The sequence below is a fragment of the Pteropus medius genome, unplaced genomic scaffold (genome assembly GCF_902729225.1).
Source record: "Pteropus medius unplaced genomic scaffold, Ma_sr-lr_union100, whole genome shotgun sequence".
Classification (NCBI taxonomy): Eukaryota; Metazoa; Chordata; class Mammalia; order Chiroptera; family Pteropodidae; genus Pteropus; species Pteropus medius.
The window spans coordinates 59,912,958-60,029,899 of NW_024344378.1; the positions used below are offsets into that span (position 1 = coordinate 59,912,958).

At 40.9% G+C, this 116,942-nt stretch overlaps 2 protein-coding genes and 3 pseudogenes across 12 annotated transcripts; 2 read left to right on the forward strand and 3 right to left on the reverse strand.

Annotated features, from left to right (window-relative positions):
• Positions 1-5,915: 5,915 nt before the first annotated feature.
• On the forward strand, positions 5,916-33,025 carry CUNH10orf53 (chromosome unknown C10orf53 homolog). The gene is made up of 3 exons (XM_039872454.1): positions 5,916-6,012; positions 32,165-32,284; positions 32,961-33,025. Exons 1-3 carry the CDS (start codon positions 5,916-5,918, stop codon positions 33,023-33,025), a joined length of 282 nt encoding a protein of 93 aa, XP_039728388.1.
• Positions 33,026-55,579: 22,554 nt separating this feature from the next.
• OGDHL (oxoglutarate dehydrogenase L) lies at positions 55,580-85,107 on the reverse strand. 11 transcript variants are annotated; one of them, XM_039872367.1, is made up of 26 exons: positions 84,974-85,071; positions 84,459-84,637; positions 82,656-82,729; positions 80,932-81,136; positions 79,142-79,312; positions 75,458-75,560; positions 74,932-75,047; positions 74,630-74,784; positions 73,641-73,787; positions 71,805-71,895; positions 69,207-69,386; positions 68,841-68,969; positions 67,693-67,872; positions 67,264-67,416; positions 66,595-66,697; positions 65,972-66,100; positions 64,776-64,926; positions 63,493-63,620; positions 62,401-62,579; positions 60,747-60,818; positions 60,531-60,656; positions 60,358-60,430; positions 58,852-59,015; positions 58,532-58,686; positions 56,684-58,072; positions 55,580-56,221 (listed from the first exon to the last, which is right to left on the reverse strand). In XM_039872367.1, the coding sequence occupies exons 4-25, from the start codon at positions 81,133-81,135 to the stop codon at positions 57,949-57,951; spliced, it is 3,033 nt and encodes a 1,010-aa protein (XP_039728301.1). In that variant the 5' UTR covers position 81,136; positions 82,656-82,729; positions 84,459-84,637; positions 84,974-85,071; the 3' UTR covers positions 55,580-56,221; positions 56,684-57,948. The 11 variants fall into 11 exon arrangements, with proteins under 11 accessions (XP_039728301.1, XP_039728297.1, XP_039728300.1 ...); XM_039872363.1 differs by having other exon boundaries at positions 80,932-81,249; XM_039872366.1 differs by lacking the exon at positions 84,459-84,637 and having other exon boundaries at positions 84,974-85,086.
• A 1,045-nt stretch (positions 85,108-86,152) lies between these two features.
• LOC120608969 (ATP synthase F(0) complex subunit C2, mitochondrial-like) lies at positions 86,153-86,610 on the reverse strand (annotated as a pseudogene).
• Positions 86,611-95,439: 8,829 nt separating this feature from the next.
• LOC120610083 (uncharacterized) lies at positions 95,440-95,559 on the forward strand (annotated as a pseudogene).
• A 17,527-nt stretch (positions 95,560-113,086) lies between these two features.
• Positions 113,087-113,658, reverse strand: LOC120609740 (60S ribosomal protein L21-like; annotated as a pseudogene).
• Between the last annotated feature and the right edge of the window lie 3,284 nt (positions 113,659-116,942).

The window sequence follows — 116,942 nt, forward strand, 5'->3', positions numbered from 1 at the left end:
GGAGGAGCCTAGGGCAAGGCTCTCCGCTGGCCTCAGGGGCTGAGGGGACGGCTGGCAGAGAGCAGGGCCAGGAAGAGGGAATGGCCATGTCCAGAGCCAGCCTTGATAGAGGGGCAGACAGTCCACAAAGTCAGAGTTGAGATTGTCCTGAGAGGCTGTGATCGTGGAGGAGATCTTATTGGGGTATATTTTCATGGGAAATCTAAAAGGACAAAGGAGTGGGAAAGCAACTGGAAAAATCAAAACTGCAAAAAAATCAAAGCCTGCCTCCGTCCTGAGGAGGTGCAGAGTTCAGGTCTCATCACTTCCAGTTCCACTGTGCTCCTTGAGGGGGTTTCCTAAAAAAGTCTTCCCCACCCTCACCCATCCTGTTATGCTCTGTGACATTTTAAGCATTCCACTCTAACCCAGGGACCCTGCACATGTCCCTTTTTACGGCTACTGTGCATGCTGTCTGCACTTTGACCTGGGGGCAGAGATGGAGGAAGGCATTTTAACCTTTGCTCAGCTCTCTGAAAACAAAAGCAGCTCCAAGCAGCCAGTTAATTCCTTGAGCCCCTGGTTTCTAGATTGCAGATTTCTATTGGATGATCTAGGAGATTCTGGCAGTGCCCTTCAAAGTCATTGGTCTGTAGGTTCTTCCTCCTGCCCTCAGACATCTACCTTCCTATTCCCCTTGGGAAGTTGCAGCCTAAGAGCCCTGACAATGTCTGGGGGAACTGTTGTCTACCTGCTGTAAGTTGACCCAAAGCCACTTGTCTGTTCTCACCCAATGATCACAGTGCACATCTGAGTTCTCTTCTGGTTTCTCTCCATAGATTTTTGGGCAGGCGCAGAGCTCTGGTTTTGGCATCAGGCAGCTCTGCTGACCTTTGGCCAAGAGACTTAGTGCCCAGAGACTGAATTCCCTACAAGATCAAGTGGGGGACAAGAATGTCCCAGTCTTGCAAGGCTGTGAGGAATGTGTATTAAGGGCCTTGCACAAGCAGATGGGCACTGGTGCCCATTGCCAGGATGATGTTACTTACCCCAGTGGGCATTGTTTGGGTGATTTTTATTTCAAACTTTTTACACTGATTTAACAGAATCAAACTCACATCTGCCACCCTCGGAGTATAGGGAAAGAAAAGTGACTCTATATTCAGATATCAACCATATACTGTGAGGGCTTCAAGAAGTGTGGATGGGGGACATTTGGCAGGAGGGACACCTCCTCTCTCTGAGGAAGAGGTTGGAAGCTGGTCTTCCTCCTCCAAGCACAGGTGGGTGCACAGAGTCTTTATGCAAAGGCAGTACTGAGCCATGGCCATGGGCAACTCTGTGGGGACTCTGGTAAAGGAGACTGTTCCAAGTGTCCCCAAAGAGATAGAAAATGAAACCTGGAGGCAGTCATTTTGGGACAGTGATACATAATAAAAATGTATGTGGCCACCTTACAATACTGCTAAGTTGCCAAAATACATAAAGTTATTTGAGTTCTATTTTTATAAAATATTTTTAGATTTATGGCAATATGTACATGTGTATTTATCGCCTTTCCATTCTAAGTTATAGTTTTGCGCTTTAAATAAATATATGTATGACTAAAGAACTGGACATTGAAAACATTATATTCAAATTATTTAAAGACTGTAAGTCTGTATTCAATAAAAAGTAATGCCAATAAAGATGGTGTTGGCCATTGTTTCTCTCCTAGAAATGCTATAAAAATTTTGGTGTAAATTCTGTGAGCTGGGTCAACAATTTGTTTGCCTTTGCCTAAGGTCTGTCAGCAGCAGTGACAGATATCTTTAGATACAAGGACCAAGAGAGAAAGGGGAGGAAGGAACCATGGGGTGGGGATGAGGGGCAGAGAGGCTTCATAGGGAGTTTGTGATCAGATTGGCAGAAAACTGGGCATAGACCTGGGTCTCTCCACTTAGGCCTGCACAAACATGCATGGGCAGAATGGAGTGGGAAGAAAAGCACCAGGTTTGGACGTGGAATGCCTGGCCTATGAACCTAGCTCTATCTTAATTTACCATGGACTTTGAGAACATCGTTTTACCTCTCTAACCCTCAGATTCCTCATTGGTAAAATGGGGATGTTGATATCATTATTACCCACTTTCAGGGATGTGGCAAGATGACATAAGACAGCCATTGTTTGAAAACTTAGGAAGTAACATAAAACTAGCATTCTTATTGCAGGCTCATAAGTATCTGTGTATATAGGTCCCTCAGCCTGTGTGGCCAAAAAATATATTCCAAGCTGAAAGAGCCCCTCCACAACCACAATAATCTAAAGAACTAGGGTTAAGATTCCTCTGAATGGAAGCCCAAACACTTTCTAATCAGAACCTAAAAGGAACCTCAAAGTGTATGATTTGTGTGATTGGAATGCAAAGAAGTCGTCATCCAAAAATGTAATGGCTAAGAATGTTCATGGAAGAATGGTGGGGATAGGAAGGTGCAGGATCTAAGTAATGTGGGCTTGTTCTTATCATATATATCACACTTGGCCCCAAAATAACCAGATGTAAACAATAGAGAGAGAAGAGTATGAATAAGCAACTTCAAAAAATAATGTCACCCACTCCTTGTTGTCTCTGAAGGTCCTGTGGGGTGGATGTTGATATGTTCAGGTAAAAATGAGTGAAGAGTCCCTCCTAGGTTCACAAGAGCAACCAGAAGTTTCCAAATTACTCCTAAGGAGTTCTCCTTGGCAAGGGGTGGAGAGAACCAGTGTATTAGATTCTCTTTGTAAATTCAACTGATCTTCCTGCTGTTGTTTCTCTGAGTTTTCCCTCCAAAGAGGCCTCTCGAGTTTGCAGAATGAATGATATGCCACCCCTAGGAAAGGCTGGCCTCACATATCATAAGAGAAAATTTCTAAAAGCTCCGTTCTCCCTTGTTTCCAAAGAGCCAGCTCTCTCCTTGTTTTTTTTTAGTTTTTCTCCCTACTTCTTCCATCTCCCTGTGAGAATTCACTTCCTATTTCTGTACTTTATCTGTTATTGGGCCTCAGGATTCTGTCCTTGGTCTCTAATTTCTTATATTAAAGGAACAGAAAAATGGCAGGCTGAGCTGACGCAGACAGGCCGCCTCCACCTACAAAACATATAAACAGAAAGAAGAAATTGTTTTAAACATATAGTCCAGTTCGAGAGAAAGAAATCCTTACATTCCAGAAAAAAAGAAGGATGCCCAAAACAAAGTAGTGAGTGGGAGCTTAAGGTGTATCAGACCAGATACAGACTGTAGTGGCTGACAACAGGGTTTACCACTCCTGCAAATTGAGAGGACATAACCTCAGCCCATGCAAGGTGGGAGATGCAGCTAAACTTCCTGCACAAAACTAGAACCTCACAGAGGTTCTGTGAAAAGGATTAAACACTGTAAAAAGGATTAAAATATCTCTTCCCATCAACCCAGGAAGCACTGAGAAATGGTGCCATTCATTCAGGGCTGTAGATGATGGAAAGAAGACATCAATGAGAAATTGACTATGCAATTGTGTCATATGCTATGCACATGTGGAGTCTGAATTCATACAACTTATCTTAGCAGGAATTCCAATCCAGTAATTTTTTAATTGCCTATGTCAGTAAGACCCAAAAGATCTCAGCAGAATCAAAAATAAAACCACTTTCTACAAACCTGGACACACCAAACACCAATTAAAATATTCCATTAAAGATGAGCTCACAGTCAAAAAATACAAACAGCACAAGAAATGGCTCATAGGATAGAAAGCAGCAGATAAAACAAACAGGAGAATTAATATCACAAAGGCTGGAGAGAATAGGTGACACAGAGAGAAACTATAAAATACATATGTTTAACATTAAAAAGAAATAAAAATGCAAGGAAAATGTATATGGGAGTTCAGGAAGAAGAGATTAGAGAAAATAGGGGGAAAGCACTATTCCAAGAGGAAATGACCAAGAATATTCCTAAATTAGAGAAACACATCCTTCTAAAACTCATGGATTAAAGAATAAATAGTAATGAAAAATTTAAATTTAGAGTAGAGTAATAATAAAGATACCTTATATCAAAACCTCTGGAATAGCTTTGAGGGAAATTTATAGCTTAAAATACATCAGAAAAGAAGAAAGACTGAAAACTGATGACCTAAGAGTAATTTAAAAAGTTTTTTTTTAAAAGAGCCAAACAGTAAACTCAAAGAAAGCAGAAGGAACAGTAAACCTAAATAAAGTAATAAAGATTAAAAACAGCTATCAATGAAGAAGAAAACAAAAAAAACAAAAGAGAAGCTTAACAAAGCAAAAGATGGTTCTTTGAAAAAACTAACAAAATAGACAAGTTTCTAGTAAAACTAATTTTAAAAAAGAGAAAGAAAGAATATTATGAAAAAAGTTGACATAACTAAACAAATAGATATAAAAATAAAATATATCAACCACTGTATGCCAACAAATTCGAAATTTTAGAAAAAAATAGAAAAATTCTTTAAAAATATAATTTATTAAAACTGATGAAAGAATATTTCTTCTTTCTGAATATTCTTATAAATCTTAAATAAACAGAAGCAGTAGTTTAAAATCTTCCTATTCAGGGAAAAAAGATAAGGGAGAGGAACATAAAATTTTATAAACATGCTACCAAATGTTCAAAGAAATGGTTATTTTAATAATAAACAAAATAAATAAGGAGATATCCCCTCTTCTACTATACTCCCTTATTTATTCTCTGAAGCTAGTATAACTTTAATATCCAAATCAGCATAGGACATACAATAAAGAAAAACTACATGCATATAGTTTTCACTCATGCATATACATCCAGAAATCCTAAAAAAAAATATATTAGCAAACAAATTCTAACAGTATATGAAAAAGATAATACACCAATGACCAAATCAGATTGATACAACAATGCAAGATAGTTTAATATTAGAAGATATATAAATGTCATTTATTCATCAACAGCTTAAAGAATAAAAATAATAGTATCGTCTTAATAGATTAAAAAGTGGTACAGTACATTTGAAAAGGCATCAAACTAAAATTCTAGTATTGAAAACTAAATAACTGAAATGACAACCTGATCGATGGCTTTAGTAGCAGTCAAGAAACAGTTGCAGAGAAAATTAGTAAACTGGATTACAGGTAAAAATGAATGAATGAATACTCACATACATGCATACATACATACATACAATCTCAAAAAAAAAGCATAGAAGAAAAAACATAGAAGAGACATAAAAAATGCAATGACAAGTTTAACCTGGAGTCCCTGAAAAGTGAGAAAATGGGTCAAAAGCAATATGTGACTAGATAATGGCTCTAATTTTTCCAAAACCAGATAGAGGACTTAAATCTACAATTTCAAGAATTTCAACAAATCCCAGGCAAGATAAGTTAAAAGAAATCTATACATAGGCACCTTACAAGTTTCCAGTCCACGCTAAACTCTCGACTTGCCTGGGATGGTTACTTGGGCCCTCTGAGCCTCAGTTTTGTAAATACAAAATAACACAATACAACCTACTTTATAGGGATGGTAAAATGATTAAATGAGAGAACGTTGAAAATACTTAGTATGTCGCCTGACACACACTTTCTGTAATTGGCTGTAAATGTTGGCTATTGTTATTTATCAGCACCTGCCATACCAGATTGAAATCCCATGTTTACCTAGCTGTTAGGGTCGCGAAAGCAAGTCGTCTTCGACCACCACCAGCAAGCGATGGTGCACATTAGGTGGTGCAGGCATGCAGGAAGGGAAATTCCTCATCCCCACCTACTACACAGGGCGCTGGCAGGAGAGTGGTTTGGGGGATCCTCAAGTTCTACCCTCACCGGCTCTGTCCACGCCCAGCCACAGATGGCCACGCCCACTCCTACCTTACAGAAGAGCAGTTGCCTAGCAGTGTGTGTTGCGCTGTAGCCGGGGCAGACCGCCCAGCCATGCCCAGGAACGCGTTGGTCATCTTGCGCTATGGCCCTTACAGTGCAGCTGGCTTGTCTGTGGAGCACCGTACCTTCCGCCTGGAGGGCCTGCAAGGTGGGCAGCCAGTGCCTTAGGGCCACCCAGCTCCGTGCGCCAAGGTATACCCTACCCTCTAAGCATCCGTGCAGGCTGTACGGTCTGCCTAGATGTTTTTCCTTCCTCAGACCCAAGTGCCACCTACTCTGGAAAACCTTCTTTGAGGCCTCATCACCCCAGGATGATTTAGCATCTTCCTCTGGCTTCCACTGCTTCACTATAAGAGTGGAAACAAACATGTGCTTTAAGTCCACTGGATGCCGGACAGTTTACACGAATTACCTGGATAGAAAGGATTACATACCCTGCTTTACACATTGGGAAAGTGAAAATGAGGAATAGTAAGAGATTTTTCCAAGGTCATGTGACTGGAAAATACATTTATCCCTTGATCATTCATTCATGCAATAAACCTTTACTGAGCATTTAATGTGTCAGACACTTTTCCAGGTATCAGGTATATACAGATGAACAAAGATGTATATATTTGAAGTGATCTCATTGTTGACTGCTAATTGAAAGTAGTTCTAAGCTCTTGACAGAGGAATGTAATCATAGTGAACCCTGCCACTGGCCAAAGGGGAGGAGAGAGGGGAAAGATCTGAAAAACTTTATTTTCTGGAATTCCATTTGAGTTGAGCTTTAAAGAGTAGGGAGAAACTAACGAGAGAGAGAGAGAGAGAGAGAGAGAGAGAGAGAGAGAGAGAGAGAGAGAGAGAGAGAGAGAGAGAGAGAAGAAAGAGAAAGAAAGAACATTCTAAATGGAGGGACTAATATCTGCAAAAGCTGGATGCATGAGCAAATTACGTATTTGTTGAACTGATGGGAAGATGAGGTTGGAGAGGTAGACAGGGACCTGATCCTGCAGGGCTGAATAAAAGTTTTAGGCAGGGAAATGAAACCATGGCTGCTGTGAGAAGAGCAGATTAATGGGGGCCAAGAATGAAAGCATGGAAACAAACCTGAGGAGAGATGATAGTAGCTTGGACCAGGACAGCCATATAAGGGTGGTGGATTAAAGTAAAAGTAATGGTACTCCCTAAAGGGATGGAGATGGGAGGCAAGGGTCAAGAAGCTGTCTTGTGGTTCCAGTCTGTTCTGGCTTGAGCCAAGTGCTGATGGACGGAAATGCCCTACACTAAAATTGAGAACATTAAAGATGTTCAACTGGAGGAACATGGACATCATTAAACTTCATGTGCTCTCAACTATGTAGGTGGAAGTAGTAAGTCGGCTCAGCAGTTCTGGAGTTCAGAGAAAAAGATCTGAGCTGGAGATATTGACTTGGGGAGAACCTATAGAATGAGAAGAGAGCCCAGGACTGAGTCTTCATAAACTCCATTATGTGACCCAAAACCAGAATCTTCCAGGGAAGATGCTGTGGAAGTCCAGGGGACACAAAATCAGCAATAAGGGAAGGCCCCCTGGAGGACGTGGCATTTGAGTTCTGTTTTAGATAATGGGAAGAATTTCAATCAGAAGAAAAAATTGCTTTCTCTGAGAGAAAAATTGATTGAGAAATTTCTGTTGTAAGTAGCTTGTGTTATTTGGTGATGCTTAAAATGTTTTGTAGTGTTGGCTAAAGACACTACCTAAATAACTGACTTTTTGCTTCTTCCCCCTCTGATGAACTCCACCCACCAACCCATCACCCCATAACCCACCTTTAGTTTATATTCACTAAATGATAAGACAAAGCAGCTATAGCATTTCTTTAAAAATAAGGTGGATCTCAGATTGCTGGAAAAGAATCTGCATTAAAGAGTTCTTTGAGCCTTTTTACTGCCTGTCTCTAAGCTTTTGACTTTTGCAGACTTTTTTTTTTCTTACTTCACCCCAGCCCTAGGGACTACAAGCTCCTCCTTCCCAACCAACTCATATTTTCTTAGTTTATCTATTTTTTTTTCATTTTTCTTTTTGTAGTATTTTTTACTGTGGTAAAATAGATATAACATAAAATGTCCCAGTTTAACTAATTTTAAGTGTACAATTCAGTGCCATTAATGACATTCAAAATGTTACATAACCATCAACACTACCTATTTCCAAAGTTTTGCAATACCCCAAGCAGAAACTCTACATTCACTAAGCAATCATTCTCTCCCCACAGCTCCTGCTAACCTCTAACTTATTTTCTGTCTCTATGAATTTGCTCATTCTAGATCCTTTATGTAAGTAAAACCATACAATATTTGTCCTTTTCTATCTGGTTTATTTCATTTAACAACATTTTGAAGTTTCATCCATGTTATAATATGTATTCATATTTCCTTCCTTTTAATGGTCAAATAATATTATATTGTTTGTATATATGACATTTTTGTTTATCCATTCATCTGTCGATGAACACTTCACTGTTTCCACCTTTTGGTTATTGTGAATCCAGCTGCTATGAACATGGATACACAAGTATCTGAGTCCCTGTTTTCAATTTTAGGGAGTGCTATACACCTAGGAATAAAATTGCTGGGTCATACGGCAAGTCTATGTTTAACTTTTGAGAAACTGCCAAACTGTTTTCCACAGAAGCTGCACCATTTTACATCTTACCAGTAACATATGAGGATTCCAATTTCCCTACATTGTAGCCAACACTTGTTATTTTTTAAAAATTATAGCCATTCTAGCATGTATGAAATGCAATTCCATTGTGGTTTTTATTGGCACTTCTCTAGTAACTAATGATGTTAAGCATCTTTGCATGTGTTTATTGGCCATGTGTGTATCTTCTTTGAAGAAAAGGCTATTCAAGTTCTTCACTCATTATTTAATTGGATTTTTCCTTTTGTTGTTGATTTAGGAGAGTTCTTCATATTTTCTAGGTACAAGACCCTTATCAGTATATGATTTGCAACATTTTCTCCCGTTCCGTAAATTGTCTTTTCACTTTCTTTTGTGTGTGTGTATCTTTTTTTCTGACTTTATTGAAATATAATAGATAATTAGTTGCTTGTATTTATATTGTACAATTCAATGAGTTTTTTTCAATTATAGTTGGCATGTAATTATATATTAGTTTCAGTTGTACAGAATAGTGATTAGAGATCTACATAACTCAGAAAGTGATCACCCCACTAAATCTACTACCCCTATCCACACTTACATGTTATTACATTATTAACTATTTTCCTTATGCTACACTTTATATCTCCATGTCTATTTTGTAACTATCCATTTGTACTTCTTAATCCCTTTGCCCTCTTTCGCCATTCCTCCAACTCCTCTCCCATCTAGTAGCTCTCAATATATTCTCTGTATCTGTGAGTTTATTTCCATTTTTGTTGTTGTTGAATTTGTTCCTTAGATTCCACGTGTACGTGAAATCATGTGATACTTGTCTTTCTCTATCCAACCCATTTCAATCATTGCAATATCCTCTAGGTCCATCAAGGCAAGATTTTTTTCCATCCCCTTCCTTTTAGTCTGTGTGTGTCTTTTTATCTGAAGTGAGTCTCTCGTAGGCAGCGTATGTAGGGGGCTTGTTTTCTTATCCTTTCAGCCACTCTGTCTTTTGATTAGAGCACTTAATTCTTTTTCATCTGAGGTACTTGTTGATAGGAATGTAGTTATTACCAATTTTTATTCCTGTTTTTGATACATGTTTTTTCTTCTTACTTTTCTTGTAATACTGGCTTGGTGGTGATAAATTTCTTTAGCTTATTTTTATCTGGGTAGCTCTTTATCTGTCCTTCTACTCTAAATGATAGGCTTGCTGGATAAAGTATTTTTGGTTGTAGATCCTTGGTTTTCATCACATCAAATATTTTGTGCCAAGCCCTTCTGTCTTGCGTGGTTTCTTTTGAGAAATCAGCTGCCAGTCTTATGTGTGCTCTTTTGTAGGTAACTAACTGCTTTTCTCTTGCTGCTTTTAAGATTTTCTCTTTGTATTTAACCTTTGGCATTTGAATTATGATGTGTCTTGGTGTGGGCCTCTTTGGGTTCTTCTTTCTTGGGACTCTCTGAGCTTCCTGAGTTGTATGTCTATTTTCTTGACCAGGTAAAAGAAGTTCCCATCATTATTTCTTAAAACAGCTCTTCAATGTCTTGTTTTCCTTCAGGTAGGTACCTCTATGACACGGATATTTTTACATTTAGCAGTGTCTCATAGGCTCCTTTAATTATTATTATAGTCTTGGCTTTCTTTTCTTGCCATTTGACTGTCTTTGACTTCCCCATCCTCCATATCAGTGGTTTGATCCTCTTCTTTATCCACTCTGTTTATTCCATCTAATATACTCTTCATCTCAGATAATGTGTTCTTCATTTCTGACTGGTTCCCTTTTATAATTTTCATTTCCATTTTTATGCTTTTTATCTCTTTGTTAAAGTTGTCACTGAATTCATCTACACTTCCCCTAAGTTCATGGAGCATCTTTATAACCAGCGTTTTGAACTCTGCATCTGTTAGATTACTTGACTCCATTATTTCTGGATCTCTGTTCTGTTCTCTCATATGGTTTCTGCATCTTTGTCTTCCCATTTGGCTGCTTTCTGTGTCTGCTTCTATGTACTAAGCAAAGCTCCTAAGTCTCCCGATCTTATTAGTGCCTCTTTGTGTATTAGGTATCCAGTGGCACAGTCCTGAGAGAAGTTCAGCTGCAGGCCAAGTTTAGCCCCAGCCTGTGCCTCTCCAGGGCCACCTGTCAAGATTCAGCAAGCAATCTACAGATGCTGGGCTTATAGTTGCCTCAAGAAACCACACTAGAAACCAAGGCCAGCTGCCACCAGGATGAGTCTTGGCACTGCTCAGGAAGGAGCACCAGACTCACAGAGGACACAACAGGATGTGGCTTAGGTGGAGCTGCAATTTGCAGGAGGCGGAGTTTCAAGGACTTCTCTGGGCTGAGCGACCTCTGTTGTCCAGTTTAATGATGTCTGAGCTATGGGGGCACTGTGTCCACACACTAAGGGAGGGATGACTCAGAGGAACAGTGGATACCAGCAGCACTTCTGCCTGAGAGAAAGCCTTGCTTCCAGCCCTTGTTCAGACAACTCAGTGTCCCCCTGTAAGTCTTTGGTGCTCCCCAGCTGCCGACCAGGTGCTAGTGCTCAGAGAGAGCAGGTCCATCACTGCAGAATCCCGCTCGCAGATATGGCCTCTTTAAGAGGCGTCTGTAGCTGCCTGCAGACACTGCGACAGCTCTGTCCCAATCAGCCATTTGGGAACAGACAACCTCACATCTTTGCCCCCTCCTTCCTTCTACAATTGCAGGTTGATTAATTATTTCTCTCCCTAGTTGTAGTGCTTCTGTTCATCTGGATCCCAAGTGACTTTCCTTGCTGTTTGCTCTGTGTCTCTGTCACAACTTTGATTTGGTCATAAGAGGGATGAACAAAAGGTCTATCATCTACGCCATTTTTTCCTGTCCGACCATCTTTTCACTTTCTTAATAGTGTCCTTTGCTGCACAAAAGTTTTTAATTTTCTGATGCTCAGTTTTTCTGTTTTTCCTTTTGTTGCTTGTGCCAAATCTAAGTTATGCAGAGTTGCCCATATTTTTTTCTAAAAGTTTTATAATTTCTAAATTTAGATATTTGACCCATTTTCGAGTTAATTTTTATATATAGTGTATGACAAGGGTCCAACTTCATTTAAAAGATATTCATATGAGAACTTCTAGTCCAGATGGCAGAGTAGGTAAATGTGCTCGCCTCCTCCCATGACCACATCAAAATTACAACTATATTATAAAACAATCACCCCGAAGAACCACCTGAAGACTAGCTGAAAAGAATTCTTATAACTAAGGATATAAAAAAGAAGCCACGGTAAGACTGGTGGCAGGGGGCAGAGACACAAAACAGGCAGGTCCCACACCCATACTACAGCAATTAAGAATTCAGTGTGTGCGGGGAGGAATATCTCAGCTGTGGAGGTCCCTCCTGAGGAACAAAGAGTCCCAGCTCCACACCAGGCTCCTCAGCCCTGAGCATCACTTCCGGGAAGAGAAGTCTTCATAACATCTGGCTGTGAAAACCACTGGGAGATGAGATGGAGAGCTGTTGGAATTTTGAGGGGCCCACGCATGGACTCCCTCACTCAAAAACTCACTTGCTCTGGGCTCCAACTGAGGGAAACAGCTCAAAAGTGGCAGGCACTTATGGAAAGGTAGTAAATTGACTAGCTTCAGGGTAAAGGCTGGAGGGATAGGTCAGGGCAGCTCTCTCCTGGGGGAAGTGATGACAGGTGATGTTGTTTCTTTGTTGAACACCCCACCCACTCACCTGGCCATAGTAGAGGCACCAAATCTGAGCTCTCCGCTCATCTGGATAACACTATTTGCCATGCCCTGCTGATTCCCTGAGACCGTGCCCCACCCAGCTCACCTGATGGCTTAAGCTGCTTCTAGCAGTTTTTCTACAAAAGCAGTGTGCTTGAGCTGACACTGCAGATTTTCCTAAAATCTCTTAAAGGTCCACACACCCCAAACAAGCAGCAGACATCTACACTTCTTGCTAAGTGGCCCAAATCCCTAGCACAAGCAGTGAAGTTCTCAACTTGTATTATAACTTACATCAGGTAGCCTTAAGGCTGGCATAAGCTGCTGTGAGTGGTAGCTTGAAAAACAGTCTCAATTAAGTGGCCACAAATCTGGCCCAAGTGGTGCATGGCCTCAGTTCACAGTGTGATGCCCATCGAAGGATGCCAAGCCTAGCTCTAGTGGCAGCTGGCCTCAGTTCCCAGCATAGCTTTTCCCAAACACCACTAAGTCCAGAACAAGTGTCAACCAACTACAGATCACTTTGTAGCTCTTACCAGGTAGCTCCAAGCTAGGCACAAATGGCAGCTCACCTTGGCCTGCACCAGAGCTCTTCCCAGGAGGCCCCAGAACCAACACACCTGGTGGCCAGCTTCAGACCACACCAAAGTACCACCCATACTGCTCCATAAAACAGCACACCTGAAGGGTGGACTTGGCTGATACCAGAGCCCCACTACAGTGATTCCTGCACTGTGGGGTCAGCTCTACACAACAGCTTGTCCCCTGTAGTAATAGCCAGCCCTCACAGCCAATCACCCTTAAGGTCAATTCCACTCACTAATTTGCAAATAGCAACCAAGACTCAACTACAACAGGAGGGTACATACAACACACAAGGGACACCCCTGGAACACCCTGTTCAGGTGGCCAGGGAGACTGTGCAACTGGGCCTCATAGGACACCTACTAGATAAGGCCCCTCTTCCAAGACTGGGAGACATAGCAGATCTACCTAATACATAGAAAGACACACAGGGAAGCAGACAAAACGAGGAAACGAAAAAACATGTCCCTGGTGAAAGAACAAGACAAAACTCTAAAAAAGAACTAAACGAAAAGAAGGCAATCTACCAGGTACAGTGTTCAAAAAACACTGGTTATAAGAATACTCAATGAACTTAGGGGAAGAATAGATAAACTCAGTGAGAACTTACACAGAGATAAAAACCATAAAAAAGAACCAGTCAAAAATGAAGAATACAATAACTGGAATGAAGAATACATCAGAGAATCAATATCAAATTAGATAAAGCAGTGGATCAAATCAGCAATCTAGAAGACAAAGTAGTGAAAAACACCCAACTGGAACATTAAAAAAAAATGTTTTTAATGATAACAGTTTAAGAAACTTCTGGACAACATCAAGTGTACCAAGATTTACATCACAGGGGTACCAGAAGGAGAAGAGAAAGGGCAAGGGATTGAAAACCTATTTGAAGAAATAATAATGGAAAACTTCCCTAACCTGGGGAAAGAAATGGACATACAAGCCCAGGAAGTACAGAGAGTCCCAAACAAGATGAATCCAAAGAGGCCCACACCAAGACACATCATAATTAGAATGCCAAAGGTTAAAAGACAAAGAATTGTTAAAGTAACAAGAGAAAAGCGATTAGTTATGTACAAGGGGGCTCCCATAAGACTATCAGATGATTTTTTAATAGAAATTTTGCGGACCAGAAGGGAATGACACAAAATATGCAAAGTAATGAAAGGCAAAGACCTACAATGAAGATTGCTCTACTCAGCAAGTGTATCATTTAGAATCAAAGGAGAGATAAAGTTTTTTCAGATAAGCAAAAGTGAGTTTAACACCACTAAACCAGTATTACAAGAAATGTTAAACAGACTTATTTAAGAAGAAAAGAAAAAATCAAAAATATGAATAAAAATATAGGAAAGAAAAATTTTTCAGTGACAAAGGCAAACAGTAAAAGCAGTGAATCGACCAACTATAAAGCTAGTACCAATGTTAAAAGACAAAAATAGGAAGATAATGTGCAATTATGACAATAAATTAGGGAATACAAATGAACAAAATAAGTAAGAAATTATGACAAAAATATAAATGTGGAAAGGGTAAGCAAAAATTGTGATAATTTATAATGCATTTGAACTTAAACAACCATCAACTTAAAATAGACTACTATAGACATAGTTTGGTATATATGAAGCACATGGCATCCACAAAACAAAAATCTATAAGAAACATATAAGAAATAAAGAAACATATAAGAAATAAACATATAAGAAACAACACTATAGAAAGTCATCAACACACAAGAAAAAAGCAAGGGAATAAGAAAGAAACAGAGAGAACTACAAAAAAATCAGGAAACAATTAATAAAATAGCAATAACTACATAGCTATCAATAACTACTTTAAATGTAGATGAACTAAATGCTCCAGTCAAAAGACATAGGGCTCAATGTATATATATTTAAAAAGGACCCATACATATGCTGCCTGCAAGAGATCCACTTTAGATAAAAAGACACATACAGACTGAAAGTAATAGAAAGGGATAGAAAAAGATATTTCATGCAAATAAAAATGAAAGAAAGTTGGGGTAGCAATATTTATATCACACAAAATAGACTTTAAACCAAAGGCTGTGTCAAGAGACAATGAAGGGCATTTCATAATGATAAAAGGATCGATCCAATAAGAGGATATAACTCTTGTAAAAATCTATGCATCCAGCATAAGAGCAGCTAAATATATAAAGCAAATATTGGCAAACAAAAAGGGAGAGATTGGCAGTAAGACAATAATAGTAGGTGACTTTAACATTCAATTTACATCAATGTATAGATCATCTGGACAGATAATCAATAAGAAAACAGTGGCCTTAAATGATACATTAGACCAGAAAGGCTTAATTGATATTTTTAGAGCATTTCACTCAAAAGCAGCAGAATATAAATGTTTTTCAAGCACATACAGAACATTTTCCAAGATAGAACACATGTTAGGTTACAAAACAAGTCTCAATAAACTTAAGAAAATTGAAATTGTATCAAGCCTCTTCTCTCTGATCCCAGTGGTATGAAACTAGAAATCAATTACAAGAAGAAAACTGAAAAACACACGAACATGTGGCAGCTTTATAACATGCTACTAAACAATGAACGAGTTAACAATAAGATCAAGGAAGAAATCAAAAGATACCTAAAGAGAAATGAAAATGAAAACACAACGACCTCAAATCTATGGGACACAGTCAAAGCAGTTGTAGGAGGGAAACTCACAGCAATAAAAGTTTACTCCAAGAAACAAGAAAAAAATCTTAAACAATTTAATCTTGCACCTAAAAGAACTAGGAAAGAATAACAAACTAAGCCCAAAGTGAGTAGAAGGAAGGAAATAATAAAGATTAGTGTAAATAAACAAAGTAGATTCTGAAAAAAAAGAAAAGAAAAAAGTCAATAAAACTAAGAACTGGTTCTTTGAATGGATAAACAAAATTGATACACCTTTAGCCAGACTCATCAAGAAAAAAAAGAGAGAAGACACAACCCAAATAAGTAAAATCAGAAATGAAAGAAGAGAAGTGACAACTAACACCATAGAAATACAAAGGATTATAAGGAAATACTATGTGTTATTATATGACAACCTGGAAAAATTGGATAAATTTCTGGAAACATGCAATCTTCCAAGACAGAGTTAGAAAGAAACAGAAAATCTGAAAAGACTGAAAACTACTAATGAAATCAAACCAATAATCAAAAACTCTGCACAAACAAAAGTCCTGGACAAGACGACTTCACAGGTAAGTTTTAACACACATTCAAAGAATTAACACCTATCCTCAATTCCAAAAGATTGAAAAGGCAGGAAGGCTCCCAAGTTCAATTTACAAGGCCAGCATTACCTTGATTCTAAAACCAAAGATATTACAAAAAAAGAAAAGAAAATTATAGACTGAATCTCTGATGAACATAGATGCAAAAATTCTTAATAAAATATTAACAAAGCAAATTCAGCAATACATTTAAAAGATCATATACCATGATCAAGTGGGATTTATTACTGGGATGCAAGGTTGGTTTAATATCAGCAACTCAATTAACATGATACACCACATAAATGAAATGAAGGATAAAAATCATATGATCAATCAATAGATGCAGAAAAAAACATTTAACAAAATGCAACATCCTTTTATTATAAAAACTATCAGCAAAGTAGAGATAGAGGGAACATATCTCAATATAATAAAGGCCATATATGACAAACCCACAGCCAACATCATACTCAACAATGAAATGCTGAAAGCTTTTCCTTTAAGACCAAGAACGAGACAAAGATTTCACTTTTGCCACTTCTATTTAACATAGTATTGGAAGTCCTAACCACAGCAATCAGAAAAGAAAAATAAATAAAAGACATTTATATTGGAAAGGAAAAAGTAAAACTGTCATTATTTGCAGATGACATGATACTATATAGAGAGAACCCAAAAGATTCCACCAAAAAAACTATTAAGATTGATAAACAAATTCAGTAAAGTAGCAGGATACAAAATTAATATTCAAAAATTGATTACATTTTTATACACCAATAAACTATCAGAAAGTAATTAAGAAACAATCCCATTTATGATTGCATCAAAAAATAAAATACCTAGGAATAAATTTTACCAAGGAAGTAAAAGACCTGTACTTGAAAAATTATGAGACATTGAAGAAAAAAATTGAAAAAATATATAAATAAATGGAAGCACATACCATGCTCGTGAATAAGAACTAACATTGTTAAACTGTCCATATTACCCAAAGAAATCTATATATTCAATGCAATCCCTATCAAAATACCAATGGTATTTTTCACAGAACTAGAACAAGTATCTTAAAATTTACATAGACCTACGAAAGACCTTGAATAGCTAAAGCAATCTTGAGATAGAAGAACAAAGTTGGAAGTATCATACTACCTGTTATGAAACTCTACTACAAGCCTATCATACTCAAAACAGCACAGTACTGGCTTTAAAAACAGACACATAGATCAACTGAACAGAATTGAAAGCCCAGAAATAAACCCAAATATATATGGACAACTAATCTATGACAACAGGGAAGAGAATATACAGTGGGGCAAAACTGGTCTCTTCAATAAATAGTGTTGGGAAAACTGGACAAATACATGTAAAAGAAAGAAACTAGACCACTTTCTTACACCATATACAAAAATTAACCCAAAATAGATTAAAGACTTAAATGTAAGTCCTGAAACCATAAAATGAAAACTTAGGCAGTTAACACTCTGACATTGCTCTTAATAATATATAAATATATAAATACAAATATAAATATATAAATATAAATATAAATATAAATGATATGTTTCCTCAGGCAAGGGAAACAAAAAAAAAATAAACAAATGGAACTACATCGAACTAAAAAGCTTTTACATAGAAAAGGAATCCATTAACCAAAAGAAAAGACAACCTATTATGTGGGAGAAGATATTCTCCAATGATACAACCAATAAGGTATTAATATCAAAAATATATAAGGAACTCATACAACTTAACACCAAAAAAACAAACAATCCAACTTAAAAATGGGAAGAAAATCTGAATAGACATACAGATGGCCAATAAATATGAGAAGATGCTCAACATCACTAATCGTCAGGGAAATACAAATTGAAAACAGAATATCACCCCATACCTGTCAGAATGGCTATCATCAATAAATTAACAAAGAACAAGTGTTAATGAGGCTGTGGAGAAAAGGGAACCCTCGTGCCCCATTAGTAGAATTACAAATTGGTGCAGCTACTATGGAAAACAGTATGGTGGCTCCTCAAAAAATTAACAATAGAACTGCCTCACGACCCAGCAATTCCATTTGTGGAATTTAATCCAAAGAAATTCAAACACTAATTCAAAAAGATATACATACATTCCTATGTTCATTGAAATATTATTTACAATAGCCAAGATGAGGAAGCAACTAAGCGCCCATCACTACATGATTGGATAAAGAAATTGTGGTATTCAATGGAATATTTGATGAAATATTACTCAACCATGAAGAAGAATGAAATCTTGCCATTTGCAACAACATGGATGGACCTAGAGGGTGACATAAGTCAGAGAAAGACAAATACCACATAAATTCATTTATATGTGGAATCTAACTAACTAACTAGCTAACTAACTAACTAGCTAACTAACTAACTAACTAACTAAATAAATAAATAAATAAATAAATGAACAAAACAGAAACAGACTCATAGATACAGAGAACAAACTGATGATTCCCAGATGGGAGGAATGTTGGGGGGCTGGCTGAAAAAGGTGAAGAGATTAAGATTAAGAAATACAAGTTGATAGTTACAAAATAGTCATGAGGATGTGAAGCATAAGGAATATAGTCAATAATATCATAATAACTACATATAGTCCCAGGTGGGTACTAGATAATTTGGGAGGATTGTCTCGTAAATTATATATAAATGTCTAACCACTATGCTGTACACCTGAAACTAATATAAAATAATATTGAATGTCAACTCTAATTGAAAATAATAATAATAAAAAATAAATGAACAAACAAAACAAAAACAAATTCATAGATTCAGAGAACAAATTGATGGTTGCCAGATGGGAGGACATTTGGGGTAAAAGTTGAAGGAATTAAGAAGTACCAATTGGAGGTTATAAAAATAGTCAAGGAATATAAAGTACAGCATAGAGAATATAGTCAATTATGTTTTAATAACTATTTATGGTGTCAGGTCAGTACTGGACTTATCGGGGTGATCACTTCATAAGTTATATAAATGTCTAATCACTATGTTGTACACATGAAACTAATATAATGTAGTATGTAAATTGCAATTGAAAATTTAAAAAAATTTAAAATATTTATGTGGATATCTCGTTTTTCCAGTACCATTTGTTAAAGCAACTGTTCTTCGTCCATTGAATAGTCCTGGCATTCATGTCCAAAACCAATTGACTGTAGATGTGGTGTTTTATTTCTGGACTCTCAATCCTATTCCATTGGCTTATATATTTATCCTTATGACAGTACCACACTCTTTTGATTATGTAGCTTTAGTAAGTTTTGAAATAAGGAAGTGTGAGAACTCCAACTTCTTTCTTTCTCAAGATTGTTTTGGGCTATTCTGGTCTCTTGAAATTCCCTTTGATGTTTTGGAGTTTTTCCATTTTTGAAAAAAAATCACCATTAGGATTTTAAGAGAGATTGTATTAAATATGTATAATGTATAATGTATAATTGACTCTTGAACAATGCAGGGGTTAGGTGTGCTGAGTTGCCATGTAGCAAAAACTTAGTTATCCTTCAGTATCTGTGACAAAATGGTTCCAGAACACCTCCACCCTGCCACCTCCCCTGCCACATGGATCAAGATTTGCATCTCTTTGGTTAAATATTTTCCAAAGTGTCTCATTTTTTTTAGATGCTATTGTAATTAGAATTGTTTTCTTAATTACCTGGTCATTGCTGGTATAAAGAAATACAACTGACTTGTATATTGATTCTGAATCTTTAAACTTTGTTGATTTCGTTTATTAGCTTATGTGGACTCCAGGATTTTCTAGATATAAGATCATGCCATCTGCAAATAGAGGTAGTTTTACTTCTTATTTTCCAATTTATATGCCTTTTATTTCTTTTTCTTGCCTAATTTCTCTAGCTAGAAGTTCTAATACTATGTTGAATAGAAGTAGCAAAAGCAGGCATCCTTGTCTTGTTTCTGATTTTTAAGAGAAAAGCTTTCAGCCTTTCTCTATTGAGTATGATATTAGCTGTAGATATTTCCTATATGGCCTTTATTGTGGTTAAGTTGTCTTCTATTCCCAGTTCTTAAGTGTTTTGAATCATGAAAAGTTGGATTTTGTCAGAGATTGGATCAACTGAGATCATTATGTATTTTTGTTTCCTTCATTCTATTAATGAGATATATTACATTTATTGATTTTTACACTTGGTCATAGTGTATAAATTTTTTACTATTAGTTTAATTTGTTATTTTATTGCTTAGTTTTATTTATTATTTTACTGCTGAGGCTTTTGAATTAGGTTTCTTAAAAGATATTGGTCAGTAGTTCTCTTTTCTTATAGTGTCTTTGTCTGGCTTGGATATCAGGATAATGCTGGCCTCATAGAATGAGTTAGAAAATGTTCCCTTCTCTTAAATTTTTGGAAGAGTTTGAAAAAGACTAGCATTAATAAATGTTTGGTAGAATTCACAATGAAGCCATCTGGTCTTGGGCTTTTCTTCATTGGGAAGTTTTTGAGTACTAATTCAATTTTCTTACTAGTTATAGGTCTGTTTAGATTTTCTGTTTCTTAAGTCTGTTTTGGTAGTTTTATGTTTCTAGGAATTTGTTCATTTCATGTAGATTATCCACTTTGTTTGTGTATAGTTGTTAATAGTATTCTCTTACAACCCTTTTTATTTTTGTATTATAATCCTTTTCTATAAAGTCAGTTGTAATGTCCCTTTTTTATTTATTATTTTAGTTATTTGAGGCTTCTCTCATTTTTTATTAGTCAATCTAGCTGCAGATTTGTCTATCAAAGAACCAACTTTTGGTTTTGTTGATTTTTTTATTGTTTTTCTGTTTTACATTTTGTGTATCTCCAGTATAATCCTTATTATTTTGTTCCTTCTGCTAGCTTTGGGTTTGGTTTGCTCTTTTTCTACTTCCTTAATCTGTATAGTCAGATCATTGTTTTGAGATCTTCTCTTTTAGTGCAGGCATTTACAGCTATAAATTTCCCTCTGAGCACTGCTTTCACTACATCCTGTAAGTTTTAATATGTTGTGTTTTTCTTTTTATTCCTCTCAAGATATTTTCTAATTTCTCTTGTAATTTCTTCACTGATTCATTGGTTGTTTAGGAGTATGTTGTTTAATTCCCATATATTTGTGATTTTTCTAAATTTTCTTCTGTTATTGATTTCTAGCTTCATTCTGTTGTCAGCAGAAATGATACTTTGTAAGACTTTATTATTTTAAATTTTATTTAGACTTGTTGATTTGTGGTCTAAAATATGGTCTGTTCTGGAGAATGTTCCATGTGCACATGAGAAGAATATATACTCTGCCTTTGGTGGAGTGCTCTATTTATGTTAGGTCTACTTGGTTTATAATGCTGTTCAAGTCCTTTGTTTCCTTATTGATATTCTGTCTAGGTGTTATTGAAAGTAATGTATCAAAGTTTCCAGCTATTGTAAAACTATTTTCTCCTTTAATTCTGTCAATCTTTGCTTTATACATTTTGGGACTGTCGTTAGGTGTATATATGTTTATAAATATTAGTCTCCTTGACAGATTGAAATGTTTATTAATATATAATGCCCTTATATAATGTCCTTGTTTGGCTCTTTTAAACTTTTTTACTTAAAATTTAGTTTGTCTGATAATAATATAGATAACCTAAATCTCTTTTGGTTGTTATTTGCATGGAATATCTTTTCCATCCTTTCACTTTTAACCACCTGTGCCTTTGTATCTCGAGTGAGTCTCTGGTAGACAGTATATAAATGGATTGTGCTTCTTTAACCATTTTGCCCAACTCTGCCTTTTAATTAAAGAGTTTAATTTATTTACATTTAAAGTAATTACTGATAAGGAAAGACTTACTTCTTCCATTTATTTTTTGTCTATATGTCATATCTTATTTTTGCTTCTCAATTCCTCCATTACCGTCCTTTTTAAAAATTTAGTCGATTTTTTGTACTGTACCATTTTTATTTTCTTTTTTCCTTTTTAGTATATTTTTAAATTATTTTCTTTGTGGTTACCTTGGGAATTGCAATAAACATTCTAAACTTATAACAACCTAGTTTAAATAATACCAACTTGGTTTTCACTAGCATACAAACAATCTGCTTCTATACATCTCCATCCTCACTTTATATCATTATTGCCATCTTCATACATTGTGTACCCATTAACATAGATTTATAAGTATTGTATCATTCATTTGCCTTTTCAATCATATAGGGAAAAAAAGAGTTACAAACCAAAAGTGCAGTAGCAATTACTTTTATATTTACTCTTATCTCTACCTTTATCAGTGTTCTTTATTTCTTTGTATGGATTCATGTTGCTCTCTAGTATCCTTTCAGTTTAGCCTGAAGGACTTCTTTTAGCATTTCTTGTAGGGTCTATTAGCAACAAGTTCTATAAGCTTTTATTTATTTGAAAATGTCTTAATTTTCCCTTCATTGTTGAAGAGTAATTTTGACATACCTAGTATTCTTGGTTGACAGTTGTGATGCTTAATTTTTTTGTGTCGATTTTGTGGCTAGGCTATGGCCCCCAGTTATTCGATCAAACGCTAGTCTAGATGTTTTTGTGAAGGTATTTTTTAGATATGATTAACATTTACAACCATGAGACTACATATAAAGAAGAATACCCTCAATAATGTGGTAAGCCTCTACCAATCAGTTGAAAAACTTAAGAAAAAAGACTGAGGTTACCCAAAAAAGAAATTCTCCATAAAACTGCAACATAGAACCACTGCCTCTGTTTCCTGATCTGTGGAATTCAGAATCAAGTCTGCAACATCAACTCTTACCTGAATTGCCACTCCTTCAGACTTCAGATTTATCAGCCCTCATATTATATAAGCCAATTCTTTAAAATAAATATCCACCCCCTACCCCGGCCCACTCCCTCCTCTCTCTCCTTCTGTCTCAGTCTATATATATGACCTATTGGTTCTATTTCTCTGGAGAACTCTGACCAATACACGTTTTTCTTTTGGTATTTTAAATATGTCATTCCACTGCCTTCTGGCCTTCCTGGTTTCTGATGAGAAATCATTTAGTTGCTAATTTTATACATGACAAGTCACTTTTCTTTTGTTCCTTTTAAGATTCTTTCTTTGTCTTTTGACAATTGACTGAAATGCATCTCCATGTGGATCCTTTGAATTAATCCCTCTTGGAGTTAGTTGAGTTTCTTGAATATGTATTTTCATCTTTCATTAAATTTGGAAAGTTTCAACCATAATTCCTTCAAATATTCTGTCTTCCCCTTTTTCTTTTCTCCTTCTGAGATTTCCATTGTGTGTATGTTTGTACATGTAATGGTGTCCCACATGTTCCTTAGGCTCTGTTCACTTTTCTTTAATATTTGTTCTTTCTGTTTCTCAGACTCAATCATTTCAACTATCCTGCATTCAAGTTTACTAATTCTTTCTTTTGCTTGCTCAAATATATAGCTGAATAGCTCTAGTGAATTTTTTTTTCAGTTATCATAGTTCCCTCTTATCTGTAGTTCTACTTTCCACGGTCAATCACAGTCCAAAAAACATTAAGTGGAAAATTCCAGAAATAAAAAAAAATCAATATGCAATTCATAAATTTTAAGTTAAGCACCATTATGAGTAGCATGACAAAATTTTACATTATCCTGTTCCATCCCACCCAGATGTGAATCATACCTTTGTCCAGTGTATCCACACTGTATAAATTACCCAGTCATTAGTCACTTAGTAGCCACCTTAGTTATCAAATCAACTGTCATGCCACTGCAGTGCTTGTATTCAAGTAACCCTTATTTTACTTAATAACGACTCGAAAGCACAAGAGTAGTGATGCTAGCAATCCAGATATGCCAAAGAGAAGCCATAAAGTGCTTCCTTTAAGTAAAAAGGTGAAAGTACTTGACTTAATAAAAAAAAAATCATATTCTAAGATTGCTAAGATCTGTGGTAGAAACAAATCTTCTATCTGTGAAATTATGAAAAAGAAAAAAATTTACTAGGTTTGCTGTCACACCTCAAACTGCAAAAGTTACAGTAACAGTGCATGATAAGTGCTTAATCAAGACGGAAAAGGCATTAAATTTGTGGGTAGAAGACATGAACAGAAAACATGTTCCAATTGACAACAACTGTTGCACCAGAAAGCATTGAGCCTATATGAAGACTTCAGCAAGGGATCCCCTGAAATGAGTGACCATATTCACATAACTTTTATTATAGTATATTATTATAATTATTTTATTTTATTATTAAGTATTTTTGTTAATCTCGCTGCACCTAATTTACAAATTAAATTTTATGTATGTATAGGAAAAAACATAGTATATATAGGGTTTGGTACTCTCTATTGTTTCAGGCATCCACTGGGTAACTTGGAACGTATCCCCTATGGATAAGGAAAGACTACTGCATTGTATTTTTCAACTGCAGAATTTCCATTTAGTTCTTTTTTAGAATTTCTCTTTATTGATATTCTTGTTTTGTTCATACATCATTTCCCTTGTTTCCTTTAGTGTTTGTCTATGGTTTCCTTTTGCTTTTTTAGCCTAAGATAGCATTAAGATAGTTAATTTAAAGTAAGTCTAATGTCTGGATTTCCTCAGAGACAGTTTTTGTCAATTTATTTTTTTCACTGGAATGTCTGAGACTTTCCTGTTTCTTTATATGCTTTTTAATTTTTTTGTTGAAAACAGATTTTCAAATATTATAAAGTAGTAATTCTGAAAATCAGATTCTCCCCTTTCCCCAGGGTTTGTGTTCTGAATTGCTGAAGTCTTAGCTTTTGTTCAGCCAGTGTTTCAACAGAGATTTACATGAATGCCATCAGCTTTAAAACAAAACAAAATAAAACAAAAAGCCTCAAAGGTTCTTTATTTATTTGCTCTACGTTGAGGCACTCCTTTAACACTTATCCAGGCTATTTACAATACCTCAGCTTTTACTTCCTGTTTTCATAGATCAACCAGTGATGAAAGCTTAGGATCTTCCCAAGTCTTTTCTGAGCTTGCATCCTGTTCTGGGCACTCACTTGGCTTTCTAAATCCCCCAGTCTACACAAGTGCTTTTAAATGCTCTAATTCTCAAAGAAGCTCTCTCCCTAGCTATTTCTCTCAGGCTTTATGAGATTTATTGTACGTCTCAACAGTTTTTTGCCCAGACAGCTACAAATTTTCATTTGCCTTACAATGTTTCCGAGCACTGCCCACAGCTTTTTTACCCCGTGAGAGTTCTGAGTTAGGTGAAACAAACAGGAGTGTCAATCATTTAGGTAGCAGCCATACAGGTTAGAACAGACAACCACAAGATTTTACAAATAAAGTCTGCTATGCTCTCCCTCTTCAAACAAAGACCAGGGTCCCACACTGCAAACAAGGGCTGCTATCTTCAAGACTGCCATCAAACCAGGGAGGATGTAACAAAGATGCCATGACGCTTTCTTATCAGTTTAAAGTTGCCTTTTACTTGATTCAGCATTCACTTGTTTGCCACCTTTCACTATTTTCCAAAGTTCGGAGAATGTTGTTTCTGACATTTTCTGGTTGTTTTTTTTGACATTTCTATGGGTGATTGGCAATATAGAGCTGCCTATTCCACCATTTTGCTGATATCTGCAGACACTTTTTAATTGTTTCTTTGCTGCCACAATCAGCCTGACTGCAGAGAGTTCAAATCGATCACTTACATACCAAGAATTCTATTAAAACAGAATGCATAAATGAACATTTTGTTATAATGTACAATTTACAAGTTTTAGAGTGGAAAGACTTCCCATCTCATTTTACACAAATCCCGTCAGCTCTGCTGGTCACCTCCCCCTGGTCACTTGTCTCCTGCTTACATTCTTGGCTTTGTTGACAGAGACAAAGCTCTGAACTTCAGTTAGTTTTGAATTGGTCTCCACCCTTTAATGTGTGACCAAAGTCAAGATCAAGTTATTTTACCTTTCTGAGTCTTCATTTACTTAAAGGTAAAATGGGAGAAAATCCCTACCTCAAAAAAGTGAAATTCCAAAAAGAGAATGCAGATAGAGTCATGAACACCATACCTGCATATAGTAAATGTTCAATGAATATTGGTTCTTATTATTCTAAGGGTGGGGGTAACAGGGAAGGGGAGGAGGAAGTAGCTCGGGAAATGTTGGCAAGCGGCAAGCAGCTGGATCTGCCTGGAGGAAGGTGTGCAACGAGAGAGTCAGGCCTTGGCAAATGGGAGCCAGGAAAGTTTCTTGAGCTAAATAATGAAGAGATCAAGGATGTGCCATAAGAGGCTAATTCTGAAGGAAGAGATCTGGGGAGGAAAAGTGGGAGAAAATGAATTATTAAGAAATATTAATAGATTAGAAATTACAGTCTGTATTTCAGGAGAAAGATAAAGGCAGATTTGAGTCAGAAGTTGTTATGATTTTAAATGATATCTATATGCTGATGACTCCCAAATTTATACCTCCATTCAAGACCTCTCATTGTCATTGAAATGTTTAGTAGGCATCTCAGACTAATAAGTCCAAAATTTCCAAACTCTCCATGGTTTCAGGCATCCACTGGCTGTCTTGAGATGTATCTCCCTTGGATAATGGAAGACTGCTGTGCAGGAGAACAGCCCGTCTTGCATTCTTTCCATCTCAGTTCACAGCAGCTCCATTCTTTCCGTTACTCAGGTCAAAAACCTTGAAGGCATCTTTATCTCCTCTTTCCTTCACACTCCTTATTTAGTCTAGCAGAACATCCTATTAGCTCTATCTTCAAAGCATCCAGACAGAATCTAACCACTTCTTACCCTTCTTACAGACTACCCTCCACTTCTGTATCCAAGCCACCAATCATCTCCTGCCTGGATCACAGCCCTGGCCTCCCCGAGACCACTCTTATCCCTTGAAGTCTGTTCTCATCATCAAAGCCAGGTGATGCCATTAAATCTGAATCAGAGCATGGCCCATGCCTCTGAGAATATTCTGGTGATTCCCAGATCACTAAAGATAGAAACCAAAGGCTTCAAGTAGCCTACCCGGCTCCTGATGACTCTCCTGACCTCATGTCCTCCCAACATTACTAACCTGCCCACCTTGCTCACTCTTCTGCACCCTCACAGGCCTCATCATTGACCCTTGAACACTCTTAGTACACTTTCATCTCAGGGCTTGGCAGTTGCTCCACCTGGAATGCTCTTCTCCCAGATTCCTACACTGCCCTCACTATTCACTCTCTTTGAGCCTTCAGGTCTTTCTCAAAAGTAACCTTGAGATAGCCTTCCTTGAGCATCCCCATCAAAATTGTCAACACTTCCCTGTGTCTCCTTCTTCCATATCTCCCTTCCCACGTCTTAGTTCTTCTTGGTGCTCATAAGTGTCTAACATGACATATATTTCACCTGTCTAGCTTGTTATCCTTCTCTTCTATTGGAATGTATGCTTCAAGGGAAAGATTTCCCATCTCCGGGTTCTCTCCTACCTCTGCACCCCTCCGAGGGACCACTGCCAATTTCTGGAGGCACAGGAGGCAAGTGACATGAGAATTTTAAGAAGAAAATGGCTAGTGGGCACCAAAATGTTAAGCAGAAGTGATCTCTAGAAAAAGATGAATTCATGGTTGATGAAAGACTTAGAAAAAGAGTGTTCTCAAAGACTTGCTATGAGAGGGTAAATTAGCACAGTAACTTTGGAGGGCAACTTGGCAGTGCCTTAAAATTTAACCATATACTGGGGAATCAGGTATGCCATTTCTCAATTTTACACACACACACACACACACACAAACTTGCACATGTACACATAAGAATGCTCATCAATGTTTCTTGCAACATTTCTTAGCAACAGTGAAAAATGAGAAAAAAGAAACAGAAAAAGAAGTGGCTGAATAAATTGCAGTACACGCATCACATGAAATGCAATGTAGCAGACCTATGTATATTGACAGGGCTGGAGCACCACAACATAGTGTTAAGGGAATACAGTGTGCTCCTGAATTCCATGTACACTCTGATGAGAGTGTACATGGAATTCATGGAATTTTTGCCATTGAAAAAGGCAAAAAGGGGAAAAGAATTTTGGGTGATTTAAATATTTTTGTCCTTTATTTTTTGATAATTTTTAAGCTTTTAAAAAATCATAGGTCTGTTACCCCAATAAACTTAATTTAAAAAAAAAGAAAAATAATAAAATAAAATTATAATATAAATTTTAAAAATCATGGGTCTGCATTACGTTTATAACCTGCTAAAAATTTTAGAGCTTAAAATATTTATTTTTACTAGCAGAAGTATTTTTAAAAAGCAAGAAAGGAGATGGGTCAGAGTATCCATCTGCTGAGAGAAGTCAGGGAGAACTGGGAGAACCATTGAATGTGCTGATGGTTCTTCACCTCTGAGAGCACAAGTTCAGGACAAGGTGGGCTGAGGGTTCAACTGTAGGAGGTAGAGGAGTGGGTAGAGATGAGAAAGCAAAGAGCACAGGCAGCTCTTCCCACAGTCGGGGAGGAGAGGAGTATTTTGAAAAGATCAAGGGGAGAATTTTCATGATTGAAGGAGACTTGAGTATTGCAAAGTATCAGCAGGTGGTTGATTTTTAAAGTTAGCTTTGTATATTTCTGAATGATAATTCATATTATACTGGCAGCCAACATTTAATGAAGGCCAGCAACAAATGTAAAGGTGTTAACAGAAGCAGAGTAGAGAGTATCAGTTCTGCCCTCCCTGTCCCATGCTTCCCTACCACTTTGGACTTGACACTAACATCACAACAAACACAGAGTGGTGCATTTGCAGATCTTCATCTGAATTCTATGTGTTTCTTTAAAAATCACAGTTCTGTATCATTTCTTGAAGCCCTGCTGGCTTTGAAAATATACTTGATCTTTCCTGAACTCACTATGCCTTAAACAATCTGAACATTATAATAGCTCAGTAAATTATAATACAATATAATGGCTCAGCAAAAATGTCTCTACTATGACCTCAGTACAGATGAAATTTAACTAATTCTTAAAAAAAAATTCTAAGTAATTTCCCTGGCTGTGGTTGCTTCTTACCTGTTGTATTTAAGTCTGCCAAATGACCCACTAAAGAGAACTAGAAGGAATTGAAACTGACTCATAAAAATAGAGTTTGCCCTTATTTATTTAAGATGCTCTGAGTGCTGTCCTACCATCCCTAGCTGTGCATTAGCTGCACACATTAATGGTCACTGGCATTGCACCTGTGCCAAAGAGAGCAGGGGGATATGACTTGTCTGTCTGTTTGCCTTGACTCCTTAACCAGCAGTGTTTAAATCATTCACAGATGGTGTACGATTTCACTAGCACTAAGAAGTGGGAGGCTTTTCTGTGTCCCTTCAGTTTACCCAGATCCCCCTTGAAGAATGAGGTGCCACTTCAAAGAGGCAGGCATTCTGTGGGTGGCCTTATAGCTTCTGGTTGATTTATGCTGGAGTTTAGCCACTGCCTCTGCAGACTTTGTTGCATGGCATATATTTATCTGACCTTTCTTTGAATAGACAACCCCATGGTAGCTCATAGGAAAAAATGCATCCTCCATGTAGAGAGGTGGCATTTGGATGAGCTGCAGGAATTCTGGTGCTTCTTCGAGTTTGATCCCTTAAGCTTGCACTGGCCACCCTACTTTTTGGCTCAACACATCTTGGACTGATGAGAAGGGGCCGGTGTCTTAAGGGTGATATATGATCTAGACTCTGAGGTGCCTTATCACTTTAATGGAGAATCAGACTTAGGTCACTCAGGGTCCAAAAGAGCCAGTGGAGGTGCCCAGTGTCATTATGAGCTTGTTTATTCAATGAGATTTATTAACGAGGGGCACTTAGTGGGTAAGAGGGTGTTGTGGTCAGTGAGGGAGATAAAGGCACTGAGAGCCCATGTTTTGTGATTATATAGAGGGTAAAGTGAGGAGTAATCTGTTCTCTTAAGAGGATTTCTTCCTGTTGGGCTTCACTCGCTCAGGTATGAGGTGGGCCCCATTATTTGGCATACCTTACCACGAAAGAGTGGTAAGATATATCTTAACATTGCTCTCTTAAAACAAATCCCAAACTCACGTGCTACACGAGGCTCGGTCAGATGGGACCCTGAGGGAAAGAGCCATGGCAGCTGCAGGGTACACACCTTTCCGGGGTCTCCCTCCTGCAAAGCCCCTCCTCACTTAGACTGAAGTCATGGTGACCAGCCCCAAACAGAGCCTTTGCCCTCCTTTCTAGAACCCCCAAGCCTTAGATAGTTGGTGTTGGGTATTAGTAAGATAGAGGTAGCCCCCAGAGATGGGATGTCAAGTGGGAGTGGAGCAGCTGTTTTGTTCCAAGGAAAATCTTCAGACAATGAAAATCCACAGTTATGGAGGCTGAATTGCCTCCCACCTACCCACTTGGAGCTTTTCCCTCTCCAGCTACACCTCTCCTCTCCTGAGGGGCTGCTGCTGGGGGAGTGCATGATCCCCATAAATCTCTGCCAGTAGAGATTTATGCTTCCTAGATGATCCACTGGCCATTCGAAATTGGGTGGACTGCTTCATTTAAATAAGTCATTGGTCCAAGCTGCGTGCCTTCCTCCAAAGAAGTTTAAGAACAAGACATTTAAGGAGGATCCAATAACATAAATATACCAAAGAAAAAGATGCAGGTGTTCTGTAGAGATTGGTGTTAGCTGACACAAGGTCAATTAGGGCACCACTGGGTGCCCAAGGAGCGCTATCTTGCTAATGGAGATCCTCGCTGAGTTACTTTCTGAAGTTCCTTTCCAGAAGTGAAATTAAAATTACACAATTAAAATGTTCACAGTTGGGGCTGGATGTTCTTGAACTGATTGAAAGGTGAAGAAGTGGACATGCCAACATTTTGAAAAAGCAATTGTCTCTGCAATTATATGCAATTAACTGACAATAACTGTTTTCCATATAAGACTGATTGAAATGCTGACTTTAAAAAACATGCCCCTCACCTGATTTCTCTTTGCATCCTAACCAAAATTCTCACCAATGCATATAGACTTCCAAAGGTGGTGATTTAGCATACCAACTCTAACACCAATGGGAAAGGCGAACACATCAAGAAAGTTAGGGAGAAGCATGTTGGAGAAAATAGAGCTCGAGGCTGTTCAATACACATTAATCCTCCTAAGCCCTTGCATTTCTCCAACAGAGAATAAATCTAACAATTTTTCCATAGCTGATCTCTAGGGAAGGAGCCATTGAGTGTGATAACCAAAATGCAGATTCCAAAGGTAAGAATAAAAGTTTAGTCTATTCATTTTTTTAAAATATCTTTTTCTAATTATGATAGAAAATCTGAAAAATGATAAAAAAAAAAAGAGAGAAAAGTTTTTCATAATCTCACCACAGAGAGATAACCACTGGGTATTTTCTTCTTTTGCTCCATTACATATTTGTATTTTAATTAATATTGAATATATATTTTATATATATTTTATGTAGGCTAATTTTTGCTTATATTATACTTTTCTTGCTATTAAAAAAAATCCTAAACATTTTTTGAAATATCCTAATAAAATCTCATCATATGGACTTCCCACTATCTACCTGATTACCCTCTTATTATTGGGCATGTAAGTTATTCACAGTATCTTGTTATTATAAAACTGCATTATGAAATATCTTGTTGCAAAAATCTGCCTGTATTTTTTATTTTTTCTTTAGGAAACTTTCTTGTAAGTGCAATTTCCTGGGCCTGAGATTAGAATCATTTTTTAATTCTAATTTTTTGAGGATTTAAAGGTTTGGGGCATATACCACCAAAATGTACTCCAGGAAGATGACCAATTTATATTTTCATCAGCAGGGTAAGAAGTTACCAAATTCCACAAATTCCTTCCAACACTGAGTATTGTCTCTATAAGAAAAGCTAAAAAACTCTTCCTAGAGAAAGCTCATATTTTCACAGATCATGTGGGTCTTGGGCAAATCTCAACCAATCCTTAAATGTGCAAATTTTTGGCTGTGCTTCTCAGAAAAGGTAAGAGTACACCGGGGCTAGCACCAAATAGGTGCCCACCAGGACAGCTGGATTATAGGCATGAGCAACTGTAGAGCAGACCAGCTGCTGTCATGCATGAGGACATTTGCATATTAGGTTAATCTGGAGTCTGTATCCTATCACCAATTTCCCTCTTTGTTTTTTCCAGCTGTGCTGGCTGAAGATGGACACAAGGTCATTCTAGAGAAGATAGAAGACTGGAATGTGGTAGAACTCAAGGTGAATGAAGAAGTTGTCTTCCACTGCAACATCAAAGACTTGGAGTTTGGTAAATCCTTCCAGCCAGCATTTTGCCTTCTCTGAAGTGTCCTCAGTTTCTAGTTGAAGTAGTCAGTGTGTCATACCCAGATTCAAATTGGGTTTCTTTCTGAGTCTTAAATTCTTACACAAAGGCCTGTGTTCCATGGCACGTGAATAAGTGCATCCTAAACCACACACAGTAAATTGCTTGATGCTCTGGGCTTCTTCCCATAACATCGAGAACAAAAGAAGAACAGAAAGAAAATGAAGTTTTAGCTCTAGATTTTAAATGACATGATGAGAATTTAGTGATAATAGGTTGTTTTATTTTTGTTTTTGCATTTTTAATAATGCGTGTTTTATTATTAGTTGCCTTCAGAACTATTTTTGTTCCATTTGATTATTTTATCTAGGCTTGCTAAGATAGAAATGATATGTCAGCAGTGCAATGCCTTATCAGTAATGTTTTAAGAATTTCTTTGCCCTGGAGAGTTTCTGGCCTGGCAGGCTGGCATCAGGCATACCTCACCCTGCTCAGAAGTAAAAGCTTTTGCAATCCCCTAATACTCTATTAAAGGATAGTTAACCATTAACATGCCTGTATACTTTGAAAATACTCTCCTAGTGGAAGCTATATATATGTCTTATATAACATTAAATTGTATATAAAGCTGGCCACAAGAAAATTCTATCTATTTCCCTAGGAGGTGATGGTAAATTAGACCCTCTGTGCCAAGAGGCCAGATTAGCCGTGCTAAATGCCTACTGATCTCCTCGTTGGAACAAGCATCTTGTCAACAGAACAGCAACTGCCTTGGTCATTCTGTGATGCAAACAAAAGCAGCCATTTGGGCCATGGACTCTGGGCTCTACCAGTCCGAACAAGAAAATACCAGCCTGTCCTTCAACCAGCACAGCATAGCTTTTCTTACCTGGCTGCAAAGAAAAGGGGCCCACAAAAACAAAAAAAAACAATCATTTGCAGCATTTCAACCCATAGGGAGAGCCCTCTAATATCAGGTACATGTTGAGCTAAAGGAAATAATAAAATGCAATCTAATAACAAAGCTCCATCTCTTACTAATAACGCATAGTTGCCAGAAGCATCTGAGATTCCATGCTGTAGTTAGCTAAGAGCTAGGAACAGATAAAATTAAAGATGGGCAGGAGCAGATGGGCAGAAGGGAGAATAGTGGTCTTTGAAAATCTGAACCAAAAGTTAGTGTCAGTATTTGGAAACCTGGCTAATCCTACAAGTTTATTTCTTGTTCCTAGTGAAATAATATTTAAAATGCTAATAGACAATTACCAAAAATCAAACTTTCAGTTATTCTCCTTTAAAACAAGAAAATTATCTCTGTCTTCTTTCACATTTAGCTAATCCAGCAGGCTGCTCTGAAGAGAGCCTGAAAGAGGCCAGGGCAGAGAGGGTAAAGTGGCTTCTCTAGCCCTCTGGAGGAAAAGACAGCCCTACAGAGTTAAAGAAGAGTTTTAGTTATAGTCAGTGTAAAAATCACCTAAGTCAAAATGATGGCTTTTTTTTTTTTAACTTTCAGATCTATGCACCAAACTGTAGCATATAATCTTAGCTGTAAAGAAAAGGGGAGAAATTCAGATACTGATCTAATAATGTTAAATCTGAAGTCACAGTAAGAAGGCATCACACCTTTGAGAGAAGAAAGATGGATTCTTGCATAGCATACCCTGGGCCTACATGGAAAGAAGGGCTTTCAGAGCCTCCAAAGGTAGCTGCTGGCTCTGAGCTTGCACCCCTCAGGTAGATGGCTACCCTGCTCCCTGTGGCTTTGCTGCACCTGCTAAGCTATCTTTTCATTGCTCCAGGCAGCTTCAAACTTTAAAGGTGCCTAGGTCTTGATATTGCTTGTACAAGTTCTTTCTCATATGTGAATGAAATAAAAGATATAATTTTCATTTTCAGCCCAAACTTCACTTATCAGATTTTGTTCAGAGATTATGAATCACTTAGGACTCTTCAGAAATACTTAATCATCTTTACTGAGAGCCTGAAGTTAAAAAAAATTCTTCCTCCTGGTGTCAGGTGCCAGTTTTCACACATCTTTAGCAACCCTAGATTTATTCCCCTTTCCTCAAAGACCAATAAGTTATTACAGATGTAGTATTCTGTCTTTGTTTTCATATAAACATTTTAGTACAAGAGAAATACATTTTCATTACAGCAAAATGGAAAAATATAGGTAAAGATAAAATAAATGACAACATTTTGGTATATTTCAATTGGGGTTTCTTCTATTTATGTCTAAATATTGGCAGATTCTGGGCCCTATTCCCATGCTCTGATTTAATGAGTCTAGGATGGGCCCCAGGAATCTGCATTTTAACATGTGCAGCTGATTCCAATCACGTAGGCCATCTCACTCTGAGAAAAGTGGTGTTACGGCAAGACCATATCCCTATAGGGAGAGGTGGAGATTATCCCATAAAGGTGATGCAATTACCCTCCCTCGGTCAGCCTGGGCATGGCTAAGAAGGCTGTGACTGCTGAGATGAGATATGTCTTCCCACTGAGCCCCAGTGTTCTTGAGCCTGGATTCCAAGGAGCGTAGGAGGGCTTGGAAATCCCCCTGGGACATGAGATAAACTGGTCTCCAGAGCATGGAGTTAGGTTGGAAGTTAAACTGGGAAGTGTCTGTGGCTGGTACCTCATGAGGGTGAACAGTTATCCTAGTGCTTCCAGCAAGCTCTTGACATCTGAATTATGATAAGGACTTAAGGGAGGTATCTACTCTTCTCAGTCTGTGCCTACTCTTGGGCTAGAGGGAAGGATGAGGGAGAAGGGAATATACCCACAAAGTGAGCATAGCAGCAGCAGAAACTTTAGAAAGCAGTGGCCCTGGAAGCTGCTGGATTTGACTCCAGGCAATACAGCCATAAACCTCCCAGAGGCCCAGAGTTGTGTGGGAGACCATAGAGGTGCACCTCCCCTAACACTCTTGTCCAGAGGAGGGGACAAGTGGAAGAGTGTGAACTTGTCCTTAACCATGAGGGAAGACACTTCTGAATAAAATTTCTTTTGTTGCTAATCTTTCATTTGTACCCATGATCCCAGAAGAGTCAGGCAGCATTTGGGTTATACATAGAAAAATTATTTGCCTTTCTATAAATATCTCTTTATTAAAAACCCACACTTATATTAGTAGGTCTTCTACTTTGGACAAAAATCAATCATCCTTACTTGGCAGAATAGTCTGGCCGCAGCCAAGTGGGTTGATAGAGCAGTGAGGGAGGGCACACCTTCCAAGGATGGATCAGTTCTGGACTTTGTTCACTCTGTACACACCTTCTGTGGTAACTGAGATGATATATTGTCCTTCCCTAGGGGAGTGAGCCTGCGGCTGATGTGAGCATATGTTGAATGGGAAAAACCAAGTTGAAAACCACAGCTATAAATTTTTTATAAAATGCTTCTCTTTTCATTAACTTTTATTTTAAACTTAGAAATATATTCCTAAACTACTATAACTACTGAGCTAAATGTTGTTCCTCCAATTTATTATGTTTTCTTCATTCCTTTTAAGTCCTACCACTGACCTAGACCATATTCTGCATACATACAACCTGGTTACTCCAAATTTCTCACAGTTCCTCAACACAAACCACCCTTTTCTTTTTTCTGCCTTCTCATGATGCTTTCTTCTCCTGAAATATCTGTGCTGTGTGCTCTGGCTGCCAAAATTTTGCTTAGCCGTGAGGGCCCCACTCACCTGTCAAGCCCTCCTTGCAGACTTCCCTGCCCCCACCCCACTCCTGCCTATAGCATTAGGTAGAATCAAATACAACTTCATGGGAGCTTCCTACCACGTGGGGTTCCATACTAGGAGTGCGGCCTTGCTGTTCTCTCCCACTCCTCCGCATGATGAGCTCATCAATTAAGTCACTCTCTTTTCTCTGCCTGTATGTTCTGCCTGAGTGGGATCACATTCAGCAGTGCATCAAAGGAAAACCCAAATAACAGTAATTGAAACCAATTAGAAGTGCAAAGTCGTAATGATTAATTTTATGCATCAACTTGATAGGGACACAGGATGCCCAGATATTTGCTTAAACATTATTCTGGGTGTGTCTATGAGGATGTTTCTGGATGAGATTAAGATGTGCATAGATTAGTCTCAGACTAAGGAAAGTAGATTGCTTTTCCCAATGTGGTCCAGGGCCTAAAAAGAACAAAAGTCAGAGTAAGGGAGAATTCACTGTCATTTAAATATTCATTAAGGATCCAGCATCACTGGGAAAATGAGTTAAATGAGCTAAATATCACAATTCACAATGGAAAAGTGTATATGAAACTGCTTATTGATTACTGTATTTCTGAAGCAACCAGTGGAGCAGCGCTAAAGCCAAGCAGCCCAATGGCATTTGAATAGTATGTGCCTTTTTGGAAACTGTTCGCAGAGAGAAATCTATTTTCCCTTGTTTTGAAAAATGCTTCCAAAACATCTGATAGTATCTCAGTGGTTTTCTGTAGAAATGAAAAAGGAAATAGTAGCCTTTTAACTGTCTTAAATACAACTTTCTTAATCTGTTACAAACATTAGCACTTTATAAGAAAGGTCCCGGTACTAGTGCTGCAAAGTCATTTATAAGTGTTTCTAAATGTGTTTCTGTACCAGCACCCACATATTGGCTCACTCTGTGGTTCTTTCCACAATCCTCTTCTCCACACACACTCTGAAGTCACATCCACAGCTTCAGCTGTAACTTCCCAACATCTTCTCCAGCCCTGATTTCTTTGCTAAGTTCTAGATTCTCAATCCCAATGTTCTAGTCAGGAAATTTTTATCTTCAGGTGGCTTAAGCGAACTGCAACTGGCTTAAGAAAATAAGAAATATATTGGTTCATCTAACTGAAAATTCCACTTACAGCTTCAAGCTTGGCTGGATACAAGTGCCCAGTCAATGACAGCAGAACTATCTCCATCTCTTGAAATTGAGTTCTTCTGTGTTAGCTTCATTCTCATGCAAGCTCACCAAATGTAGTGACAAAATGGCCACCAGTAGTTCTAGGCCCTGGTAGAAGGAAAGTTTTACCTTCCCAATAGTTCCAGCAAAAGTCCCAGGGCCTGATCTTCAATGGCCCAGATTGAGTCAAGTGTCCTTTTCTGAATCAATCACTGTGATCTTATTGGTCAGGCCTGGATGACATGCTTACTTCTGGAATTGAGAGGAAGAAACCCAATCCCATTAGAACCAAAAGGACAGAGTATAGAAAAGAGGTTAATTTCCCCAAAGGAAAAATAGACTGTGTGTTTCCAGAATAAGGGAGAATAGATGCTGAGTTGCCAAAAACAACAGTTGTGCTGTATCTCCTGAACATCTCCAGCTGGATGTCCCACAGACTACCTGTGGGAAACCCCGCATCTGCTCCCCATGTTAAAGTTGGGATCAATGATCTACTTATTCAGTTTGGAAACTTGGAGACAGCCTATCATTCCTTCACCATCTTTTCTTGTTTTTCCCTCTAAAATATTGCTAATCTAACCTTTCCTAGTGAGGGATTTCAACATCTCTTGCCTAGATTATTTCATTGGATTCCTATCTTGTTACTCTGTTTCCATTAATTCCTCCTGCAAACCACTCTCTACATATTGCTACTAAAATAATCTTTCTAAAGTATAAATGGAGCCCTGTTTCTTCTTCCTTGTGCATTTGTTATTTATCGGCTGTCTTCATCGTGTTATTCTTGGGGCCCTCCCCACATAATGGGTCTTGATGGAAGCTGAGTCAAGGTATCCACACTTGGTCAGTTGGATGCACCTGCCCCAGAGGTTGACTCTTGAGCTTTTGGTCCAAAAATAACCAAAGGATGGAGAACGTGTTCTCTGGCTCCAGGTATGGCAGCTACATCCAGTATCTGTGGGCAGCCAGGGCAATCACACCAGCCCTGGCATCTGGTATCCAGTGAAGCTAGTAGTACATCTGCTATTTCAGCAGCCATGACCATGGGATCCTACCAGGCCTGGTTTTGTGGTGTAACTTAGGCTCTTCCTCTGGCTTCAGAGCCATTGTCCCCATCTTTTATCTAGCCTGCTTCCCCAAACTTCCTGTCAGTTCTTTGAGTTCTCTGGTTTCCCTTCAAACGATTTCTTTTTAGCCAATCTCAGCCAATCAGCTCTGTTGCTCACAGCTGTGGACCCTGACTGAGACACACTTACATGCTTCAGGGTGAAGTCTAATCTCTTCAGTCAAGTATTTGAGACCTTTTATGATCTGGGCCTCACTCACCTCTCTACTTGCTTACTGTCTACTCTATAGCCTTAAGTGATCAAAGTGGCCCTTCACATTTACAGGCCTGTGCTCTCTTGTCATGCCCTACTTCACCTGGTAAAGTGCTGTCCAATTCAGTTGGCTCTTCTTGACATAATCTTTACTCATCCCCTTTTTCCCAACAGAACAGTTGACCTGCTGGAGAAAATTGTCTCCCTAGGTGCTTAGTGGCTGGAAACTCTCTGGGACTCTAGAGCAGAGAAGACTTGGTTCTCTCCTCTGGCCATTGTGGTAGACAGCGGCTGTTCACTTCCGTTGCCTCCTTTCTATCTTCTTCTAGGAACAGCGCTGTTGTCTTAGGGACCCCTCGCCCTGCTCTGAGTCTAGGAGGTCCAACTGGAGGCCATGCTCTGCCCTGCAGCAGCTGAAACTCACGTCTGGCTAATCAGAATACAACACTCCCCAGACACAGTGATTGGCTTTTCTAAGGCAGTGTGAGTTAGGTTTCCTATCACTTGGAACCAAAATGTTTTTCACTATAGCAGCCACCAAACAACAGTGGTACTCATCAAGATTAAATCTGCCACTGAGAGCAGCTGTGGGGTGTGGGCCACCTCTCACACCAGAGCTGAGATAGCTCCCTGCAGCTTCCTGCATACCTGCTCCAGTCTGGGACTTGAACCACCCACCCACCCCTGCAGGAGCTGACTGTTGTCACTCACTCTCCAATAAACACACTCATCTAGAGGCAGCCCTGCATAAAGTAGAATTTATAGAAGCTTCCCTAGGGAAAGAGGAGGGGGCTTTTATCACATACTCCACAACAAAGGCTTTGAAAGTCCTCACATTTGTCTCTTCTTCCCAACTCTCTTTGTCTCATCTGGCCTAGCACAGCTGTGCTTCCTCCTCCTCATTCCCCCAGGGGCCTACTCCTCCCCACCCCTTTTGCAGAACCAAACACTTTCATATTTTCTCAAGCAGCAAACTCCTCACCCTTGTCTCAATTCCAGGCAAAAATGGACCACAGGCTGCAAGGCTTCACTGTATTACCTGTTTTGAGCAAGGAAGCTATGCCGCACACTTCATGTATCTTAATAAGTTCTCAACAACCTGTGAGCTAACAAACCTCAGTAGCCGAATTCTTAAAAACTGTGTTTCAGAGAGTGAAGCAATTTGCCCCTGGCCACAAGGCTGGCTGGGAGTTGAGTCAGGACTCAAACTCAGTCAGGCTTCATGACCCAGATTAAGGGAAGAACCAGTGAGGACAAGTCATGTGCTGATGGATAAGGGAGAGAGGCGGCGGAGGTGGATGAGAATGCTTGGATTCACTTCATTAGATGTAGAGAAGTTGTCAGAACATGTTAGGGCTTTTGGCAAAAGGAAAGAAATATATATTATAGAGTTTTTCCTGAGAAAAATGATAGTAACAGTGATATGTTTAAGAAAATCACCCCGTTTCCCAATTTGTTGTTCAGCTGTCACTGCAATTGTTAATGTTTTCCAGACAACTTGACTTGCTTAGAACATGAGTTATGCCTGTCCTCGTGTACAAAGTCACAGCATGGGTGGTACCTGTGTTGTTCAGAGCACGCATTTCAACAGGCTATAAGATCCCAGCAAATATGCCCCCAAGTCCCTTTCCTGAACAAGACAAACTTGGGCATACATAGGCCTGAGAAAATGTTTTGAAGGTTGCTCAAATAGAAGCGAGTATGTCGTTTTATAGACTGGGGTCATAGGAAAAAAAAAAAAAAAAAAAAAAAAAAAGACAGTGGTTTTCTTGGTCAGCATCACAATATGAACAGTTCAGGGTGGAGATTCAGAGCTGGGGTGTAAATGCTAGCCTCTGTCCACAATCTGTGAACAGAGGCTGAAAAATTACTCAATCTCCCAATTCTCAGTTTTCCCATCTGTAAAATAGAGATGGTAATAACACCTTCCTCATGCCATTATTATGAGAATAAAAATGAAGAAATATAATGAACAGAGCCCAGATCCTGGCACACTGTTAAGCCGTCAATAACTGTTTGTGATTATTATGCTTTACTGTTATCCTGAGTGTCTCATTGTTACTTAAAGGACATATATTACATTTCCAGTAAGGAAAAATATGAAGTTTGATTTTTATGATCCCCTGCAATAAAGCAACAACATCTATTTCATTTGGCCTTTCTTTGGGTCTGGTGGTTCTAAGAAGGAAACGACCATGGAGTATTTTCATTTTGTACTTTAACTGGAAGGAGAGGTGAAAAACGACATGGGGAAGCAGATAATTTGTAACATGGTTCAACTCTGGCCTCTAAGGTTTGATAGTCCCCTCTTATTTATGAAAGTTTCCTTGGGTATTCAAAGGAAAAATAGTTCACATCACTTCTCACTCCCCACATATGGAGAAAACCCAATGAGCCCAGATCAGATCCATATTGACCAACCTAGCCAGACACTGAATGATCACCATGGCTGGAGCGCTGTGTCAGGTGCTCTCTCTGAACTACCTCACTAATTCTCAGCCAACATAAAAGAGAAGCACTTGAGTCCAGAGGCAGTGTGGCTCAGTGGCTCAGGATAAGGGCCCTAGACTCCAACCAAGTAGATGTGAATCCCAGCTATGTGAATTTAGGAAAGTGTGAGGCTCAACCCTCTGAGCTTCAACATCTTAATTGGTAGCATGAAAGTAACATGTGTTTCATGGGCTATGGTGAGGATTTAGAGGTGTTATTAGATAGAAGAGGCCAAGAATAGTGACTGGCACATAGTATGCACTTGAAAGTACTTGAAAAATGTTGTTGTTATTGTTCTTTACTTAGCATCAGAGTGTGTAGAATGGGCATCTATAGTTTTTTCTGCCCAACATGCATGTTCTCATCGTCTGGAAACAACACTCCAATTTTCTTTTGGGGTTCTCTTCCATTTATCGCACAGTCTCGGATAGGCTATCAATCAAATTACTCCAAGAAAGATATGAATGGTCCAAGAAATGCCAATAAGATATTCCTTCCTGGAATTTGACTCTTAAAGATTGTGACAATATGACTGAACATGATTAGAAATCTAGGAATTAATCTTAGGAACAGCTGTCCATTCGTTTCTGCTGCCTAGATCCCCAGATCTATTCTGATCATGTCCCTGCACCCCATGAGCTGCCTCCCAGGTTTCCTATATACAAATTCTAGAAGTCATTTCTATAGCTTGCAATGAAAGGACTCTGAGACATTCTTCAAGAAATCGTCCTACTTTAGCACAGCCCTCTGCTCCAAATACATAACAATGATAGATAAAATTTCAAAAGAGGAGCATTCTAACATATTTATTGAGTAGGCTCAAAAAAAAAAGAGATAAATATGTTTGGAGCCAGAAATGGAAGAGTAATGCAACATCGTAGATGGCACAATGCTGAGCACTGGAGTCCAAAGCAGGCAATGTTCCTGGGAGCTTGGTTTTTGTACAGGTAAGAGGACTAAAAATATTCCATGTGAGGTGGACGACTGGCTCCAATATCTCTGCTTAAAGTCATGTGTTGAGATCGGATTCCCTGGTGGTGAAATAAGAAAATGCAGTGCTTGTCTCCTCCCATGACCACATCAAAATTACAACTATAGAACAACTACCCTTGAGAACCACCTGCAGAGTAGCTGAACAGAATTCTTATAACTAAGGATATAAGGAAGAAACCACGATGAGACTGGTAAGAGGGGCAGAGATGTGGAATGGGTTGGTCCCACACCTATGTGTGGTGGTTAAGAATTGATAGGATATCTTGGCTGCAGCAGTCCCTTCTGAGGAGTAAGAGGTCTCAACCCCACATGGGGCTCTCCAGCCCAGACCACCAGGGCCAGGAAGAAGATCCCCCAAAACATCTAACTGTTAAAATCAGTGGAAATTGTGGCCGAGTGAGATTGAGGGCTGCTGGAGCCCCAGGGGGTCCTCCTAAAGGGTCCATGAATGGACTTACTCACTGAAAGACTTACTCACTCTTACCTCCAGCACTGGGGCAGCAACTCGAAAGATGCCAGGGACATACAGGGAGAAACTAAATTGTCTGGCTTCAGGTGCAAGGGCTGGAAGGGCAGCTTTCTCCCAGATAGAAGTGCTGGCAGAAGCTGTGTTCCTTCATTGAGCCCTTCCCCCTCCTGGCATGCAGACACAAGAGGCCATCATATCTGAGTCTCCATCAAACTGGCTAACATTGTTTGCTCTGCCTTTATGATTCCCTGAGACACTGCCCCCACCTAATCTGCGGGTCCATTCAAGCTGTTTCCAGTAGCATTTCCATAGAAATTAGCTGTCTTGGCTCATGCTGTAGACTTTCCTAAAATCTCTCAAAAGTTCACAAACCCCTAACAAGCAGCATCTGGCCTTGGGCATGCCCTGTACTTCTTGCTAAGCAACTCCAAGCCCAGCTCTAGTAGCAGCCAGCCTTGGTTCACAGCTTAACCTCTCCCAGACACCTCCAAATCCAGCACAAGTGGCAACCATCTGCAGATCACTTTATAGCAAAGTGATCCCGAGCAGGGCACAGGCAGCAGCTGAACTTGGCCTGCAACACAACTCCTCCAAAGAGGCCCCAGAACCAACACATCCGGTGGCCAGCTTCAGACAACATGACGCACCATTTCCACAAATGACACACCCAAAGGGCAAACTAGGAAGGCACTAGAGCCCCGCTAAAGCAAATTCTGCTCTATAGAGTCAGCCCCTGAACAATAGTTCCTCCACTGTAGTCACAGCCAGTCGTCACAACCAACCAGCCTGGGGTGTCAATCCCTCCTATTTATGTGCAAACAGCAACCAAGCCTCAACTACAACAGGAGGGTACACACAAACCACACAAGGGACATACGTGGAACATCTGGCTCAAGTGACCAGGGAGACTGTGCCACTGGGCCCCACAGGACACCTATTATATAAGGCCACTCTACTAAGACTGCCTAATTCATAGAAACGAATACAGGGAGGCAGCCAAAAAGGGGAGACAAAGAAACGTCCCCCAAAAAAAGAGATTCAGGAAAGAACTAAACAAAATGGAGACAAGCAATCTAGCAGATGCAGAGTTCAAAACACTGATTACAAGGATATTTAATAATCTCAGCGAGAACTTCCACAAAGAGATAGGAAACATAAAAATTGAGATATAAAACATATAAAAGAACCAGTCAGAAATGAAGAATACAATAACAGAAATAAAGAACACATTAGAGAGAATCAATAGCAAATTAGATGGAAGACAAGGTAGTGGAAAACACTCTATTGGAACAGCAGAAAGAAAAAAGAATTAAAAAGTGAGGTTAGTTTAAGGAGCCTCTGGAATAACATCGAGTTACCAATATTCGCATCACAGGAATACCAGAAGGAGAGGAGAGAGAGCAAGGAATTGAAACCTATTTAAGAAATAACGATGGAAAATTTCCCTAACTTGGAAAAGAAAAGAGACATACGAGCCCAGGAAGTGGACCCAAAGAGGCCCACACCTAGACATATCATAATTAAAATGCCAAAGAAAGGATCTTAAAAGCAGCAAGAGAAAAACAGTTAGTTACAAGGGCACTGACAGCTGATTTTTCAGCAGAAACTTTATAGGTCAGTAGGAATTGGCACAAAATATTCAATGATGAAAAGCAAGGACCTACAACCAAGATTACTCTTTCCAGCAAAGCTATCATTTAGAATCAAAGGATATATAAAGAGCCTCTCAGACAAGAAAAAGCTAAAGGAGTTCATTACCACCAAGCCCATTACAAGAAATGTCAAAGAGACTTCTTTAGGAAGAAGGAAAAAAAAAAGATAAAAAATATGAATAATAAAATGGCAATAACTACATGTCTATCAACAATTACTTTAAATGAAAATGGATTAAATGCTCTAATCAAAAGACTTAGGGTAGCTGAATGGATGAGAAAATAAGACTCTTACATATACTGCCTATAGGAGACTTACTTCAGATTGAAAGACACAAAGACTGAAAGTAAAGGGATATAAAAGATATTTTGTGAAAATAGAAATGGAAAAAACAGCTGAGGTAGCAATACTTATACCAGACAAAATATATTTGAAAACAAAGACTATAAAAAGAGACAAAGAAAGACCCAGTAATCGCAATTCTGGGTACTTATCTGAAGAAACCCAAAACACTACTTCTAAGAGACATGTGTATCCAATGTTCACTGCAGCATTATTTACAATAGCCAAGATACAGAGGCAACCTGTGTGTCCATCAATAGATGAATGGATAAAGAAGAGGTGGTATGTATATACAATGGACTATTAGCCACAAAAGAAAGAAAGAAAGAAAGAAAGAAAGAGAGAGAGAGAGAGAGAGAGAGAGAGAGAGAGAGAGAGAGAGAAAGAGAGAGAGGAGGAGAGAGAGAGAGAGAGAGAGAGAGAGAGAGAGAGAAAGAGAGAGAGAGAAAGAAAGAAAGAAAGAAAGGAAAGAAAGAAAGAAAGAAAGAAAGAAAGAAAGAAAGAAAGAAAGAAAGAAAGAAAGAAACATTTGCCATCTGCAACAACATGGATGGACCTAAAGGGTATTGTGTTAGTGGAGTAAGTCAGACAGAAAAAGACAAATGTCATAGGATTTCACTTAATATGTGAAATCTAAAGGACAACATAAATTAACAAACAAAACAGAAACAAACTCATAGAAATAGAGAACATTTTGATGGTTGCCAGATGGGAGGGGGCTTGGGAGGCCGAATGGAAAAGGGGAAAGGATTAAGAAGTACAAATTGGTACTTACAAAATAGCCACAGGAAAGTAAAGTATAGCATAAGAAATATAGTTGATAATATTGAAGTAATTATTTATGGTGTCAGGTGAGTGATAATTTTGCAAGTTAGATAAATGTCTAATCACTATGTTGTACATCTGAAACTATATTAGTTTCAGAAATGGTAATTGAAAAATAAAAAATCATTTAAAAAAAATTTGATAACATTATTCTATTAATAGTCTTTAAAAAATAATTTAGAAATCTTAGAAAAGTATAATCATTGAAATTTTTAAAAACTCACTAGAGCCACTTTGGAAGATAGTTTGGCAGTTTCTTACAAAATTTAATATAATTTTGCCATATGATCCAGCAACCATGCTCCTTGGTATTTACCCAAAGGAGTTGAAACTTATGTTCACACACACACAAAAAACCTGCACATGGACGTTTATTGCAACTTTATTCATAACTGCCAAAACTTAGAAGCAACTAAGATGTCCTTCAGTGGGTGAATGGGTAAATAAACTGTCGTACATTCAGACAATGGAATATTATTCAGCACTAAAAAGAAATGAGCTATCAGGTCATGAAAAGACATGGAGGAACTGCAAATGCATATTACTAGGTGAAATAAATTGAAAATTTGAAAAGGCAACATACAGTGTGACTCCAACTATATGACGTTCTGGAAAAAGCAAAACTATAGAGAGTTAAAAGATCAGTGATTGCTTGGGGTTGGAGCAGGGGGTGGTGGAGAGGGATGAATAGGCAAAGCACAGAGGATTTTTAGGGCAGTGAAATGTTCTGTATGATACCATAGTGATAGGTCATGTCACTATACATTTCTCCAAACTCATAAAATGTACAACACCAATAGTAAACTCGAATGTAAACTATGGACTTTGGGTGGTTATGGTGTGTCAGTGTAGATTCATCAATTGTAACAAATGTTCCACTCTGGTGGGGGATGTTGATAATGAAGGAGACCATGCACATGTGGGGGCAGGGAGTGTGTGGGAAATCTCTGTACCTTCCCCTCAATTACCGTAAACCTAAAACTGCTCTTAAAAAGTTTTAATTAAAAAAAACTCACTAGACAGGATAAACTCTACATAGAAATTAGCTCAGTCTATTAATGAATTGGAAGATAGGAATTCACCCCTAAGAAACATACAGAGAAAAAGAAATTTAAAAATATATTTGAAAAAAAAAAACCATAGTTATGAGACTTGAAGTCTACTCGGAGATATTCTAATGACTATCTAATAGGAGTTACATAATCAGGGGATGGAGAAAATAGCAGAAAATACATATCTGAAGAGATAACGCATGAGATATTTCCAGAATTAAAGAAAGGGTTCTCAGTGTGCACTATGAGTACCAACCAGTCAGCATAAAGAAATATAAACCTACACCTAGATAAATTGTAACAAAACTGCAGAACATCAAGGGTAAAAAGTTTCCAGAGAGAAAACACAAATTTCTATTAGAACAGCAATTAGACTAATGACAGATTTTCCATCAGCAACAGTGAGTGCCAAAAACAATGGAGTATTATCTTCCAAAGGGCTGAGGGTAAATAACTCAAATTAGGATAAAAGGGTTTTTATACATACAAAGACTAAAGATTTACCACCTATAGAATTTCACTGAAGTAATTACTAAAAGTTTGTTTTAAGTGTACAGGGATTTGTTTTATTCAGGTGCGGTAAAACACAAAGACATGGAAATGAAAGTCATAAAGGAAGTTTTTATACTCACGGATCCCTAAAAACGAGGGGTCCTGGCACACCACATGGGGAAAGGGGGCCACACTGGGAAGCACCAAAGTCAGTCAGGAGGCAAAGAGAGTGGAGAAAACGGGCAAGAGCCTTTATTGTGATTTCTGCAGGAAACCACAAGGGAGAGTAAGCAGGTTTAGAATCAACTAGTTTGAATAATTTTGATGGGCTCTGGAGCAAAGGAGCTGTCCCTAGTTGTCTGACACCTGTCTCTTGGGTGATTAAGGCAGGGGAATAGTGCTTCAGAGTGGAAGAGTCCAATGAAGGAAGTAGTATGGGTGTGGGTTCCTAACTGGTTGGTTTGCATACGAAAGTTATGCTTAAGGGGGTGTCACTTAGCATCTCTATGAATTGGCTAGCCCTTGAAGACGCAGTCCCTCCAGGGCAAGCAAGAAACCAGGTGTCAAAACATCAGAAAATACAAAAAGTAAAAGCACAAGTAATGCAAGGTGTATTTTAGCCCAAATTAAAATGAACCCAGAGGGAAGTGCCGGATACAAAATATAATGCTGAACACAAGGATGAATAAAACATAATTAAATTTAATTAAAAAATGAAAATATAGTTATATTAAAATAATGTAATTTCTGTGTTTAACAATATTGTTTTTAGATAAGAAAACCAAAATGAAAGTTATTCAATGGGTAGCTAATTTTTTCGAAGTTCCTTTTTGATGAAGATGTTAGAAATACTAAATAACTCAAGTATTTTTTAAATAAAAGCATACCCTATAGAATGCATACTAAAATGAATAAAAATATACATGTCTTCCAAACCAGAGGAAGAGAAATTGGATTTTTAACATTTTTAATGTTTATTCTACAAAAGATAGGATAAATAAAATGGAAAGATAAATTAAAATTTGGAAAAGTATATTTGTAACACATATAACTGTCAAAATTAGATTCCATAATTATAAACTCCTAAAACTTAATAGAAAAAGAAAAACAATTTTCAACTTTGTTAGATTTTATTATCTTAAAAATCATAAAGCATGTATGACAAAACATTAGGATTTGGTCAAGATAAGTGGTTGATGGGTATAGTGATGTCTGTTCTTATATTCTCTTTATTTTTCTGTGTATTTTAAATGTTTTTTTAAGAATTAGAACCATAAGTGTTATAGCAGGATTAAATACATCCCCATTTGATCCCCAAGTTTTTACCTTCACACAGAAAGCAAATGCTCACTGTGCCCTCCCCAAAGCACTCTCAGCTGAGACCAGAAGTCTGGGATGGTGGAGGAAGGGAGGTTCTTGGACATGGCTCTGCCAAGTCGAGATCTTTGCCTCCCTGCTGGAGGGACTCCCTTTCTTTCTGCTGTTCTGAAGAAGGTGAAGATTCCACACAGATGGCAGATGCAGTCCTCCAGCTGGTCTTGCTCCAGAGAATCCAATCTCTTTTTGTGTGGTTTTTCCCACCAAGTCTCCCATGTGGAGTCTGGCAACAAGGAACCACTGGCTGCTCCACAGGGCTCACAAAGGGTGAAAGGACACTGCTGTCATTTCTGCTGCAGCAGCCCCATTTCCACTGACTCCTCAGGACTGCTCACTCCCCTGCATTTCAGGACCTTTGAAATAGGGATTTCAATACAAGAAAATCCAGTGTAGCAGTTAGAAAGTAAACTGGAGTAACATTCAAGCCATGGGATATTTCGGATGCCACATTCTTCACATTTTCCAGAGAATTAAGTTTGAAGATGCAAATTTTATATAAGTTGCTCCTTAAGTGATAACAGGAATCCCATGTAGTCAGAAACTCCAATTTAAAGCCAAAAAGCATGCCAATACAATCCATTTTTAACCCATAGTTGTCTAGCTTTCACTGATTACAAAGAACTTATCTCTTGGAGCAATCTCAAGGGCATTCTGCTAAACAACAACAAAAAAGCCAATCCCAAAAGGTGCCAAACTGTATGATTCCATTTATATAACATTCTGAAAATGAAAAAATTATAAAGATGGAAAAGAGATTAATGGTTGTTGGGGGTTGCCAGGAGATTAATAGGGCGCGGGGGCAGGGAGTGAAATTTGTTACTATAAATGAATAGCACAGGGGAGATCTTTGTGATGGAATAGCTCTGGATTTTGAATGCAGTGGTAGTTACGCAAGTCTACACCTGTGATAAAATAGCATAAAACTATACACACACCCATTACACCAACTGGATCTCCTGGGTTTTATATTGTACTATAGTTATGTACAACGTAACCACTGGGGAAACTGGGTGAAGGGTACACAGAAATTCTCTACTATCTTGCAACTTCTTGTGAATCTATAGTTATTTTAAAATTTAAATTAAAAAAAAGAACTTACTTGGATATAGTTAAATCTATAGACTGAGGGCCAGTAAGCTAAGAATCACAGGCCAAATCTTGCCTACCAACTGTTTCTGTGTGAAAAAAAATCTATGTGTACATGTGTAGGAATATGTCCAGGGTAAAAATTAAGAAATAGAGACATTTAAATTTTTAATAGACATTGCCAAATTGTTCTAGGGAACAGTTTCTGGTAATGGGAAGGAGCTTATATCAAATTTTAAAATGCTGGACAAAATGTAAAAAGAACACTGGGGATCAACTAAAAGCTGGCAAAAATTGATGTGATATGACACTTATAAGAAGAGAATCAAAGTGAGAGACACATTCAATCAGCTTTTCCTCTGAGGGTGCCCCCTTAGAGGACAACGGAGAATAGAGCCCAAGTAGTATCTTATAGAGATGAGGAGTCAGAAATCAGATTTTAGGGCTGCTAGCTAGTAAAGAGCAGAGCTTTCTACAACTGCCTGGTATTGGGGAATTGGGAGTTTGGAGTTCAAATTCTGCAACTTAGAGAAGCACGGAAAACTCAGAATTTCCACTGATATCTCAGAAGGATCACAACTTACTAAGGACTAAGTAAAGACTATACACAGAGAGTATTTCTCAGCTTTTTTATCATTATCTCTCCTTTCTGGCCCTGCTGAGGAGAAAATTAAATTTAAACTCTCCCAATGAGAAAAATTAAATACGAAAGAATAATATTTTGTCAGGTAGGGCTGAGCTTTGGAGGACCACAAACCATTGTGATATCTAAGATATTTTTCACTCGCAATGAGTACCAATTTTCACTCCTTTGGGGGAGATATTGCTCCTGTTGAGAATGCATGTCCTGGGGATAAGTGAAAACCTAAAAAAACCTCAGCTAACTAAGCCTAAAGCCAAGCATTCAGTGGATAAAATTGAACCACCAAAAATCTAACTGCTTGGTAGATCAAACCTCAACCTTTCTTTATAGGAAAATAATAGAAATCAGTCTCTACAATATATCACCCATAATGTCCAGTATACAATAACTTTTAAAAATTGCTAGACATCTGAAGAAGCAGGAAAAAAGGGATCTATGACCAAGAAGAAAAATAACTAAAAGAAGCACACTCACAAACAAGCCATTTTGGAATTAGCAGATGTAGACTTTAAAAGAACTATTATAAATATGTTAACAAACTTATAGGAAAAGATAAAAATAATGAGTGAAATGTTGTGAAATTTCAAGAGTATGAAAACTCATTAAAAAAATGACAATTCTAGAACTGAAAAATACAATATCTGAAGTAAAAATTCATTGGATGAGATCGTCACCATGTTTGGACACTGCAGAAAAATGGATCGGTGAATCTGAAAGTCAATCAAAAATAATTCATAAAGATCTATGCATCCCTATGTTCATGGCAGCACTATTTAGAATAGTCAAGATATGGAAGCAACCTAAATGCTCATCGATAGACAACTGGATAAAAAAGTTATGGTTCATATATACAATGGAATATTACTCAGCCATAAAAAAATAAATCCTACCATTTGCAATGACATGGATAGACCTAGAGGTTATTATGCTAAGTGAACTAAGTCATAGAAAGATAAATACCACATGACGTCACTTATATGAGAACTCCAAGGAACGAAAAGAACAAACTAATTGAAAACAGACTCACAAATATAGAGGACAATCTGGTGATGGCCAGAGGGGAGCGGGGTTTAGAGGGCTGGGAGAATGGCGGGGAGGGTTAAAGAAATACAAATTAGTGATTGATAGATGTTCACGGGGATGGGGAGCACAGCATAGGGAATGCAGTCAGCAGTAATGTGATGGTTAGGTGTAGAGCCAGAGGAGAGAAAGTAATCAGGGGTATCATTTAATAAACTATATAAATGTCTGACCAATGTACTGTATACTTGAAACTAATAATAAAATTTTTAAATTTTTTAAAAATGATCCAAACAGAAATAATAAGATGAAAATTGAAGTCTCAGTGTTTTAAGAAATGATATCAATTCATCTAGCAAGAGAGTTGGATAGACCTTGAGGGCTTTATGCTAAGTGAAAAGTCAGAGAAAGGCAAGTACTATATGTTCTCACTTATATGTGGAATCTAAAAATCTGAACTCATAGAAACAGAAAACAGAATGGTGCCAGGGACTACTGGGCGAGAGAAATGGGGAGATATTGGTAAAAGAGTATGAGCTTTCAGTTGTAAGATGAGTAAGTTTCAGGATCTAATATTCAGCATGGTGACTATAATTACCAGTAGGGTATTATATACTTGAAAGTTGTTGAGAGGAGATCTTAAATGTTATCACCATACACATACAAAGGTAATTATTTGAGGGGATGGAGATAGTAACCAACCTAATTCTGGTAATCATTTTATAATATATACATGTGTCAAATTATCACATTGTACACCTTAAACTTAAAATATATTAAATGTCGATGATATCTCAATAAACCTGGAAAAAAAATTAAAGCTAGAAATAAAAGGAGAGGAGAGAATAGGGTAGGAAAAAATATTAGAAAAAATGTTGGGTAAAACTTCTGCAAATCTGATTTAAAACATCAACCCACAAGCCTCAAAAAATCTCAGAAACTCCAAGTAAGATAAATGCAAAGAAAACCATACCTAACTTTAAATACAACTTTCAGAAGTTGTATTTAAACTTGTGAAAACCAAAAAAGAGAAAATATTGAAGGCAGCCACAGAAAACAACTATTGACTTCTCATCAGAAACAATGGTAGCGAAAAGAAACAGCTTTCAAATCCTAAAGGAAAGAAATGTTAACAAAGAATTCTATATCCAGTGAAAATTTCTTTCAGAAATTAAGATGAAATGAACACATTTTTAGACAAAGAACGCTGAAAACTTGTCACCTGTAGTATAAGAAATGTTAAAGGAGTACTTTATGCAGAAGGAATGTGTTAACAGATGGAAATTTGTATTCAAAGAAATAATGTCAGAAATGGTAAAGAGGTGGGTAAATACAACACACATATTTTGTCCTTTTAAAACTATATAAAATAATTGAATGTTTAAAACAAAAAAATAATGACAACTATTAAAATGTTTGACCAAATCAGCTCAAAGAAGAGAAGAGGAAATGGAAGTATACTGTTGTAAGATAATTAAACTATGTCTGATGTGTTACAATACTATTGGATGGCAGACTATGATAAGTTAAAGATGTGTATGGTAAACCCTAAAGGTACTACTTACCAAAATAAAAACAAAAAAGTATAACTAGTAAGTCAATAGTGAAGATAAAATGAAATATTAAAAAATAATTCAAAATAAGGTAGAATAAGAGGAAAAGGGGAAGAAATATTAGAAAGAAAATGAATAGTAAGATGACAGGTTTAAGCCTAACCCCATCAATAACCACATTAAATATGAATGGCTTACCAGTGCTGCCCAATAGTATTTTCTATGTTGATAAAAATGTTCTGAATCATGCCATCCAATTGATACCCACTACTCATATGTGCCTGCTGAGTACTTGAAATGTGGCTAATATAACTGAGGAAATTAATTTTCAATTTATTTACTTTTAATCATTTTAAACTTGCTACTCTATTGACAATGAAGATCTAAACACTAATTTATAGGCAGAGAAAATCAGATTAGATAAAATATAAAAGTCCAACTATACGCTGTCTACAAGAAAAACCATTTTAAATATATAATGATACAGATAGGTTAAAATAAAAGACTAGAAAATATATACCATTCAAACACAAAACAAAGAGAGCTGAAGTAGCTATATTAATATCACTCAAAGTAGAATTCAGAAGGAATAATAACAAGAATAAAGAAAGATACTATGATGACAAAGGGATAATTGATCAAAAATAACAAATTTAAATGTGCATGCACTTAAGAACAAAGTTTTAAAACATATAAAGGAAAAGATGATAGAATTGAAAGGAAAAATAAACTAAACCATAATTATATTTGGACATGTTGACACACATTTGTTAATTGATAGAATAGACCCCCAAAATCAGTAAGGATCTTAAACACTTATCAACCAACCTGTCCCCACTGGTATTTCTGAAAAAGTCCACAAAACAACAGAAAAATAAACATTATTTTCAAGTTCACATGGAACATAACTGAGATAAATTATATTCTGGAGTGTAAAACAAGTCTCAGTAAATTTGAAATAGACTGAAATAATAGAGCTATATTCCCTGACCGAAAAAGAACTAAACTAAATATCACTAGCAGAAAGATATGAAAAAAATACCCAAATGTTTGGAAATTAAACCACATGTTCCTAAATAACCCACAGGTCAAATAAGAAATCACAGGAGAAATTAGAAAATATTTTGCACTAAATTAAAATGAAAATACAATCTTAAAATTTGTGGGATGCAATTAAAGCATTCCTTAAATGGAAGTATATGCCATTAAGTATTTATATTAGAAAACAATAAAGGTCTAAATAGCAGTGATCTACCTGAAGGAACATAACATCTACCTGAAGGAACTTAAAAAGAGCAAATGAACCTCAAAATAAGAATAAAGATGAGAGCAGAAGTCAATGACATAGAAAATGGAAAAAAAATCAACAAAACCAAAGTATGTTCTTTGAAAAGATTTTTTTTAATTGAACTTTAGTCAGAAAAATAGGAGACACAAATTGCCAAAATCAAGAATAAGAGACATCACTACAGAGGCTACAGACATTGAAAGAATAAAGGTGTACAATATTACAAATGTAATACCACTGCACTGTGTATAATTGTATTAACCAGTGGTACTCCAATAAACTTAATTTTTAAAAAGTTTTTTAAAAAAGCACATGGATGAAAATTCCTTAAAATATATAGTTATATGAAATATGTATTAGGTTTTTATTAGCCTGGCACAGACACACACACACACACACACACACACACACACAAAGAATACAGATGATACTGTGAATAATTTTATTGTAGTGAAATACATATAACATAAAATTTACTATATTAACCATCTTTAAGTGTACAGTGCAGTGGTATTACATTTGTAATGTAGTACATTACTACCATCCATCTACAGAACTCTGCTCATCTTAAAAAACTGAAACTCTATACCCATTAAACAACTCTCCATTTCCCCCTTCCCCCAGTCTCAGGCAACCAACATTCTACTTCTGTCTCTTTGATTTTGACAACCCTAAGTACCTCATATAAGTGGAATCATACAGTATTTATATTTTTGTGATTGGCTTATTTTACTTAGCATAATGCCCTCAAGGTTTATCCATGTTATAGTATATGTCAGAATTTCCTTCCTTTTCGAGGTTGAATATTCCATTGCATTTATATACCACATTTTTCTTATTTGTCCATTGATGGACATTGGGTTGCTGTCATATTTTAGCTATTATAAATAATGCTCCTATGAAAATAGGTGTACAAATATCTCTTTGAGACCCAGACTTCAATTATTTTGAGTATGTATGCAGAAGTGGAATTGCTGGTTGGTTCTATTTTTAATTTTTTGAGGAACTGCCATACTGTTTTCCACAGTGGCTATACTATTTTACATTACCATCAGGAGTACACAAGGGTTCCAATTTCTCCACATCTCTACCAACATTTGTTATTTTCTTTTTTTTATAGTAGCCATCCTAATGAAAAAAAAAATTCTATTAATTAAGCCACCCAGTCCATAGTACTTTGCTATGGTAGCCCTAATAAATTAATAGAGTCTTTCAAATAATTTATTCATTTCACTAAGTTGAATTTTGTGGCATAAAACTGTATAGGGAAATGCAAATCAAAGTTACTAGAATATCATATATTCAATGCACAGGTCTCATATATCTTTTCATATTGTTGATGCTATGTAATTGACTATATATACAAAAGGTGCCAAGTTAATTCAATGAATAAGGGGTAGTCTTTTTAACAAAAAGAACAGGATCAATTTGGTATCATATAGAAAATGCTAAATTTTGACCCTTACTTCATACCACATGCAAAATAACTCAAAATGTATGTTTACATACGTAATCTTAAGAGTTAGAACTATAAATTGTCTAGAAGAAAATATAGGAGAAAATCTTTGTGCAGTTAAGTTAAGCAACAATTTTTTACTTAGGATACAAAAAAATTCAAACTATTAAAAATGATAAATTGGACTTCACGAGAATAAAAATCTTTCTCTTAGAAAAAATTAAAATATAAGCCACAGACTGACAATATTTATAAAACATATACATGACAAAATATTTATAACCAGATTATTTAATGAACTCTTATAACTCAGTAACAGGGAGTGAACAATTCATTTTTAATTAAACTTTTTTATTTAATTATATATTTACATGCAGTTGTAAGAAATATATCTCATGTTGCAGTTGTCCAATTTCTCCCAATAATAACATCTTGCAAAACTATAGTACAATGTCACAACCAGGATATTGACACTGATACAATCAAAAGACAGAACATTTCCATCATAAAATTCCCTCATGTTTTCTCTTCCTGGGATTCCTGTTACAATGCATGTCAGAACTGTGGGATCTATATGTACTCCATGTCTCTTTAAAGAATTTTTAAAAATACATCTTTTCTCTTTGTTCTATTTTCTTAGAATTCCTAGGCCTTAAGTCCAAATCTGTTATTTCACACTTCGGCTGTGTCCATTCTTCTATTCAACTCATTTTTGAGGTTTTATTTTGGTAATATTTAGTATTTTCTCAAACTCTGATTAATTTTTTAGTCTGTTATTATTTCATAGCAGCAATATCCTTCTTGCCCTCTTAAAGTTATTACAGTTCATTTAAAGTCCTTGTTCCATGAGCTCCATTTTACTTCCAGTTAGTTCTTATGTGTGTAGAGTTTGCAGCCATCTTTTCATGTGATTGGTCTTCCTCAGTTTGGTGATCTCGGCAATTGGCCCCTACCAGCCCATCTGCAGCCTTCCTACATGAAAGTGAGGAAGGGGCAGTATGTGCTATGGGCAACCATTCAATTACAGAGCATGAGGGCTCCCTATCCAGCCCAAGTGCCTGCTTCCCTGCCTACTGCCCCAGCCCATCTGCAGGGTGAGCCCAGACAGCTAGCACTTCACAGGGCCAGGAATGCATGAAATGCGAAGAGCTTATTTTCCAAAAGAAGGAGTATGGTCTCAGGGATAGAGGCCAAGTCCAGTTGGAGAGTGACTCTGGGCAAATAATATCACGTGAACCTTGATTTCCTCATCTATAAAATGGCCATATTTCCAGCATGCAAAGCTACAGTGAAGGTTAAATTGTATTTAGTAACATATGCAAAACATCCAGCAGAGGGCCCAGGGCACAACAGACACACTATAAAGGCAGCTGTAATTATTTCTATTTTATCTCACTTAGAACAAACACCCCTGTGGTGTGATTCAAAGCTTACCCTAACAAGCTTTATTTGAGGCTGATGGAACTTAACACTGTTTTCCAACTTCAGGCTGATTTTTCCTTTAGGTTGCCTTATCCCAATCCTGTGGCCAGATTTCTGGGTCTGCTCCAAGGAAGGCTCATCTCTCCTCTGTTCTCCTGTAATACTCTTCTTCCTTCAAACACCACCTCCTCCAGGGCACCTTCCTGGACTTCCACAATCCTCTGCACTTACCTCCAACATAACTCATAACTTGATGAATAAAAGTGTTTACATGTCTTCCCAGTTGGACTCCTGAAATGGAAGAGCCAGCACACAGATGCACATTCTTTCACCCTGTGCTCCCATGTCTAGCACAGAAGTGCTCTGAGAAAGGGATAAATGAATAAATGATTGGCAAAAAGCAAAAAATCCTTCCTGTGCCGCAGCTTCCCCAGCATCTTTGCAAGGAAGCAAAACCAACCAAAGGCTGAAGAGTGGAGATACCAACAGATTTGCAAACATTGCCTGGTGATCAAAGGAAAATCTGTCCAATAAAGGCAAATATTTTATCATCTACATATTTAGTTTTTTCTTCTCCCCCTTCCATAGCCTCTCTAAACCATCTGCTTCTTCTCCCAATTTTACAATAGGAAATGAAAACAGAAAAATCTCTCTTAAACATTTTTTTTTTATTTCTGTTATTTGGTTTTCTAGTTTGGTGCACATGAGCTATGGCTGTAATTCACACAGAAGCTGACATATCTCATTATGAAACGCCCCATAAAACAGAGCACATATGAATCACCTGACATGGTTTTGCTTCACCTGGTTGTTATTGCTGAAATCTCTATTTCTAAGAGCACAAAAGAGAACATTCCTTGAATCTACAGATGTACAAGGACAGGGTGAGGGGCAGCCTGATCTGCTAGAATAAGAGAGAACAACAACCAGGGATCCTGGGTGGCTGTCTGTAGAGACATGAATGACACAGATTGAGAAGCCACACACAAATTCCAGAAAGACCAGGACAGCTGGGGAAACACTCCAGAACTAAATCTCATCTATCACCCGCTCTGGCTTTCTTGGTCCTAGCAGATTCTGAAATAAACACAATGGCCCAGGTGGCATAATACCAAAGCCAGCAGTGGCTACTCTATAGCCTCAATCACTGAAGGAGTATGTTTTATCCTGGAGCCCCCAGTAGACCTCTCCTGTGCAGGACCACTGCCCCTCCCCTAACCAGACCCCTATATTTCCAGCTAACTCCACAGCCAGACCCAGGCAGGCACTGCCCAGCTCTAAAATGTCTTGCCCTCAAAAGCCTGGAGATTGAAGGCAGTATCCAGAAACTTCTTCAGAGACACCAGGTGAGTGTTCCTGTTTCCTGTGGCTGGTGCAGCCGCTGGGTCACGGCCAACATACCTGGAGTAGGAGAGACAAGATAAGGGGAGAGCTGGACCTGGCTTAGCCACTACCCCAGGACTTCATCTGATCTAATCTTTATCATTGTCCTGCTGTAGCGATGAAGAGCCTGAGACTCCAGGAGGCTAAATAACTAATTGACCTAAGATCAAAATTAGGAGATTTAAGACATGCAAGAGGTTCTTTAGTTCTGTTGTGGCTACAGAATAAGAACAAAAGTTTGCTCTCATAGAGTGGTATTGACTGGGGTCCCTGATGGGGAAGCTGACCTGTCACTAATGGTCACAGAGCCAGTAGGGACTGTGGTTTCCAATGTGGCCCAGAGAAGGGTAGTGACCAGTTCCAGGTCACACAACAATGGGGCAGGCAAAGGCAGAATGGAGTCTCAGGTCTCCAGAGCTCTCAGACCCTGCAAAGGCAAAGGGCAGGTGACAGGCACCCCCACACCCAGCCTTGTACCATATGGGCCGTGCCCGACTCAGGATGGTCATGAAACGCGGGCTGATGTAGTCATAGTAGCCCATGTTCTTGTGCTCCTCCTGGCACCACACCAGCTCTGCACTTGGGTACTTCTCTGCCTCTTGCTTGATCAGGTCAAAGGGGAATGGAGAGATCTGGGGCAAACAGGGAGAAAGGGGAGTGTAGCCAGGGGAAGGGGAACAACGCAGCTCCTCTTAGAAGAGGGGAACAACGGGCCCCAGACCTGGCCCTGCCTGGCACACTGCCCAGGGTCAAGGGGCTGGCAATCTGACCTTGTCCATCATTCTGACTAGGTGTACCTGCTCCAGGCGTGTGATGGCCACTTGCTCCTCCAGGCCCTGGCTGCTCCGCTCCTTCACCAGGTCATAGTACACTTTTCCTGTGCAGAAGATGAGCCGCCTCACCTGCTCAGGAGCTTGTGCCGCGGCCCCATCCTCAGGAATCACTCGCTGGAAGCTGGTTCCTGGGAAACCGACAGGGTATGGTAGAGGTATCAGCTCCCAGAGGGGCCAGAGAATCTTGGGAACCAGGCCTGCATCCCTGGCAACCCCAGGCTCTCCCTGGCCCTTGAGACTTGCCCCTGAGCCAAACAATATAGAAAGGGGCAGATGAAACCTGAGATATCATAGGGAGAGAGTTAGAGTCAGGAGCTAGAGCCAAGGGCAGAGCTCTGGGAGGATCAACATTCAAGGTAATGTGGAGGTACGATAAGAAGAGCCCCTGGAAGAGCCCCTGGCAGGGATAGGAAAGGTGACATCACAGCCCCATCTGATGGCATCACTGTCTGTCCCAGTCCTGCTCCCCATACAGTTGTGCCCACCTCCTTTGTGCACTCTAGCCACCCAATCAAGCTAGAAGGGGAGCAGCTGTCTCAGAAGACCACAGAACAGTCCTCCCTCCCTCAGTCCCACAGTCAAGCCCCCATCTTCAAGTTCTACCCATTTTTCCTTCCTGAGCTCTCATCAGATGCCGGGTACCAGGCCAAGCATGCTGTAAAACCTCTGAGGAAGCTACTATAGTGTTCCCACATCCCAGGTGAAGACAGTGAGGCAGAGACGGTAACAGCCTGCCAGTCCTCAACAGAGAAAAGCCAGCACCAGGCATCCAGCCCAGGCTGTCCAGCCCCAACACCAGAGCTCTGAACTGCCGACTTTGCCACCTGCCCACACCGGAGGGACACCCAAACACACACAAGTGAAAGACAAATGCCTGCCCAAGCTGAGGAGGTCCTTCCTGAACAGATTTGCTGCTCCCTCTAGGACCCAGGACCATTCTCTAAGACAGCTTTGCTTTGCCTCAGGGCCCCACGCCTGTCACTCCCTGATCCTCCACTGGCTAATGTCTCAATTCCAACACCTGGCCCTTCAGGTACTTTATCTGATTGACCCCTGAGTCCCAGGTAAATGAGACTGAGAGCTCCTGGAGTGGACACCGTGTCCCCAGGGACAGTAATGTCTATTTGGCTCATGAGTTAAAAAACAAACGTATGACTGAAGAAATGATCATCAGTATCCTGCGAACTAGGCAGAACTCTAACAGGCCTGCCGCCTCTACACTCCCCTGGCAAAGCCAGGCCGGCCCTGCTGGGGCCAGTACACTCCTCTGGCTCTAGTGATCGACCCATGACCCAACCTGGATCAGGCCAGCTGGCTGCAATGCCAGCCTCCCAATCCAGACCAGGTGGGAGTTGCTGCATGACCTTTAGAGCCACAAGGAGAGGCATAGATGGAAGAGTCCCAGGAGAGGCCAGGCCACAAGTGACCAGGCCCCACATCAGCCACCCCCCAGCATGCCCAGGCACATACCACACAGCATGTGGTCAAAGTTGGACTTGGCCTCTGGGTGCCTCAGTAGAGATTTAGGTGTGAAGATGATCAGCTGAAAGAGAAACGTGCCCAGCTGCCAGCTGCCCCTACCAGGCCAGGGCTCTCTACATTTGGCCCCAGCACTATAGTGGTGACCAGGGAGGGCGGCTCACCGGCTTGCGGAAGGGCAGCAGGATCTGCCGGCGCAGTACATGGAAGTAGCTGGCTGGAGTGGAGCAGTTGACCACGATCCAGTTGCAATCGTAGAGCTGGCTTACCTCGAAGTCCTTGGTGAATGTCTGAGGGGACAGTGTGTGGCTGAGAGATGACCCGCCTGTGGTACCCAGGCGGTGGCCTTACCTAGCACAGCAGATGCGGGCAGCACTCACAGGGTAGGCATCCGAGTCATCATTGCTCATCTGCAGGAACCTCTCAGGCCTCGCTGAGGAGTGCTCCGGACCCTGAAAGCAAATGCCAGATGGCCCAGGCTGGCCTAAGTGGGGAAGAGGGGTGGGATGTCACACAGGACAGACACCTGGCATTGCAGGGTCCCAGGTCTCAGGAAAGAGTAGGGACAGATTCTCAGAGAAGTTGCCCTCCCTCTGAAGCCTGGAAAGAAGCAGGAACGTGGGAAAAGACTAGGGAGGGCATCCTCTGAGGGGGTCCAGCCAGAGCCAGCACATTTGAACACGTGGGGTGGGAGTAAAAGGCAACCAGGAAAAGCTGAGAGGCTCTTCCTCCTTGTGCTCTGACCTACAGCAGCTGCTATTCACTGAGCGCCTGCTGTGCCTGCTGTGCACAGTTCTACAGACCCCACACACAATATTCACTGGTCTTGAAAGCAGCCCCGTGATGTAGATATGCCCTTCCTCACTTTACAGATGAAGAAAAGATTAAGAAACAACCTCAAGGTCACTCAGCCAGAAGGGGCAGATGTAAACCCTGGAATGACTCTTCCTCCTGTACTCGCCCACATGGGCTGCTATGTTCCATGAGAGCAGAAAATCCCACACTGACCTCCAAACTGGCTCCCCATGCAGCAGGGGTGACCTACTCCACAGCCACCACCTGCCCCTCCCAAGGACCCAGCATCACAGGCACCAGCCGGACCAGCCCAGACCTCCTCACTCAGCCTGGCTCGAGCTCCATCAGTGAGAAGATTTTATAGCTGGTGACTCTGGGCAGGTCATACCCCTTCTCTACTCAGGTGTGAAATGAGAACAGGACCAATGCCCAGTCCTATTACAAGGATTTCACAGCATGTAAAGTGTTTTACACAGCATGTAAAGTGCTCAGCACAGAAAGTCCTGGCTCTGCAGTAATGACAGTGCTGGTCAGCCCCTGACTAGATGACTATTCATAGCTGAGTGGCCCTCAGGGACATCCACGGCAGCCCGATGACCCAGGGTGGGGAAAGCCTTGCCCCAGGTCACACAGACAAGCCCACCCTGCTCAGTGCTAGCCCTGCAGCCAGCACAGCCCTGCCCAACCCCCATTTGGTCAGGCTGCATGAGCACTTGGGTGGCATCTCAGGATGCTCTGCTCCTCCTCTTCCCTCTCCTACTGGCCTGCATAACTCCCCTCCCCCAACATGTGGCTGCACAGGTTGGTCATCCAGGAGGGGACCAGAGGACAGGCAGTACTACACAGATTAAGTTTAAGTCCAAGATACTAGCTATGTGACTTTGGACAAGCTAGTCTACCTCTTTGTGCCTCAATTTCCTCATCCGGAAAATGGGAACAGGACTTACTTCATTAAGTTATTGTAAGGATTAGAGGAGCTAATACACAGAGAGAGTTTTAAACAGAGCCTGGCGCATAGCAAGCTCTGAGATATGTCAGCTATTTCTGTTGCTAGTAACAGTAGTGTCATCACCTTCAGCAGTGGCAACACAGACCTATGCAGGCCCCACCCTAAGCAGACCCATGTGTTCCAGGGGCCCAGAAGGTACATATGTTCCAACCCTGCACACAGCCAAGGGTCCACCCACCCTTTCCCAGGACTGACAAAGCCCCAGGCCCTGGTCACCAGGCAGCCCTCACCATGCCTTCCATGCCATGAGGCAGCAGCAGCACAATGCCATTGTGTCGAACCCACTTGGCCTGACCGGTGCTGATGAACTGGTCAATGATGCACTGGGCCGTGTTGTGGAAGTCACCAAACTGAGCCTCCCAGAGGACCAGGGCGTCGGGGCTGGCCATGGCATAGCCCAGCTCAAAGCCTACACAAAAGACATCAAGACAGAGCCTGCCACACACTGTCACCAAGTACCAGTGGCTCCAGTCAAACCCAGCCTTTCCTCATACATACTCCCTGCTCCACCCATGTCTCCCAGCAGGCCAGAAGAAGCCTGAGGACTCCTCGGGGTCCAAAGGCCAGGATCTCCCTTCCTGGGAACTAACAACATGCCTAAAGAGGCCACCTCAGGCCTGACCACATGTATGGCCAGCTTTGGCTTTATCCAGACCAGGAGCCAAGTCCAAAGATACCCTGGGGAGGCAGCAGAGGCTGCCTTCCCCAAAATATGTGCAGGGCTGCTGAGTGGAAGGGTAAGGAACAGTTCTCTTGGGGTTGCTGCTTCTGGGAGGAGGCAGTAAGGGAAGACGCAGGCCAGCAAAAGATCAAGGGAGTACAGCAAAAGAGGGAGAGAGTACAAGGGGACACAGTCTGGGCAGCTCTGAACCTGGAGAGAGTATGTCAAGACAGGGATGCTGGGTGCAGAGTAGTGGAGGCAAGACAAGGGTCAGGAAAGTGAAGCAGGCCAAACCAGGCTTAGGACCAGTTGGTGGCTGTGTCCACAGTGGATTCTATTAGAGTTTTCTGGGCCCGCTGAAACTGGTGCCCAGGGACAGGGTTCTGGTATCCCAAGAGCCCCTCCCAGGCAAGTTACCTGAGGGGCCAGATGAGACAAGACCCCATCTCACACATATGCTCAGGTTGGGGAAGCCCAACTACCACCCCTCAAGACTCAGGTATGCCCCGGGGCCTCTGAGCCTCTTAGCCCCTGGCTCCTTCCCAGCTCCAAGCCCAGTCTATGGTCAAAACAATAAAGACAGGACACCTTAGGATACAAGCCACTCTCCTGTCCCCAGGTGTCTCAGGCCCTGCCTGACCTGCGGCAGAGTCTGACCTACCCAGAACTCCATATTCCGAAAGGGAGCTGTTGCACACAGTGTACGGGGCCTGGTCAGGCCAAAGATGGTTCATGGGGACGCATGTCCTCCGGTCAATCTCTTGGTCGTGGAGAACATGGTGCCGATGACTGGAGAGAGACAGACCAGGAAGGGATGGAGGGCAGGTGGACTGATACTTATTCACCCAGAGCAGGAGGCAGGCAAACCCTCATCACTGTGCCAGGAATTCTGACAGAGTCCCACAGGATGGAGACACCAAGAAGGTCCTGAAAAGCCAGAGCGATCGATCTCTTCCCTCCTTTAGGCAGCCTCCCTCCCAGCAGTACCCACACACCACACACTGAGGGTCTTGGAGCACAGACATGAGAGTCTCAGCCTCTTACCTGTTAAAAAGGAATCGACTAGACCTGCCTTGCTGACCCCCAAGTGCTAGGTAGAATCTGAGACCCTGAGAGCCCACACCCCTGGGGCACTGTCACCCTGCCCATCCTGCTAGCTCCTTCAGGACCTCACTTGCTCTGCCCAAGTTCACAGGAGGCAGGAACTGCAGAATGAGGGGGACCACCTGGTTACACCCCATGCCCAAAGAGGACTGACATGCAGCTCAGTGTGCAATGGAACACCCCCCTGTGTCCCCAGTCGGAGCAAAGCCAGCAGTGATGAGCAACTGGGACTTGAGAAAGATGGCTTGTCAAATCCTGGATGCCACAGCACCATGACTCGCTAACATGGCAGTGATCAAGTCAGGATCCAAAACATTTGGGGTCCCAACCAGAGGAAACATGATGGAGATAACTGACAAGTATAAAGCTCTTCCTTCACTTGGACTCAAAAACTCAACTGCAAACAAGAAAGATGTGAGAGGGGTGGCTTGACAGCACGCAGACACACACACACACACACACACACACACACACACACAATCATGAGGACTACAAATGACCACAAGGCTTGATATCAATCAACAGCTTGGGCCAAGCAGTCAGTTCTAGATGTGTCAGTTCCTGTGGGGGTGAGAGGGGTGGCCCAGCGGCTCTCTGATGGCTTGGCCCAAGGGTGGGGGCTAGGGATGCTTATGGGGTTACCTGTGATTACCTCAGCCAGACAAGGGCCCTTCATGGACTATTTAGACAAGGGCTAAGAAGAAGAAAAAGGGCCAGCTCCATTCTAGAGCTCCTGAGCTGACTCTAGGAGATCCCAAACACAGCTAAGGCCTCAGCTCCCCCATGGGCTTTATGGGAGAAAGGCTAATGTCCACAGGGCCTGGAGTCCCTGACTCTCACCTGAACGTGCCCCTCTCCACGTCCTGCCCACTGAGCCGCACATGGATGCCCTCTTTGAGCAGGGAGCCAAAGGCCATGTACTCTGCCAGTGCCCAGTCTACAGTCCGCTTCTTGGTCATGTCTGCACGGCTCCGAAGGATTCGAGAGAGGCCTGTAAGAGGAAAGAGCCAGCTTGAGGGACCCAGGGGCTTGGCCACTACTCCTACCCCAAGACAGCCGTAGCCCCAGAGACTAGAACCAGGTATGTATGTACTCAGTACATACCCTTCCCACAGAGCAGGACCCAGGCCAGACATCCCTCCTCCAGCACTGCCATTCTGGCCAATACAATGGGCTGGCCTGAGCCCACCATCCCCACCAGCCTCCTTCCCTGTGAGAAGGAGCAGGTACCACTGGGTAAGCACCTGCCATGCGCACACACTGCATGTACTGAGTTGGGTACATTCCTTACAACCCCATGGAGCAGACTGTTCCCACTCTCCAGATGAGGAGACTGATACTCAGAAGAGAGAAGTCATTTAATCACATTCACACATCTATAAAAGTGCTTGGATTTAAACTCAGGCACCCAAGTCACGGTGGGCTCTTGTTGGCCCTACATCTCCACAGACCCCCTGTGACACGCACATAAAGTAGGTGCCCCAGAACACCTGGGTTTCCATGCACACTATGGAGGAATCCCCTGGGAATCTCCACAGGCTGGTAAGAAGGAGCACAAGTGCCCCACTCCCACCGTGGGGGCTCTCGAGGCTGCCCAAACAGAGACCACAGCCAAGATTTGCAGCCAGCAACCATCCACTAGCCCAGACTCATCCAGGGGAAGCAGTCACCTATGTCATCTATCCAGGATGCTGGCAAGCCCAGCACTCCTGCCTCCCCACATTCTAGGCCCAATCACTTCCTCCATGGGAAGCCCTTACTTCCCTGCTCTCCTTCTGCCTAATTCAGGGATACCATGTAAGCCTGGGCTTCAGAACACAGTTGGGAGTGTGGCATACACATCTGCCCATCCTGAGAGGAGCTATTATCACAGTGACCTCACAGGGCACAAATGAAGCTCTGAGAGCTCAAGTGACACACCAATGACCAAGTGGAAATGTAGGCCAGGCCTCCCTGACCTCTGATGCCATCTCTCTTGGGGCACAATGTTGGATCTGAGAAAGTGGTCTATGCTGAAACCTGTGCAGCAACCTCACCTGTGTGGATCTTGAAGTCCTCCAGGGGCACAGAGCTGGCCACATCGCCAATGTGGGTCAGCACATCCTCAGGAATGCCTGTGGCTGGGCACGTCATACTCTTGGGCTCTCCGTCCACATTGAAAAAGCCTGAGAAGGCAGAGACTGTGTGTACTTTTGGTTGGCAGTGGGGCCTCAGATCCCTCATCAGTCTGCCTCCCCAGGACTCAGGGTCCCCTCTTCCTTGACCCTACTTGGCACTCAAAGCCTGAGCTCATCCTTGGGATCTGCGACAGCTGACAGCCACAGCTCCAGCTCCTACACTTACCCAATATCCTTGCCTGGCTCCTCACGAGAGCTACTTCCAGGGCCCAGGGCCAGAGCATCTAGCTCTACCCCAGGGAGACCCTCTGAGCACCTCACCTCCCAGGCTCTCTCCACTTTGGCGTTCATTCACCATGGCTCAACCCTCCCAGAAATCAACTGCTCACAGATGCTCTGAGGTTAATGCCGTCTTCCCTCTATCCCAGACTATCTCAACCTACAGAAATCAGCCCCACACAGCCTTGGGGGTCTCAGAGACAGTCTGGAACCTCTGGGCAGGGCCCAGGTGAATCACTTTCAGCCACTTGCCACTCACTCACCAGGCCAGGGGGAGTCCAGCCAGTGCTTTATATGCAGGATCTTTTTATCCTTGGACTTGCCATATGCTTCCTCACAGATCCGGTCATATTTGGCAATTTCTTCCTAAAATCAGGGTGAAGGCATGGTAGAGGCAGCAATGCCCTGGGCAACCAGAGGCGAGGTCGACCTGGACTCATAAGTCCTGGTCCCCCTCACCATGTTCTAGCACTTGCTGTCTACTGGCCTTCAGGGACCTTGCAGCCAGAGACCAAAGTCTCAGGGTTCAGGGGGATCCTGGACAGAATTCAGAGGGGATCTCACTTTGCAAAAGACTTGAGGAAGGCTTAGGAAAGACTCACAGTCCTTGGTTTCAGAACCCCATCAAGGCGGGAGGACCAATGCATCCACAGATAATTGTGAGGACAAAGGTAGCTGAGGGCCACCTCCTATAGGAAGCCTTTCTGGACTCCTGCCTGAGCCTGGGCTTACCCATCACAGCATTTGCTGCATCTCACAAGACTGTAATTGACTTTGGTCTTCTGTCCCCCTTGATAGCTGTGGGCTATTGGGAATAAGGACCATAGAGACTACTTTAAATCCTAGCATTGGGCTGGCAACATCAGCAACAGCCCCAGGGTCTTGGCTCTACAGAGATTTATCCCAGGCATTCATTAGGCCTGCCCACCCACCTCAAACTCCTGCAGGGTGACCGTGCCCTCAGAGATGAGCTTGTCTGCATACTTCTTTAGTACAGGCATCTGTCTGTGGATCTGCTTATACATGAGTGGCTGCGTGAACATGGGCTCATCCATCTCATTGTGGCCACGCCGGCGGTAACAGACCTGCAGGGGCCATGGGGGCAGGGGACTCAGTGCAGGTGTAGTCACTGCGCAATTGGGGCACATCTGGCAGGGCACATCCTTTGAGGCCCCTGAAAGACCCCCACTACCACCTCTCACTGAATGTACCACCCCCAAGCCTTTGTACAGATTGCTCTTGGTAGCACTAAACCTTCTGTCCCAACCCCGACTGTTGAAGACACTGCAGACCTGACGTGCTCAGCACAGCAGGGACAGGCCACACTTACCCCTGCCCTGGCCTCAGCACCCCAGACCCACCAAGTCCACAACAACGTCTTTATTGAAGGTGTTCCTCCACTCAGCCGCAACACTGCACACATATATCACAGCCTCTGGGTCATCTGCGTTTACATGGAAGATGGGAGCGTTGACCACGCGGGCCACATCAGTGGGGTATGGTGAGGAGCGGGCCATTCGGGGGTCCGTAGTGAAACCAATCTGCAGAAGTAGAAAGAACTGGCAGTGCCTCTCTATTTACTCAGAGCTAGACCTATGGGTCAAGGAATGGGGTTTGGGGGCGTCTTTGCCTCGAGGTCCATCAAGTATGCCCAGGTGGCATGTGGGACATGAAGGGAAAATGGATGAGTGTCCTGAAAATCAGACATAGCAGCAAATCTCACAGGGGTGGAGCAGCGCCAGGGGATTGTGCCTGCTCTTTCTCCTACAATCACTTTACAGTGGTTGTGAGGAGCGCAGGTCTGGGTGAGCCCCAGTCCCACCAGTTACTCACTGTGAAATCTTGGGCAAGGCACTTAAATCCCCAAACAAAGCCTTAGTTTCCTCATCTATCAAAGGACTCATTAAATTCCTAGCTTACAGGGTTATTCTGTGAAGATTAAATGACTTAATGCATACAAAGCAGTTAACTCAGGATTTCATAGGCTCAGAAGAAGGGCTGTTATTGACCACAGCTGCCTGAAAAGCAAAGGCCTGTGAGAGTTGTATTCTAAGACTGATTCACATGAAACTAAAGGCAGCATCTAGTTACATGTTCAGCCTCTGTACTAGTGACACCTGTACTCTGTCCTTACAACTTTCTCCGTGATGATAGGTGATAGATCATTGATAATAGATAGACAGATGATAAATAGATAGATGATAGATAGATAGATAGATGATAGATAGATAGATGATAGATCGATCGATCGATCGATAGATGATAGATAGATAGATAGATAGATAGATAGATAGATAGATAGATAGATAGATAGGTGTTTATATCTCCCAATATCACAGGCCAGGAGACTGAGGCTGGGAAGAGCAGGCATCTGGCCTGAGATCATGCACTGGGACATGGCAGAGCAGTGGGATTAGAATCAGAACCATCTCATTCTTCCCCTCAAAGTGCTGCCTGGATTTAAGGATGTGCAATGCTGACAAAGCTTGGCATGCAGCCAGGCCCTCACCTGGTTGTTGACGACGACATGCACAGTGCCATTGGTGGTATAAGATGGCAGGTCACTCAGGTGGAAGGTCTCATAGACCACACCCTGGCCAGCAAAGGCGGCATCCCCATGGACTAGGATGGACATGACCTGCAGGGCAGGGTATGAGCCAGGAGGAGCCCCCATGCCCCAGCCTATGCAGCCCAGCCCTGCTCCTTGCACTGTGGGCCCACCTCTCAGAGCCCAGGTCCTCAGGGCTCAGGTCCTCAGATCCTCCCCTTCTGAGCTCACCCCTCAGGGCCCAGGCCCTCACAATTCACTGCTTAGATCCAGTCCCTCAAAACTCGGCCCCTCAGGGCCCACCCCTCAGGGCCCACGTGAGTTCACCTTCTTGCCCTGGGCATCTCCGCGGTAGAACTGCTCAGCCTTGGTCTTCCCCTGCACCACAGGGTCCACAGCTTCCAGGTGGGAGGGGCTGGCCACAAGTGACAGAGCAATGTTTCTGTTCGTGACCCGGTTGATCCTCTCATGGTACATGCCGAGGTGATATTTGACGTCTCCAGAGCCCTGGAGATTGATGTGGGCTGCGATAAACTTGCCCCTCCCATCTCAGACAGGAAGACAGATTGGCAGACAGATGCAAGCCCATAGTGGGGCTGGGGCAGACCCTGGATTCTGCCACCTGGGAAGGCTTGTGCTGCCCCTGACCTATGCCCTCTTCCAGCCACCCCTCACCCCTGCACACTGCCGCTCCTTGTCCTCCAGGCTGGCCTGAGAAAGGTTCAGAGTCCAGACCAGCTACTCCCTCATCAGAGCCCTTCTGCATTTCAATCACCCTCCTCTTGGCATGAATGATCAGAGTGGGAGTGGAGTAAGACACCAATAGGAAGGGGCTAGCCAGCCAGCAGCAGTGAAAGCAGAGAAATGAGGATGGCTCATAAGTGGTGTGGAGACCCCGGCCAGGCCTCGGGGCAAGCACTGGAGCTGGGCCCCTCCTACCTCCTTACACCAAAGTAACTAAAAATGTACATGTAGCAGATGAAGCCATAATATCAGAGGAAAACATGACATTTTATGATCTTGGAGTAGGGAAGGCCTTTCTAAACAATGTATAAACCTCAGAAGCCATAAAAGACAAGACAGCTAAAATCTAATAAATTTTTCACAGAGGAAACAAATTCATGCACAGTGTTAGGGGAAAAAATCAAGCTGAGAAAAATATTTGGACATACGCAGGCAAAGGGCTAACTCCCTCAATATATAAAGCACTTTTATAAATCAGTAAGATACAGCCCAAAACTCCATAGAAAAGTGTGCCAAAGCCATTAAGAGAAATGTACAGAAAAGAAAATATATATGGCTTAAAAACATGGAGATATTCAAATTCATAACAATATGTTAAAATGCAATAATTTTTGCACCAATCACTTCGCAAAGATGAAAAGATTTGATGGAATAAGAGAGGACAAGGGCCCTCACACACACCACAGGTGGGCTTGCTGATGTCTGCAAGCTCTTTGTAGGGTAATTCAGTCCTACTCCCTTAGCTCCAGCCACAGAACCTCTCAGACATCAGCTAACAATGCAATCACACACTTGTGCAAAAATATTCATTCCAGCAACCAACCTTAATGCCCATCAATAGATGGTATAAACCAATAGGGTGCTTGAAGCTCGGAGAGCTCTGAGTGCTACTGTGAAACAGTGACAACTTATTGAGAGGTAAAAACAACTAGGTGTGCAAGCTGCTCCTCTGGCCTTTTACAAATAAGGCTGTACTGGACAAATATGTGTATTTGTAGCTGCATGGAACATTTCCAGAAGTATAAAACTTAACAAAACAAACACTGGCCATAGTGGAACCTCTGGGAACAGAAAAAGGGGCTCACCAAGGAAACTTACTCTCATTATATAAGCTTTAAAAAAAAAATGCTATAATTTCTTTCTTTCTTAGTGAAAAAAAAACCCAAAAAACTAGTAAATACTTTTTTAAGTATCCTTTGACCAGCCTTTACAGTTTACACACATCATCTCTGATTTCTCATAACCATCCTGGGGCAAGTGCTACTATCCTCATTGAACAGAAGAGCAAACTGAGGCTCAGAGAGATGAACATGACTGAGCAAAATGGACCACAGAACAATTCTGGGCTGGAAGCCAGCAGATGCAGATTCCAGTTTTGCTCTGGCTTAATGTGCTGGTGACCTTAGAGCAGTCATTTAATATAATTCATTTTAACAAACCAAGCACCTGTGCTGAGTGCTAGGGCTTTGGGAATGAGGTCCCTGTCTTCACCCTGCTACCAGCCTGAAGGGCAAAACAGATAAACAAACATATACACATACATGTGCACACATGTGCACAGACTGTAGAAGACCAGAGTAGAGATGATCTGAGAGCAAAGGGAGCCCAGAGAAAGGGGTGACAGGCTCACTGCCTAGAGGACCAGGAGAGACACCAAACAGGGGAGGCCCAGCATTGCAAAGGCACAGGGTATGAGGCATACATGACGTACATGCATGCTAGGAATGGGGTGTGAGCAGAAAAAAATGTTTCCTCTGCTCATCAAGGGGCACAGGAAACTGTCCTGACCTCCTAAGGCTGTCCTGGTCAAACAAATGACTGACGCCCTTCTGGGCTGGTGAACAAAACTTTGGGCACAGAGGCAAAGCCCATGCCAAAGTAAATGCCTCCAAGACTTCCCTGCACCTTTCTGGGCTCAGTTTCCTGAAACCGAGTTAACTGAAAACAGGGAGGCTGGCCTAGATTAACAGGGAGGGCTCTTCCAGCTATCAGAGACCACAGAAGTTGCTCCAAAATGCCTTAGTGGCCTCATGCAAATATCCCCAGCTTCTCTCCCACTCTTCTGCAAGTCTGCCCATCTCAATGCCTATCCAAGCCTGGAAACTTTTGGTCCAGTTCCTCCCCAGTCCACTTCCCAAATACCCAGCTCTCCAGGGGCTCTGACCTGGGCTTGGTACCCACCTCATCTGCAGCCTCCAGCTTGGGGTCAAACTGGCAGAAGATCTGCTCCAGGTCTTTGCGGATGACATTAGCCAGCACATTCAGCCTGCCCCTGGAGCCAGAGGAGAGTGGGCTCTCATCTGGCACAGAGGCCACCTGCCATGACAGGGCCCAGCATCACCATGCTCCCTGCCTACCCAGGACTTATCAAAATCAGCATGGAGTCTGAGGGAACTAACCCTCTCCCTCAGTGGAGCCCAAGAGAGGCCCCGCTCCCTCATCCTGTCTCGGTCTATAAGACATGTTAGCAATTCTGGCTGGTCAGTTCTCCCCGGACAGATACCCCTACACATCTCAGACTCAGGTGGCTTTCATGAGCAGGGAGCCATCAGCCTCATGGCAGAGTGATCTCTCTCCCCACCAGCTGATGGGGGCACAGCCTATGACTCAGAACTCACCCCTCAAAGCCCACCAACAGATGTCAGCCCCAGGCACACACATACCCTGACCTGACCTCCAGTCCCACATGGCCCTGTGATGGAAAGGTGGCCCTTTTCCAGGTGGGCCTCTCTCCTGTTTGTGGGTCCATGGAAGCCAAATAAACAATCTTCAACTTCTTTGGGCAAACAGCCTCAAAGTCCCTTCCTCGACTATGGAGTCCTGGCCCAGAATATCCCTCAGCTCCCAGAGGCCTCCTAAGGTCCAGAGCCTGCCCAGCACTACCATACAGTCCCAGAGCTGCCCCTGACCACCGAATGCCATCCTGTCTCACAAGTCCATGCCATCTCAGACCATGGAGCCAGCTAGGGCTCTGACCAGACACTGGGCATTTCCAAGCCCCTCACAGCATTAAGCCTATAACGGGCAAACTTCCAGCTCCTGGTAGTACAGCCCACAGGATGGGGACCCTCTTGCATTGCATGAACTCCTGGACACTACTCATGCTGATGCAGTCTGAGGGGCTGGTTTCACCATGAGCAACTAAAAATAGTCACAGAAAACGCTAGGGCTTTGTCAACCCCAGACTGCTCAGCACATCCTCTTATAAGAGGACCTTATTCGGCAGGACCCCTGGCTACCTTCATTTGTCCTCAGGCTGTATTCTTCATTAGACCACAGGCTCTAGCTCAGAGGTAACTGCCCAGTTGCCAAGCCAGTCTTCTAAGTCTTTATCAAGGTCATAGGGAAATGTGTAGTCAGCTTGCAGCCAGAGGAAGAGACCCTTGGCTCACCTTCAGAGATCTCCCACTAGGGCGTTGGTCTCAATATTTTTGAGAATCTAATGCCTGATGATCTGAAGTAGAGCTGAGGTGGTGATGCTAGGGCTGGGGAGTGGCTGCAAATACATATAAAGCCTCACTCACTCACGGCCACCCACCTCTTGCTGTGTGGTCTGTGTTCCTAACAGGCCACGGACTCATTCCAGTCCATGGCCCAGGTTTTGGGGACCCCTGCTCTAGAGGATGACAACCAGGGGTCACCTGCCCAGGCCCTGCCTGCATTTCCCTAGGATGTACCCCTTCACATCTCCTTGTCCACAGGAACCTCAAGAAGCATGATACAACTCTTTTCCCAAATCTTGACCCTCCTGGGGACAGCAGCAACATAGTAAGAGAGAAATTGAGTCTGAGAGAAACTGGTTAGTCCCTGGCTCTATGTGGCTTTGGCCAAGTGCTTAGCTCTTTCTGTGATGAGCAAGCCAGGGCCCAGGGACTCTGAGAAATTTCTAGGCCACTCTCTTTCAACCCTCAAGTCCCACCAGCATCCCTGCTCTGATTTTTATTCTCTTCTTTCCCCCTCAGTATGCTAGGCCTGGAGGAGAATGGACAAGGCTGTGGAGGGGAGAAAGGGGCCTACCTGTGTGGCATTCCCAGGATGACATTCTCAATCCCCATCTCACTGGATTTGTCAATGATGGTCTTAAGGGCAGGTATCATGACCTCACAGCCTTCCAGGCCAAATCGCTTCTCTGAGGACCACTTCCTGGCTAGGAAGTCTTCAAACCTGCTTGGGGAAAGAAGGAAAAAGATGGAGAATGGAAAGGATGGAGAGGCTTGGGAAGTTCATGAGGGCTCAGAGCAGGTTGCCCAGAACAGAGGATATTGTAAATTCACCTCCCTCCGCATGTCCAGGACCTTCCACAGATGCCATAATGTCCCCACCAGGTAGCAGCTCAGGTCCAGGGGAAGTTGGGGTCCTCCCAGCTTAACCAAAACCTCTGCCTACATCTAAACCCAGCTATCATCTTCTCTCCACCTTCTAGTCAAACTGCTTCTATGAGCCATCTCCCCTGCTCCCAGCCTACTGCCCTCTTGCACATGCACTGCACATAATTCTCTCACCATACTCCAAAGACCTCCTCACAGCTCAACTCAAATTCCAGCTCACACCTCACTGTTCAGGGATCTACTCTAAACCTAGTGGCTGTGCCAGGTGATCGTCCAGGTCCTTGCAGCCCTGGGTAGACTCAGTTTTAGAGAAGCCAGTAGGCAGAGCCAGGTGTGTCCACCAGGGGGGCCCTGCTATACTCAATACACACGAGTATCTTTCTGCCCAAACATTCCCATAGTCACTTTTTCCACTTCTGCCCTTGCTCATTGTGGCCCTGCTGTCATGTCCTGGAGCACCATCCCTGCCCACCTGAACAGCTCTTTCTGAGCACACAGCCCCAGTGCTCCTCATAAGGGCCTCCACAGGCCAAGCGGTGAGGCCCATCCAGCCCTGCCTTCCCTTGCCAGGCATCCTCCTAGTTTCTTAGCCAGGACCAGGGACATCTTATACAGCCCTGGAGCAGGCCGCCCCCCGCCAGCCACTCGAGCTGTCCAGGGTGGTGCTGAGGGCCTGACCTCATGGAGCGCACCAGCCGGGCCAACAGGGTCCGCTTCTCCTCACTGGAGAACCGCATCACACCAGGGGTCTCAAACTTCTGCCGGATCCACTGGCACTGCTCCACATCATTGATGAACATAAACTCCAGGCCAATGTGCTGGCAGTAGGTGCTCTAGGGGGACAGATGGGTACTCTTCGAGAAGCCAGGAAGAGCTACGACTGCCCTGGCATCTGTAACAAAAAAGTCAGTGCCCTCCCTCCCTCTAGGAGGCTCCAGAGAGCTCCATCAGGTATGCCCTACACATATGACCGTGCTCACCTCCAGGCGCCGAATGATCTCCCGCAGAGAAAGGGTGTGTTCAGAGCCCCCAATGAAGGTGGTCATGGGCAACCGGAACTCCTTATCTAGGTCAGCCTCCCGCAAGTCATAGAAGGCTGGGAGACACATACAGCAGAACCCAGGCGGCAGAGAGGAGGGAGGGATGAGGCTGTAAGGGATGAGGTGGGGCCCGGCAGTATGCCCAGACCTCCCACCAGTCCCCCCAGCACCCTCCCACCAGGTCCAGCCTAAGCTCAGGGACCCTCTGTCTTCAGGGAACAGATGGTGGGAGTCAGAGCCCAGCTTGCTGCCACAAGGGCGGGCCTGGACAAGTCTCTCAAGCTTGCTGAGCATAGTGGTCCAGCTAGGGAAGATGGCAAGACAGTGCAGTAGAAAAAAAAGCCTCCTGGGCTGCTTGCTGGGCCCGAGTACCCAGAGGCACTGCTGTCTCAGAGCCCCTCACTAGGCACAGGCAGCAGCTGGCTCTGGAGTCACCAGAACAACAGGAAAGGGTACCGACTCTCACCCAATTTATCGATGGTTGTGATTAAGTCTGAGGGTACAAAGGAGTCCAAGTCTGCATCCAAAATGCCCAGGGGGTCCAGCTGGGCCACATGGTGACCCCGGATCTGGGAGAAGGGCAAAAGGTCAGGGCAGGGCTAGGATGCAGCTGGACAGATCCTCACCAAGAGTGAGGTTCCGGGCCCCAGCTCCTCACTTCCCACTTCAGAATTTCACGTTCCCACATGTCTCCAGCACCCGGCCACTGCACGGGTACTTATAAGGTCCCACCATGGCCACTGAGGTGGCAGGAGCTCAACTCTGTTTAAAAGTACAACATGCAGCTTTCAAAAACAGGAAAGGATACATACACAAAAATAGTTACTACAGTACTACTAGAAATCGCAAAATTCTGGAAACTTCCCAAATGTCTATCAATAGGAGACTGGCATATGAATATGGGAAATCCAAGCAGGGAAGTACTAGGGAGCTGCTAAAAGAAATGAAGAAAATCCCTATCAGCTACTATGAGGTAGTCTCAACAAACAAATTATAGAGAAATGTGTGTGGTAAACTACCATTCATTGTCTATGAAAGGGGAGCTACAAGTAAATATATGCATTTGCATATATTTCTAAATATACAAATAAATATATGCATTATAAGAATAAATAGTACAATAAGAAAAACAAAATATGGAAAATTATTTATGGGGAAAGGACAAATTAGGGTAGAGTGGCAAAGCTAGAAGCTAGACTTTTAAGAATATCTTGCTTTGAAGATTTGACTTTGGAATCCTGTAAATATTTCATATTATTATAAAATAAAATTAAGTTTTAAAATTGGAAGTAAAACAAAACAAATGAATTAACACATCCATTCAGGGGCATAACTCATAGAGAGGAATTATTCCAACTGACTAACAGAAAATTTTCTAAAGCAAACAGAACTGCAGGAGAAAAGTTCACAAATTCATTTCTATAACAAATCAGTAGTGGTAGTGTTAGAATTGTATTCTGAGACTGTTGTATGTGGGTTATAGGCAAAATCAAATAAGTCATTGTATTGCTGTCCTGGAGAACCCCTATTCTTAGCATCTTTAAAAGGAGGTGGTGACATAAGATTGATGAGGTCAAGGATAAACCCTAAGTATCACATTTGACACATATAGAAGCATCAGTATAGACTCATAAAGTATGTCTGTCAGCTTTAAAAAAATACATACTTCCAGGCTCTAACTACTGAAAGGGCCCAGAAATAATGACCAAACCAATAGCAGTGAACACTGTCAGCACTCCCTGGAGAACTGGCTGGTCCCAGGGCTGAGAAGAAATGTACAAAGATGAGCTCAGAGCATCGTGTCATACCAGATAGTAAGGGAGTGCTCAAACACAACTGGGGCTGGGAATAAGGACACATTATGAGTAATGATAAGGATAATATCTGTAACAGATTGAAACTCATCAAATATGTTTAAATTCATGCATTCACACCATACTTAAAAAAGAAAAACCTTCACTGGCCATCTTTGGATGCTGGGGAATCGCCTCACAATTCTGAAAATTCATCAAGAAAAGAAAAAATCAAACAATGATCCTGTCTTTCCTGTACAATTTGTACCTCAGGATAAATGGAGCTGACAAAGAGAAGTTTCTCCTGAGAATTATTTCAGGTAATAGACAAAGAAGGATAGAATTAGAATATCACCATTTTTTATCACCCCTAATGAATTAATGTATCCAAGAAGTAATAATCATCAATAGCCGCTAACTCATGAAGTGTCATCACCACCGGGAAGCTGATTTTGAAACAAACAAACAAAAAAAACCAAATCTATATTGAATAAAGCTTCTAGATCTAACTACAGAAACTACGTGGGACAAAGGGACAGATGAAGTGACATAATGGGGATACAATCAGCAAAAGCCAGACTCAGGAAAATTCTACAGGACAAACAATCTGGTTTCTTCCACACAAAAATGACAAGGAACACAAAAAGAAATAGAGAGGAACCTGCAGAGTACAAGAGATTTAAGAGTCACATCAACCTATCACAACCTGTGGCTTTATTTGGATCCAGATCCAAATAATCAGTAAAAAGAAATCGTAAGACAACTAGGCAAACACAAATGTCAACTGGATGTTTGATGACATTAAAAGTTATTGTTATTATTTTAAGGTGTGATAATGCCATCGTGGTATATTTTTTAAAGACCCCTTATCTCTAGCAATACATGCTGAAATGTTTGATGAATGAAATGATGTCTGGGATTTGCTTCAAAATAATTAGTGGCCAGTGGGTAGAGCCAAAGGTGGGCAATAGATGAGTCAAGACCAGTCCTGTATTGATGGGTGTAGGGGTTCACTACACAAATTTTCTACCCTTCATGTTTGAAAATGTTCATAATAATATTTGAGTTTTCTTCAGTGCTGTGTACAGATGAGTCAAACCAGAACCCTGCCTCCTACTAGCCTGTGAGGGGCTGCAGCCGCCCCGGGGGTGCCGACCATCAGCCACAACCTTCCGCGAATTTTTACCATGCAGATACAGAGTAACATGCCTGAATCCAGAGACTATTCTGCTGGAAGGCCTCTCTAGAGTTTAGTCTTCCCTAGTTAAATAACAAATAGAAGCTGAAGAGCTGAGAACTATGCTTAGGAGATAAGTCCCTTAGGCAGCACTCTGAACTGTTAACTTGTATATAACATAGAGTTTTATATTCTTTGTCTTTGTTTTCAAAATGGTTAAGATCATCTTCTGCTTCTTTCAGCCACCCAAGAAAACACAATTATAACTACTGCTGTTTGTTCCCAGGTGGCCCAGAATCCATGAGTCCTGCTCGCATTCCCTCTTCCATCTCAGCACAGTTGGCGCACAAGGAGTGCAGCTGCCATCCCACAGAATGCCTCACTCAGAGGCAAGGCACCATTTCCATTTGCTAAGGCCTCCCCACCCCTCAGCTCCTGCAGTGGCTTGCTGCTACCTCCCATGGAGTCTCTGCCAGGGGATCCAGGATGCCCTTGCCCTTCCTTCTGTGTGTCTGTAAAACAACTTTCTCTTATGAAATACCTTCTGCCACTGATTCCCAGGGAGATCCCAAATGACTACACTTGTTTTGGAGTGAACACCCAGAGCAACCCTCCAATTAGTCCTGTTCAGTCAAGACCAATAATATGGAACATAACCAAGGCTCTTTGGCAGAGCAAGGGCCCAGCCTGGGGACCCGCTGGGAAGAACTTAAGTCTTCAGAACAGAGCAGCTGGTAAAAAGAGAGCTGTTTACTGAAATATTCATTCATTCTATAAACACTAATTAAGCACCTGCTGTATATCAGTCCCTGTCCTCTTGGAATGCTTAGTCAAGAGAAGAAAACAAACATGCTACTCAACTTTCATTCAACATTTGCTGATATTGATTATTTACTAAGTCCTCCTCTAGGTACCTGGGGCACAGTGGTGTGTGAGACAGATAATATTCCATGAGGAAGACCACACATAAAAAAGCCCGGGGGTGGTAAGTGACACAGTAATGTGACAAAGAGTAGCAGGAGGAGTGAGAGCCACCTGACAGAGGGCTTGGAGAAGGGCTCTCTAAGGAGATGATGCTGGAGCTGAGCGAGTTCCCTGAGAGAGTTCCCTTTCCATCAGCACCTGGATACACTCCAGGAGTCAGTCCAACCTCACAGCCTGTGCCCTCCAAGCTGCTCACCTGGTAGGCCCGGATCAGGGACTGCACAGCCAGGTGGTCCTCCACCAACTTGCTGGTCTTGGTCCGGCTTGAGACTGCTGGCCTGCTCTCGGGGACAAGGAAGGAGAGCAGTGGCTGAGCCGGGACACAAGAGCCTTCCTCACTGGCTTTCCGGAAGAAGCTGTCCCAGGACTGAGCAGGGCAGAAGCAAGAAAACAGCCACGTCAAGGCCTGGGAGGAGTGGGGGCTGGCTTTGGCTGGGGCCCCAAGGGGTGTCAGATGTTCCTTCAACACCACAGTTCTCAGAGCCTAACCACGACCATGCCAAGAAGACCCCTCAAAACAGGTCCAGGACCCCACCCAGAGCCAAGATCTCTCCAGGACCCAGCTTGGTAGTGGGTAGGGAAAGACTTTTAACTTGTGACTCAGAGGCTTCGGGTGTGAAAGGCAGGGCTTCTATCCCTGGGAGAAGTATGCCCTCACACACAGTGGGTTGGAGGAGACCTTTGTGGAGGGCAATTTGGTGGGCGGGCCATCAACATTTTCAATGCATGTATCTTTTGAACTAGGAATTCCATTGCTCGTAATTTATTCTACAAATATACTTGTACAGGTGTGCCCCCATGTATGTACAAGAATGTGTCCCTGCAGGACTGTTTATGAAAACAACAATATAAAAACGATCTAAGTAGAAACCAATAGGAAACTGGTTAAATAAATAATACATTTAGATTCTGGAAGATTACGTAGTTTTTACAAAAAATATAGCACATTTATTATTGTGGATGTGGATATATTGTAAACTGAATAAAGCAGAAGAGGATGTATGGTTTGCTACTATTTGTGTAGAAGCAAAAAGCACACATGCATATGCACAAGCTGTTCCATGTTCTAGCAGAACACATAACAGGGCTTTCTTCTATATACTCTCATATAGTACTGGTGGGAGAATAAGGTGGTACAAACCCTGTAGAAAGTTGCTTGGCAAAAACCATCAATATTATATACACAAATACTCTTCAACACGACAATTCAACTTTGAAGAATTTATCCTACAGATAGCTGCACACGTGCAAGATGAGGAATATACAAGATTGAGCACTGCAGCACTGATCATGACAGCCAGAGAATGGAAATGTTCCACAGCCATACAATGAATATTATGTAACTGGAGAAAAAGAACAATGAGGCTCTGGACATCCTGACAGGGAAAGATCTTGGAGATAGATGTGTACTAAGTGAAAAAGTCTGGAGCAAAACAATGAACCTTAAGTGTTACTTTTGTATAAAGGGGAAATCTAGAGTTGTGTTTATAGTAAATTTACCTAAAGAAATTCTCTGAAAGAATACAGAAGAAGCTGTGAATAAATTGGAGGATAAACAAGTGGGAACTGAGCAAACAAGTGGATTACTGTCTAACTTTATACTTTTTGTTTTTGGATATGTGAGTGTGGGTGAAGAATAGGGAGAGCAGCTTCACTTTTCACTTTCGCCCTGTCATCTAAGTCATTAGCAGGTATTTATCAGTTCAATACATACATAAACACTTATGTGCCTTACTACATAACAGAGGGCCATCTAGAAACAGCACAGCTTGACAAAGCGGGGAGGGGCAGGTCTCAGACCAGGTGTGGCTGAGCAGGGCATTGGCAGGGCTTCTCAGGCCAGCCCACCACCTGCTGGCTGGTTCAGCAACAGGAAAGCAACAGGCGTTCTTCATCCAACATGAGGATTACTTCTCCCACTTCCCCCTCCTCGGCCCAGCCCCAGGAGCTTCCCTCCCACACAGTGGGCAGGGTGGGGATACTGACCTTGTGGACACTCTGGGGGTTTTCCAGCCAGGCAAAGTACATCTCCTCCATGTAACTGGAGCTGCCTCCACCTTTGCTGCTTGGGAAGGTGGCTGGTGGCCCAGATGACCTGCTGTGCCAGCTGAACATCTGGACATTATGTGGGGTCAGAATCCTCGTGGCCTGTGCCCCCAACCGGGATGGCAGCAGCCTCAGCTGACTCATTCTGGACACAGGCAATGCGGGAGAGGCATAAACCACAGGACCAGGGCAGAAGGAGGCTCTGGTAGCCAATCCTTCACTCATCTGGCATTTGTTGGTCCTACTAGGCAGTTGGCCCTAGGCAAGGCAGTGATAATTCAAAGGAGAAGGGGACAGTCTGCTAGCCCTCCTAAGTTCACTGCCTAGTGGTAGATCCTAGCTCAATAAACTCTACCTGAACAGCTTTCAGAGTTCTTGAACCCCAGTTCTACAGTGCACCACCCACTCCAGCCAGAGCTCCCTTCCTGCCATCTCCCAAAACCTGGTACAGAGACAATGGCCCTGCCTCAGGGAGCACCCAGTCCAGGTCCTGGAGCCCACTCAGAGGGTCATAGGGTATGTGCATGCAGAATCCCTAATAAGTAGGCCACACAGCTGGCTACCCTGGAACTTGGGCCAGGGAGTCCTCCAGGGGCTGGCTATACCATGCCTAGTCAGGAAAAAGCCAGAAGATAGGGGTATGGCTGAGTTGCACTATCTCAGGAGGCCCGTGGCACAGCTGGGTCTCTGGTCATTGTGACCAAAAGTGACCAGTGACTTCCTCCAACTGCAGTCTGACCCAGAAAGCCACGAGTCCAAACAGCCCCACTTCATAGCAGGGAGGACTGAGGCTCAGAGAAGGGAAGGACACTAGGGACCAGTGAAGGGTAGATCAGAAGGCAGGCACCATGCCCAACTCTTGGTTGGAGCCACTCTCTGGCTCCTGTACCCTGCCCAGAGCTTACATTCAGCACCAATGTCACTCAGGAAAGCTAACAGCTCAGGGAGTACATACAGGCTGGAAGTCCACCCAGGCTGGACAGGAATGAGAATCTGGAGTTTATCTCACTCCACAAGGTCAGTCACCTGCTCTTTCTCAGGGAGAATTTCTGAGTAACAGCAGAGAGCTTCTTCCACTCTCCAGAGGACATGAGTTCTAAGAGTTCCCTCCTGAAGAGCCCCCAGGGCTCCCTATCAAGGCAGGCTGAGGATCGACAGGGCCCACTGAGGTTCCTGCTGCCCCCGGACCCTGCCACCACATCCTACACAGGATATATATAGTAGAACCTCTGTTCCCCCACCTCCACTACCATAGTTGTGATCAGCGCCCCATCCTCTGCCCCAGCTCAGCAATACCTGGACACAGAACAGCTTCCCATGAATACCTGCTAATGCTCTTCTGCCCAGAGAATCCCAGCCTGTGAGTGGAGTGCAGCACCAGAGACGATACAGGCAGGATGGGGCCTGCTTCCCCTTGTACAACTCAGTCCCAGAAAATGTGCCTTCTGGAACATAACTGGCTCCCAGGTTCTGTCTGGGCCAGGCCCTGAGCCAATGCACCTGTGGCCTGGTGTGCTCAACCAATGGGACCCCTCCCCCACCCAATCAGTTCAACCAAGCCACCAAACCATCTGGCTGGGCCTTCTACAAGGTATCAGGTCCCCAAGGCAGGACAGGGCAGAGCCCTCCCAGCCTGCCTACTCCCTCAGTCCCTCTAAACTCACATGAGGTGAAAGGAAGTGGGGAATGATCTCCTTAAGCAAGGGAAAGTGGGCTCCTCAGGCAACCAGCAGCAAGTCTGAACAGAGAAAAGTTAAAAAGCAAAACTACATTCCAGTGCAGAAAGGAAGGAGGTGGGTTCAGCTGGAACTTCAGCCCCAAGTGCCCCAAGCCTCTTTTCCACGTGCTCAGAACCTGAAGTTTTAGACTACATGCCCAGCCCTGCCAGCCAGTGATGATGCCAGGACTACTAGGGGCTGGCTCTCCCTAGAGCAGCATCTCTCCAAGTGCGGGGTCAGGACTCGAGGCATGGGCTCTGGTGTCAGAATGCCAGGGTCCCAACCCTTGCTCTGCCTCTGACTGGCCCTGAGGCCTGTGCAAATACAGGGCTTCTACAGATAACCACTGGGCCCAGGACCTACTGTCCTGGGCTATCAGAAGAATCTAAACAACCCACGAAGCTCTGCTATCCCCATTCTAAGGCAAGAAAAAACAGATACCAAGACCATCCATCACGGGAATAAAAATAAGAGCACGCACAGCACTGATTCTAGGGCAGGCATTGTGCTCATTTAACCCTTTCAACAATCTCTTGATGTAGGTACTTGGATTAGCCCCACTTTATAAACAGGGAAACTGAGGCACAGAGAGTTTAAGCTGGTGAGTGACAGGGTTCTGTGTGGATTCAGAGCCTGTACTCTCTTCACTCTGGAGTCAAGATATAAACCAAGATTTCATTTAAACAATGCACTTTCTAACTACTGTTATCAGAGTTGTTCTCTCTGCCTGCGCTGACCTCCATCCCCATGGGAAGGGGCCAGACACAAAGTCTGGCTGTGTCCAGCCTGGCTCGGTGCAGGAACACTGTTTTACAAACACTGAACTGTCTGGCATAGCCACTGGGCACTGCTGTGGCCTTCACCCAGCCTGGCAGGAAGTCAGTCAGCCAGCCATCCCTGTCCCCATCTCAGCAGGGCTTGAGGATCCAGGAACCCTGGAGGACTGGGGACAAAGCCGATCTCAGTATCTGGAGCCAGAGTCCCAGCTAGCTCTGCCAGGTCCTACCTACACAGGTAAAGGCAGCAATGAAGAGTCAGAGTCAGGCACCTTGCACACCCCCTACCTAGCCCAGGGCACTCCCAGGCAAGTTGCTCTGGGCAGCTCTTGGGAGGGTCTCCTCTCTAGGGACAAGGTCAGTACCATCTCCAGCCCCACCTCAGAACCATAACATCCCTGGACACTAATCTTCCCACACACAATGCCCTGTCTGGGCTGCCCTGGTGAGGACTGCTCTGCAAAACGCCCATTGTAAAAACCAGCTAACAGAGATCCCAAGAAAGGAAAGGCCCTCTCCAAAACCTAGAAGCTGGGCAGTTTCTGAGTGCCCACATTCTGAGAATTGGGTGAGCTTTTCTCAGGAATAAACCCCAATTCCAGTTTGCAGAACCCAAGAGAAAGCCCCGGGGGCAAACTCCAAGGTGGAAAGCAGGGTAGGGAGGGGGTGTGCTTATTTATCTGGCAGAAATGAGGGGCCTGAGCTAAAGCACAGAGGTGGGCAAAGTACAAAGATAAATGGGGCCTGTTCCAATAGCCCAAGGAATGTGTGGGGAGGGAGTGCAAGGGCGGTCTGTGATGGAGGGGTGTCAGAGTGGGGCCCTTGGAGTCCAGTTAATGGCCACTGCATCCTGCTTAAATCTCTGGTTTACCACCATCTTACCCCCTCCCGCATCTCCCTGGGGGTGGGAGAAGCACTTCCCAGGCTGGCTGTAACCGCAGGCCAGTCTTGCTTCTCTCAATGCGTCAGTTACCCTATTTGTGAGTGGAGACAGTGGTTAAAACCGTCTATAAGGGCTCTGCCTCCACGAGGTCCTGAGACACTGAAGCTGTCTGCGTGTTCCCACCAGGCACATAACGCTGATCCTTCTTCCCCAGTGCGGCTATCCGCAGCACCGGCCTTGTGACGGGGCGACAAGTAGACCTCCCTAGACTACAAAAGATAGCGTGGACAGTCTGTAGTCTTCGGGCTGGAGAACCCTGGTTGTTGCCAGAAACCCCACCGTTAGCGCGTCGCTTCTTTACGCAAAACACGGCCCTCGCAGGGTCGGACCTGCGCGAAGAGTTGGGGGCCCTAAGGGAGTGTCACAGCTAAGGGCGGGAGAGCCAAGGTCACGTTCACTCCACCCCCCTGCCTCCCCATCTAGGCCCCGCTCCGGATTGTGGGCGGCGGCGCCCCAGGACCTGGGAATCGGGAGCAGAGGGGCCGCCACCAAGACGGTGAGAAAAGAGGCGCAAGGACCCGGAGGGGATGGGCTGCCGCGCTCACCCGGCGGGCGGGGTTCCGCGCGGCGCGGTGGTCCGCAGGCTGCAGGTCAAGGGTTGAGCGCCGGGGTGTCCAGTGCGCTGTGCCAATTACCTAGGTCACGTGACACGATGGCGCTGGCCGCCGGTGAGCACGCGCCGTGACGTGTCTATGGACGCCCCGCCCCGCCCCTACCCCCCGCTGGCGCTGTCCGCGGTGCTGACCGTCCAGGTCCGAGGCTCCGCAAACCAAGGGCAGACTACAGGGCATGACGATTCTGTACGGCTGGGAGACTTGGCAAGCTGTTGAGCTCGGAACCCCAGTGTCCTCGTCCGGACACTGAGGAGAGCGTACCAGAAAAAAACAACAGTTTGTGTGTATGAGAGGATAGTTTCCATTTTATCATCCGTAAAACGGGATGCTGTTAAAAGTCCCACTGTCTTAGGGCTGTCTTTGAAGAAAAGATGAGATAATGCATATAAAGTGCTTATCATAAAGCCTGATACACATTTTACCCATCCATTGTCCCAGTGATGGAAATCTAGGCTGTCTTCATTTTTTTGTTGCCACAAACAATGCTGCAATAAACATCTTCCTACACATTCCCCTATGAACATGTGTGGAAATTTCTCTAGAATATATAACCAGGAACTGAATTGCTGGGTCCTGAGTACTTAACTTGACTCAGCAATGTCGCATTTCCGCTCAATTCTATACTCCCATAAATAGTGCAAGAGGATTTTCAAGTCCTTATATCCCAGTCAACAGTTGGCAGTGTCCAACTTTCTAACATTTGCCAAAGTAACGGATGCAATGTCATATTATTGTTTTAATCTGCATTTCTCTGATTATCAGCTATTCTCATATCATGTTCTTTGTTAGTTTGGGAGGGTTTCTGTTGTATTCCCCTTGGGTTTTGGTTCTTATTTATATACAGGAGTTTCTTATGTAGGAACATATTCATTTGTGGTTTAAATCACCATCAACTCTCCCATGGATTACTGCAACAGCCAACTAACTGGCCTTGCTTCCACAATTGCACCCCTGAATTTTATTTTATTTTATTTTATTTTATGTATTTCTTATTAATACAGTATTTATTTGTCTTCCCTCTGTCAAATGCTGAGCCAATCACTTTCCCCAGGCTGCCTGGGAATGTATAAGAAAAGAGACATACGGGGCAGATGAGACGCTGGAGAAGAGCTATGGGAGGTGGAGATGGCTCCTTCGCATGGCAAAGAGGATGAGAAAGGCCACCATCAGGCAAAAAGTCCCATGGCCTCTGAGACAGCAGAGCCCAGAATGGCATAGGGGAAGAGCTATTGCTTCAGAGAAGGATTCCTGGCATAACCAATGATAAGCCTCCCAAACACAGTCCCAATTCCAGCCCCAGAGCCAACCACCCCTACTGTGGCAGCCCCACCCCCAATGAACTTCGCTACTGTGTCAATGTCCCTTAAAATGGCTCTGTTTTGGAAGCTGTGGCTAGAAATAAGTGAGGTCAGGGGACATGGGGTTTCCAAGCTGCTGAGGCTCTCATCTGTCAGTGTCTCAGGTTGTTTCAGCACCACTGTAGACAGTAATCAGCTCAGCAGCTGAGAGGTACTCCTGACCAAGGAGGGGTTAGAGACAAACTTGATGCAGGCATACATTTTCAAGGGATTAGGGGCTATGACAAGACAGCTGCTCCCGGGGTTAAAAAAGATAGAGCACACCCCTGAATTTTAATCTCAACACAGCAGGCAAAGTTTTCCTTGTAAAACACCAATTCGGATCATGTTGCCTCTCTGCTCAAAACTCTCGAATGACTTCCCATTCCACTCCAAGTAAAAGTCAAAATCTTTACATTTGCTTCTAAGGCTCTTTATCTCATTTCAACTACTTCAGGCAACCATGCTTAATGAAGACAATTAGTAAACCAAAATAAATATGTAATGTAATATGCTTCATGTTAATTAAAAGCACATGCTGACAAAACTACAATATACATTTCACAAGAAAACATTCAAATAGATATCAAACACATTAATATGGTTGCCTATGCGAGTATTGCGGGACGTAGAGGTAATTAATCGATTACCCATACCGATACTGATAAGGTGCCATGAATGGAGGAATATAATTAATTCTGCCCTCTATACCAAAGTCCCCTCCCCCAGAGTTGTTTATTTGAAGATATTTTAAAGTTCATATGGCTAAGAATTATTCTTGTTTAATTTACAATTATATCTCCAGCACTTAGCATAGTGTCCAACTCATAGTATGCTTTCAGTAAATATCTGTTGAATTAATAAATGAATGAGTAAATGGACACTTAACTTGAATCCAAAAAGATAAGTAAGAGTTTGTCTGATGCAGAAGGGTGGGGTTCATTGGGAGTTCTTTGATTAAAAGCACAAAAAAATTACCTGGATGGCTTAAGCCAAAAAGGAGAGGATAAGAAGATTGTCTATAGCACAACTCACAGAGTCAGAGGAAAACTGAAGAATTACTCTCAGGAAGCAGGGCTGAACCAGAAATGGACTGTCTATTCAAGGCTCTTCTGATGTTCAAAATCCAAATTCCAGAAAAAGAGAAGCTAAACAATCTGGTCTGGCCTGAAGCAGGTGAGAAGGGCATGGAGCCACCCATTTGAAACGTACTTAGACTGAGAAGCAAGGCAGATGGTTTAGGGGATGCTGATACCACAAGAAATAGAAATGAACACTGGGGAGGAAAAATCAACACATATGCACCAAAGACCTCCAACAGGAAAGCATCATAGGCAAAGGCAGACTTGTATGAAGAGCTAGGGGAATGGAAACAGCCTGGATGTGTACAGGGGGCTGGTAGCCTAGGGCAGGTGGGACCCAGTTTTGTATACCATGTTAAGGGGTTTGGACTCTATCCAGTAGGCTATGGGACACCAGCAACATTTTAAACTGTCAAGAACATGTTCAAATTTGCTTTTTGGAAAGCTTTCTCTGGCAACTAGAGGGAGGACAGAGTGGTAACAGTTGAGAGCAAAGATGTATCCAGATGAGAGGCAAAAATACACTGGCAGTAGAGATAAAGGAGGACATACACTTAGGAATCAGCTTTGTAGGGTTTTGTGGTTGACTAGGCAGAGTGGTGGGGCAATGATAACTCACAGATTTCTGGTTTCAGTGACTTTGGGGGATACTGACTGGAACCTCTTAGTGAACTGAGAAATAGGAAGAGATGTAAGTTAAGAAAAATGACAGAAAAATTTACTAGTTGGAGCCCCGAATGATCCACCTAACAAAGATGAAGTGTGTGACATGGAGCAGCAGGCAGGAAAAAAGCCCTAGCAAACCAAAAGGTCCCAGAGACTCCTGTTTGCCCATAGTAGTCTTCGGTCATGAGAGGAAACACGGGGCCGTGGACACAGAGAAAGCCACATTGGTTGAAGAAAAGCTGAGTCACCGAAGGGACTGGGCAGGGCAGCCAAGGACAGAAGCCACAGGCGTGGGAGCCTGCAGGGCTGCCAGACCTTCCAGCCTAATTGATGCTCTGCTAATTACACTGATTAAAGCAAACTTTTAGGGCAATCAAGCCTCTCATGAGGTTAGCTGCCATTCTTAGAAGACTGAAGAGTTTGATGAATGACTGTGAAGATCTGCAAAAGATCTTCAGAAGCAGACACCTTCCTTTCCTTATGTATGTATGTCAGAACATGCAAGTTTGTGTTTATTCTGGTTGTACAGAATTCAAGTTATTCGGGACACAGAGCAAAAGGTGAAAAGTCCCCCCTTCAAAATGCCCCAACTTCACCTTAGTCCCCCTCCAGTTAGTGGGGGACTTCTGGCCAGGGTGGTGAACATCTTCACAAAACCGTGTATTTACCTATGTTTATTTTACAAATACACAGTTATAAAAATATATAATGGATCCACTAGAATATAGTTCTGCAATTTGCTTCTTTTATCCCCTTGTCTTGAAGATCTTTATTTTAATCTCAGTATATGTAGGAACACTCACTTTTTAATGGGTATATTGTATTCATTTTACATGTATAGTATTTGTATTTAACTTCTCTCCCATGGAATGGACATTTACATTCTTTTTGACATTTACGGGAGAAAAAAAAGTCCTCCTATGTATAGATCTTTTAGCACATGTGCAATTATTTTAGTAACATTGATTCCTAGAAGTTTAACACTGGGTTAAAGAATATAAATGTTTTAAAATTTTAATAGATTTCGTCTTTGGTAAGACCATTCCAATTTATGCTTCCCTGTTAGCATTTAAGAGTTCTCACTTCATTACATTCTTGTCAAGAGTTGTTATTATCAATCTTTTTAATTTTTGCTAATCTGATAAATGAAAAAAAAATCTCATTTTGTTCCAGTTTGTGTAAAATTGATAAATGAAGTTGAGAATCTTCTTACATATTGATTATTTTGTATTTCTTTTCTGTGAATTTCCTGTTCATGTTCTTTGCCCATTTTTCTATTGGGTTGTTTACATTTTTCTTATTGATTATATAAACTCTATATATTATGGATAAAAATAATCTGTATATTATAAATGTTGCAAATATTTATTTCTCCCAGTCTGTCACTTGTCTTTTAACTTTGTTTATAGATGCTTTATCCATATGGTAATTTATGCTCTTCATGAGCTAAATTGTGTCCCACCAAGTTCATGTGTTGATGTCCTAACACCCAATCCATCAGAATGTGATCGTATTTGGAGATAAAGTCTTTAAAAAGATAATTAAGTTAAAATAAGCTCTTTTGGGTAGACTTAATCTAAAATGACTGGAGTACTTATAAGAAGAGAAAATTTGGACACAGATATCCACACACACAGAGGGCAGACAATATGAAAACAGAGAAAGAAGACAAACTAAGGAGAGAGGCCTCAAAAGAAACCAACCCTGATGACACTTTGATCTTGTCTTCTGGCCTCCAGAACTGTGAGGAAATAAATGTCTGTTGTTTAAGCCTTCCAGTCTGTAGTGTTTTGTTATGGCAGCCTGAGCAAATGACCCAGTGCTCTTGTTGGAGGCTTCATTCCTTGATTTGAGAACCACTCAAGACTCTAGGGTTTTCTCTCAATTCCAGCTTCTCCTGGGCTCAGGCTGCTATCCTCAGGCAGTGTAAAGCTGGTCCATTTTACCCTCTCAGACAGCTCCTCAAAAAGTCTGTTTATGGTTTATGTGTGCATTTCTTTTATTCTTTTCCTCTTCTATCTCATTATATTATTATTTTGAAGAAAGAGAGATCAAAGAAAGAGATCATCTTTCCAGAGATAAATACTGTTAGTTTTTGGAAAGATTTTTATCTTCACTTTTTAAAATGAATCTTTTACACTTACGGTTGAGATAATACATTATTTACTATACAGGATAATTTCTTATGTTATTAAATATGTATAAACCTGATTTTAATGACTGCAAGTGTATTTAATATACCTTTTATTGGTGCTTTCTCCAATACAACATTATTTACTTCCAACATGAGCCGTTCTTTCTCTGTGGCCTCTGACTAGACCTGATGCTGTTTGCTTGGCTACCATCAAGATTGCCACTCCCACCAAAGTGCCAGGTTGTGTGATAAGCACCTTGTGTGTCTTCTCATTTAATCTTCACAACATTTAAGAGATGAGAAAACTGTCACTTGCAGAGGTCACTTATAAACAACTAGTAGGTGGAGGCAGGGTTATGCTCTATGAAAGAATAAAGAAATATCAGGGTAGAACTCTGAGACTTCCAGCTCTAGTCCCAACACTCATTTAATGAAATAGGAAGCTGAGCACCCACCAATGTCCTGTTTTTGGCATAGGAACACAGAACAAAGCCAGATGCAGAAGACTAGCATCCTGCCTCCTCATCCTGAATCTTTCCATGTCCCAGTCTGCTTCTCACCTGCTTCATGTCCTCCTCTAGAGAGGGTACGACTCAGAAGACCTGAATCCTGAGGACTTCTGCAGACAAATCTCTGCCCCAGAAGAGTCCAAATTTCCATCTTCTCCAAACTGTAGTTCTGGCATTTGGTGGGTGGTGATTTATAGCTGAAAGCTTCATTAATTCAGTTTCCAATAGATCAGAATCAGTCTATGACTGTTCAATCTCAAAATACATTCAAATTACCCTGAACAATCTATGCACATGGTGATTTAAAGCAAACATTAAAATCAGTGATATGGAAAGGGGATATTTTAAAAATTAAATTCTTATTTTGAGATGATTATTAAAAAAAAGAGAGAGATGATTGCATTTTCACTTGCAAATTGTTAGAAATAATACGGAGAGCTTCTGTGTACCTTATACCCAGTTTCCTCAGTGGTAACATCTTGATACAATTTTGACGCATTGATATAGTCAAGATACATAACGTTTTCATCATAACTAGAGTCCCTCATGTTGTCCTTTTGTAGCTACATTTGGTGTTATCACTTTTTTAAAAATTTCAGTCATTTTTATAGTAGTGATATCTTATTAAAGTTTTAATTAGTATTTCCCACTAGATAGCTAATGAGCATCTTTTTATGTGCTTATTTGCCATCTGTATATCTTCTTCAATGAAATGTTTTCATATCTTTTAGCCCCTTTTCAATTTGAATTGCTTTTTTTTTATGGGAGTTTTGAGATTTCTTTATTTATTCTAGATACTAGTGCTTGGTCAAATATATTGGTTGTAAATATTTCCTCCCAGTCTGTAGCTTGTCTTTGCATCCTCTTAACAGGTTCTTGCACTAAACAAAAGTTTTAATTCTAATGAAGTCCAACTTATCAATTTTCATTTTATGGCTCAGGCTTTTGGTTTCCAGTCTAAGAACTTTTTGGCTAAACATAGATCTTGAAGATTTTCTCCTCTATTTTTTAAAAGTTTTCTAGTTTTGACATTTTATATTTAAACCCGTCATCCATTTTGAGTTCATTTTTATACAAGGTGTGAGACTTAGGTTGGTTTCAGGGTTCACTCTTTCTTCTTTCTTTCTCTCTTTTCTTCCAACTATGCCCAATTTGCCAGCACCATTTGTTGAAAAAGCTCTCCTTCCTCCATTGAACCGGTTCTACATTTTTGTTACAACTTAGTTGGGCATATCTGTGTGGATCTATCTCTGGGTTGAGCTTTATTGAGATATAATTCACACACCATACAACTAATTCACTCATTAGAATGTATCATTCAATAGTTTTTAATATATTCCTAGAGTTGTGCAACTATCACCACAATCAACTTTAGAACATTTCATGACTCAAAAAAATAAACCAAAAGAGGTAACTTTTACCATCTTAACAAGTTGTTCCAAGACGTATGGCATATTAAAAATTGCCTCTGGGTGCCCCAAAGTGAAGAACGACCTCTTCTGATAAGCCTGTGATTTATCAGAAATCTGATCATAGTCCTGGAGTGGTCAGTTTCTTCAGAAGGTCCCAGAAGCACTTTGACAAGCTCCGCACAGTCACAGTTGCTTCCCATTGGCCTCACCTGCCCCTGGCATTACACCTGGTCCCCAATCTCCAGAGACAGGTGAGATTTCCATTCAGAAGATGGAACCCATGCTTCCAAGCATCTTCACCTCCAGCTGGACCTTTATACTCTGCCCCAGGCCAGGTGCGGGTGGGAAGAAGCCTGCGGTGACTACTCTTTGGAGCAGCAGGATCTAGATGAAAGTTCAGCCCCCAACCCTCTGCAGCTTCCTCCCCTGAAGCAAATGAATACGCCCACCTCCCACAGCAAGCCACCAAGAGAAATCACAGTCCGGCTAGTGGAATGAAGGTAATGACAACCCAAGTGTTGCTCTCCCTCCATGCTCAGGTACCTGCGGGTGCCCTCACAGGTGGCTGCACCTCAGGCCCCTCAGTCACTGAAGGACTTCTGCTCCTCTTGGCCCTCTTCAGCAAGGGAAGCTTCTCTCTGAGGAGGCCTGTGACAGTCCCCTTCAGGGAAGTGCAGAGAGGGCAGAGAGCTCATCAGCACCACAAGCAGCAGCAGCGTTTTCCTTTCCTGCTCCTCTGAGTGCGGACTCTACCCGACAGACATCCCGCGGGTGAACCCTGTCGTCCCGAATGAGCGCACAGATACCGCCGTCTGCGAGCTGGCCTCGGGTGGGCCAGCCCACATCAATCGGTGAAATCGGGATCTTGTGGGGTGGGGTGAGGATGGGCCTTCGGGCTGGGCCCTGAACCATGAGTAAGCGTTTCACAGGCAGTGAACCAGGCGAGCGCAGGCAGAAGCAGCAAGAGGGAAAGCACTTAAACTGACTGTTTAAGGGATGCGGCGTCGTTTCCTGGGGTTTTGGAGGAGGTACAGAGGGGAGAAGAGGCTGCAAAGGCAGGTTGGGGCCAGACGCCCTCCCCCGGGGAGTGTAGAAGGATCAGCTGCACGCGGGCGGAGCCGCGGGGATCTGCGCTCCCTAGGGCCGGCCTCACCCCTCCCTTCTCCCCTCCCCGGTGGAGAACCCCAGCAGTGAACTAGATCCTCCCCAGCCCTCTGTTGGGTTCGAACCCAAGGTCTGGGCTAGAAAAGACCCCTCACGTATTTCCGCGTTCACTCTTCCTCTTCCCGGCTCCACTTCCACCCAGCACGCCTCGCGGAGAAGGCAGCTCTAGTAGGGCTCCAAGCCCAGGCCCGGCAATTACTGCGGGCGCGCAGCTGGGCAATTCACTCGGTACCTGCCAGAGCCGGCTCCAAGCTGCAGGGAGGGAGCCGCGCTGTTTGCAGGGGAGAGCGAGGCGGAAAGGTACCCATCGTTTGTGGAAATGGGCGCCTGGGAGGCAGACCCGTGTCTCCACCCCTGATTGACTCCTTCAGAGAGTATCAGGGGAAGATCCAATCCAGGCCCCTGATGTGGGGACACAAGGCCTGCTCTGTGAGAAAGCTACGTCTCTCGTAAGAGGGGCCTGAGTTTCCCATAAAATGGAGACACACAGCCTGATATCCCACACACCACTGAGCACTTTGGCATGGGGTCTCCTCCCAGGCAGGGCCAGGCAGCCTGACCCCCAAGCTTGCCCTCTTGGGCACTGGGGATGAGGACAGATGTATCAGGGAGGACTTCCTGGACAAGAAGAAAAGGGTGTGGGAGTAAAGGGGAGTGTTAGGGGCAGAAGCCAGGAGGGTGAGCAAGGGAAGAGGTTTCTCTGTGGCCAGGCATGGAGCGCTCCAGGGCAGGGCTTGGAGTTAGCATGGATACATCAGCCTGGCCCATGAAGGACCTCAGACATTCCACCTCACATTTGAGTCCTCAAAGCTCTGTGGAGCCTCTTCGGAATTTAAGTCGGGGACTTGTTCCCAGTTTATTTTAGACAAATCATTCTGGGGGTAGTGGAAGACTGGTAGGAAACAAGGCAGAGTCAGAGAGGAAGCTCCCCATTTGAGGAAAAAGCTGATTAGGCCTGCGTAAACTGCAATTGTACCAGGAGGGCCTTGGAGGAGGGACCCTAGGTAGAATGTTACAGAGGTGGGATCAGCTGGGATGGGAGCAGTTTGCCGTGGTTCATGAGGGAAGAAGAGTCAAGGGTCCATTCCAGGCTCCTGGAGGAATGCCCAAGACACCTCATGCTTATCAAGGAGGTGGTTACCACCTCTTAGGAAGCCCTGCCTCGGGCAGAGCTTAACGATCTTTGAGGCCAAGAAAATTGTTTCCTCATTATCCTTGGAGAACTAATATGAGCTCAGTAGGGGGAGAGAAACCTAAGCAGTCCCTGCTTACATGGTTTCATTGCTTGCCAGGTTCAGCTTAGTTCCTGACCCTTAAATTTCAGTGAATCTGCAAATTTTGAATGCAAACATCGCTTGGTTTACTTGCCTTTTACATTATTACAAATGTTAAGAAACCTGGCTTCCTGACTTTTATTAATCCTTTTCTGCAGAATATTTAGGCAATTATATGTACAGTGACTTAGAAACTACAGCAGTATAATTAACTTCCAGTGGGAGCAAAAAAGGAAGTATGGGCTGAGGTTAGCTAATAAGATTGGAATAGTCTCCTGTATTATATGGCAGCCTTTGAGAATACTCAATGTCATTTTTGTTGGGTTCAGATTAATTTCGTAAGAAAGAACTGAGCTATTAAAAGATCATCAGATAGAGATGTTGTCTAATTATTTAAAATCCACCAAAAAAAAAAAAAGTTTGCAATATATTCTCAGTGGTTGATCCAGAAGAGGGAAGAAGATATTTGTCATTATTCTCACTGCGAATCATAATTAGGAATTAGGAAGAGAGTCTCTGCTGACCTCTAATGAAACCTTAGGAAGCAAGCCATGTGTTTTGAGCTCAGAGAACTGGAATATGGGTGCTTACATCTTCCAGAAACAGTTCCATCACCATCTTTGTCCTTGCTCTTCTGGCTGGGGTTCATAAACTAAGAAGCAGAATCAGGCCCCTTGTTAGCAAGCCCCACCTCAGACCTACTGAATCAGAATCTGTACTTAAACAGCATCCCCAAGTGATATGCACATTAAATCTGAGAAGAACTATAACATTAAGAATCCTTCAGTCTTTTACCTTCAGAAAAATTATAATTATATGTTCAAGGATCTTTGCCACCCTGAACAAGCCCGATCCCGTCTGATCTCGGAAGCTAAGCAGGGTCAGGCCTGATTAGTACTTGAATGGGAGACCACCTGGGAAGACCAGGTGCTGTAGGCGCAAAAAATTAAAAAAATAAAATAAGGGATTGTAAGCTGACAAGTTCCTTGCAATTAGTGAGGTCAACCAAGGGTTGCCTCACCAAAAAAAAAAAAGAATTCCAATCTTTGAGAATCTATTTCCTTTTTCTCTTTCCAACTTTCCAAGAGGCAATTATTTTTTCCCCAAGTATTGCTGGGGAGTGTTTCCTACTATGACTTTTATGGAGGATCCCAGGAATATGAAATTTGAGGGCCTTGCCTGTGTGTGAGTCACAGACATGTCTTCTTAGGAAGGTTTGCATCATATCTTTAGTATATATATTTTTAAAGTTTTTATTATTTTTGAGCATTTATGACTGGCTCTATTTCTTCTCTTTTGGTTCACATCATGGACCAGACCCCAACTCAAAGAAAGGAGCCCGGCTGCAGGTAGAGACATACAATCCCCTTGTTGAGGGCATGGGAAGAAACAAATCTCTGGAAAGGCTGATGAACTGTGCTCTTAATTCCATCGTAGTTAAAGATACACTGAATTCATCATCTCCAAACTATTGAAAACCCACTTATTTAACACAATTAATCAGTGCCTTATTACTTTATCGTAAGAGAAAAACTATGTAAAGGAGGTGACTGGAGACTTAAATTTAAAGCTCAGATTTGTCACAGAGTCATCCTGGTCAAGTCGCATTCTCTAGAGTGTAAATTGTGGGTGAGACAGCCCAATGTGAAGTATTTGGCATGCCTTGGGAGTGAAATAAAGGTGTGCAACAGTCTTATAAAGATACTATTTTTGGTCATTAAGATCTGATCACTTCTGCGATGAATAGCTGGCAGATTATAGTGGCTTTTACTTTGATAAATTATGGTTTACTTTGCTATTTTTGAGAATATTATAGCTTAGCTGCTTCTGAACACTAACACCAGTTTACAAAATACATGAGTAATCAAGAGACCAGAAGATGGAAAATAGGGCTTAATAAACTATTTCCTGGGTCAGAGCCTAATAGTATCCTTCTCCAAAAGGCCTTGCTAAGCCTACAGCCAGGCCTTAGTCAGTGACTATCAAAGAGGTCCGCATGCAAAATGTGAATGCCACATGAGTGCACTAAGGCTCTCCTATTCCTGACAAGTAGTTTCTCATGCTACTGAGCTCTATTGAGTGCCAGATACTGTGCTGGGGACAGTGAACATGCCATGATCCCAGCCCTCAAGAGACTCACAGTCTGTGTGATAGAGACAGAGAAAGAGATAAACAAGAAATTACAACCCAGCATGACCAGTCATGTCTGATAGAAAGTGCGGGGCCAAGGACCTGAAAAGAGAGAAGTTAAAGCTGAAGTTAAAGCTGGCATAATACGAATCAAGAGGAAGAAGAACAATAGAAATCTTGAGTAAATACTGATATACCTAGAACCTAAAAAAGGAAAAAAGAAAAATTAGCTTACGGAGGTTTAAAGGGGCCTCAAAGTCCCCCAGAAGAAGGAAGTATATTGCAGGGGACTGGCCTTTACTATAAGGTTCAGGAACAAGGGCTTCCAGATGCAAGAGAAGAGTCACTGGTTTCTGGTCCTGGCTTGGATGTTCTCTTCCTATGGTTTCTTTGGCTTTAGCTTCCCTATCTGAAAATAGCTTTAAACCAGATGATCTCTGCAAGCTTTCCAAGTGGGACATCCTATGGTTGTTTAATATTTTAAAGTGGTGTAGAAGTGTATCATCTCAAATGCTCACTGTAACTCATCTGCCTATATATGTTGCATCTTTTTATGATATAATTTAGTTTTGTTTGTGTACCCATTTTACATATCAGACGACAAAGGTGTGCATAAAAAAAAAAAAAAAAAGACAAGCCAGAGAAAAAGGGAAAAAAGAGTGGCTTGGAGATGTACCCTGGGGTGAAAAAATGAGACCTTTTTAACTCTTGAGTACTCATCATGCAAAGAGAATCCAAGACTGCCTTGGGACAAAATGGATGAGGGCCACTCATCCTTCACAAATTTTATCCTTCTTCCACCATCTTCGAAGTATAACATCTAAAACTAGGATACACATTAGTTAACTAGAATCTAATGAGAATGAAATCCAAGTATGATTTCCATTGGATCTTAGCCATAATCACTAAGCAATGACAAAAAATATGAAGTATGCAGAGTGAGAACTGAGCACGTAAATGAGCACTGAAATCTTGAAGTCACACAGCAGAAGAAGCTGCAAACTCTTTACCTTAATACAGCCTGCTAGACCAGGCGGTTTGGAACTTTTCTCTAAGTCTCTCTTTGCTGGGTTAAAAAGCAACCAACAACTTTTAATTGCCTTAAAAGTAAAGTGAACACCAAAAATGAAAGTCCTGACATAAAGAAAATGAAAAAAAAAAAAGGCAGTAGCTTCAAATATCTATGAAGTGATTGTAATGGTGGAGGAGGGGAAGCTGATGTTAGCAAATGTCCCCATTCAACAAATATTCAGAGTAGTGCTGTTGGTTCTTCCTTTAGTGATCAGCACTCAAAGGTGAAAGAGCCAGTTATGCTGCTACAGCAGAAAGAGACACACACAGACAAGAAAAACCACTGTGCTCAGAACTCTATATTCTACCCATTCAATGTGTTGCCATAGATTAGCAGCAGCAGAGTCATCTGGGATTTTGTTAGAAATGCTCCAGAATCAGAATATTCATTTTAACAGGAACCTCATAGTTTTAGCAGCACTGATGAATATAGTGAGAGACTGTGGGTAGCATGGGTTTGGGAGGAGGAGAGATGACTCTGCCTGAGAAGGTCAGGGAAAGCTTCCCCGAGGAAGTCACATTTGGGCTGTTATCTTCAAAGATGAGTAGGAATTGGGTAGGACATTCCAAGTAGAGGAAGGGACAGGATAAAAAGGCAGGAGGCTGTGAGAGGTGAACCTGAACTAGAAACATGGGCTGGAACCGGAATTTGAAGATACTTATCCACCCTATTAAGGAATTTATATTTTTGTTTCCTAAGAGTGGAAATCAAGTAAGGAGGAAAAATATTCTCCAGGCCCCCCTGCTATTGTTTAATCAGTAGTAGTTCATTGCAGATTATGTGTATTTGATGACCTTGTTCACAGTGGAAATATGTTTCCAAGGGGGAAAAAATCAGGACAGACCAGTGCCCTTTAGGTGGCTCACAGAGGGTACGAATGCCCACGAATTTGAAAGGAAACAGAAAATTTCCATTTAAGCATATTTTTTTCTGAAGGCAATAAAGGCAAGGAAATTATTGATTCCTCTAAATGGTATTAAACCAAACACAGTGCCAAGAGACTATAAATTAATTTTTCTTAGAGGCAAAGTAACAAATGTTTAATCTTTTAAACAACCTCGTGAAAACCCAAAGCAGATAGAGAATGCTTGCCTTACTTTAGCTGAAACTTAGTTCTAACTCAGTACCCAAAAGTCTGGTGTTCTGATAAGAACAGTCAATCAATGTGCCAGATCAACTGAATGTTGAATCTTTGCCCAGGATCCTGGCTCTGGGTGTCATTGCCATCCCCAAGCATCCCCAGGCCTTCCTTCATCGTCCAACTGGCTGGATCCTCTCAGTGATGAGCTAGAAAAGATCATAGGGCTTTTTTTCCTACTCTGCTATTATAATGATTATTGATTTATTAAGTGGTCCTATGTATGTAGAATAAGATAGTGCTTCAAACCTAGCATGGATAATTCAGACAGCTCCTACTTTTATAGATAAACTTGTTCTGGCATCTGAAGGTGTCTTATTGTAGCAAAAGTCTTAGGGCCATTGGGGTTGTTAACTGAAGAGTAAAGTGTGTGAGAAATAAAAAGCAGGGCATTAGCAGGTAGGACTAAATCATGCTGCAATGAGTAGAAGAGGCAAAAACAAAAACAAAGTGGAGACTTCTAGTATTAGCACCCACTATATACTGGCACTATGATGAGTGCTTTATGGTGTTCACCTATAATTTGTTCTGTAGCCCTATAAGACAGCTGTCATCAACCCCAAATTCAAATGAGGAACTGAGGTCTCAGTGAAGGTGGTTGTTAGGGTCCCTACAGGATGTGCAGAGCTGTGATTCAAACCTAGGTCAGACTTATTGTTGACCACCACCTACTAACCTTCCACCTCTGGAGTGCACTACACTGTCACTCAGAAATCTCTAAGAGTCTGCAAATTTGCTGAAATTTTGTCAAGCCTTCAGAAAATTCACCAATACAAAACAGACAAAATCCACATAGATAAAACAGATTATTGAGCAGTGATCATTTAATGATATAACATTTGTAAACTGTATATAGTCATATATAATAATGATAGTTTACTTTAAAAAGCTTCACTTTATGAAAGACTTCAGCATAAGTTTTATACATACAGCTTCTAAATGCACTTAAGATGATCCGTTTACAAATATATCATGTGTAGTTTTCCAGAACACAGTTTTCATGTCTCTATTTTGTAGATGAACGGATATTTCACATAAATGCAAATCTGTAAGTCCATTTGGTGTTTTGAAGCACTAGTAACAGTAAATCAATAAACATTTATCTATCCCTTACTCCATTAAAGATGCTATGCAAAATCCTAGAAGAGAAAAAACTAGGCACACAGAGAGGTACCTGTCCAACAGGGGGATAAATCAAACAAGTAGAGAATTAAGTAAAAGAGTTGTTTTTAGTGTTAGTGACAATAGGGAAAAAATTAAACACAGGGAGAGATAAAGATTTTACCAGACTAACTAATATTCAGAAAATATTCAGAAAGGAGAAATGGGATCAGGGACAGGAGGGTTAGGGAAAGCTTTGCTGAGCCAAGACTTGTTGCTAGGTTTAGAAGGGAGATAAATGTTGAAAGGCAAAAAGAGAATGTATTTATCAGGCCTAAACAAAAGTATAGAGGAAGATGTATTTAGGGAAAAGAATGTGGTCTAATTTGAATTTGAAGAAACATTTGCAAATGGGCTTAAGATTGTTAAATCGGAAAAGGCAAGCTGGAGCCAAACTATGAAGAGAGCCTGAAAAGACCAATGCAGCAATTTGGGCTCTCTTTAGGTGTGGCACCCACCAAAGGTTTTTAAGCTGCTAAAACTCTTCCTTCTTTCCCAACAATTGGTGCTGAGGCAACTGGATATCAACATACAAAAAAAAAAAAAAAAAATGAAGCTGGACCCCCTACCTCATATCATATGTAAAAATTAACTCAGAATCAATCACAGACCTAAATGTGATAAGACTATAAAACTCTTAGGAAAAAAATAAAAGTAAATGTTTGTGATGTTGGGTTAAACAATTATTTCTTAAGTACAATACCAAAAGCACAAATGATTTTTAAAAAAATCAATTAACTGAATTTAACCAAAAATTTTTAATTTGTACTTCAAACAACACCATCAAGAAATAAAAAAGACACCCTACAGACTAGGAGAAAATATTTATAGTTATGCCTTGTTTTATAGTGTTTCTCTTCAGTACACATCGCAGACATTGCATTTTTTACAAATCGAAGGACTGTGGCGACCCTGTGTTGAGCAAGTCGATAGGTGTCATTTTTTCCTCAGGTGATGGTTAGCATTTTTATCAATAAGGTATTTTTTAATTAAGGTGTTTATATTTTTTAGATAATGCCATTGCATACAATAGACTATATGATAGTGTAAACATAATTTTTTATGTACTGGGAAAGCAAAAAATTCATATGATTTACTTTAGTGTGATATTCACTTTATTGGGGTGGTCTGGAATTGAACCTACAATGTCTCCAAGGTATGCTTGTATACCTTGTCATATATCCAATGAGGACCTTATATCTAGGAGATTTTTTTTAAACTCTTACAACTCAATAATAATAATAATAATAATAATAATAATAAAACAATTTTAAAATAGTTAAAAGATTAGAAGAGACATTTCTACAAAGAAAATATATGAATGTCCAATAAACACATTAAAAAATGTTAAACATCATTAGTCATTAGAAAACTGCAAATCAAAACCACAAATGAGATACCACTTTACACACACTAGAATGGCTATAATAGAAAAGAAAGTCAATAACAGCTGTTGGTGAGGATGTGGAGAAACTGAAATCCTCATATACTGCTTGTGAGATTCTAAAATGGTACAGCCACTTTGAAAATTGGTTCCTCATAATGTTAAACATAGAGTTACCATATGACCTTAAAATTTATTTCTTAGAAAAATTATCTAAGAGAAAAAAATATATGTTCATACAAAGACTTGAATGTGAATGTTCATAGCAGCATTATTTACAAGAGTCAAAATAGTGAAAACAAAACAAATGTCCATCAACTAGTAAATAGATAAACAAAACGTGATATATCCATACAATGGAATATTATTCAGGCATGAAAGGGAAATAAGTACTAGGCATATTACACCATGGATGAATCTCAAAAACATTATGTACAGTAAAAAAAGCCAGACAAAAATAGCATGTATTGTATTATTTGATTTATATGAAATGTCTAGAAAAGACACATATTTAGAACTGGAAGTAAGAGTATGTGGTCACGAAGTTTCTTTTGGGGTAATGGGAATATTCTAAAATTAGATTGTAATGATGGTTACACAACTCAGCAAATACACCAAAAATCATTGACCTGTACACTTAGAAGAGGTGAATTATGGTATGTAAATTATACTTTAGTAAAACTGTTTTATTAAAAAAAAAACCTCTTCTTTCATTTCTCCTTTTCTCCCTTCCTTCTTTCTTTACTATCTTTCTTTTCTTCCCTTCCTTTCCATTACTTTTCTTTTTCCCTTACTCTTTTGTGCAACTCTTAAATATAGATGAGCATTTAAAACATAAATGTTCAGCAAGCATCCATACTACCACTACTCAGGTCAATAAATTGAATATTTCTAGCTCCCCAGAGGGCTCTCCTACACATACATTTCCTCTACTTAACCACAATCTGCTCCTTCACCTGTAAATACCAGCTACAAGCTTTTATAATAAACACTTTCTAACTTTTATTTATAATTTTAACAATAAGTATGCATTTTTAAATACTTGATATTAGTTTTGTTTTTTAAAAAAAATAGATATATATTCATATGTTATGTGTACTTTTGTGTCCAGTTTCTTTCATTTAACATAATGTTTGTAAGAATAGAGTCCAGAAATAAAGTCACAAACCGTCATTGACTTTTGATGAAGTTGTCAAAGTAATTCAATGTAGAAAAAAATCTTTTCAACAAGTGATTGAAATCAATGAACATCTATATACAAAAAGAAGCTTAACTCTTATATAAAAATTAACCTGAAATCAATTGTAGACCTTAGTGTAAAACCTAAAATTCCAAACTTTTAGAAGAAAATAGGAGGAAAAATCTTTGTGAATTTTGATAAAGCAAAATTTTTCTCAATAGGTTACAAATAACACAAACCATTAAAAATTATTTGGTTAGCAGACTTCCAGTCAAGATGGTGGAGTAGGTGTGCTGTGCTTGCCTCCTCTCGTGACCACATCAAAATTACAACTAAATTATAGAACAACAATCCCTGAGAACCACCTAAAGACTAGCTGACTATAACTCCTATAACTAAAGATATAAAAAAGAAGCCATGTCAAAAAAGGTAGGATGGGCGGAGACAAGAAACATGCTGGTCCCATATATGACAGGTTAAGAATCAGGATGGATATGTTGGCTGCAGTGGTCCACTCTAAGAGGCAAGGGATCCCAGCCCTACTGAGCACCAGTGCCGGGAAGAGGAGTCCCCACAACACCTGGCTGTTAAAATTAGTAGTGATTATAACTGGGTGAGATGGGAGGCTACCGAAGTCCCAGGTCTTCCTCTTAAAGGTCCCAAGCACAGATGGATTCACTCATCTTGAAAGGGTCAGGGACATACAAGGAGGAACTGAATTGTCTGGCTTCAGGCAAGGGATAGAGGGGCAGCTATCTCCTTGACAGAAGTGCTGGCAGGTGCCAATTTTCCTTTGCTGAGCCCTCTGCCCACCCAACCTGAAGGTTCAGGCTGGCACCAAATGTTAGTCTCCATCAAATTTGCTCCACCCTGGCAATTCCCTGAGAACCCACCCCACCCAACCCACAAACCATCCCAAAACTCTTTTAGTGGCTGTTCCTCACAAGGTACCAGTCTCAGCCTATGCTACAGACTTTCTTAAAATCTCTCAGAGGTCCACAAATCTCAAATAAGCAGTAGTTGGAATTGGCATGCTTATACCTCTGGCTAAGCAGCTCCTGGCACTAGTGGCAATCAGCCTCAGTTCACAGCATAGCCTCTCCCAGGTGCCTTCAAGTCCACCACAAACTCCAGGCAGCCACAAACTCACAGATCATTTTGTAGCTCCTACCAGGGGTCTCTGGGCTTGGCACAGGCAGTGGCTGATCTGGCCTGTACCCTCCTAAGAGGCCTCAGAACCAATATACCCAGTGGCCAGCTTCAGACCACACCAGAGTACCACCTAAATAGCTCCGCAAATGACACACCCAAAGGGTAGACTCAGCAAGCACCAGAGCCTCACTAAAGTGAATCCCAGTCAGTAGAGTCAGCCCCCCACATGACAGTTCATCAGTGATAGTCATGCCAGTCCTCATAGCCAGTCAGCCTGAGGATCAACCCCACCCACGGATATGCCAACAACAATCATGGTTCAACTATAACAGGGGGAGACACACAACCCACACAAAAGATACTCCTGGAGTACTCAGATCAGGTGACCAGGGAGTCTGCGCCAATGGACCCCACAGGACACCTACTGCATAAGGCCACCCTGCCAAAACTGGGGGATGTAACAGATCTATCTCATTTATAGAAAAATACATAAAGAGGCAGCCACAATGAGCAAACAAAGAAACATGTCCCAAGTGAAAAAACAGGACAAAACTCTAGAAAAAGGACTAAACAAAACAGAGGCAAGCAATCCACCCACTGCAGAGTTCAAAACACTGGTTATAAGAATGTTCAAAAAAATCATCCGAGTTGTATGGAATAACAAAAGACCTCGAACTGCCTAAGCCATGCTGAGAAAAAAGAATGAGGCTGGAGGTATCACTCTGCCCAAGTTCAAATTATATTACAAAGCAAGAGTAATCAAAACGGCATGGCGTTGGCAGCAAAACAGACCCACAAACCAGTGGAATGGAATCAAGAGTCCAGAAGTAAACCCATATTTATATGGGCAAATAATTTTCAACAACGACAAAAAAACAAAAACATGCAGTGGAAAAAATAAAGCCTCTTCAATAAATGGCACTGGGAAAATTGGAAAGACACCTGCAAAAGAATGAAACTAGACTTTTTTCTATCACCGCACACCAAAATTAACTCAAAATGGATTAAGGACCTGAATATAAGACCTGAAACAATAAAACGCATAGAAGAAAACTTAGGACTAACTCAAGGACCTTGGGCTTAAAGAGGATTTTATAAATTTGACCTCAAAGGCAAACGAAGTAAGAGCAGAAATAAGTGAATGGGACTACATCAAACTAAAAAGCTTCTGCTCAGCAAAAGAAATCATCAACAAGGTAAAGAGACAACCATCTGAATGGGAAAATATATTTGCAAGCAACACCTCCACTAAGGGCATAATATCTAAAATATACAAAGAACTCATATGACTCAATAACAACAAAAACACAAACAATCCAATCAAAAAATAGGCAGAGGACCTGAACAGCCACTTCTCTCCAGAGAACATACAGATGGCCAACAAATATATGAAAATATGCTTAACATTGCTAGCTACTAGGGAAATGCAAATCAAAACTACAATGAGATACCATCTCACACCTTTAGAACAGCTATAATCAACAGAACAGGTAATAACAAATGTTGGAGAGAATGCGGAGCAAAAGGAACCATCCTACATTGCTGGTGGGTCTGCAAATTGGTACGGCCACTATGGAAAGCAGCATGGAAGTTCCTCAAAAAACTAAGAATTGATCTACCATATGATCCAGCAATCCCTCTACTGGGTATTTGCCCCAAAGACTTGAAAACCCATATCCGAAAAGATATTTACACACCTATGTCCATAGCAACACTATTCATAGTGAGCAGGACATGGAAGCAACCGAAGTGTCCTACGATAGATGACTGGCTAAAGAAGCTCTGGTACATATATACAATGGAATATTACTCAGCCATAAGAAGAGATAAAATACTGCCATTTGTGACAACCTGGATGGACTTCGAGATAATCATGCTAAGCAAAATAAACCAGATTGAAAAAGTTGAAAATCACATGATATCACATATGTGGGATATAAACCTAAAAGCAACAAATGAACAGGACAAACAAACAGAGACTCAAGGACATGGACAATAGACTAGTGGTTATCAGAGGGTAGGAGATGGGGGAGGAGGGAAGGGGTAGACAGGGTAAAGGGGGTCAAATATATGGGGGTTAGGGGAGGGTGAAGTGAGTTAAGGGGATCAAATATATGGTGGCTGAAAGAAACTGGACTCTGGGTGGTAATCACACAATAGAATATATAGATGTCAAATTATACTGTACACCTGAAAATTATATAATTGTATTAACCAATGTTACCCCAATAAACTTAAAATAAAAATTAAATTATTCGTACTAGGTAAATTTTTTTTAAAAGGAATGTTCAATGAATTTAGGAGAATAGATGAAATCGGTGAGAATTTACACAAAGAGATAGGAACCATAAAAAAGAACCAGTCAAGAATGAAGACTACAATAACTGAAATGAAGAATACATTAGATGGAATAAACAGTAGATTAGATGAAGCGGAGAACAGAATCAGTGATTTTGAAGACAAAGTAGAAGAAAATGGCTAATTGGAATAGCAAAAAGAAAAAAGAATTTTAAAAAATGAGAATAGTTTAAGGAACCTCTGAGACAACATCGAGTGTAAAAACATTCGAATCATAAGGGTTCTGGAAGGAAAAGAGAGAGAGCAGGGATTGAAAACCTGCTTGAAGAAGTAATGATGGGAAACTTCCCTAACCTGGAGAAATAAATAGACATAAAAGTCTAGGAACCACAGAGAATCCCAAACAAGATGAACCCAAAGAGGCCCACAGCAAGACACATCATAATTAGAATGCCAAAGGTTAAAGACAAAGAGAGAATTGTTAAAGTAGCAAAAGAAAAGCACTTAGTTACATACAAGGGAGCTCCCATAAGACTGTCAGTTGATTTCTCAACAGAAACCTTTCAGGCCAGAAGGGACTGGCATGAAATATTTAAAGTGATGAAAAGCAAGGATCCTTAACCAAGATTACTCTACCCAGAAAAGCTATCACTTAGAGCAACAGTCCCCAACTTTTTTGGCATCAGGAACCAGTGTTCCTATGAGAAGCTAATGCCTGATGATCTGAGGGTAGAGCTGAGGTGGTGATGCTAGTGCTGGGGAGCAGTTGCAAATACAGATGAAGCTTCGCTTGCTTGCCCCACCAGCTACATCCTGCTGTGCAGCCTGGTTCCTAACAGGCCATGGATTGTTACTGGTTCGTGGCCCAAGAGTTAGTGATGCCTGATTTAGGTGGACAGATAAGGAGCTTCCCAGGCAAGAAAAAGCTGAAAGAGTTAATCATAACCAAATCAGAATTACAAGAAATATTAAAGGGACTTCTTTAAGAAGAAGAAAGGGAAGAAAGATTAAAAATATATAAATAATAAAATGGTAATAACTTTCAATATTTACTTTATATGTGAATGAATTAAATGCTTCAATCAAAAGACATAGATTGGCTGAATGGAAAAGAAAACAAGACCCTTACATGTGATGCCTACAAGAGACCCGCTTGATGAAGTTGTCAGGGTAAATGGAAATGAAAAAAAAATAGCTGGGTTAGCAATATTTACATCAGATATAATAGACTTTAAAACATAAGCTATACTAAGAGATAAAGAAGAACATTTCATATACAATAACCAAGATATGGAAGCAACCGAAGTATCCTATGATCGACAATTGGATAAAGAAGATATGGTACATATATGCAGTGGAATATTACTCAGCCATAAAAAAGAATAAATCTTACCATTGCAACAGTACAGATAGATCTAGAGGTTGTTATGCTAACTGAAATAAGTCAAACAAGGAAAAACAAATACCATATTATTTACTTACATGTGAAATCTAATAAATAAATAAATAAATAAATAAATAAATACATAGATAAATAAATAATTAATTAATCATGGACCTATAAAGTAAAGCATAGGGAATATTGTCAGTAATATTGTCATACATATGTATGGTGCCAGGTGGGTACTAGACATATGGGGGGATCATTTTGTAAGTTATATAAATGTCTAACCACTGTACTGTATACCTGAGAGTAATATAATATTGGATGCCAACTGTAATTGAAAAATAAAAAATTTTTGGATTTATTGGACTTCATTATACTTTGAAACTATTCTTGAAAGACACTATTAAGAAAATTAAAAAAATAAGCCACAGAATGGAAGAAATTATTTGTAAAATACTTACCTGATAAAGAACTTGTAACCAGAATCATAAAGAGGTCTCAAAATTCAATAATAATACCAACTAGTATGGCTAAAATTAAGAAATCTGACAGCACCATGTATTGGTGAGTCTGAGAGCATATATTTCTGGTGGGAGGGGAAAATAGTCCAAACACTTTGGAAAACAGTTTGGAAATTTCTTATAAAGCTGAACACATACTTACCATAGACCCCAGTGATCTCATTCCCAAGGATTTACCCAAGAGAATTGAAAAGATATATCCACACAACATCCAAATGTTCATAGGAACTTTATTCATAATCATGAAAAACTGGAAAATACCCAATGATCAGCAACTGGTGAAAGAATAAACAATATGGTATCTCCATACAAAGCATTACTACTTATCAGTAAAAAGGAGAGAGCTACTGATACACATGCTACAACATGGATGATTCTTGAAAGAAGAATCATATAAAAAAGTGAAAAAAGTCATATAAAAAAGTTATATACTGAAAGATTTCATCATATTCTGGAAAAGGCAAAACTGTAAGAACAGAAATCATATCAATGTTTGCCAGAGGCTGGAGTGGAATTATAGGATTGACTTCAAGGGATAAGGGAGAACATTTGGGATCATTAAAATATTCTATATCTTGACTATGGTAGAAGTTATATGATTGTTTACATTTGTCCAAACATCCAACTGTATACCTTTTTAGGGTGAATTTAAATCTCAATAAATTTTACTTAAAAAAAAAACACATTTATTCATGTGGTTTTATGTAGCTATCATTCCTAAATTGTTGCCTTAGGTTATGTCACTGTATGAATATACCACAATTTATTTACTTATTTTATTACTGACGGGATTGAAGCATTTGTCATTTTGGGCTATTACAAATAATCCTGCTATGAACATTCTTTTTACATATCTCATAGTGCATGTGCATGCAATTCTGTTGAATAAATACTTAGGAGTAAAAATGCTGAGTCATAAGGTATGCATATCTTCGACTTTAATAGATAATGCCAAACTTATTTTATGAAGTGATTGTAACAATTTTACTCTCACCAGCAGTAAATGAGAGTATCCCTTGTTTCACATCTTTGCCAACAGTCGGTATTGTTAATCTTTTTTCTTTTTTAATAGCCAGTATAATGAATGTGTAATGGTATTCATTGTGGTTTCAATTTCCCTGATAACTAATGATATTTAGCACTTTTCCTTAAGTTTATTAGCCACTTTTATTTTCCCTTTTGTGTATTCCTATTAAGAATATCTTGTTCATTTTTTTTTTCTGATGTTCGTCAGTTTTTTTTTTTCCAATTTGTAGTAGTCCGTTATGTTGTCTCTTTGTTGACTATGTGTGCTGCAAACATCTACACAGGGGCTTACTCTTTCATTTGTAACTGGTGTTTTTTGATGAAAATAAGTCTATAATTTTAATGTAGTCCAATTTATTATTCTTTTTCTTTATATTTGGTGTTTTGGGTCTTGTTTAAGAAGTTTTCTTCTAACCCGAAATCAAAAGATATTTGTTTTTTTACTGAATTCTAAAAGCTTCATTATTTTGACTTAAACATTTATACTTATAATCCACCTTAAATTGCTTTTTCTGCATAATGTAAGATAAGAGTTAATATTAGTTTTTATCCATATGGCTAGTCAATTATCCAAGCATGATTTATTCAAAAACAAATTCACCTTTTCCTCTCTGTTCAAGTATCTGTACAAGTATCCGTGTACATATGAGCCTGAGTTGGTGCATATTTAAAACTGGTTTTTGTTTTGCTTTGTTTTAGCATTAAATCTTGAAAGACAGATTATCTTGATATAAAGTTGTTTCTGTTTGCTTACTTTCATTTAGGGTGACCTGACTTCTTGTGACCAAGGTGAACTCTGAGTTTATTTTTAAATACTGCTCCACTGATACCTTACTTAGTATGTTTCTTTTGGAAAGTCTGATGTCAGTCTAATTCTCCTGGTATTATGAGTTGTTTGGTCTTTCCAGACCTGGTGGCTCTGAAACTATTCATTTTAAAGTCTCATTTTTTACCAAAAATTGTGTTGGAGTTGAACCTGGAGTCACCTTTACATGGTACCCAGTGGACCTTTCAATCAAGTAGATTCAAGCATTAGTTTATCTCTGGAAAGTTTTCTTGGATTATAGTTTTAAATATTAATTGTTCCATTGGTTCACTTTTCTTCTTAAGGGGTTCCTAATATATGTATGTTGGCTCTTCTTTGCCTGTTTTCTATTTAAATAATTTTCTCTCTGGTCCTTTTCTACTTTCTTAATCTCATTTTTTATTTTTTGGCCATTTTTCTGCTGTTCTTCAATATTCTTTATAAAATTTTCATTTAACTATATTCTCCCTTGGGCACTTTTAAAATTTAGTCTTCATTTCTGATATGACTCTATCTTCCCTTTCTTTCCTGAATTTAATCAACTCATTTCATTTCATATTTTCTTTGCTCACTTCTCTTAAGTTTTGAATTGCTGATCCAATGTGTTTTTCAAATACTTATGTTCTTATTTTAGGTTAATACAGATTAGAATGTTGTGTTATAGTTTTCTTCTGTTTCTTGGTTTTAAGGATGTTTTCATCAACTGAAATTCTCTGATTCCCTTTTTCTGTTTTTTCATTGTAGCTTTGTATAGATGAAAACTGTGTATGCATACACATTCCATGAACAGGATTGGTGGTGACAGTGGGGTTTTACAAGATTGCCACCTCAAGAATCCCCTTCCTCTTCTGCCAATGTAGCTAAGCACATCTTGCTTCACAGCTGGCTTAAAGAACAGATGTGTGTGTGTGTGTGTGTGTGTGTGTGTGTGTGTGTGTGTGTGTGTGTGTGTGTGTGTGATGGTATATATATGTGTGTGTGTATATAATGGAATATATATATATATAAAGTAGGGGGGTTCATGCATTCTTTGACTTTGACTTTTTGGCTCTTTTGTCTTCTAAGATTCTACATTTCCAACTCTTGTTAATTGTTTGCCTTTTACCATCCAAAATTCGAGTCATTCTTCCTCTCTTTTCTAGCATTTTTGCGAGGATGTTCATATCCACAGAAAAGTTTAAATAATTTTCCAGCCAATATTCATACACGTATCACTTAGATTCTACAACTGACGTTTTATAATTCTTGCTTATTGCATATTGGTGAAACTGTCCCTCTAACCATCCATTAATCTATTTTATTTTTGATTCCTTTCAAAGTAAATTGTCCACATCAGTACATTTTGCCTTAAATATTTTATTATGTATATTATTAAATAGAGTTCAATATTTCTTTACAGTTTTAATGTAACATATACATACAATGAAATTAATTGATATTTAGTTTACATATGCTAAATTTTAATAGTTGCATCTACATCTGTATAACTCATAACCCTTATCAAGATATAGACTATAACCATCACTCTAGACAATTTCCTTATGCCTCTTTCCAGTAAATCCTCTACCCCATACATAGACAACATTATTATGAATTTTCCACCATGGATTAGTTTTACCTTTTCTAGTATTTCATATAAATGGAAGCATATAGTATCTACTTTTTTGTGTAGGCTTATTTCTCTCAGTGTAATGGTTTTTGGGATTCATCTATGTTATTTTTATTTTATCAGTAATTCATTTCCTTTTATTTCTGAGTAGTCTTCTATTGTATGACTATAGTGGAGATTATTTATTCTCCTGTATATGGACTTTTGGGTTGTTTCCAATATGAGGCTATTAGAAAAAAGTTGCTGAGAATATTCTTGGGCTGGTATTTTTGCATATACATGTTCCATTTCTACTGGGTTATGGTGAAGAGTGGAATTGATGAGTCATGGGGTATTTCGAACTTTATAAAAACTTGCCCTTATCCAAAGTAGTTGTATAATTTTACACTCCCACCAAGAACGTTGGAAGATCTGCAAACTTATTAACACTTTATGTTGTCAGTCTTTTTAATTTTAGCCATTTTTAAGTCTTCTTTGGTGAAGTTTAAAACATTTGCCCAGTTTCATTGAGTTATTTCTCTTTATATTATTGACTTGTAGGCATTCATACATTTTGATACCATTTCTTTGTCAGATATGTTTGCAAATATTTACTCCTAGTCTATTAATTTTCTAAATACATCTTTTTAAGAGCATAAACAGTTTTGACAGCCTGATTAATCAATTTTATCTCTTACGCTTAATGTTTCTTTGACTTGCTTGGGAAATTTTCACTTACATTCAAGTCATGAAGATACTCTAAGTTTTCTTTTAAAAGCTTTATGGTTTTAACTTTTATAATTAGTTCTATGGTCCATCTGAAATTAAATTTGTGTATGCTGTGAGATAGGGGTTAATGTTCATTATTTCCCCATATGGTTATACAGTTATTTCAGCAAAATTCACTTATTAATTTTCTTATTTGTGTGTGTGTGTATTCCTTGGGATTTTCTGTGTAAATAATCATGCCAAGTGAAAATGGAAACAGTTTTACTTTTTCCTTTATGATGTTTATATCTTTCATTTCACATTCTTCCCTTGTTACAATGGCTAGCACTTCTAGTTTAATATTCATTAGAAGTGGTAAGAATGTGAATCCTTGCCTTGTTTCTGATCTTAGGGGAAAATATTAAATATTTCATAATTAATATGATACTAGTTGTAAGTTATTCATAAATGTCCTTGATCATTCTGAAGAAGTTTCCTCTATTCCTAACTCGATGATAGTTTTTGTCATGGAAGGGTATTACGTTTTCTTTCTAAAAAATAATCCTCCTCTCCTAGAAGAAATAACTTTCAAGGCTGCCACCGTGAGTCTCATACACTTTTTTTTTTTTTTTTTTTGCTTTAAAGAATCTATTTTTAAGTAGCAGGCTTCAAAGGCAAGTTTCTGATCCTTAAAATACAGCTATTTATGATGCAATTATGAATAATCAACTTTCCCTGAGCTTAACTAAAATGTAACAGATGCAGTTTCCTAATCAATGGACTATACTCTTTGTTGCACAGTAAACCAGCTCACATCTTTCAGTAACAAAAAATCACTAAATCTGAATAGTAAAGACATCACCCAATGAATTAGAACAGTTAATTTTCTTTAAATATTTCTTTGTGGGAGGGGATACCTACTCAATTAGAGGGGTTTGTTTGTTTTGATTTTTGTTTTGTTGTTGTTGTTGTTGTTTATTATCATGCCATGGATTCATAGGGAATGGGTTCCAGCAGCACAGGCTCCTTCCCATTGCTTTTCACAAAGTGTGCTTCTCTGGGTGGCGCAGACTGGTGATTCAATTGAACCCAGATATCTTTCTCTTTGGCTTCTTTCTTTGTTTGATCATTTTCCTTCACAGGTTTCAGGAAGCTGTCCCAATCCTTAAAGTACTTAATATGCTCAATACGTACATTAATTCTCTTGGCAAGAATCTTGCCCTTAATTTGTTTGTTTACAACAACGCCAACTGCATGCCGGGTAACATTGTAAATGCTTCCAGTTTTATCATGGTAACATTTGTGAGGCATTCCTTTTTGAACAGTGCTCATTCCCTTGATGTCTACAATATCACCTTTCTTGTAGATTCTCATGTATGTGGTCAAAGGAACAGCTCCATGTTTTCTAAAAGGCCTAGAGAACATGGAGCGAGCAGGTGCCTTTGCTCCTTCCCTTTGTGTTGGTCATTTTGGCGAATTACTGGAAGATGGCGGTTGTGACCAAAAGGAAGTGAGTCCCATAAACTTTTATATCCCTTCCCTTTATAGTGTTCTGATCTGCCAAGACCGTTTTTCAGAATTTTTAATTTTTACAGTTTTATTGACATATAATTCATATACCATACAATTCACCCATTTAAATTGTACAATGGTTGTTAGTATATTCATAGGTAAGTGCATCACTGCAGTCAATTTTATAACATTTTTATCACCACAAGAAGAAATCTTGTATCCTTTACTATAATTCTGTTATCTCTCCATTCCTTGACCCCAGCTCTAAGCAACAACTAATCTCCTTTCTGTCTCTATAGGTATTCCCATTCTGGACTTTCTCATGAATGGAATAGAATGTAGTCTTTTGTAACTTGCTTCTTTCATTTAGCATAATGTTTCCAAGGTTCTTCTATGTTGTAAAATGTGTCAGCATTTCATTCCTTTTGTATACCAAGTAAGATTCCATTGTATGACTATACCATATTTTGTTAATTCACTCATCCACTGATGGACATTGGGTTATTTCTACATTTTGACTATTATGAATAATGCTGCTATCAACATTCACATACAAGTTTCTGTGTGGATATATGTTTTTACTTCTTTTGGTCTATTCCCTAGAATGTAATCCTGAGTCTTACAGAAACCTGTTTACTCATTTGAGGAACTGTCAAACTGTTTTCCAAAGTGGCTGGATTGTTTTCACTTTCCCACCAGCAATGTATCAGGGCTCCAATTTCTCCACAGCCTCACCAACAATTGTTGTTATCTGACTTCTCAATTCTAGCCATCCTACTAGGTATGAGGTATCTCGTTGTGGTTTCAATATGCATTTTATTGATAACTACTAATGTTGAGCTCGATCGCCATTTGTGTATCTTCTTTGGAGAAATGTCTATTCAGGTACTTTGCCCATTTTTTAACTTGGTCATTTTTCTTTTACTATTGCATCAGAAGAGTTATTTATACATATTCTGGATATAAGTCCTTTATCAAATATATGATTTGCAAAAACTTTCATTCTGTGGAATGTCTTTTCACTTTCTTGATGGTGTCCTTTGAAACACAAAAGTTTTAAATTGCAATGAAGTTTTTATTTTAATGTTTGTACTTTTGCTAAGAATTCTTTGCCAAATCTGAATTAGTTTCCTCTTCCCCAGAGTTTTTGCTATTCTTAACATCTTGCATTAGTGTGGTATATTTGTAACTGATATGCCAATATTAATAAACTGTTATTAAAGTCATATTTATGTTAGTATTCACACTTTGTGTTGTACAGTTCTATAGGTCTGACAAATGCCTAATGTCATGTATCCACCATTACATTATTATAAAATATAGTCTCATCACCCTAACAATCCCATGCTCCTCTCTCCCCACCTCTCTCCCCACTCCAAACTCCCAGCAACCACTGATCTTTTTACTATCTTGATAGTTTCACCTTTTCCAAAAGTCATATAGTTGGAATCATACAATATATAGCCTTTCAGAATGGCTTCTTCCACTTAACTATATGCATTTAAAGTTCTATCCGTGCTTTTTGTGGTTTGAGGGCTCATTTGTTTTTATAAGTGAATAATATCCATATGTGCCAGTTTATCCACTCACCTACTAAAAGACATCTTATTTGCTCCCAGTTTTGGCAATAAAGAAAGAAGCTGTTATATACATTGATATGCAGGATTTTCTGTGGATGTAAGTTTTCAACTCATTTGGGGGAAATATCTAGGAATATGGTTAGTGGGTCATATGGCAAGATTATGTTTACCTTTGTAAGAAACTGCCAAACTGTCTTCCAAAGTGGATGTACCATTTTGCATTACCACCAGCAATGAATGAGAGTTCCTGTATTTCCACATCCTCACCAGCATTTGGTATTGTCAGTCTTGTGAATTTTAGCTATTTTAATATATGTGTAGTAGTATCTCATTGTTTTAACTTGCAGTTCTCTAATAATATATAACATAGAGCATCTTTCCATGCACTTATTGGTCCCTTCTGTATACTGCTTTGGATTATTGTTTATTCAGACTTTCTGCCCACTTTTGAGGGGTACTTTTTTAAATACAGTTTTTAGAGCAGTTTAGGTTCACAGCAAAATTGAACAGAAGGTACAGAGATTTCCCATATACTCCTGGTCTTCACATAAGGCACAACAACTCCCTCTAGCAACATCCTGCACCAGAATGGTCCAATTAGTACAACGGACAAACTTACATTGACATATAGTAATCACTCAAAGTCCATAGTTTACATTAGAGTTCACTCTTGGTGTTAAACATTCTATGGGTTTCAACAAATGTCAAAATGGCATGTATCCACCACTAAGCATGATACAGAATAGTTTCACTGCCCTAAAAATCCACTGTATTTCAACTATGTATCCCTCCCTCCTACCTAATTCCTAATCAGGCAACCACTGATCTTTTTACTATCTCCATATTTTTGCCTTTTCCAGATGCCATGTAAGTGAAATCATACATTATGTAGCCTTTTCATATTGGGTTCTTTCATATAATAATATACATTTCAATTTTCTTCATGTCTTTTCGTGCCTTGATAACTCATTTTTTAAAATTTTATATCTTTAATTGTTGGTGAGAGAATTCTAATTATTTCTTATTATGGTGACAAAATCTAATAAGTTTTAAGTGTACAATTGTGTGTTCACCACCCATAGTTAGATTTCCTTCTGTCATCACATATATGACCCCTTTTACTCCATCTACTCCTCCCCCTCCCCTCCCCTCCACCCTATCCTCTGGTAACCACTAGTCTATTGTCCATGTCCCTGAGTCTCTGTTCGTTTGTCCTGTTCATTTATTGCTTTTACGTTTATATCCCACATATAAGTGATATCATGTGGTTTTCAACTTTTTCTTTCTGGCTTATATCACTTAGCATGATTATCTTGAGGTCCATCCACGTTGTTGCAAATAACAGTATTTCATCTCTTCTTATGGCTGAGTAATATTCCATTGTATACATGTACCACAGCTTCTTTAGCCAATCATCTATTGTAGGACACTTCGGTTGCTTCCATGTCTTGGCCACTGTGAATAAGGTTGCTATGAACATCAGTGTGCAAATATCTTTTTGAATATGAGTTTTCAAGTCTTAGGGATAAATACCCAGTAGAGAGATTGCTGGATCATATGGTAGATCAATTCTTAGTTTTTTGAGGAATCTCCATACTGCTTTCCATAGTGGCCGTACCAATTTGCAGTCCCACCAGCAGTGTAGGAGGGTTCCTATTTTTCCAACATCCTCTCCAACAT

What these genes read in the sequence shown, in the direction of transcription:
- CUNH10orf53 (XM_039872454.1), top strand. Translation starts at nt 5,916, where the DNA reads ATGCCCAGGAACGCGTTGGTCATCTTGCGCTATGGCCCTTACAGTGCA. An exon ending in CCGCCTGGAGGGCCTGCAAG is followed by an intron (nt 6,013 to 32,164) that starts GTGGGCAGCCAG and finishes TGTTTTTTCCAG; the next exon opens with CTGTGCTGGCTGAAGATGGA. An exon ending in CATCAAAGACTTGGAGTTTG is followed by an intron (nt 32,285 to 32,960) that starts GTAAATCCTTCC and finishes CTATTTCCCTAG; the next exon opens with GAGGTGATGGTAAATTAGAC.
- OGDHL (XM_039872362.1), bottom strand. Translation starts at nt 81,216, where the DNA reads ATGAGTGAAGGATTGGCTACCAGAGCCTCCTTCTGCCCTGGTCCTGTG. An exon ending in TTCGGAATATGGAGTTCTGG is followed by an intron (nt 62,580 to 63,492) that starts GTAGGTCAGACT and finishes TCTTTTGTGTAG; the next exon opens with GCTTTGAGCTGGGCTATGCC. An exon ending in ATGACTCGGATGCCTACCCT is followed by an intron (nt 60,657 to 60,746) that starts GTGAGTGCTGCC and finishes CTGTCCCCTCAG; the next exon opens with ACATTCACCAAGGACTTCGA.